Source organism: Medicago truncatula, chromosome 2, assembly GCF_003473485.1.
Source record: "Medicago truncatula cultivar Jemalong A17 chromosome 2, MtrunA17r5.0-ANR, whole genome shotgun sequence".
Classification (NCBI taxonomy): Eukaryota; Viridiplantae; Streptophyta; class Magnoliopsida; order Fabales; family Fabaceae; genus Medicago; species Medicago truncatula.
This window is the reverse complement of record NC_053043.1, coordinates 10,168,521-10,312,699: the sequence shown is the minus strand read 5'-3', so window position 1 is coordinate 10,312,699 and position 144,179 is coordinate 10,168,521. Positions and strand designations below refer to the sequence as shown.

Genomic DNA, 144,179 nt, shown 5'->3' with positions numbered 1-144,179 from the left:
TGAACATGATTGCTCATACTTTAGCATGAGATTAGAATAATAATAAAGCATGTTGAGATTGAGATTGACTCAAGCCTTATCATGTTCAGTAATGTCTCCACTAGTTCTCAAGTACATTACTACTTTACTGAGGCATTGTAAAGAAGTGTATTCTAAGAGAAAAACTTCATAGCATTTAAAACAGAAGCCTAAACCCTAAGAGTGTATTTGAATGGGGGAATGTTTTAAGGGAATTCAACTACTTTGAGGTGAGTTCAAACAATAAAATTCACCTTGAAGTAGTTGAATTCCCTCAAAACATTACTTTCCCTCAGAATATTCTCCCATCCAAACACACTCTAAGGCCTAAACAAAAACGAGAACACTCCCAATACGAACCAAAGCTTGTGAGGATTAAGTTGAGCATGGATAAAGATTGGCAGTATCCTCGAATTCCCGAAAACAAAGCTATCAATTTCGAGCAACTATTAGTGCAAACCACTTGAATTAATACGAATGAGATCCATAATTACACTATATCATATAACATAGTTTGATGAGAAAAGAAAGCAACAAAATGGCAAACCTTTCCGCTGCAGTATTGTTTCCACATCAAGATCAGAATTTAGAACAAGAACACTAGTACATAAATACATTTGCAGAGGTTCAGAAATACAATAAGTTCTTTCATTCAAAGGAAGCAGTACACTCATTACAAGAATTTTTAACTATTTTCACTGCACATTGAGATGGGCTGCTGTTTCTTAAATGAATCATTTTCTCTGTTTTTTTAAAACTCTCGATGTTGGACTATTTTTATATGTTCGTTTGAATGCTTAAACTAGATGTACTCTCTTTTTCTATAGTTATAATTATAATTGTGATGATACATTTGATACTAAGTTTGTGGTATTGCAGTACGTTGTATTTTTAATTTTTTTGTTGACAAGTTCTTCGTTATAATTTCATTTGAACATAATAATATGCTGCTATTACTTCTTTAACCATATGGAGCAAATCATATTTTTGTTTGTCCGTTGACAAAAAATATTTTTAAGTATAATTGATTCTGACTAAAACTGAATTAAAAGTAGAGTGGTTTGCATTTTGATACATTCATGTAAAAGCTAATTGGATTGTAAATTTGTTTGTGAAAATTAATCATAGAATCAAAAACAATAAATCTTAGCTTCAAGTAGAATCAATCTATAGACAAAATAAAAAAAATTCGAAAACAATCAAACATATCATAATTAATTTTACATATTCATAATTAATTTTGGTCCATAATTCTATAGATAAAATCTAACTTTATTTCGAAAAAAATCAAACATGTCATAATTATATTGTTCCTTCTAAGGGTGGAACCAAACATATATACTAATTGATCTAAGAAACAAGTTAATGAAAAGTTGATAAAAAAGTTTACGTATCATGTAATTTTTTTTTTGGTAATCACGTGTCATGTAACTTTAGTCGGGATTAATAAAAATCTACAGCAAAGGATAGAGAAAAAACCACATAAGCATTCCTAAAAAAGCAGACTAATTAAAATTAATATTGCAGAAAAACCAAATCCAAACATTTTGCAATAGATGGAAAATGATAAATTACAAAAATAAAGTCATTATCATAATTGCATTGAATGTAGGGGGTGTTTGCGGTGGAGTTTGGTTCGGTTTTGAAGCAAAAAGTCATTCAAACCACAAGATAAAAGTCATGCTGTTTTAGTTTGATTCGGTTCAATTTTAAAATAAAATCTGAACTAAACCAAAGTAATACGGTTTAGGTTGGATCAGTTGGTGTTGTTTTTCTCGAGACAATACAATTTTTTTCAACGCTAAAATCAAGTTAAAAAGCTAAAGCACAACATATTTCATGAATGTTTTCAACAGTGTTATAAAATTCATCAAACATTACAATTTCAATATAACAATGTTTTCCCAACATCATAAACCAAATTAAAAACGTGAGAAAAAGTAATCATGTTTTGTAAGAGATGCAAAATATTATGATTTTATCATTCTCGTAGAACATAAATACATTTTTGAAATTAAAAAAAAAAAAAGAAATTTATCCAGAGAAAAAATATATCATTTTATAAAAGTTTCAATTGAGTTTCTATGAGTACTGATTTAACTGACATGTTTTTGATTAATATTTTTCTTATGTTGCTGTTTGGTTTGGTTGGTAAAATAAAAACCGCAGACCAAACCAAAACATGCGGTTGAGGAGTAAGAAAATGATTTCAATACATCTTAAATCCTAATCAAATGCCGTTTAGATTTAGATTGTTTCGATTTGCGGTTTTTTTATTCGTTTTGTTCAGTTTTGAACACCCCTAATTAAATATATGGAATGATAATTCCGTTTACCGCTCGTGATTCCCTCGAAGAAAATTGTACCTAAGTGGTTTGTGAGGACATGAGCAAGAATAAAAACCAATCTAAACCTAGATATCATGGAAATCTAAGAAACAGCCCAATCTTTCTCATTCTTCGAGTTTTTAAGGTCCCATGTCTTCGGTCATGACATTTTGCGATAGCAAATCTCAAACTCGATCCTATAAGTCATGAACGCATCAAGCATGTGGACATCGATTGTCCCTTCATTTGCGAGCATGTGAAGTCTCAGTTTCTCAAGCTTGTTCACGTCAAAACTGATCAACAACTTGCGGCCAACGATGCTCCCCTCACTTCTTCCATGCAACCCTCTCTTGAATACTCTCCCACCAAACATGAACTTCACTATTCTTCCACAAACCAACATTGAAGACCTTCCAGAGATTCTTGAACCTGCGACACAATGAATATGTTCAAGGTTACATTAACAGCAATGAATGTATTCACCATTTTGTAAGTACTAAAATCTAATTGAGGGACCAAAATTGGGTAATTTTAAAATTGAGGGATCAATTTTAGGAATGAGTGAATGTAAGGAGACCAAAATTGTAGTTAAGCCTGTAATTTTTCTTAATAACAAAGTTAATTATGGTTAGGTAATTTATTGGTCATCAAAGGTTTGCTTTTCTTCTAATAAAATAAAAACTATATTTAGACATTTCTTATAATCAAGTTAACTTTGGTTAGGTCATTAGTCATCCAGTTTTGATCATTCTTCTAATCAAATGAACTAAGGACTTTTTTTAATAATCAAGTCATCCAGTTTTGATCATTCTTTCTATTGTTTTTAAAACTATCAATGTGGGGCTATTTTAATATGTTCGTTTGAATTCCTAAACTAGTTAGAGTATACTAAATAAGATATCAAGATTCATGTAGAATAAAATAAAGCATTGAGATTGACTCAAGCTTCATCATTGTTAGTACATGATTATCTTGACATTACATTGATGCTTTTAAAGAGTTGACCCGAAAGCTAGAAAATTAGAAATGATCAACACTATTTTGTTTTCTTGTTTAGTTTGATTATGCCTCCAAGTCTAGACAAAGATTTGAGAACACAAAAATAAAAAAGAACACCATTAAATAATAAGATTATACTTTCACATTCATTAAAGGTAAAAGAACAAATCATTGATATATAACGAGGAATGAATCAACCACGGGATTCACACTTTCATATCCATTCAAATGAAAAGATTACATATACAAAAGAAAAACACATCTGCAACTAAGAACACATGTAATACAAATCATAACAAAAAAATCAAATCTTTCAACAATTAAAGAAGAGTTCATTGTTCTTCCCACACTTTTCAATGCAGGGACATATTTGGTGAAGAAACTACTCAAGAATGAGAATGAACTTCAACATTCAAAGAAACAACTACCCAAAGTACATATTACTAGGAGATGGACTGGAGTTTTATAGATGAGTCCTCTACATTGTTTTAAAAACTCCCGATGTGGGACTGTTTTCATTGATTCCTTTATAAGCGTAATAAACTTAAACTAATGAGACCATACTACTGAGTTAAAGGAATTTTTTATTTTTTATTTTTAAATCTAAAATAAACGGGCCCTTTATTTTTTTACTATGATGCTTTGTATACATGATTCAATCAAGAAACCTTGTAAAGTGGGTGATCTGATCGAGTTATAAAATTCCAATAGTTTACACTTTGAGAAGGAATTTTTGTGCTGTATGAACTTTGTTCAAAGTATATTTTATAATAATAGAGTTTTGATTTTGTGACATTATTACATTTTGAGTCTTCTTTCTTCGGGGTTCAATTTTATTTTCGTTTCTATCGGTTGATAAGTTTTTAATTACAATTAAAGGATGTTTTTGAACTCTCTCATGTTTGTTTTGGTCCTGTTTCTCCCAAAGTGGTAATGTTGTATCAGTTTTCAATTATTAATTTTCTTTTGATGCTTATTAATTGTTCACTCAATTAATTTTGTTTTGTTTCTCTACTAAGTACTACTCCCAGGAACACAACAATTTATACAAAATATGCTCAAGTATAATTTTTTTTTATTTCTTAGGAGTTTCCTTCTTATTGTTGACTGTCATTGCGACATCAGAGGACACCTTTTAAAGGTCCTCCATGACCCAATAACAATCAACAATGAGGAGGAGCTTCACACGTACAAGGAAGCAACGAATGACATAACTCCAATACCCAAAGTACATCCCAAGGTGAGATGGACTGCAGTTTTATAGACGAGTCTTTCTTTTTATTGTTTTAAAACTCTCAATGTGGGGCTAGGATATAGAGTGGAAGTCTTCGGAACACTGCTTAAATCAATGGCTTAGGATATAGAGTGGAAGTCTTTGGACATCTCTTATTTTGGAACACTGTTCTTTACATGGTTACTTAATTATGCAGGCAGAGTATCTTCTGGATAGAAAGAATTTGTGTGCGGTTCTACGGTATATTATAGACTTTTGCCAACAAGTTGCTTGTCATCTTCCTTACATTGATTCACGAAGGTATATTTTAAACGTAAATAGAGTTGATTGCCCTATCATTTCATTGAATTTCTTTGATAACATGCCACAGTATCGTCATGCTAACCTTCTCACTCTTCCAATCACCTAAGCAAGCAGCCCAGCCCACATTCCATAAGGGAGTAACAATCTTTATGATTTAACACTTGGATTCAAAACAGGTAGGCTGTGTCATGTACACACCGTCGACATGTTTTTTCACTTTGAAGACCTATTTGCAGCCAACAGGCTTCCCGTGAGGAGGTAGGGGCTCCCGAGAAGTTTGAATGTACTGCCTCCGCAGAACTATAGCCTGTTTGGCAGTTTAGTACTCTGCAAATTGCTCTTAGATCCATCCGATTTGCACAGGGTAAATATTGAGAGCTTTATTTAGAGACTTCTTGTGAATAAACATGGAGACAATGACAAAGAGTATGAGGAAAAGAGTTAAAAGAAGAAACTTTATCCTTCGAGTTAGGACCGGAGTGATGTTGTGTGGAAAAATGGGAATTAGAGTTTAATGGTGCAAGGTGTGGGCAAGACGCCCAAAGAAATATTCGAGATAGTAGGAGTCAGCCATATAGGTAGTTGTGAGTAGAAAATTTTGTTGTCGGGGGAGTGAATTTTATTTAAATATTTTTACCTTGATAAGTCAAAATCATGTTCAATTCTAAAGGAAATTGCTAATCAATTTGGGTTGAAGGAACGACTAATTGAGGAACGAAACAAACGTGTAAAGAAAATTGAAAATCTGTTCAGTTTGGATTGGGATCTGCTTCCACTTGTTGACGAAGACAACAGCTTCCTATGATGCTTGAACTTGTATCTGGAGTTTTATTTCACATGCTGCTGCTTCTAGTTGTTTCTGTTTTCACTCCTTAATACTTACTTTTAGAAGTTTTACATTTTCTAAGAATTGGATTATTTAAATTAGGAGTTGCCTCTGCTTCAGGGAGCCTTAACTTCTCATATTATTATTTACTATTTTGCATGTGTTATTGGTGAACTTGATATGTCAACAACCTTCTATTTTATAGTATATTGTTTTGGCATCTGATTTCAGAATTGTTCAATTTGGAGATCTGATTAAAATTTTGGACATATGTGGTTTAAACGTGGCATATTATATTAGGGTTTCCATGTGGAATTCTTCATTTTGGAAATCTGACTTCCATGTAACCACAAATAAAATTTGCTCTTATTAGGAAGCTGTAATCTAAAAAGCAATTGTTTTCTCAAATTAGGAGTTGTTTCCTTTTTGCTTGTTTTGTTTTTGGTGTGTCTTGGGGCCTTCCTAGGGGCGTTCTTTCCCGTCTCTCTTGTTGGGCAGGAGGTCGTTCTTGAGGGTCTTTTGTGAGCGTCTTTTGACAACTCCTTTGGTGTATCTTGTACAGTTATCTCGTTTATATATATATATATATTGCCATTCAAAAAAAAAAAAGTTTTCATGTGGAATTCTTCATTTTGGAGATCTAATTTCCACGCAACACAAGCATTATTGTGTGTGAAGAATTTTTTTTTTTTTTAAATAATGGCTGAAGATTGTTGTGAGCAAGCCACGGCGCATGAAGTTGATTATCTGTTCTTGAATTTTTTATTTGATTGAATTACCCAGTACTAGTAGCAACAAAACCTAAAGTCAACAATCATACAAAAAAAAAACCTTTTTTTTTTTTCTTAGAGTTTCCTCGCTAACCAGACTGTCATGAGTCGAAGAGAACTTTAAAGGGAGTTTTCTCCTTTCCTTCACAACAAGATAGTCCGAACAACGAGGAAGAGCTTCACACTCATAATAGCAAAGTGCGATAGGCTGCTGATTTATATACAAGTCTTTATCTCTATTTTTGTTAAACTCACCATGTGGGACTATTTTCAATAGGTTCTTTTGAGTGCTTCTTAGTTACGTACTCCCTCCATTTTTAAATATAAAGTAAAATTGACTTTTTAGGTTTATTCATTTAATAATGTAATATGAACCACATACATTATTAAATGAATGAACCTAAAAAGTCAATTTTACTTATATTTAAAGACGGAGTGAGTACTACATACATTTTTGCTTCATAGGACTGGTTAGTCAAATTAATAGTTATATTAGATGTGTGAATAGCCCGCCCTAATTTTTTAGTGAGAGAAACTTTGCTTCTCTTTAAGTTTTCTTCCTCTTTCACTCATCGAGTAGAGGTGATTTTAGGTCAATTTTTGACCTAGAATCACCCCTCTACATCTTTTTTCCCCTTTCTTTCAATCTAAATAAGTGATTTTCACATACATCAAGTTTTTCTTTCGTGATTTCGTCGTCTTAGTGCGACGTTGTGTTGTTCGTCGTCTTGTGCAGCGTTCTTTGATTTCGCATCTTTTGTTGTGCAGTGTTCGTTTGGTTCGTATTGAAAGATCAGCTTCAGACAATCACAAATTCAATCAATGATTTGGACGTCAACGTTGCAGATCCAGAAGCATGGGTATTCTGATGATTTAGATTTCATCATATTATTTGTAGGCATTTTGTCGTTGTATGCTATTAACTTGGGTGTTGTGAGTTTGTTCGCAGATTCACCCTATACGTTTTTAGCGATATTGATCATGTTATTGTCTCTGATGTATTCTATCAATTTGAATGAATGAATATCCTTTGTTTTTGTCAAAAAAAATATATTAGATGTGTAGTCATGTTCACTTTTTGCTTTCTTAATCCACAAACTATGTAACAAATTTCAAATTTATTAGCGATAATCATTTTCACTTCCTGCTTGCTTAATTGACACATTATGTAACTTTTTTTTTTATCAAACTGTTTGGTGGCTAAAAATTCACTTCTTAAATGTGAAGAAGTATGGTGTTCGAATCTCGACATTTGCATACTACAACACATTGTATCTACCAATTTAGTTAAGTTTCGGATAACTATTCTATTACTACTACTTTCAACCACATTGATAAATATGAGCATATTACATGATGTGAGGACCTTGCAATGAGAGGACAAGACACCTTCAAAAGTCCTCCCCTCCAAACTCACAAACAAGTCTCAGGGACTTAGTTTTATCCAAAAATTTAGTACTTTTAGAAAATCAAGATACATATTTTTAGTTCCCTTTACTCTTACAAAATCGTTTATGTTGATTAAATGAATTTTACATGGAAACTCCTAAAAAAAAATGTCTGTAGGGTCATTGTAAGTGGTAATAGCGAGGCTTCACACTTTTTGCTTGCATTCTTCAGAGTATTTAGAAGAAAATGAATAATAAGATTTAAAATGATGTGGTTGATGCTCAAGTTTTTGTGATTGAGCGAGTGTGAGTGATGTTTTTGGATTGGAAGGTTGTGCAGTGGGTTCAAGGAACCGGTGGTTCGAATCCAGTAACACAAAGGCAAAGTCAAATGGACAAAACCTTCAAAAGGACGAATGAAATGTAATATTGATGCTTCATTTTCCTATCTTCATAATAGAGTAGGTATTTGCATATATATTATAAATGATTGGGGTGTCTTTGTTTTGGCTAAAATGAAATAATTCTCTCCGGTTTGTGATGTACATGTTGGAGAAACTCTTGGTTTACTTTCAACTCTCAATTGGATACAAGAGTTAAACTTGGGACCGATTAATTTTGAATTAGATTCAAAGAGGGTGGTGTTGGCGTATGTTGGTTGATAAGGAGGGTTTATGGTATCGAGTTCTAAAGGCTAGGTACGAGGAGGTTGGAAGGCGTTTGAAGGAGGGTGGGAGAGATAGCTCTTTGTGGTGGCGGATGATTTCTAGTATTCGCCGTGGTGTTGGGGTGTGAGAGGGGAGTTGGTTTGAAGATCATGTGTGTAGGGTTGTAGGTGGAGGAGGTAGCACATTCTTTTGGTCAGATAATTGGTTGGGGGGTGTGCCTTTACGGGTGCAATTTCCTCACCTCTTTGATTTGGCGGTTAATAAATGGGTGACAGTGCAGGAGATGGAGAGTAAGGGGTGGGGCGACGGTGGTGGGAGGAGGAGACAGTGTCGGAGTGTGCATCTCTGTTGCATAATGTTGTTTTGCAGGAACATATTCTTGACAGGTGGCAGTGGATTCTTGACCCCATTAATGGTTATTTCGTTAAGGGGACATATACTTATCTCACGACGTCCTATTCCTTCCGCGAGTGGTATGTTTGACGATTTGTGGAATAAGCAAGTTCCGCTTAAGGTCTCTGTATTTGTTTGGCAACTCCTTCGCAATCGACTCCCAACTAAGGACAACCTTATTCGTAGGCATATCATTCCTATCGACGACACTTCTTGCATAGGAGGGTGCGGTTCTTCTGAGACCACTGATCATCTCCTCTTTCGTTGTGATCACTTCGGTATGGTGTGGCATCGTATTTATCAGTGGCTAGGCATTTCATTTATTGTCCCAGCATCTGTTCACGATCATCTTCATCAGTTTGGTCATTTGGCGGGGCTACTGCGATCTACACACTCTTTTCTGACGGTAATCTGGATGGCTATTGTCTGGTTATTTGGAAGGAAAGAAACAACAAGATTTTTAATTAGAAGATTGACACTTTGGATCATTTAGTAGACAACATAAAATTTATGTCTTATTCTTGGCTAAAGGCAAATATGTCTACTTTCGCCTTCAGTTACAATGACTGGTGGCGACACCCTTTACCTTGCATGTGTGTTTTGATGTAGTTCTATTTGTTGTCTTTCTTCGGGTGTGCTATTGTATGGCATCAGAATTCTAACTGTATGTTTTTATGGATGGTTCTCTTTTGCACGCCTTATGCGAGATGAACCACTCTTTGTGTTATATTATATTCCATTTTGGCTTGTTAAAAAAAAAAAAAAAAAAAGAGGTGGTGGATAGTTTTCTTCATATGTGATTATAGCTCATTTGTAAACCCATTTTTTCTCATTCTTATAGAAACTCAAATGTTGAGTTTGTGCCTATATGTTAGTAAAGGCAGTCACATAGTCAGTTAATTTTCAAATATTGGTTGCAATATCAACTTATGTTACACATATTTTAAGTAATGAAATGTTTAACCTTGTACTTAAAAAAAAAATTGTGGTAACTTATGAATAAAAAATTTGAACTTCTATTGCTTTTAAATGGGTTTGACTTGTTTAACAACTTTTTTTTATAGTTTCTTTAAGACACTTATTAACCTAACTTATTTTATATTTATCATCGAAAATATAGGGGTCATTGAATTGAAACAAGTATTGAAAGAGATTATGCACGAGTAACTAATAAAGGTCCATAAAAAAGGATTGTAAGAGTTTTGAATAAAGACTATTTGAGATTATGTGCAATAAACTATTTGGAATTTGAGAAAAAAATGTGGATAAAAAAATCACTAGATAAGGTTAGAACACACATTAAGAAATATATGTGATTATTTCACACATAATAAGAAAAAACATCAGCATTTTAAGACAATATTTTATCAATGGGTCAATCTTTTTAGGGCAGAGGAAATACTTATTATGAGATGGAACAATGGTTCAACATCTCAAAACACTTTTTTTTTTTTTTATCAACAACCAAAAAAGTTTAAAATCAACATGAATATAATTAAAAGTTTAAAATGAACAACCAAAAAAAGAACGTGGTATCCTCTTATAATTTTTAATGAACAAAAAAAACACAACAGAAAAAACAGAAAATTATAAAAACAGCAAATTGTATGGAAAATAAACACCAGCTGGCTGCTTGAGGTGTTGTGTTCTGTTGTGTTGTTTCTCTCTTTCCTCTCCGATTATTCCTCTTTACTCTGTAAAATCTCATAGGGAACCAAAAAAAATCTTCTTCAAACAAGCATTTCTGGGTTTCTTCTTCATTCTGGTAAAAAAATATTGTTTAATAAATATCTTTGTCTTGTTTTCGATGTGCATTGTGTTATTCATGTTATATAAAATGTGATTTTTTAACTTTTAAATTTTGGATCATACATTACAATGTATATTCTCTTGTTTATCTCACATTCTTGTTTTGTAAGCTTTACAATTTTCTACATTTATTTTATTATTATTTTTCCCTTATTTTCTCATTTGGAACTGTTTCATTGGATTTGCACGTACCCTTTAACCCAAGTTTGAATTTCTTTCACCTTGAATTAAGTTTCTGTAACAATGGTAGGAAAAAAGTTAGGTGGGGGGGTTAAATGTTTGAGGTTTGTAATGTTTGCTTTAGCCTATGAAACACGAACACCAAACATTTTTTTTGTGTTGAGGGAAACGGACACCGACACATGTAATATAATAAAGTTTTGAGATAATGACATAATTAAATGTAATATAATGTTTCATTGTCGGATACTAACACGTGTCAAACATCATCGATCAAAAGTGTTGGTGCTATAGAGGCTTTGAAATTTTTTTGGGGACATTTGGGTTTAAGCATGCTTTTACTTTATTGTTGTTTTTCATTTTTCTTCTCTTTTTCACTTTTTCATATGATTACTTGGGACCAGCTAGATTCCTTATGTATACATTTTCACAGTTTGCGCCAATTGATTCAAAATTTCAACCTTCTTACAAGCCATTTGCTCTTGCTTTGTTTGTTTCTTACAGGAATAGGACATTAGTTGCTTGTATTGGAAATGGAAATAAAAATGGTTGTCCTTATTCAAGAGTAAGATTCTTCCTCCTCTGGGAGGACTTGGATTTGAGATTTGTGCGTAATTTACCGAGTTTCGTTGAGAAATGGGAGAGCATTGACTGATTTTCTCAGAGACTCCGCTTTACTTGTATTCCCGAGCGGAGCTGCTCTGAGAAAGATACATGTACTAGCAAGATGATTGACCAATTCATCAATTTCATTATTCGGCCACCCAGGTTAGGGACTAAATTGATGGTTTATTCTTTCATTTGATTAAATTTAAATTACACTATATTGTTCTCAAATTTCAAATGAGAAAGGCCTCAATCATGTTTCAAGAATTATTAGACTTAGATTTAGTCTTTTTATGATTTTTTGTGTAATCAACTCATGTAAATAGCTATATGGCACTGCATCAATTGCTCAACTTTTGGTTTATTAAGGCAACAGAGTTACAATTTCAGTGTATGTACTGTGTCACATATACAGGGCTGAGTATGATCCAGATCAGTACCTATGCGAAAAGGAATTCACCCTTTTAGGAAGACAATACCAAAGAAAGGATTTGGAGGCAAGTATGGACATGTTTTGTTAGATACAATTACCATTGTGCATTTATCGAAGTTACTTCATCATTACAATTTACAACAGTTTGTTTATTTTCTTTCCTTTTTTTAATAAAACCTTGCAGCTCAAGAATGCCAGAGGATATACTTTGAAATGTAGTCATTACATCCCTTCACATTTCCCGGAAGATATATCCCTTCCTTGTGTTATCTATTGCCATGGAAATAGGTATTTTGTTTTTTGTGGACACTACTATAGCAGCTCTTTAGAGTCTGTATATGATTCTGAATTATAATTATAAATACATTTGGATGCTATATTTTAAACTCTATTGATATGTCTGTGTGTGTGTGTTCAAATATGCAGTGGATGTAGGGTAGATGCTAATGAAGCTGCTGTGGTTCTTCTTCCATCAAATATTACTGTTTTTACGCTTGACTTCTCGGGGTCAGGCTTATCTGATGGTGACCATGTTAGCCTTGGTTGGCATGAAGTAAGTTGCCTCTTTCGCATATATTTATGGATTTAATTCATCTACACATTCGGTGTAAAGATATTTTATACTGTCAATCAATCACAATCATCAGATCATTAAAATCATTTGACTTTTATCATAACTATTTCTAAAATCACACATATGATTGATTGTAATATGTGGACAGTGTAAAACTTTTTACACTGACAATATATCAAAATTAAACTCTATTACATAAACTCGCATGCTTATGTGTGTAGTTAACTTTTTGGTTACTTTTAATTTTACATGCATAAGAATTCTTTTTGCTTCTCTCTTTCAATATGCGACAGAAAGATGACCTCAAGATGGTGGTCTCGTATTTAAGAAGTAACAAACAAGTATCTCGTATAGGTCTCTGGGGACGATCAATGGGAGCTGTCACTAGGTATCACATCTTCTACCAACTTGTTTGATTTTGGTAAAAATTTATGTTCTATATATTTATATTCTAATTGTACACAAACAAGGAATGAAATCAAAGGGCCCTCAATAAAAGAAAACAAGTTTTTCTTTTCCTTTTACTTTTTACCTCAATGCTGAGCCACCTGTATGCAAGATTCTCCTGTGTAATTTGACTTCTTATTTTGCTTTGGTATGATATAGCCTTCTTTATGGAGCTGAAGACCCTTCTATTGCTGGACTGGTGTTGGACAGCGCCTTTTCAAACTTGTACGACTTGATGATGGAGCTTGTTGATGTCTATAAAATCCGACTTCCAAAATTCACTGTAATCTCTCTCTCTCTCTCTCTCTCTCTCTCTCTCTCTCTCTCTGTCCCCCACTTCTATCTGAATCTATATGCAGAAGTGATTCTTTAGTTTGGGTGAAAAATCTTTTTTACCTGCATTGAATATTGTTTTGCACTATTTCATAGAATTTAGCATGGTTTTGGTTTACATTACAGGTTTATTTCATTGGCCAATCTGATCAATGAGCATCATAGATTTTATATAGGCATCTTAGCTTTTAATTTCCATTTTTTTGTTGAAACGGGAAAAGGAAATCCAGAGATTGAAGAATGATTATTATGGCTTATTGATGAAGTTATTGAGAAAAATGGTTGGTGTTTGAAGTAGCAAGTGGATTCCATAAATTGAAAGGAAATTTTCTGAATATTATTTCTGAATATACTGAGAGTTGCTTTGTTCTTGGTTTTCTATTTGAAAGAGTTTTAGGCTACAAATTTGTCCTAGTGTTTTGGAGATTTCTTATTTCTGTTGAAAATTCTGAGTTTTTGTTGTATTTGTTTCATTGTTAGCTTAAAATGGTTGTACAATACATGCGGCGGGTTATTGAGAAGAAAGCAAAGTTTGATATTATGGACCTTAACTGTTTGCAGGTATGGATTATTTGCTTTAACCCTACAGTTTCTTTTTAAAATTGTAATGAAAAAAATATTCTAATTGAGTTGTTTTGGACATAGATTAAGTTAATTCAAACACACACTTAGTGTGGCAACATTTATTTTCTGATTGTACAAGCTGTTAAGCAGAGTTATTTCCTTCCCAAAACTTTCTTAAAGTATGATTTAAAATCTTACAGGCAGCACCGAAGACATTCATTCCGGTTTTATTTGGACATGGTAACGACGACGACTTTGTTCAGCCTCATCACTCTGATCTCATCGCTGAATCATATGCGGTATTATTTCAAACATTTGACGAAATGTTTATGATGCAATTTTCTGTTTAGCACCCTCTTCACATAAACAAAACGTCTAACTTGGCCTCTAAATGTAGGGAGATAAAAATATCATAAAATTTGATGGTGATCACAACTCCATTCGACCACAGATCTTCTACGATTCAGTTTGTATTTTTTTCTACAATGTCCTCCGCCCTCCTCACATTCCTAGAGCTCGTAGGTTTGAGAAATATTACAGTTTGAGAGATACAAAAATCAGTTCTGCTGTGAATGAGGTAATTCAGATTTATAATATGGGTTTTAACTTTAGTTGAATAATAGACACTAACTTGCTCTTGGTATCTTGCTAGGGCCTATTATATGATTTACTGTCTAGTTTGCGGGCTTCGACTACTGATGCTGCTAGTTCATCTTCTGCTATTCGAACCATTTCAAATTCGACCATAGCATCAGTTAGTGAACTTCTTTTAAGGAATTTCTCCAATGATTGTTACAATAGGACAGGTCTTCAATCTGTGTATGTTATTTTCTTCCAAAAGGTTTTTTGATTAATTCTTTAATTGCTTGTAATGCAGGAATCTGTGATTAGAGAAGACACAACACATGGCAATGGTGAACCTGCAGATGCAAAGGTGATTTTATTAAGTACAATCTCAGAAATTAAGAAATATCTGAAACTGCTTCTTCAAATGTGGATTATGTTTAGAGAGCATGAGAAGTTGTTTGTTATCTGCGTGCCGATTTTGTGCGATAATTGTTTGATATCAATTGCATTGGTGGTCTAAATATGTTGATCTATAGGTCCTGAAAATACTTTTGATGATTCTGCAGGATGAGCAAAAGTTTCCAACTGAAGATTATTTCTCATATAGTAGTTCAGCAAGAGAAAGTTGGGATGGTGATAATGATTCTGAGGTATCTCTCTCTCTCTCTCTCTCTCTCTCTCTCTCTATATATATATATATATATATATATATATATGCACACACATTTTACTTAGTTGAGAATATAAAAATTATTGGGAAGTGACAAAATAGCATACTTTTTTTTTTATGATACCAAAATACTCTACAGGTATTTGCAACACCTATGGGAAGTATGAGAGAAGCATTGGCAGAACCAAAAGAAGGTGAAAAGAATCAGAAGAAGAAGAAGAAAAAGAAAGCCGAAAAGGTTACAAAGAAACTTAAGCCTGACAGGTTTGAGAAGTTGGAATCCTTCAGTCGACGCCTGCGGTTCTGCATTCTGAAGGGATCTGTCCATCAAAGACACCAATCCACTTGATTGATGCCGTGTCTTCATCAAACATTATTTGTTTTTCATAACATCAATGTAATATGATTCTCAACATGAAACTCAACATGTATGTAGTATGATTCTCTTATAGGAAATATTAAACATGTTTTGTGTAAAGTATTATTGATTAATCTTTCTGACTATGTTTTTCGTACTTTTTTTTGTGGTATGAATTTGATGAATCAGTTTGGTGCACATCCTTAAATTTGCTTTGCAACCCATTGTTTTGGCTAATGTGACACTTTCTAAAATTCATGAAATTATGATTTGATATACTAATGTTTCCCCTTTTTTCTAATACTTCCTCTTACCCTTTACAAGAAAGGGGATAACATGTTAGGTTTTCCCTATTTTTCCTCTACCACACTTGAGCTATTGTTGGATTGCTACTTTTTAGGGAAAAAATTACTGAGTTGTTCCACTCAACCCATTTTATTTTTCTCTAGTAATTGAAAAGTGCTAAAAATCAGCCCTCAAAGTGTTACATTGTTATTGTGATGGGCAAGACTCTATAAATTGAGAATATCTTCACTTTTGTTTTTGGTGAGTAAAAATGTGTTGTTTATAATGCATAACATGTTTTAAATTTATTAAGAAAATTTTGGTATCAAAGCTTCGTTTATGCCTCTCCATTGCAAAATCATTCTCATGTTTTTCAAAGATTAACTTTTGGTAATTTATTTTAGACCTTTTTAATCAAAAACTTACTGAAAGTATTTATATGATGTTTATGGGTAGTTAATTGTTGTTTTTGATGCTTGAAATGGCCTAAAAACTTTGGGTTTTATATACAAAATAAAAACAATTTACAGGATTAAACTACAAAAAAGTTCTTGTTTTCAAAGTTTTGCAATTAAAATAGGTATGTTAAAGCTTCTATTTAAAATGACTGTAACACATGAAATGTTATATATTTGTGTGTTAATTAGGATTAAATATCATATTATATTTCTTATAATTTTGTCATAAAGTGTTATTTCACTAGATTTATAATGTTAAACATGATTTGCATGGTAACACATGTTATTTATTTTTGTCTCAATCATGAATGTTGAGCATTTATGTTTTAATTTTATGCAGTTATTCAATTTGCACATTTATATGGCTTTAAGTGTGACATTCTCGAATAAGAGTCTTTGATTTGAGGTAGATGGACATTGACTATGTCATTCAATATGAAGGATGAACCAGCAGGTATTATTGAACCATGTATACTATTACCAACATATATTTTTGTCTTTATAAACATCACGGAGAGATTGTTAGATCTCTTTCACTTTTCATAAAGATCAACTACATCTAGAGTGTTGGTTTTTAGTAATACATGTTATTACATCCCTTCCTAATGGCATAGTCAATGTCCATCCAGCTCGGATGAAAAAGAACTCTCATGCTTCACCAGACCTGACATGACATATGTTGTTGGAGTTCGAGGAAAGATATCAGAGTAATCCAAGTGTTGACCACTAGAAAGCTTAGAAGAAAATGATGAGATATCTTCAAGGAATAAAGAATTTCATGCTCATGTACAAAAGAACAGATTACACACACAATTTGGATGGAAATTGTTGTCTGGTTTGGCTAATTTGATTATAAGAAGTTTAACATTAACATATTGTTGTAATAAACAAAAAATTTCTAGATTTTCATACCACCGGATTGGCCAATCCGTAGGTGTAAATGCAATTTTCAAGTTTTTTACATCTCCAAATTGACCAATTTTGACGTCTAAAATGTTTACTCAATTTTTTCAGCCCAAAGGTGTAAAATGCAGTTTTTTTAATTTCAATGCCTTCAAATTGACAAATTCAAGTGTGTAAAATATTTGGGGTTCGAAATTAATTTTGCATAATCGAGTGCAATTTAAGGGCCGTTTTAAATTATTTTGCATGAGTTTGAGCTTCTGCAATATGCTTTTGTGCTTCTATAATATCATAATAATGGATTTAAGAGTCTGAATATTTTGATGATCTCATAATGGGTACCTATGTTCTGCAGCTGCAGCATGTGAGAAAGTCATATCAGCTTCTCATACTATTTGTTGTGAGTTGGTCACTGTTGATATTTGCAATTCAGTTTTTGTAACTTTGATCTGGTGTGAAAGCACATTATCGTTTAAAATCTCTTGACAATTAAGAAAAATGGAGAATATTTCACTTGAGAGAATCCATTCCTTTAATTTGGAGGTATAAAAACCTGGAACATTCCCCTAATTTGGAGGTATAAAAACCTGGAAATTTGACTGAACATTTATCTTCAAATCGGCCAATCTGAAGGTGTAAAAACTTGAAGAAAAAAGTCACTTTTCACCTTGTATAAAAGATCCTAATTATTTTTTTAAGTCTAGTATAAGATGTTAGACTTGACAAAAAAAGATTTTGGGGGTTTTGAAAAGTGAGGTGGTGGTAGAAATTTTCAACGGTGTGCCATCCAAAATGCATTCCTATGAGCCGTTTCACGGTCTCGTTCAGCAGATGACGCACTAAAAGTTGATGAATGTACTTTTGGCTCCCCTATTTTCTCTTTACGCCTATCAGCAACATTCAAGAGATATCTCCCAAAGGGATTATAAACACAAAAATGTCATTAGGAAGTTATGAACCGAACCGCTTGAGGGGTCAAGAAAGCAAAATTCATAAAAGTTACATGTGAACCATTAAATTGGTAGCCCAAGATGGGCCCAAAAACTTAACCTTGAAAATGGGAACATATGACAATATGCTTTTCTATTAACCCAATTCAAATCAGTTCTCTAAAAGTAATTAAATTAAGGCTGTGTATTTAGTCATCAAGTATTCAACTGAAAACTAAACTTTGAAAATCTATGAAGAACAAGTTCCTCCATCAACTAAGAGTAATGCATATAACATAAACTACGATAGTGCATACCCTGCAGATTACACAAAATCACATATTCCTGCCACCAAGCTTATCCAATTCCTCACCACTTCTTGTAGACAAACCTAAAGAAGGATCAAAGTGATCTTGGGTAAGGAAAATAGCGTTTGGTTGCTGGTATGACGGCATGCTTGACTCCAGTATCTGATGAGGAAGCACCATGTCTGATTTCAAATATGCTCCTTCCACGCTTACTCGTTGCTTTTTAGTTGATCTCTCACCATTAGGACTGTCAGCAGGAGAACCGACTTGGCAACCAGAATCTGGTGTCATCGGTTCATGGTGAGATGAAAAAGATTCAGCTGAAAGACTCTTTGCTGGTGCATGCTCTTTAGCAGCTTTTTCTGGGTCGGGGGTTGCTGGTTCAGTCTTATTGTCAAGCTCCTGTTGGAACATATCTCCTGGAGTTGGTGCTGATACACCAGAGCCGGGTGCTTCTGAAAGAACCCCACTGAGTCGCTGTTGCTCTTCGATTATCTTTTTCAAATATTTTCCCTGAGCTTCTATCCTTAATTGTAGCTGTCTCTGCACCTGTTTCACATTGAAAAAATTAACACATATAAGCTTGACATCTTAACTACAATACCCTCATTCTGTCTATTCTTCCTTTTTCTTGATTCAAAATAAAGAATATTTTAATGATGATCATGTAATAAAACTAATTTGTGCAACTGAATAAATTAAGAGAAACCAATATCATCATTTCATCTCACATGATCAGATGCAGTAGAAAGCATTAAAAATTATACAATCTGTTAATACAATATAGTTGTCAGATCAGATAAGTTCAACAAGGAAATATACCTCCAATTGTTCATGTAGTCGCTTCTGTACCTCCATTTGAAGCTTTAGTGCTTCAGTAATCTGCATACCTCTACAGACATGTAATTATTACATTAATTATTTATACCATGAAAAACTTAATGAAACAATCATGATTCTTTAATGCAAAAGCTATAAAAAAAAATCCACCAAAGGGTTTGAGGCATTAATGCCTAAAAGAAACATAACTTTTTATATAGTTAACACTAGTGCAAATTTGACTCCAGGATGTAAAACCAAATGGGATGGTTCTATTTAGTTCAGGATGCATAACATGAAAAAAAATTCTAATACTAACAAGCTTCCTTGTATAAATATGATAACCCAACAGCAAAAAGGGAAGCTATACTCACGATGAACCATCTAGATTGGAAAGCATATCCCCCGTTTCTTTCTTGTCAGTCTTTTTCCCCTCTGTAGACAATTAAAAAGTTATCAGCAAATTTAAAGGAGAAACAAAGTCTAAGAACAAAAAATCAGTAAGATCTACATATTATATATATATGAATATGGCAAACGATGAAAATCAGATTGACGTACCATCGGATGAGCAGTCAGGTAAGTATTTTGCTAGTCGGTATTTCTGTATGGAACAAAAAAGTAGAATGAACACATTAAACAGACGAGAATAATGGATATCACGTTAACAGGACCTAAAGTGCACATTACCTGCAAATGGCTCTTGACATGGTAAATGGTTAAGCCTTGTACACCCATAACTCTGAGGACACCTTTGGGTGTGGCACCTAAGGAAAAGGAAAGGATGGTTAGAGATTTAAAACTTTTTGATAAGGAATGTTAAAGCTTGATAAATTCATCATCTAGCATTAGAATATCTAGCCAACAAAATTATTATGTATCCCGATCCACATATGTAAGATGTAACCAATCCTACGCATTACATTTTCAGCTAACAGAAAAATGGGGAAATTACTCACGATCGGGGCCACCAAGTTGAGCCACAGCATCAACAAAGCGTTCATGTAGCTCATGCGTCCAACGCAAGCGTTGCTTTGAGTTGAGATTAGAGTTGTTGGCAAGACTGTTTCCTCCACTACCAGGATCCATTGCGCTCCTACCAGAATCTATATGCTGACCATGAACTAATGGATTGCTTCCAACTAAACTCGAATCAGGAACATTAGTTGGATGATACATTTGTCATTTATCTGATAGCACATAAAAAACATAATATAAATTAAAACAAACATCTCAAACTTAATTGCAGATCGTAAAAGGTTGGTAAAGAAATGAGGGGTGACTCAAACATGCAGGTAGACATAAACACAAAAAAATTGGCCCCTCAACATGTTCTAATTCCAATTCTTAATCAGATTCAGTTCAACTTTTTTTTTTCAATCATTTACATTATATAAGTCGCAAAAAACTTTTCAAATTGTCATTGAAAAGGTTGTACAACGGATCATTTAGTACTCTCGAATTGATACAGTATTTAACAAACACCCCCAGAAAACCAATGGTCCATTTGGTTGAAATTTAATAAAATAACACACCAATGACTTTCTTCACACGGCATCATACTAGTTCATAGCTTTCATGCAAACTTATTAGTGAACCCGGGCAAAAGCACGGGTCTTAAGAAAAAAGTACATGACGGTGAAACAAAATATAACAGAAATCTAATCTAAATAATTATAAGATAAAACATGCCACAATAGATCATAAATTTAATAATAGTAAATAGAAGTCTTCTCTATCTAAAGCATCTTTCTTTCATCCTTCGTTTGTATCTCTAGGAAAAAGTCCAGCCTCATGGAATAGGCACACTGTTTCCATGTCTAAGAAACTTAAACTAGGTAACTTTTAGCCAACCTAAGTCAAATTAGAACTAGGTAAACTTCTTGTATGCGTTAAAACCCGGACAAAGGAGAAAAAATCAATTTAACAACTAATTACTAACATTTGTCATTAAAAAAAGAACATTCATATACAAAACTTGTAGAATTTAGCATTCTTTCTGCAATTAGAATTCATAAATGACATGATTTTAATGCAGAACCACAGAAAGTTGAATTCAATTTCATATCTAGAGATACATGATGATGACTAGCTAGCACCATCAAGGATTTTGGACTTAAATAGCAAAGAATCTATATTATAGGTCTACTTCAAATATCATCAAATTACTGCTACAATTAAATTATCATCTGTATATGTAACATCCTTTCCCTAGCATAGGTAACCTTTCCCACCCACCCCCCTAAACCCTAAAAAATGGAGTTGTAAATCAGAACTTAAATTAGATTAATTTTTCCTGATTAATCACTAAGATAACATATATAACTAAAATTAAATTACCACCTTTATAGCTAACATAAGTGAATTGGGAAACAGAATCAAAAGTTCAATTTTTATCACATTAACATCTCTAAATATCAAGTAAAACCCTAAAAATCAATGCTTTCAAAAAACTTAAAACATGGAAGAAAAAACCCATATGTCATCATGTCTGAAAAAAAAAATTACAATAAATTATAAACCAACCAATTAACATTTATTTAGAAAAATACAACATTAACAACAATTAGAATTCACGACCCACAACAGAAAAAACCCAGCAAAACCTCCCCCATATCAACAAAAGCTAAAAAGTTAACATCTTTGATACAAACTCTAAAAAATGCTCAATTTTCCAACACAAAACTTCACAAGAAGGGTCAACACAAAAATTGAAATCAAAAGTTAAAAACTCAAACTTTAAGCTGAAACTGAAACAGTAGCATCATTGAGCTGAAGCTAAAACTAAATAAGTCAAAAGGGTCACCGAAAATGTAAAAACTATACAAAATCACAAGCTTGAAATTCAGAGAGAAAGTAAGGAATAAAAAGGGTTATATAAATGAAGAAGAGAAGGAAAATGAAAAAGAGACATGCATAGATAGATAAATAGATACATACCCAGAAGAGACGAGATCTATGAAATCCAACTACGTATACAAAAATTTCGTCCCCTTCAATTTCGGAGCTGTGGAGTGCTCTCTCTCTCTCTCTGCGTTTTCTCTCTCTTTGTATACAGTGATGTGACGAATATGATACCTTCCAATCAAATTTTTCTTTTTTTCTTTTTATTTTTTGGATGATATCATCAAATGGAAAAACGAACCAAATTAATTTATTTTTGAATTAAATAAGTTTTTTATATCCCAATAAATATTACAAAAAAAAAATAAAAATTAAAAATATTTTATACACCCTCAGGTCACAAATATAAGCAAAAATTCATATTTTAAAATCATTCAATAAATGATGTATATTGTCTACAATAAAAACAACATACATCATTTATTGAATGAATATAAAACATGAATTTTTGTTTATAATTGTGACCGGAGGGTGTAAGTTTTAATCTACAAATGATTAACGTAGTTGTTTTGGTTATATATTTTGGCCCAATACTATTTTCGGTCCTTTAAATTACATGACTATAACAAGTTAGACCTTTAAATTTTTGTTACAAATTTGTCTTTTTAAGTCATAAAATATTTGCACGATTATCCTAATTTCATCAAACATACATAATTAAAAGGTGTTTATGTGGATGTTTAATGTTAAGTTGGTTTGTCCAAATTCATTGCTCTCAAAACTATAGCTCATATGTGTGTTATTCGGTGATTCAAAACAAAATTGACTAATTATTTGATTTATAATATTGTTGATCAAATATTTATATGTTCAATTAGGCTTGAAATTCAAAAATAAGAAGAAGAAAATGTGTATAAGTAATCATGTTTGATATCATAAGCATTTTTTAACCTACCATCTTAATGTTAAATGGTCTATAAGCATGTTTTAACGAAGTTGGCTGAAAAGATAGATGAGAGTGTAAATATTATATGACTTAAAGGACCAACTTGTAACAAAAATTAACTTAAAGGATCAATTGATAACAAAAATCGTAAAGAACTAATATGTTATAAACATATAACTTAAAGGACCGTGCGAGTATTTGGCCTATATTTTTAAGTAAACTCATGTATATATTTTGAAATTTTAAATGATCTTATGGAGTTATGATTAATACATTATATAAAAAAATGCAAAAGTTTAAATTTTCTGACAAGGGATGAAATAAATCTGAAATTTTAATTTGTTAACGCTTAAAAATTCAAATTTAATTCATATTTTGTTAAGTAAAAAAATTCATATTTTGGTAAAAAAATAAATTTTGTTGGAGAGATTATTATAACATTGATAATGACTTTGTAAAAAATATGAAGATGCACATGAATTTATCTTAAAAAAAAAAAAGACCAAGACTCGTGATGAAAAATATTTGAAGATCAAAACTTGTTGTAAATTTTGAGAAGAATCAAAAGCAAAATTTAAAATATTTATAAAAATCAAAAATTTATTTAACTCGTTATTTTTTGTAGCGCAAAGATATTTGAATATTCTAATTTTCCAACATTAATTCAATTTTTTATTTCCTTTTCATTTCTCTCTTCATATCGCGTAACCCATCATCAATATATAGCATCTATCACATTGTTCTTGCTATTTCTTTATGTCTTAAAATGTAGAATGAGTGTTTTGGTGTCCACTTGATATTTCCTTATTTTTATCATTTTATAAATATGAAGTTTCGAACGCTGTTTACGTACTAACATATGTCGGAGAATCTGTTTGGCACATAAAGTCTCTTTTTCTAACCAATTTTTTTTCGATAATTAAGAACAATGAATCGAGTTTGGATCACGTATTTAAGGTCCTACTTTTTTATCACTTGAATCAATTCAGAATTATTTATTAATTTATCTCTATTTACAAAATATATTAATATATAAATTTTCTAGAGTAAGTTTGACCAATAAAAATATATTTATATATAAAATTTTTAGAGTAAGTTTGACCAATAAAAGCATATTTAATGCATATGGCAATTATTTAATAAGAATATATTAATTTCTAAGAGAGTTTTAAATTATTTATTTAGATAAAATAGATGTTCAGTCAAAAAAAAAAATTGTTGTTTGATTATTGCCTTTAGAAACTAATTTTCAATTTTTAAAATAACAAAATGAAAAGAAAAAAAAAATTCAAGTGATCTAGTTGCTAGAAATTCATCTTTTTAAAGTGAATAAGTTAGATGTTCAAAATTTCAGGGTTCAAACCTTAACCCATGTATATATTATTCAATATTTCTACTAATTCAACTAAGCTCATTAGGATAAAAAAAAAACACAAATATTTGAATCATTTCTCGATTTATGTGTGCCGTCCTTTTTATTCACTCTCTAACTTATTAAATATTAGTATCATAAATTTTATGATGTGTAACAAATTTTTCTTTGTTTTGAAATTTATTTTCAAATTTTAATATACAAAAAAATCATTACATTTGTAATTTGTTATGAATAGTGATATTTGTACTATCATTCGTAACGACGTTTATGGCAGTCTTCTTTTTCTCTTTTTTTATTGACAAAAAAATAATAGAAAGAGAAAAATAATTTTTTTTTTGTGGTGAAATAAAAATAAATATCATTTTTCTTTTGTTATCTATTGATCTCTCATTCTCTTGGGTGTTCAAATTCAAAGGATCCACATTCTTCCGCTCAATTATTCAAAATTTTCAAAGTCTTCATTTACCAATTTTCTGGTTTTAATCCACAATTGACTTCACCTTCTGCCACCACCTTTTAAGATAGTATAAACTCCTATCGTGGTAATTTTCAAATTTTATGTGGTATTTTTACTAGGGAGATGAAAACATCATAATTTGAAGGTAAATTTTTTTTTTTTGCTTTTGCACCGATTTCCGACCAATCAAAGCTCGTGCGTAGAGGCATGTGTATTGGCTAAGCGTTGTTCTTCTTAGGAATCGAATCCCGTAATTCCCAGATACGTCCTTGAAAGGAGCTCCTTACGACTAAAAATGTGATTATGTAGAGATTAAAAACAAAATCTTAAATTCCTCAAAAAAAAATCCTAAACATTTATAAGATCATTTACTTCACTGACATTAGTTTCAATGACTAATTGGCTAATACTTGTGAAATATTAAATGAAAGTTTAGTTATAAATTTTGTTTTTATGTAAACAAGTTTAGCTGCGCTTTAAGACTGAAAGAGGTACTTATTGATCACCACTTTGCTAACCAATCTTTTATCAATTGAACCTACTACATTCATTGACGTTAGTTTTTTCTTTTTCAAAGATATTTGATACCGAGTGCACTAAAATTTTAATATTACGAGAAAGTGAATGCCACCCGCTAGAATCAACTTTCAATATATTGTCTAAATCCCAATTATTGTTAAGATCAGATACTATACTTAATCTTAGTCAAAAGATCGAAAAAGGTATAAACTCCCAATTACCGAAAATTTACTTTTAAAATTCATTAAATAAATAATGTACATGGTCTATAATATAATCCACATATATCATTTATTCAATAAACTTGATGTAATCTATAAGAAAGTCCTTCTACTTTTCTTTAAAGGAGAAAGTCCTTTCTTCGAAGAATAAAACAAGCTTTCAAATGTTTCCTTTTGAATTTGAGTTGTGATCACTTATCAGATTAACATCATTAGAGAATGGACGGACTCTCTCCATTAACATGAAAGATAGTTTCGTCAAGAAAAAAAATTAATATGAAAGATAGTGAAATGAAATCTAACCGCTTGAAAGAAAAAAAATGGTCCGGAGAATTTAAAATATGAAAAATGTGATAGAAAATATTTTAAAGGTGAGATTTGAAAAACATATGATAGAACAGAAGTAATATTATCAAACAAGACAACGAGGAATTGGACCTAATACCATCCTTTCTTCTAGATTAAGTAATCCTATAACCAACAATATTAATGCTAGAAGCTAATTAAGATATGTTGATAATCAACTAAAGTAACTACTAATTATGGAAAGCAAAAGAAGATATTTGAATATAGTTAGCTATTTAGAGAGGAAAGGAAAGTACTTACCTGGTAATTAAGCATAAACACGATTTGAGAAGTTTGGTATCAACAATATAAATTCCTTAATTATAATGAGTTATATATGTTGCCTTCTATTCTTTGTTTTCTATTGGTTTTGATATTTTTGTTTTGGTTATTAATTGGTGCATGTGTATGTTTAAATGATGATGATGATGTCAATATTAATGTGATATCTCTCAAGTTGTGATGATGAACTAGTCTAATCTGTTAGTTGTGGAGTGAAAATGACATCAACGTCGTTTAGTAACCAGCTAAGATGGAATCTTCTAGGTAATATTCCGATCCTTCACCAATGAAAATTTAAAATTAACTAATATAATTTGGGATTAAACAATGATCACAATACACTCAACAATACACTTTTCCTAACATTATTTTACATTGATCGAATCACTCACTCTTTAAATATCTAAAGTTTTAAACCTCCGTAGTTTTATAGTTCTAAACTATTTTAATTAAATCCTATGTAAAACATATGTTAGCATGTGATTGTTTTTAATGTTAACCCTCCGATTCAAAAGAGATCTTACTAATCTATAGTTCGATCGTGAAGTAAGATGATCTAATCAAAAATTCTTTCATTAAAAATTAAATTAGATTTTTTTAAACAATTCGTCCTTAGTGAAATTCATTATTCACTGGAATCAAATTACTTGATTTGTGAGCATGTGATTTAATTTATATACAATGTTAGAGTAAAACTTTTAAACATGGATCTAATAATGTGTTGATATATTATTCAACGTGAATTGTTGTTTTTTTTTTAACATACATAAATTATCATAACAGTGCTACAAAAAAAAAAATTATCATATCACTAATTGATGTGGTATCCTTGCATGTAAATTAATTAAGCTCTAAATTCGTTAGAAGCCACATATTACTTTCGTTATTTGCTCAACAAAAAAAAAATTAGAGTATGTTTGAAATAGTTTTTATTTTCAGTTTTTGAAATATACAAGTTCCCTTTTTAGAATAGTTATTCTTTTACATGTTTTAGTTTTAGTTCCCAAAACTAAAAAGTTCAAAACAGTTTTCCAAACTGTAATTTTAAAAATTAGTTTAGCAAAAAAATTTTTAATTTTTAAATTTTTAAAAATTAAAAAAAAAAATTTGAAAAGTGTTTTAAACAGGCTCTTAATCTAGTTTCTCAGAGGAAAACATAATTTTCAGTCGCAGCAAAAATAAATGGAGATTATAAGGTAGTCTTTAAACAAAAATTCATCCACAAACCATATGTGCTGATGTGTACCGCATGCTAAAGTTATGACGTGGCATTGGCATCATTTGCCATGAGGTAATTGCAAATTTTAAGGTACGAATTAATAAAGGGTTGTGTTATTTAAACAACAATTTAATTGACAACTTATAGGATAATCATAATTTTACAAAGAAAAAAAGGTATTGACACAAAAACCGAAGCAATAGAGAGAGAAAGTAAAAACATATGAATATGAGAGAGAAAATTGTCAAAAAGTGATTGTACAAATATCATTTCTCATTAGTAAATTACCCGTAAGAAGTTTCACATATTATTGACCATCTCTTATCTTATTTGGTTAGAAAGAAATATGAAGAAGACACGATTTAAAAGAATACCGATACTATTAAAGGAAAATGTAGATATCTTTCTCTTGTTTAAGGGTTGAAGTTCAACCATGAAAACCCCGACGAAAATACAAGAGAATCTAATTTTACTATTACTAAGGATAACAATAATGTAAGACAAAAATGTTTTCAATATAAACCAAACAGGCGAGCTCAAGTATTAATAACCTCTATCAATAATAAAATGTTGAGAGGAATCTGAGTTCGATTTCTAAGTAAAACAACCATTGACAAGACTTTACTTACCTCTAAACTAAACTTCTGATTATAATAATCCCTTTCCACTAAGAGACGAAGGATTAACACACAAAATAAATCATCATTATAAGTCGCCGTAATGAACAACAGCAGTGAGCTGCCCTTATATGTAATCACTAACCATACACTTGTATAGATTTTTTTTTGACAAGATACACTCGTATAGATGAATATTGTAACTCATATTAGTTTAAGTAAATCTATCGATATAATACCAACCGTTGGATTCTTAAATAAATAAAAAAAAGACCAATTGTTGGAGACTATTTCTAATTGTTAACTTTTTTATTATTATTTAAATTGAATATATGCTGCGCACAACTACGAAGATTAATCCCTCGAGCATTGTCGGATCCAAACAGATGATAAACTCCTCCTAAAAGTTTTAACGTTGCTCCATATTTAAGGCTGAATTCAAACTTAATACTTTAGTTAGGTTAGAAGATACTCGTGTCATCTCATGTAAGTGTTTTTAAATCGTTAATTGTTAAATATTGTATTCCAATTTTGGTAGCAGATGTTGATTATTATTGCCCGCTGCGTTATTCCATGTATAAATTTATTAAGGTGCATCTTCAATAAAAAAAAACAAAAGCAAGTTTCCTTTTCTAAATATTGAGAAATCTTTGATTTTGAATCTAACATTATTTGCTAGATTTTAGTCCTTTAATTGACGAAACCTATGTGAAATTTATCTGATGATATATTATAAAATATGATGGCGTACTTATTAGAAAATGTATTATGAAAGGGATGTATCCTGGTGAAATACGTTCAATATTTTATTTTTTTATAACTTTTATAGGTACAAAGTATTTAACTATCATTTAATAATGATTAATTTATATCAAAAAATTTGCTGGACACACAAAATCCCAACAAAAATTTCTTCAAATGTAAGAGTCAAGTATGGAATAACAGACCATTTATTTAAAGGATTTGAATCTTCTTACACATATTCACATTGTATTCTACTTCATTTTCTCCTGTTTTTTTCACGTTGACTTACCCAAAACATTATCTCATACTACAGTTTTTCCACCCTTAAACCAAAATTAAATAAGGCGTGTGATTGTTTTTCTATTTTTATTTAATCAAGAAGAAATATTTATTAATTAATTATATCAAGGGGGTGCTATATGGCACGACGCTCTTACCCTATAAATTTGCACGATTAGCATAAACTACACACAATTTGCTCTATCAAGCTTTTAATTACTAGTTTATCCTTTTAAAAATACAACGATAAAATTACTATAGTTATTATATGAAGCCTTTGATTCCTCCATTTCCAAGGAAAATTGACATGTATTAGCTCATACTGTATCCCATTGAATGTATTTATTATGAGATACATATTAGGGTTAATTAAGTTTTTGGTCTCTATAAATATCTGCAGTTTTGTTTTTAGTCCCTATAAAAATAAATCACACTTTTTAGTCTCTATAAAATTTTTCGTTTGTGTTTTTAGTGCCTGTTAAATTAAAATTTGTTTAATTATGCTTAAAATTTTAAATTTTTTAATGATTTTTTACATACTTGTTTAAAACATTATAAAAAGGTTCCGCCACAATAAATTAGCTCAAAATTTTATTTTTAGGTTCAAATTTTTGTTAGTTTTATCTTGAATTTTTGGCGTTTTAAAAAAAATATATTTAATTCATTACATGTTAAAAAATTCTAATTTTTTATAAAAGAAATTATTATAATGTTCTTAACATGTCTGTTAAAAATCATTTAAAAATATAAAAGTTTAAGTATAATTAAACAAATTTCAGTTTAACAGGGACCAACACATACTTTTAGTCCTTGTAAAATTAAAATTTGATTAATTGTGCTTAAACTTTTAAATTTATAACATATTTTTCACATACTTACTTAGAATATTATACAAAATTCCTCCGCAAAAAAGTAACTTAAAATTTTATTATTAGGTCCAAATTTTCATTAATATAATCTTGAAAATTTGCCTTTTAGAAAAATTCATATTTAATTCATTACATGTTAAAAAAGTAAAAAATTTACAAAAGAGTGTCTTAAGATGTTATAAACATGTATGTAAAAAATCTTTCAAAAATTTAGAAGTTTAAGCATAATTAAAAAAAATTTAATTTAAGAGGGACTAAAAACATTAACAGAAATTTTTATAGGGACTAAAAAATGTGATTTATTTTTATAAGGACTAAAAACAAAACTGCAGATATTTATAGGGACCAAAAACTTAACTCCCTACATATTATTATCAAACCAATTGCTCTCACTAGTCCAGTGTCCACAATGCACAATGCAAAATTATAATGTTGAAAAATTATTATTCTCGAGTTTAATGTCCATAGTAATTTTCATTCTATTTTTTCAGGGATTTGTGGTTTATAATTGAATTCAATTGGTTCTAGTGTTGGTGATTATTATGTTTTTACGGTAAATAACTTCAATCAGTGTAAATGCAAGCAGATTGAACAAGTTGTGTTGAAGCATTTCCTCATCAACTTAAATATTAAGCTGGTCACATTTTTTAAATTCATTCAATAAATAATAGATCTAATATATATTGCATTTCATTCATAATAATAGTAGAGATACAAGATGAAATCTTAATATGAATATGGAAACTAGCATGACGCGAAGCCACCCTAGCAAAACTATGAGCGACTTCGTTGGTTTGTCTCCGAATAAACCTAACATCAGAGGTTACTAAATCAGAAGCTAACAAGCGTCTACAATCATTAGTTACTGCGCTAAAATTAGATACGCCACTTTTACTACCATAAAGACTATCCACCACAGTTTTGGAATCAAGCTCAAAGTCCACAATACCCAGCTGCAGATCACGGACCCAATACAGTGCTGATAATAAACCTAGGGCCTCACCCAGATCCACATCAATGAGATAAGTCATCCATTCAGTTTTGGCTAAAACAAAACAACCTTCATCATCTCGGATACACACACCAATGCCGACCTGATTCAAAGCTTGAGAAAAGACGCATCCACGTTACATTTAAACCTGTCGGGACTTGGTTTGACCCACTTCAAATCGTTCAGTGTAATGGAGTGTTGAGGGATAGGATGAAGAATAATCTGAGCATTCCTCCAGCTACTAAGAAGAGAACTTGCACGATCACAAATGGCTTGAGATGTTTCAGTAACATTGTTCCATACCTTATTGTTTCGATGCTTCCATATACTCCATAGAGTCACATCAAATACTTGTTTTTGATGTTGATCCAGATGTTGTAAAATAGCAAACACATTGGTTGGAAAGCTTGCATTAGTATCAAAGGTAGCCATCAAAGGGCTCCATAAGCCAATCCGCTACCAACATAGCATGCTTTTACTACACATAAAGAACAAATGAGTACTATCTTCACCAAATTCATCACACACCGCACACCTATCAGTACACTGAACTCCTTTTACTTGCAAGCAGATTCTCGTAGGCAAACAATTACGACAAGCTCTCCACAAAAAGTTCTTAACCTTCGGGGGCAACTTTAAGCTCCAAACACAATTCCAATTACCCGACACACGGTGTTGTACAACTGACACATCATGATTCAGAATATCCTTATAAGCACTTTTAACTGAATAAGCACCATCCTTCTCGAACTTCCAAGTAGGCACATCATGAGTCATTGAAGGGAGCAACAGGGTGTTAAAAATATTTCTAAGTAGAATTGTAAAAAAAAAAAAAAGCATTAACTAGATCCATATTCCATTGTTTTTAAGATGTAACCAACAAGTCAGAAACAATGATATGCGGCCATTCCAAATGATGATGAGTACACGGTACAATTCGTGCAGCATTACTGAGCCATGGATGATTCCAAACTGGTATATGTTCACCTATACCTATACTCCACTGAAAACCATGACGAATCACATCTTTCACACTCCAAATACTACGCCAAATAGGCATGACAACAATACCCGTACCTGTGGGTACCCGCCCATACCCACCCCGATTTGACGAGTTTTTCCTGTTTTGACTGGGTTTTGGTATGAGTTTGGGTTTTCCCCGATTTCCAAACACGGTTACGGGACAGGTAACGGGGTTATGTGTGACCACCCCAACCCATACCCTTACCCGTCCCGAATATAAAAATTACTTTTTTTTACCCCTTTTTATATAAATACAAACACAACCCTATATCATTTCACTCTAGTCCAAACAGAAGATGTCATTGTCACACGACATTTTGCTGGGTTCTCTCTCAAGCAGTCATCACTGAACATAATTCTTTACAATATTGTCATTGGGGTTGGAAAAAGCAACTTTTTTTAATTAAAAAATGAATCATTACGGGTACGGGGACGGGGATGAGATTCAATTTCTTATTCCCGTTGGGTATGGGTAGGGTAACGGGTAAGTATATGAGAATCGGGGATGGGGATGGGGAAGGTAAAACCCGTCCCCGCCCCATTGCCATGCCTAACGCCAAACATAACTAGGATTATGGCCTATACTAGCTCCAAAATAACCACTTCGAGGAAAATATTTAGCTTTGAGTAAACGAGTGATTAGAGACTCTGGAGAAGAAACCAACTTCCAAGCCTGCTTGCCAACCATAGCCATATTGAATGCCTTGAGGCCCTTAAAACCCATTCCTCCAAACACCTTAGGAACTAAAAGGCGCTCCCAAGAAAGCCAGTGCAATCCTCTAGAGTTCGCCGAATTATGACCCCATCAAAAGGAATTTAACATTTTTTCTATTTCATTAATGAGGGATCCCTGAAGAAGGAAAACACTCATCACATAGGAATGAATGGATTTCAAAACAGATTTAATGAGAACCTCCCTTCCAGCTTGCGAGAGACATCTACTGCTCCAAGAGTTGATTTTATTCCTAATGCGATCCTTTATAAACTTAAAGGTTGCATGTTTGCTACGTCCAATCATAGATGGCAATCCAAGATATTTACCAGTACCTAAGACTTGATGAACACCAATAGTAGCAGCAATAAGGCTCTTTAGATCTTCTGGGGTATTACGAGTGCAAAATAATTTTGACTTTTGTAGATTAATGGCTTGCCCCAAAGCCTCCTCATAAGTAGCCAAAATATTTTTCATGCAAAAAGCCTCACGTTCACAAGCTCTAAAAAAAAAACAATTGTCTGCAAAGAGAAGGTGGGAAATAATTGGTGCATATCATAGTACCTCTAATATCATTACAACGTTCAGCTTCGCGAAGAAGGGAGGAGAGGCCTTCAACACAAATAATGAACAGATAAGGTGAAAGAGGATCACCTTGACGAAGGTCGCGCCCTGGCACAATAGGACCCACCGATGCTCCATTAACCAAGACCGAGTAATCAACTGTCTCAACACAAAGCATAATCCAACTAACCCATCTAGAGGAGAAACCCATTTGAGTCATGATATCTCGAAGGTAATCCCAGTCTAATCTATCATAAGCTTTACTAATATCCAACTTAAGTGCAACATCTTCACTCTTTCCTTTAGCTTTTGCCTTCATATAGTGAACAATTTCAATGGCCACCATTGCATTATCTAAGATGGATCTTTCTGGGACAAAAGCTGACTGATGAATGAAAATACACTTATCAAGCACCTGTTTGAGCCTATTTACCAAGCACCTTGGCTACAATTTTATAGACAACATTACAAAGTGCAATAGGCCGCCAATCCTTCATAGAAGTGTGAGAATCACCTTTTGGTATAAGTGTAATATTAGTAGAGTTAACATGTGGTGGGAAAGCACCGCTTGCTAACCATTGACAACCTGCCTGATAAGCTTCATGTCCATAAGTAGACCAAAAGTGTTGATAAAAACCTGGATTAAACCCATCTGGTCCTGGACATTTATCTGCTTGCATAGAAAAAGTTGCATGTTTGAACCCTTCTACGGTGAAGGGAGTAGTTAACATAGCATTATCTTCCTTAGTGATGGTGGTTGGAACCAAATTAATAACATTGACACGAGAGCCATTTGATTTTTGAAATAACTGTATGAAATAATCACGCGCAATATGCTTTAGACCATCTTCAGACCGACATTCAAAGCCATTCCCATCCTCTAAGTGCTCAATTCTATTCAACTTTCTTCTTATGGTGGCTGCCGCGTGGAAAAATTTCGTATTAAGATCCCCATCTCTATACCAAAACGTCTTTGCACGCTGTTTCCAGAAGACATCATCTCTAATCAACAATTTACCCAGTCTGTGACGAAGCATGTTAAAATAACTCACATTTGAAGCATTCACATGTGTTCGGACAACTTCAAGCTTGCGTTGAGTTATTAGGAACTAGATATATCATATTTTGAATGAATTAAAAAAAAAAATCTCTTGTAACAAATATCGTAGGGAGTAGCAAATATAAACATAATTAACATGAATTGTTCAAAAATCATCAAAACCTAATGAAACAAATACCAAGATCATAACAACCTACCTATCAATATCTTGCCTCACAATTTTGGGTTGTAACTCAACTACTGTAAGATAAAGGAAAAGAAGTTAGAGATCCTAAATCCGGAAAAAGAAGTATAAATATTAATCTAACAAATGAACTACTAATATTTACCGATAAAAAAAATCATTCGTCATATAAAAGTTAAAGTCCGTCATTTTTCCAATTTCAATTGTTATCATTTCTTTGACTTTTGTTTTTGACGATCAGTTATCTCAAAATAGTTTCATTTAAAACTTTGTTCCTTGGAAAGAATGTTGAATTTTGTGTCAGCCTCGCATCTATTTTGCTTACTGGTGTGCCAATAAACACAAAAAAGTTGTTTAAAACGACTCAAAAATCAAATATATATATATCAAAAAATATATCACACAAACACCAATATCAACACTACAATTAGAGAAATCGTGTTACTATTGGACAATAGTAATAAGAGCTATTCATAACATTGCCACAATGGCTTTGGAGGTGGGCAAGAGGGTTAAATCATGAAATGGGGACACAACCAAGGAGGTGTGTGGCCAATGCTCGAGGGCATGGAAAAATCATCCAAATATTTGATGGTATGGTTGAATGATAACATATAGTTTGAATCTTAAAATGAAAGAATGAATAAAAATTTGAAGTGAGTCTATGAATGTGATTCAATTAAAAACTATTACGGTGAGCTTTTAGATTGGCTGGTTAATTAGGGTTATTTGCATAACTATTTAACATTTAATATAATAAAGATAAAGATAAAGATTAGCTTTAGTCAACTCTAATGAAAATAATATTTCTACATTTCTTATTCATTATGCATCAAGCGAGAGATAGAAATAAAGAGGGTAATGTGATAGAAAAAGAGATAAAAAAAAATGAGATATTGAATGAGTATATCCAAAACACATGAATAAAGGGCCTTCACATGTCTTACAAAAATGCATTATAACAATTTTTATATTGTCTTGCTACTAAATATATCACATTAGTTCTAAAATGGTCCCATATATTTTGAAAAATTCCTCAACATTACACATGCAACCATTCTCCTTATCATGATATTCCATGTTTTTGTAATAATCAATTTTCTCATTTTAAAAATGACTAATTTTTAAAAAATAAAATAGAATAGAGTAGAATATCCCTCTTCACATTTCACCTGTCACTAGTATCACATCACATATAGGCATGGCAATGGGGCGGGGTGGGGACGGGTTTTACCTTCCCCGTTCTCATACCCGATTCTCATATACTTACCCGTTACCCTACCCATATCCAACGGGGATGAGAAATTGAATCTCATCCCCGTCCCCGACGGGTTCGGGTATCCCCGCCCCATCCTCTTCCCCGCATTGAATAATTTTTTTAATAAAAAATAGAAGGTTTTTTGCATCCCCAAGAGCAACGTTGTAATACATTATCCAACAATAAACTCACTTTCACATTTGTAAGACAAAATGATTTAGTTGATCCTTTAAATATCAATGGTAGTTTTTATTAACATGACAATTATCAAACAAAATAACATAACATATTAACATAAAGTAATTTTTTACATTTGGGACTGGTTTGAGTATGGGTTCGGGGTAGGTACCTATATATCCATTACCCGTCCCATACCCGTGTTTTAAGATTGGGGAAAACCCATACCCATACCCAAACCCAGTCAAAACGGGGAAAACCGTCAAATTAACTTTGGTTCGGGCGGATAATCACGGGTATGAGTTTTGTTGCCATGCCTAATCACATACAACCAATGCCAAAAATTCTATATTGCAATTCAAGTTGCAAATTTCGTTTTCTTTGACTCATGCCAAGATTATGCCCACAACATGTACCATATAAATTAAACATTTAATTAAAAATCCACAAAATATCAAATATAGTAAAAAAAATCAAAAAGAAAGTCAAAGAACCACCTACACCTAGAGCATATGAATTGGCTATAAACAAATATTTGTTTAGGGAATGCATTGATTTTTAAGTCAAACCAGTTATAAAATACTTTTTGCAATTTTCATTAGATGTCCTATCTCTTACTTAGTGTGAGCAGTGACCCATATAATTATTTAAAAATTATAATATATAGTTGAAAAATGCTTAGTCATCGCCTATATACCATAAAGTGCATTACACATTTTCATGTCTTTTTCCAAATATGGCCAATAGTTGAAAAAAAAATGCAAAACTACATCTTAGATTTCTTGAACGGTAGTTTTGAAATAAAAACAAAAAGCTAAAAATCAATAGTAAACAAAACCATAGAGTAGTTTGAATTTACAAACCGGTTAAAACGGATTTCATTAACTTTTTTTTTTTGTCAGGTAGTTTAATAGCTAGAATTCATCTTATAAGGTGAATAAGTGAAGTGTCCGGAGTTCAAACTCCGACCACTGCATATAATAATGCATTATCCTACCAACTGAGCTATGCTCACGGAACAAGGATTCCACTAAATTACTAGACAAGAAGAGGTAAAATATGAGAGAGGAATGAAGCACAATGGATATTATGAGATATTGAACCATGAAGTAGTTTGAATATATATATTTCTTAGGGAAGACTATTGTTGGAACTGAATCACCTGCTACCACGAGACGGTTGCCCGTGTGTTTTTTTTTGTGTGTTTTTTTTGTGACTGGGAAGAGAGAAACTAAAAATTAATAATGAAGAGAGGAGGATGATAGAAAGGAACGACGAGAGAGATAAAAGACATAAATGACAGCAGAGGATCCAAATCCAATATGATACAAAAGAGTAATCTCCTTATAAAATTTATCTACAAATAGAAAACTCCCTCTTAAAGGTCTAAAAAAATAAAAGAAAATGTTTTGTGTGCGGTGTATACACCTTAAAACAAAGAAATGAAAGAAAAACAAAATAAAATTATTTGGTGCGGCGGCAAGTCATTCCAAATACAGACACGGCACGTATTACAGGTTGTGGAGGTTTGGAAACGACAAGTTTTGACATTGTGACATACTCAACTCTCTTTGGTATCATGTTTGGCGCTAGTTACATATTTCTTCGTTGTCCCCTGGTAACATCATACAACATTTTATTCAATTCACTTCAATGGCGGGGCTGTCTAGATTCACTCACACATTTATGGAAGTAATTTGGTTTGCTTCTGTTTGGGTGCTTTGGAAGGAAAGGAACAACCGTGTGTTCCAAAATTCGATCTCTAATCCTTCTGTTCTTGTTGAACAAGTCAAATTAAATTCTTTCTTATGGTTGAAGTTAAAATAGGTGAATTTTGGCTATAGTTATCATGATTGGTGACAACACCTCATTCTTTGTATGGGTGTCCACTTGTAATTTGTTTATGGTTTGGTGGTGGTTCCTTGTTGTGGCCACCTTGATCTTGTAAATACACTTGGGTGGTTTGCCCCTTGCACATCTTGTGCGGGGTGAATCATTGTAATAAAATGATGTTTATGTAAATAGATGTGATATTTCGGTCAAGTGATAGATGAGAGATAGCAAGAAAATAAAATGTTAAATTAATGTAGAAAAATAAATAGTGTCTATATTTTTTATCACTGTTGAAAAATAAAATATGGCTCCTTTACAACACCAAAAAATCGTTACTTTCCACTTTTTGCAACTATAAAACCTAAAATTGTGCACTATTTTAGCGTCTCACATTCAATTCAATTAAAATGCAGCAGCCCAACAAATTGGAAAAATAATAACCCTAAATGATATCGCTCTCATGAGTCTCCCACCACCCAAGTTGCAGCTTCCACCTAAGGCAGCATCATCGCCGCCGCCGATAATCCTCCCTGACGAACTTATCATATAGAAGTGCTTTCTTTCCTTCCCGTGAAATCTCTAATGCGACTGAAGTGCGTGTCTAAGTCATGGAAAACCCTAAACTCTAACTCTTTCTTCATCAACTTACACCTTCAACGATCTATACGAAAACCCCAGCTCGCACTAGTGTATTATACAGATAAACCATATACAGAAAGTGTTTTACCGACCTCCTTGAGTTGTTTGTTGGAAAGTTCGTCAATCACCCTTACCGAAGATCCTTACTATCAATTGAAGGATAAGAATTGTCACGTGGTTGTCGGTTCCTGCAATGGATTGCTATGTTTGCTCGGTCATTCTTGTAAGCTTAAACAAAGGTGGCTCCGTTTCTGGAACCCTGCTACAAGGACAATATCTAATAATTAGGGTATCATTCTTGTGTCTCATTCTACCCTTGTGAGTTTACATTTGGTTATGATAATTTAACAAATACTTATAAGGTGGTGGCCTTACATGAAAAAAATTCAAAGGTTTACTGAGAATTATAATCTTCTGAATCATTCTCATCTGAATAATGAAGTGCATTTGAGTGGCAGTATTAATTGGTTGACACTTCACAATTACCAAAGATACTGTTATAATTGCAAGTATATTAGTGTTGAACAATTTATAATTATTTCGCTTGATCTGCATACGGAAACATACAAGGAGTTACGTCCCCCTCAAGGTTTTGATGAAGTTCCATTGATTAAGCCAACTCTAGGTGTCTTGATGGATTTCCTTTGTTTTTTTAATGTTGTTAAGAAAACTCATTTTGTTATATGGAAGATGACTGAGTATGGTGTTGAAGAGTCTTGGACTCAACTAGTTAAGATTAATCTTCAAATCATAGGTCATAAATTGGAGAAAAGATTTACTTCTTGGTGGGTGCCATTGCACGTTGATAAAAATTGTGACACAATGATATTGGCAAACTGTTTTGAAGACATACTGGTAGTTTATAATTTGAGAGATGATAGTGTAGAGAGCGTTAGAATAACCAACGGTAAATACCGGTTGCACGGGCAACATATAAAAAATTATGTTGAAAGCTTGGTTTTGGGTCATTGAAAGTAAGTTCTTTTCCGCCCATTGTCTTCCGGTGTCTTATATATATATATATATATATATATATATATATATATATATATATATATATTAGTTATACTTTAACACATGTTACCTATGTTTAGAACATGGTTCTCTATGTACCTCCTCCGATCCTATTTATAAGAAATATTTGACTCTTTTGATTCATTGTATAAATGATGTATTTAGTCTATATTTTAGACAAGATACATCAATTGCTCAATGAATCTAAAAAGTAAAATTTTCTTATAAATATGACCTGAGGGAGTAATTAAAATCAAAAGATACGAAGATTTTTTCTTTATAGTCAAGATCGGAGTATATATGTATTATGTATGTGCCAAAACTGTCAATTTTTATTGACCGATAAGTAATACCGAATTGCGTTATTTTGACGCAACGATTTCCAACACTTATCTTTAAAGATCGTAGTATATCTTAAGCATGACAATGTTTTTGTAAGTTCATAAATATTGTATATCCTTCTATTTTTTTTTTAAATAGTTCGTGGACATCCACACTACGAGAATCATTTTATTATATCCTTGTTTTTGATAATAATGCTGCATTGCTGCTATGCTATAGAATATAGTTTTTTATATGCATTCATTGTGTTGTTTGTGGTACAAGCTCTATTCATGGCACATCATTGTTGAAGCTTACTTATTCCCTTGTTCATAGTTGGATATGGTCATATGAGCATTATGCAACTTCTTGCTTTTGATTTATTTGTGTTTTACTATTTCACTCTCCAATCTAACACAAGTCATTTTTGAATTGTAGATTTGAAAGATATAAACGTTATTGATGGTACATGGCGGAACGAGGAAATGATAGTTAGAAAGGAAGGAAAAAGAGACTTACTGGAGCTACAATTGATTCATTTTATTTTATGAAAAATGTTAATGAGTGCCTCCGTAACACTTTTTAAGGACCATAAGTAGTAAATATTAGTATGAAAAATGCATGTAATCAATGCATTGAAAATCGAAACATTTGAATTTTTTGAAGAATAATTATTTATTTTGTAATGGTTAAAGAGTGCCCTTGAGACAACTCGTTAACAAAGACCTTTATTTTATAAGTGAGTAGCATATATGATGTGTTACTCCAGCGTCTAGAATTCAGCTATAATTGAAATGCAGAGAAAACACACTTGGATTCCACATTGCTCTTTTCAAGTAATTGCTACTACTTCTTTGTTAAAGACACATTTTCGTCATCATTTCTTTTAAGCATTCACCATCGATTTTCCTTGATGTTCTTCTGCGTTAGTACATGCAAAATTAGCATAAGAACCAACTCATTCATTTTCACGAGCATTGTTGCTTTTGATCCATTTCCCTCTGCCTTAGGGTTTTAGATACATCTTCTATACTCATCAGGACACCACTCTCATCATTTACACTAGGTGATAATCCATATTGCATTTTTCGCCCTTGTTGCTTAACCATTGAGAAAACTTTGTTTATCAAGGGCATAAGTTCCATAAATAGAAATTGTGAAGCCACAATTTGATAATCACCATCCAGTCCAATCAAGAATTGGATTATTCTATCCTCTAATTGATACACATGAAACACGGTACTGGACAATTACATTGAGGCATAGGCTTATACTGCTTCAATTTTTCCCAAAGACCACACAATTTAGTAAAATATCCTGTAATTTTCTGATTACCTTGTTTTAGGTTTGTGATTTCTTGTTGCAATTGCGCCGCTTGAATCCTACATCCTCACATATAGCAATCCTTAAAATCGTTCCACACATCAATTGTGTTCTCAATGAAAACAATGCTTTCCACAACCAAATGCGTTTTTGAATTAACAATCCACGAAAGCACCAGATTACAGTGACTTTATCACATGACAAAACTAAGATTTCCTTCTTTCGGAATTTCTATTGAACCATCTACTATCCTTAAGCTTGTTCTTCGTTGTAAGAGTACGACACATCTTCAATGCCCAAGCGTGATAATTGTCACTGGACAACGACAACAAAACACACACCGCCCTAGGGTTTTCGGGATGCACATAGTAAGGATCATGCGATTGAGAACCGTCTTAGAAGTGAACTTGATTGTTGTTATTAGGAAACAAGAGAAAATGAATAAAAGTGAATTGTTATTGATGATAGAATGATTACAATGAGTATATATACAAGAATCAGAGTGCATAGTAACCTAGAGTGTGCATGCAATAGAATATAAAACCCTAGTGAATGTTACTTGTATATCAAGTAAGAGGTTAAGCTATTTATTTGAATTAATATTCTCATTACTATCTAATAGGTGTTGCTATTTTGACCGCTCACCGTCGTATTCAATCGATTGAAGAAAATATCTTGAAAAATGAAGGAAATCGGAAGAGGTAACACTATGAATCTTCCTAGAAAATGAAGGAAAGGAAGAGAAAGTTCTATTAAAGTTCTCGCAGCAGAGAGTAGATCGAGACGAACTTGCTCTGATACCATTTGAGTTATTTGAAATTTCAAAATGGAAATGAAAATCTCATTGATTGATCAACGAAAACAGTACATCAAGTTTCTTTATATACAAGTGTTAGTTAACTCACTGTCTAACTGCCTAACTAGCTATGCAAGCTAAGTAACTAACTCATAAAATTAGTCAGTCAATATTTTCTTCGGTGTTTGATAGGACATATGCCAAAATTCAATCCACACAAAAACACAATTTTTAGGAGAGTATGGTCTTTTTTTTCCTTTCTAATAAGAGAGTATGATCTTTAAATTTAACTGAGCTCCATTGTAAGAATTAACTCTGTAGCCAACTCCAAAGATAGAAAGTTGTGGGGATACTTGAAGATCCCATACTGTAATTACGGTGTTACCAGAAGAAAATAGATTATTGACGTGAATTCTTTTAGATATTTTTTTTGGTAGATAGACGAAATGACAAAGCCATTATAAACTCACACATATAAGTGGAGGTACTGAAGTTCGAACCCCGATCATAGCATCCGGCCTAACAATTTCGACATTTTGTCTTCTGCATCAATTCTTTTAGATATTTAGTAACAACAAAGTTTAGGAGGAAGATATATGTATTAGTATTACCAATTATTTTTTTAAAGATGTACCACTTATTTAGAAAAGAAATACACTTCCAAGTTCCAACATATAGTGTATCACTTTTTTGTAAAGAAAATATATATGTAGTATTACTTGTTTATAAATATGAGGTAAAAAAAATTCCTCCAAAACAAAGATATGAATTGATGGAGTAGTTGAGAATGTCGCATGCCATTGATTGATGATATCAATAAAGCTATTAGTGCCAAAATATCATTCGGCTAACTCAAAACCAAATGAATGATGGTCCTCCACGTGTCTCACAAATATTATAGCAAATTTACTAAATATATCAATTTAGTTCTAAAAAAATGGTCCCATTTTGACAAATTCTTCCACATTGCACATGCAATCAATCTCCTTCATGATATTCCTATTGTTTATGTGATAATCAATTTTCTCATTTTTAAAAATAGAATAGAATATGACTACTATTGGCTGTCAACTAAGCTCTTGTCATATTCTACCTGTCACTAGCATCATACAATCCATGGCAAAACTTCTATATTGCAATTCAAGTTGCAAATTTCATTTTGTTTGACTCATGTAAAGACTATACCCACAACATGTAACATATAAATTGAATATCTCATTATAAAACATCAAATATAGTTAAAAATAAAAAAGAAAGTCAAAGAACCACTCACTACTTAACAATCATGGACGGGGTTATTCACACCATTCACTCCTAAAGCATATTATGAATTTGCTATAAACAAATATTTTTGTTTATGAAAGGTATACTTTTGAAGTCAAACTGGTTATAAATTGCTTTTATTTTCATTGGGTCTCCTATCTCTAAGTTAGTGTGAGCAGTGACCCAAATATTGATGGTTCAAAATAATACTTATCCATTCTAAATCTAAAGATTTAAAAATAATAAACAATATTTGAAAAATGCCTTATTTAATCCCCTATTATTTATCATAAAGTGCATTACATTTTAATGTCTTTTTCCATATAAGGGGTATAGCTGAAAAAACATGCAAAACTAGATTTTAGATTTCTATAACATCATTAGTTGAAAAAAATGATCACAGCTTTATACCTAAAACCATGCCACTTATATAATTGAAGGCCACTAATTATTCATCATGATGCAAAAAAAAAAAAAACTAAGATATCCATAAAAATAACCAAATGACACCATTTGTACAGCCAAGGCTAGTTTTATGAAATATTTAAAGCCATAGAGTAGTTGTAATTTACAAAATGGATAAAATTGATTCCACCTTTGTTCTCTACTAACTTACTAGACATGAAAAAGTAAAATATGAAAAGGAATGAAGCAGAATGGTGGGTGCATCTCTATATTATGAGATATTGAATCATGAAGTAGAACCTTTCATGCTTACATGCCATACCTAGATATTCCAAGAGGATGATTACCTTGGCCTAAATTGATGGCTTGAGTTTTCATCTTTGCTTCACTCCAAATCAAAGGTGCTGCCATTGAGTCCATACCTAGCATTCTCCTTTTCCCTCCAACTTGAGATCCTTCTAAAGTCAATCCTCCAGAGCTCTCATGCGATGTTAAACAACTTTCGGTTGAACAATCGGCTCTTTGGGGTGGGATGGTTTGAGGAACTTCTTCTTCCGGAACATTCACCCCGGCCGCCTCAGTAGATGGCAAAGAATAAAAACCAAGATGATCAACCAAGGGACCTCTTGGTGCTTTATTTTCAATTCCTTGGAACTTTTGGCTGTCTGTGTCTATGACGGTAGCACCAATAAATTGATCAGCTAGCATCTTGCAGGCTCTTTCAAGCATAGCCATGTATCTTCGCTCTGCGTCCTGGCGAATCTGCAAGTGCTTCTCTGCCTACAATATGATTTTTTTTTTTTAAATTAGTATGCATTATTCACTAACTATTTTCAAAACAATGTTACCTCTGACCAATATAACCTTCATCTGGAAGAAAACAATTGTCGCTATTTATAAGCTCCATTTCAAATTACAAGATACTGTTTTTTAAAATATATCTCTTATTAATACTGCTAACTTGTCTTGCGAGATAAGAAATCAAAGTTTAACATATCAATACAGAAAATGGTATTTTAGGAAAATTCATACATAAAAATAGACATGTTAAATACAATGCCTACTCGTTATTTTCCTTAATATATGTGAAAATGGAAAAAGGAGCTTATAATAAGGGACTGAGGTAGTATATTGATAATGTCACGATAAAAGTAACCAGAAGCAACTTGTTTCAATCACAATTGATGTGCAAATGTATTCCAACAAATTGCAAAAAATGTGGTAGAAAATTAATTAAGCCATATTGGATACACACAACTTGAACTATGAAAATGAAATTTACCTCCACTTGCAAATGTAGTTTACTCTGCACTTCCATCTGTGCTCTCAACGCCTCCTTGATTTCATAACCCCTATGCATAAAATTAATTACTCCTTTAATTTGGTTATACGCAACCATTAAGACATCCACAGGAAGAAGAATTCTTTTTCGCATGAATTAATGAATTTCCTTACTCGTTTGTATCGGAAGTAGGCAACTTTGGAGATGGGTTTTCAGTGCCAGGGCTTTCTAAAAGATAGGATCCTGTCATCCCTACCATAAATTTTCAACAAATCAAGACAAGACTAAAAAAGAAAACTTTGGTATAATTACAATTTACCAAGTCCAGGCACGCTTTCATCCATTTCAGGAAAGTTATCCAATGTGAATTGTACAAATTCAAAGAGTAATTAGTGCATTGGTCATAAATTAACTTGATTCCAAAATTAGACAGATTGGAAACATATCCACAAAGATTCCCCAATCGCAGTTCTGCAGGGATCTCTATCAACAGTATAACCTAAGTTGCTAATGTATTATTACGGCATTGATTCATACTTCATGCAGAAAAATTTAAAATGAAAGGATCATATTACTAGAAAATCTATAGAGGGGGAGTGGCAAGCATACCATCTTTGCATCCCTCCCCTATATCTTTTCCGGATTGCTTACCAAGTCTGTATTTCTGCAATGCAGCAAGGAAAAGTTTAACATTCATTGCATACCTTAAAATAAGGCATAGTATTATTATACGAATTTAACAAACCTGAAGATGACTCTTTAAATGAAATAGAGTCAAACCCTTGACGTTCATGGTCCGCATGATTGCTTTTGGTGTAGCTTCTGCAGATAACATCCAGAACCAAGTCAAAAAATTGTATTGAAGATCGATGACATTATGATTTCAACTGGAACTAGATTAGAAATGGAAAGTACACTTCAGTAGACAGACATAGAAGGCTCAATATATTGATCCAAAATAATTTCAACTTTGATAGCTTATGAATTTATGGAAGAGTAGCCTTGTTATATTTGCCAAAAAAAAGAGCCAAGAACAGCATGCTGTTTGTGTTGATGATGCAATACAACAAATCATAATAACACGCACAATCCCATTCAAACCATACATAGACCTCGGTTGGATTAACAACTTAATTAGGTGCTTATAGCATGAGTGCTTATCATATAAGTACTTTTGTATAAGCTATTCATATAAGTAAAGATAAAATAAAGTCACTATTTTCATATAAGATATAGGCTGTTTTTATAATCTATCCTAGAGAGATTATGGAAATAAGCTGACAACAGCTTATGAACATGTCATCATTCGTGCCAAACAGACTCAAAAGTGCTTATATCAGTAGCTCAGCTCAAACAAGTCAATCCAAATTGTTCCATAGTATAACTATGTACAAGGATGGAAAATCTGGGTACAAGATGATCCCACTTAAGGTGGCAAGTAATGAGTAATCGCTGGAAAACCTGAATTTGACGCAACACAAACACATCTTACTTCCAGCACAATACAATTAACCTCTTTTTGAACATACAATTATGACTACAAAAACACAACTAAAACCAAAATTGTATTTGAAACAAATTATCTTAAGTCACAAGTCCACAACTTAATCAAACAAGGGAATGAGTTTACAGTTGAAGTTAGAAATTAGTCGGAATCTTTGAGTACTAAATTATAGTTAACTACTCCCTTCATCCCAAATTATAAGTCGCTTTGGAAAAAAAAATTGTCCCAAATTATAAGTCGTTTTACAATACCAATGAAACATCAATGTTACTTTTTCTATTATACCCTTGACTATTTATTACTTTATCTTCTTTCAATTCTTTAATTTATCTTTCCCATAACATTTATTAAGGACAATTTTGTAAAACAACTCATAATATCTCTTTCCCATACAAAATTAATTACATTCTTAATACGTATGAAATGTCCAAAACGTCATATAATTTGAGACGGAGGGAGTTGCACTTAATTCGTATTAATGTATCAAACATTATAAAGTCTCTCAATATATCTTCTCATGCACAGGAAATTATTTAGAATTTTACAATAAGGTTCCGCACCATAACAATAACCCCTAAACTAATCGGAAAAAAGGGTTTTCTCATTCAAAATGCTACAAATCTAAATGGCGGCCTTTTAATAGCTTGACCAAATCAATTTAATAATCAAGAAGTACAAGATTTAAGACAAAAAATGAATACAGATACAGAGATGTGCTTGATACCCTACATGTTCATCAATATGTCAACTACATTGCATGATTGCATCAATTTTCCTTTTTAACAATTGGTTCCTAACAATACTTTTTATACAAGAAACTCAATGAATTTCAACTTATAGTCCGTCTGCTTTAAATTATTGAATGGTGTAAATGGCGATTTGACCAAAGGAGAAATTGTGTCCATTTAGGAAAATTACCGGAATGATAGACTCTCTAAGACACAACTTTTTAAAACATTTTTTATTTGTGGTCAAACTCAACCAATCAACTTACTGATTGATAAGTCCATATAATCAAAATCACCTAAACAATGATAAAGTAAGAATTTTCCACCTACATTAATGAAGTAAATTCTACTAGGAAGATCAATTGCTCTTGTGATAATAAACAAAACTAACTCCATAGATGGGATTATTCACAACCTAGATAACACCAAAACTAACTCCATATATGGGATTACTCACAGCCCAGATAACACCTAAAAAATGGAATCGAAACAAAAACCATCATCTTCCTTGCTTCCCAATCCCAAAGGCAAAGCATGATCATTCCAAACAAAAAAACTCAAAGGTTGATCCGATTCGTAAATCAAATGAGTCAAACAATATATAACTCGAATTCAACTCATTTATTGAACAAGCTCAATTTTCAGCTCAAAATCAGCTTATTTGATTCATGAACCAAATTTAGCAAGTTAATTGTCAATTCAAATCCACAACTAACTTCAAATAGCATTCAAACACATCACAAACAACCAATTCAGATACTCAACCAAATTCATTCCAAGCAAACACAAAAAAAAAAATATATATATATAAAAAATAGGAAATTGCAAGAAATGCTTAAATGAAGAATCACTCACTGCTGGGACCTCCAAGCTGAGTAACAGCATCAACAAAACGTTCATGCAAATCTTGAGTCCAACGAAGACGAGGTTTTGGATCAGCAGTCAAAACAAGACAAGGGTCACCCTTATGATTAGAGACACCACCTTGCAAATCATCTTGTCCAACAACAATTCCATCATGAGGGTGTATCAATCTAGGAAACATCCTTCTTCTTCAAACTCAATGACCCAACAAGCCAAAAAGATGAAAGATTGAAATTTGAAATGAAATTCAATGGAGAAGTAGATCCAATCCAAGATGAAGTGAGAAAGTAGTATATTACCCACCCATTTGACTGAAATGGTGAAAAAGGGAAAACTTTAGGAGAAAACAAAGAAAAAAAGTGATGAATGAAACTGAAAGAACAGAAAGATTAAGATTACCGTACAAGAAAGAGTGAAATTGACTATGATATGAAGATGGCACGGCACGCCTTTCGGGGATCTTGTCCCTTTCTCCTCTTTTTGCTCAAACCAAAACCAAAGACATCAAAAAGACCAAATTTTTAAGGCTTTATTGTCTCTCTCTTCTGTCTCTAACTCTGTCTTTCATATTACTATACTCTCTGTATTAACATAAATTTGCTTTTAATTAAGATTTTTTTTTTGTCAAAAAATAAATAAATTAACTAATAATAAAACACTTCCTTTTTGTCAAAAAAAAAAAAAAACTACTACTCGTTGGTTATAAGATGAGTGATTTAGTTTGATTACGTGGATTATTTTTTTGTCATGCTTTTTTTATTGATGTATAAAGATATTTCATCTTTAAAATGAGTGTCGTTTAAGGTTTTTACATATTTATTAAGGAATGTATTAATTAAAAGAAAGAGAGATGTTATTTTACCAAATTATCCTAATCAACTATTGTTTTGTTTTTTATTAAAGAAAAAATAATATTTTGGAAGTAGTGTATATATCATTAATTGAAGGGTACAATTATCCTCGTGAGCTTAGCTCAGTTGATATGGATAATGCATAATATATGCAAGATCTGGAGTTCAAACCCTGATCACCACAAAAAAAAAATGAAGGGTACAATTGAAAATAAAATGTTATTATTGCATTGAAAATTAAAAGTAACATTCATTTTAAAACAATTTTTTTGTTAAAACCACACTCATTTTAAAACGGATGTAGTAATGATAACATACGATGTTAAACTTGTTTCGGTGAATACTTTTAAACTATAATTTTTTTTATTGATTTTTACTAATAGATAACAATAAAATATATAACCAAAACAAATTACATCGCATTCATTTTTCTTCCTCCTTTCATCACATGAAAATAGTTATCACATGAAAATAGTTTCATTGTCATCAATAATAATAATAATAATAAGGGTCATGTTAACATGTGTCGTTGATTTAAGGGCACATGTTAAAGATTCCATAAATAATAAGTATTTATTGAAGAAAAAAAATTTAACTTTTAAAAAAATTAATTGGTACAATTTCCGACATATTTTAGCATTTCATTGATAATAATACCAATGACTTCAAACAAAGAAATTACATTATTATAAAAATTTAACTATTTCAATTTCAAATATGCAAAATTTTCTTTAAAAAAAAAGTCTTGTTTAAGATTATTAAATAATAAATTTAGGACATTCATCAACATTTTCAAAATAGTCCTTAAAAAAACATTTACGTTTTTGTGTGATTGTAATATTCTTTATACGCAACTCTAAACACTAATCATTTGAATTGAATTTGACCGAAATAAGTGGCATATTTCTCTATCAAAATATTTAAAACTGTTACATTTTCATAGCTGAATTTAAACTCAAAGTCTATGATTAAGTTAGAATTTTTTTATTATTTTATTTAAATACTCTTGAGTATTTTCAAAAATAGTTGAAAGTAATATTTTTGATTGTTGTCTGTCTCTCACTTTTTCTCTCTCACCTATGGTGTCTACGTCATCTTGTCCTTTTATTTGGTCTGCAAATGGAGTCAGTGGACTGAGTGAAGAAAGGTAAAAGAAAAGTTTCTCACATAGCAAGTAGCAACCAACAACACATGACTCAACTTTTCTCTTCTTTTTGTTTTTTTTAACAATTCTTTTTGCTTTTTATTTCAATTAGGGTTATGGTTCATGTGGAAAAGTTAAAAATGATGGTAAATGATGTGTTTTTTGGTTGGTCAACTTCCCCCAGTCTCATTATTGATGTTCTATTATTGTTGTTTGTTTTCTTTTCTTTTCCTAATTAAGAAGATTGTCTTGGTGTATGTCTATTTTTTTTTAAGATAGATCAAAATTGATTTTGATATATTTAATTGTTTGGAGTAAATCAATTTTGTATTTAAAATGGATTATATTTGAAGTTAGGATCTTGCTGGCGAGTGCCTCCGGAGCACTTTTTAAGAATTCCTAATGAAAAAATTATTCTTTAAAAAATTAAAAGTTTAAGGAATAGATGGTATAACTGTATGGTTAGACTTAGAGATATGAGGTTTGTTGTGTCTCACATTTATAGAGAAGGTAATGCATGTGCTGATAGTCTTGCAAACCTAGATCTTTCTTTGTCATCTTTTGAGTTATTTTGGTCTGATACTATCCCTGATTTCATTAGGGGAGAGTACAATAGGAATAGGTTAGAAATGTTCAATTTCAGATTTAACACCTTTTGAAAAGGTTTTGGTATAGTCCTCCGTTTCTTTTTTTTACTCATTTTTTGGTTTATATATTATTTTGATGCTCTTTGCATAAAAAAAAATAAATAAAAATACTACATGGTGTAAGTATGGTCCTTCATTTTTATTTTTATTTTATCAATTATAGTAGAAAATAGGAACCTCCAAAAAAATGGCACAATGAAAACAGCAACACCATCCCAACCCTTCGTATCTGTCACTGCAACCTACCCATGTGTCGTGTTTGTAACTCTTTAGCATTAGCAAGTTGTCGTTGTAAATTTTCAATGTTAATATCTAACGGTGTTAGTGTTGAGAGTCTTCACGAGTTGAATTGAGGTGGGGGTTAGATTTGGTCAAGTTACATTAGTTTGAGTTGAGTTAAAAATTCTTATTTTTATGTCAAATTTGAACCAACACAACTCAACTCGATGATCCGATCGAGTTGTCAAAGCATGAGACATAACTTTCTAAAACAATTCCAAAAAAATAGTAAAACAACGTTATGATTTGGGAGTAAAATGATATAAACTTTATGATTTGAAGAATCAAAGATATTTTATTTCATGAACACATTTTCCCTACCACTTTTTGCCCAATGATATTATTGTACCTGAATTTAGTAAGTACTACAAAACCTGCATCTGACCATAGCTTAATTGTTGTCCTCCAGATGATCCCCAACCACTGGAACATCAGAACCTCAAACTTTTGATCTCACTCGTGAACTAACTTTCGTGTAATGTCAGTTTTGGATCATAGACCTATTAGACATTAACAATGCATTTCTCAATGGGGATCTAGTTGAAGAAGTATACATACATGAAGTTGCCTCAAGGATATTCAGCACCACCATTGCTAAGTTTGGCTTTCAAGTGCTGACCACCCTCTTTTCTCTATTAGATTAGGTTATTCTTTAATCATCCTTTTGGTACATGTAGATGATATTATCTTAGCTGCTCTACTACATGTTACAACAAAACTTCAAACTCAAAATAAGAGGTGACTGCACTACTTTTTGTATTCATCTATGTCAAAGGAAATGTGTCCTTAAGTTTCTACAGGACACTGGCTTTATATCCTGCAAACCTTCTCTCATTCCAATGGATCCTAAAATTTCTCTAAATCATGTTGATGGAGATTTAGTGCCAGATATTTCTGCATACAGAATGTTAATTGAGCTCTAGAATCACTCACATCAGAATTATTGTGGATAAAACAAGTTTTGAGATCCTTTAAAGTTCCTTTGTCATCTACCATTCTCTTTCTCAAATATGAAAGTTGGCAAAGTCAATATCTTCAATGTTACGTATCTAAAGACGAGTATTTTGAACACCTTTATTTTGTCATATTTGTAGCCATTCTACCTTTTTTGCTATAAACTTGAACGCTGTGATTTTGTTCACAATTTCATCTTTTTATTTTATTTTAACGACCATGAGATTTGTACTCTTCTCAATATAATTTTTACCAATTTGAATGAATGAATAGTAATAAAAAAAATTGTATATCATGTTTTATATAATGCTCATGGATACAAAACAAATAACTAGGGAATACTCCAAATATAATATATCTCATGCTAAGATTAAACCAAATTAAACCTTCACTGACACATATTTTTTTTTTTGGCAAAATTATACTTTTAATCCCTTAACTTAATTTCAAATAACAATTTGATCCTTTATCTTTTTTTCATTTTAATTTTGTCCTTTTTGTCCATTTTTATATACATTTTCAAGCTTCAAATCTAATATTCTTATGCAAACATAGACGAGGATCATAAATTTGAAGATTGAAAGACCATAAGAAAATAAAATCATGAATTTTAAGCTTAAAAATTCATATGAAAATGGACAAAAAGGGCCAAATTGAAATGAAAAAAAGATAAAAGGACCAAATTGTTACCTGAAATTAAGTTAAGGGACTAAAAGTGTAATTTTGCCTTTTTTTTTTTTTTTGGTGGTGTGAAGAAATAATCTTGTGTGTGGTGTATCATTTCAAATTCTATAACACAAGTTTAACTAAAAATAGACGACTATAGTGGAGAGAACATAATAGCTTCACATGAATGAATACATTGGATCTATATAAAAATAATATAGTTTGAATTTCAAAGTCTATAACCATGCAAATACTTAGCCCATCTTCTAGCCATATAAGGATCATGAAAATCCCAGCTTTCAACACTACTACTCCTACCACCTGTGTTTGTGGTGTTCATATCCCTCTCACTCTCATTTTCTTCACCATCTTCTGAAACATCATCACCTTTATGTTCATCTTCAACACCTACAACACTTTCACCTGTCCTTCTAACACACTCATCAATTTCACCTTCAATGTAGCTATATTCTAGATACACATGACTACAATCACCTAAGTCTAATACAATTCTTCTTTCTTCTCCACCTCTTATCTCTCCAATTCTTACTACTCTTCCATTTCTGCCGTCCTCACCGGCTCCGCATATTCTTAGTTGGATTTCCCTAATAATGCCTCCTAACATCTTTGCCAAAAATTCCTCAAACTCTTGCATTACAAAACCACTTGAAGTTCCAAAGCCGAAACCTACATGAAATCGATGAATTGGCGTAGATGGAAGTTCCATGCTTATAGCGTGGTATGGTCTTGTAGGGTTATCGGATAGGTGGAGGATACATGACTCGGGGTTCCTGTGTAATCGGTCTTCGAGTATCTTAATTCCTTTCTTCAACCCTTCGACTGGATCAGCTTGTCCCATGTAAAACAAACGGTCAATAACTTGAAGGGCAGTGCGTTTACCGTAGGTTGTCATGCGTCTTAAGGGGAAGACACGAGCTGCGGCAGAAGAGTATGTGACAATGGCAAGGCGGTCAATGTGTCTGAGGGAGAAAACCACAAGAGCCATTGCTTGTTTGAGAAGCCTTAGGTGTGGTCCATTTGGACTGGCAACTAGGACTAAGTCAGTTGCTCGTTCGTGGGCAAGTTTTACTGAAAGATAAGCTCTATTAGAGGAAGGACATGTGATATAAGGCGTATGCATAGGTGAAGAATGTAACATCGATGAGGAGCTGCAAGGACATGAGGCATGATTGGTCACTTGCAAAGCCTGGTGAAAACTAGTTGGTGCATTTGGTGGAATAGGTTCAAGAGAGAAACACAGCTTGGGAGTGTCGGGTGAGTCATTTGGCTCAACAGGATCGTCATCATCATAACGAGCAGTGCGCAAAATGGAACGGCGATGAACTCGGAAGGTGGCAATAGAATCATCAAGGATTCGAAGAATGGGATCACTTTGGTTACTAGAAGCAAAAGGACCAGAAAGAGTGTTGTTAAGGTTGCGAGGGAGTTGAGTCCAATGAGCTCGGCAAATGGGGCAAGTGACACTACCGTGGCGGACATTGGAAGAGATGCATGCAAAATGGAAAGCATGAGAACACTGAGCAGTGAATATAGCTTGACCTGGACTGCTACCCTTGCTGTGGTAACTCAGAGGATCTAAGCATATAGCACACAAACCCTGCAAGAAAAATCATTGTTACAAATTGACCACAGCTGCAATTTAATTCTGGAATAAATGAATCAATAAAATGAAGGTTATACTATCAGTAAACTAACCATACTTGCGACCTATTTGAATTGACTAGTTTGAACTTATACTTAGTATAAACACTTATAAGACTGTTTGAGAGAGCTTATGGAATCATTTTACGACATGTCCCGTCTCATTTCCATAAGCACTCTAGTATAGCTTACGAAAACAACTTATAGATTATATTTAAACTACCGAATTTATTTTATCCTTTGTTATAAAAATAGTTTATACATAAGCACTTATATGATAACCACTCCTACTATAAGTGCTTAATTGAGCTTTTATCCAAACAGGGCCTTAATTTTCTTGTTTGATTGGACCTTTTACATGTATACATTAACTGGTTTACTTACAACAACTGTGCACATTACACAGAGAAAAAAGGATAACTCCCATATTCAAATTACAAAATGGTAATATATTGGAACAAAAGACTTTTATTAGAAGAAACACTTTTGAATGAAAAGAAAAATGGCCTGCAGACAAAGTTTGGCGGAAGCCAGACGAAGATGAGAACAAATGCTAGGGACCGTTTGACCTAACTTATTTTTTACTGCTTTTCTCCTTAAAAGAAGTTAGGCCAAACAGTATTTTTAAAAACATCTTAATTAATAAATGAGCTTATCTTTTAATTATGAAAACTAGATATAAGGAAATACTTTTCACTATTTCAGGAGTTTTTCAAATCTTATCTCACTTTTAATCAATTGATTAAAGTAGGGGAAGATGCGGTTAAACTTTATGGACAGTGAAAAAATAAGATTCCAACTTCACAAAAGTTCACTCCCTTCATTAGGAAGCTATTGGACATGTATATAAACTCTTTAATTTGTCCAGAATGGTTTTCACAATAATAGAAGGAAAAGCATGATCATGCATGTTGTGGCAGATGAAACTTCCTAATGTAGGGTATGCTTTGATAAAGAATTGATTCTTGGCTTAACTTATGCGCCATGTGCTGGTGTATCAACATGCTAGTATCCTCCATTCACTACTTTTCTATTCTAAACAAATTTCAGAACCAAAATAAGTGCTTTAACATTGTGCTTCTAACTCATAGAATGAGAGAAATAATAAAGCAAAACATTAGTTCAAAAGATAAATTAAGCATCTCATTTAAAAAAGTTTTAAGTAAAAAAGCAAAACCGTTTCATAAGGCCAATCATTGAGGCTCATTGGATTCTGAAGTATTAGAAGAGAATATAATAAATAAATCAAAGATAGGAATCTAAAAAAGAATAGAGTGCCAAAATGTGAAAATAGTCAAGAGATACTTTTAGCAGGAAATTGTCTTCAATGCTAAACTAGTGAAATTGTTGATAATTTTAATACGTACCAAGTTACCTTTGTAGAATGTTAATATTACCAAACATAAAAAACTTATGGTGGTTTAACTTTTAAGGAACTATAAGTCAATTACCTTATTATGAAGCTCATTGTTGTTGATGTTAGTAGTTATACTTGAATCAGTTTCTTCAATTATCTCCCCGGAGCAATTTTTTATTGTAGATGGAGACACAAAAGAGGAATTTGAGATCTGCAAACATATTAAAAACCTAAGTAAATAACAAACTCTCTTGTTACCTATTAACTATGTAATACAAACACAGACATTGATACGACTAAGACACAGACACTTTAACGCCAATAATAATTTGACAAAATGACTAATTCAATGAAATCACATGTTTCGGTGTCATGTCAGACATCAGACACGCCTTTGACCAGAAGTGTTTAGTGCAAAAATCACACTCAATCAATCAGAAAGTGACTTCATAAGAAAAATTGAAAAATATAATGACAGTACTAATAACCACAGTAAATTCATTTGTGGACCAAATTACCCTTTACCTAACCACACTATCATCATCAAAACAAAAATGGGAAATTTTGAACATAATGGACTAAAAAATTTCACATTTCTAAGACATGATAAACCCAATTAAGAAAAATTACAGTACATTGAAAAATGAAGGTAAAGTTTGCAACTTTATCCAAAATGCTGAAAATCCAAGAAGTAAAAAATGCATTTTGATAGAAGAAAAGTACATACAGTAGCAGATAGAGAACAAGAAGTGTCAATGGAAACTGGATCCACCAATGTTTTTCTTCTTGAGAATGAAGCACATGCATATGCTGCTGCAACAACAACAATTTTCCTTGCTACTTCTCTTAGCTTTGATGTTCCTCTTCTTCCTCCACCTTCCCTCATTCTCTCTCTCTTTTGCAGTGTGGCCCTCTGAGTTTGAGGAGTGAGAGGGTTTTGTATTTGTAGAGAGAGAAAGAGAGGGGACAAAGGGGTCTTCAGAGTTCAGGAAAGAGCAGCAAGTGTTACCATCGTTGGTGTTACTTTTTAAAGTGACTATTATTGTTGTTGTTGTGTTCTTTTCATTCTTCATCAACACCACACACGTTTATATATAAGGCAAGTACATTTTACATTCAACTGCTATCAAACCACTGCCACATATAAAATATGTTTTTTGTCCCTATAAATATGTCAATTTTTCGTTTTAATCCCTATAAAATTTTCCTTCACTACTTTTGGTCCCTATTTTTAATTTAATTTTTGTATTTTTTAATAAAATTGTGCATAAATGTGTCAAATATTCTAAAACAATTCCTAAAAAAAATTAGATTTTTTTAACAAAACACAAATTAAATATGAATTTTTAACCATAAACAATATAAAAATTCATATTAAATCCATGTTTTGTTAAAAAATTCTGAATTTTTTTTGGAGTGATTCTTATAATATTTTGAATTTTTCTGGAAAATTTTATTAAATAATATGAATTCTACATATGAGTTTACTTTAAAAGAGGGACTAAAGGTAAAGATTGAAAACTTAATAGGGACTAAAAGTTGAAGGAAAATTTTAGAGGGACTAAAACAAAAAGTTGACATATTTATAGGGACCAAAAACATATTTAACCCTTATATATACATATATGTGTTGCCTTGAACACATTTACCAACAAAATGTTACCATGGAGTTAGATAGTTACTTTTATTTTACCCTCTAATTATGTTAGCCGCATGTTTTTTTATCTGAAAGTTAAGTGAAAAACAATACATAAAACTCACGTACAATGGTGAAATTTTGGATTGAAAATGAATGATGTTTAAGAATATCGACATTACATGTTGAGTTAGGTTGTACTAACATAATTCCAATGCATGTATAAAGTTAATGTGTCGAGAATAATATTGTACTCTAGTGCATGTTAAAAACATTAACTTTATACATGCACCGAAGTAATTATGTTAAAACCTTAAAGCGTAATTGTAAAATCACACTAACTTATAATTTTATCAAATTCACTCCAAATTCAAACATGTATTTTGATTAATAAACTGACCCAATTTTGTTACTATGATATTTGTTGTTGTAGGGTTTAGTGAGAGTCAAATCAATCGATAGTACTCAAAATCTATCCAATGACTAAAATCAAATTTATTTATATTCTGATCGTTAAATAAAGATAGGATAAAATAAAAAGTAATGAGATGGTAATTACTAGGGAGGAGTTGAGATTTTGCTTTATGGTTGTGTGTGAGACATGATGGTCCTTTTCATTTATATTAATATTTGTGAAACATGAAGTAATTTAACAATTTGAAATAATAATTTTCGTATTTGCTTGGCTTATTGAAAATAAAGGTAATATGGGCTTAAAATTTGATTGTTTTTTCTTGAAAGTTCAGCTTGGAAGTTTTCTATTTTAAGTCATATACATACCATTTTCTCTTGTTGTTCTTGTGAGCAACCCTTTCCATGTAAATCAGACCATGGTAAATTTTAATTAGCCTACAGCATCAAACATCAATGTTATTTGTTTGTACTATGTGATAAGGAAGAAATAAAAGAAAATATAGGTTTGTTGAAATTGACGAAATAGTAACATAAAATGAGGAGGAACGAGGAGTGTGAGGACCAATTTGGCCCTTTCCAAAGACAATGATATTAAGGGGCCATCCCACCCAAATTTCATTGTCAAATTGTCAAATTTTAGTTGCTTACAGCAATAGTGTGATCCCTCCACTTGGAATTGGACCACACTTATATTCATCCTCTCTCAACCAATTCATATATGTTTATTTTATAAATAAAAAATATGTGGGTCAAGTGCAATATACATATAATATTGACCATTTTTAAATAGCCCCTAAATCTAGATGGTTTATTTGTCAAAAGAAAAATCTAGATGGTTTAAAGTGAGCGCTTGTGAAGCATAATGACAATTTATTTGATGAGTTTAATGATGATAAGTTTCCATTAGATTTCAAGTATTCTACCCCACCCTCCATAGAGAATCAGGTCCACTGGTATGTAAAGTTGCATACTTATTTTCTACTTTTTCTCATTCATCACAACAGTGAAAATTATAGTATGTGTGTTGTGGTAGGATTGAAGTGAAGACCAAAGCATGGGAGAGAGGGGGAAATGGGAATAAAGAAAAAGAAAATAAAAGAAAAGGGTCAAAAGATTCAAAAGGGTGTTCCAAGAGGTGGGGAAACGACCGTTTTATTTTGATTTATAAAAGTTTAGCAATCATCTAAGATAGTTTATTTTTTTTCTTTTTTCTTGTTTTACAAAAGAGGATAGATCACAATAGAAAGAAAAAAAACTACAAAACTAAATTGACATTTTTAGATATGGAAGCTCTAAAAATATCATCAATTAGAAGCTTTTGCGGTTCACTAACGTGAGTGCCCAAATAAGCACATTCACATGATTCATAAGAATGTTAAAGTTTGCAAATTAATCAACACTCATATTTTCTAAATTTATGTCAAGTATGGTTGATTTGCATAAGTCATCTCATCTTCAACGATATCAGATACAGTAATTTGAAAAAGAGATATTCTCATTGAACTTAAAATTGTCAGAAGTCATTTTGGTCAGAATCTTCAAGTCACTTTCTGCAATAAGATGAGAAAAATGTTTTTTCGTTTCAGTAAAAAAAATGTTAAGTAACGCATTGATTAAAAATTCACTTTTAAAATAAATAAGTGGGGTGTCCGAAATTTGAACTACGACCCTTGTATAAATTATGTAGTGTCTCTATCAAGTAAATTAAGCTCACATGATTTTCTTTTAGTAAGTTATTAATTAATAAAAAAAGAAACATGTTATTTTAATTTTAAAAAACAAAACTAAAAGGAGGCATGTTATATGCAACCCAAAGCAAGAGAGACCGGTGGGTTGGCGCTAAAATGCTTTGTTTGCACTGTCTATTCCATTCTCTGATTCTCATCATCATAGACACATGACTTTTTTTTTAGGAAATAAACACATGACTTGTAATAGGCTACCTTATAAATCTCTTTATTCTTTTACTTTTGCCCTAACTCCTTTTATAGTTAATTAACACATACTCTCATTTTAGCTTTTTATGGTTAGATATCAAATGGACTTTTGTTGATGAATTTTTTTGGATTAGTTAGTAAGTTGGCGCTACATTGGTATTTAATTAGATGATGATTAGTAATTTCCTTCTCAACCTAAAAATAAATTGCATCTTCATACCATAAATTTAAAAACAAATGTTATGTTTATCCAAGTGAATTTGAGCTTGGATTCTTTAAACAAACTCGATCAAATCTCGTGGGTGGTAAAAATATGGTTGAGATATTACACGAATTAATACTTCTTGTTCGTGGCATGTAATCAAAAGAATACTTAGATTAGAGAGAGTTTAGTAGCTCAACTGGATTCAATTAGAGGTTAAAGAGTTGAAGGTTTAGGTTCAATTAAAAAAAGAATACTTAGATTTAAAATGTATGTTCAATAACCTTCTAATTTGCTCCTAATTTGTAAGGACCTTTAACTTTGTGTATTTAATTAGAGAATGAGAAACTAGTTAGAACTATTGTTCACAAGTCTAATTAAGGAATTTTGTATTAATTTTGGTAAAATTAATATTCTCAACCATTTATATAAATAAACAAGTTAATAATTAACATTTTACCGAATCCTCTAAATTATGAACTCATTTGATTTGAAAGAGCCAATAGTTGAGTTCAATTATTAGTGAGGCAAGGCATGTTGTGAGTGAAAAAGTAAAGATAAGTGTGGCAACTAAAAAGTGAATTATTCTGTGTAGTCATAGTAGTAGCTTCATGTGCTTTTTTGAGCTTGTTGCTTTCTTTACCTTCTTCCCTTTCAACTGAAAAAGGATTAGTAGTCTCATTGATGATTGAACCGTGATACAAGTCTTTGAACACTACTTACTCTTACTTGTTCTTTGTTTCTTTCTCTTATTTCTTTCCTTTTTGTTTTTCATTTCAAAATCAAAATATCTTTTTGCTGTCCCAAAATATCATAAAGAAGAGGGGCCCAAATTACCTAGGTTATGTAGTAAAAAATATCTTCAAATGATCTTATAATACCATAACCATTTACCCATATTTTATCTATAAAAAAAATGCAATTTATATGTATTGGAATGAGAATAGGTTGAATCGAGTCAAATTTTGTATCATACAAGTTTACCATGTTAAAAAATGTTCAATATCTAAGTCTCGTGTGTTACATGTATCATAGACTTAATTTTAACTTGAGTCTAATATATTTAATTAATCCTGTAACTGCTTGTTTACTTTTTTATATAAAAATCAAGTGTGATTTGATGATTTCAATCTTATAACGAAATGAAACTTGCTGCAAAGTTCATATATGAATGAGGTTATCGAGTAGTGGTTGTATGACGTCTCTCTATTCGTTAGATTTGAAGACAAACAATTGCGGCAATGAAAACAAGGAATACAACAAGATCAGTGGAAGTAACGGCAGAGATGAGTTGCAAGATGTCGATTAGAATCTACAAAGTTCATACAAAATATGTGATCATGACAGCAAATGTGTTATTTTCTCTTTTGCACTGATATTTCACTTTTTTATTGTTTATTTTAAATAACTGAATTTAATAAAAAAAATAAATGACCAATAGAAATGGAGAGTGCACGTGAGGGAGGTGGTCGTGCGTCGCTGCTATATGTCGCACCATATAGCAGTTCTCTAATTTTAATGGGACATGCGTTGCGATTTTATACACGAATCCTTCTCTCTATTATCTTAAAACTCCCTATGTGTGTTACATGTATCATAGACTTTATTTATAGGAAAATATTAATTAGTATCTCGGAGGTTAAGGATCTTAAATAGTAAATATTTATGAAAATTTGTATAATTAATGCATTAAAAATTGAAAATTTTGACATTTTTAAAGGATAACACTTAATTTAAAATTGTTAACAAAACTATAATTACTTGAACGTTTCATATAAAGATGATGTATGACTAGTTGTCGGCAAAAAAAAAAAAAAATATACATCGACAAATGCATCAAAATTTATAAATTCATTAGAAAACATAAGCATCCAAAATTAAGCAAAATAAACAATGTAACGTTGTCTAAATTTAAGAAATAGATTCCTGCATGACAGCACCTGAAGACAAAATCTATCCAGATGGAATGATTTAGAAGGGTCTAAAATCACAATCTTCACCTAATTGTTGGATTATTCGAGTTAACAAATGCACAGTAGGTCATAATTTGAGGAAGTAATTAAGAAACACACTAGCTAGGACTAGGAGAAATAATTGTGATTAGCATGAACGTATTCCATGAATATAGCAAGTTTTTGTCCATGAAATATAATCAAATTAAACTTTCTGTCCATGAGTTATTTGGAATATTTAGGTAGACATTAAGACAATGCTTTTGTTCACATGTTTCAACCTAGACATATAACAACCTGACAAATGATAAAAAGCAAATAATATCCAATTTGATGTCTACATGAGTTGTTCAAAGGTCATCAATCACCAAACTTGAATATGCTATTTTTAATGCAGATTCAGTGTCAATGATTAAACCGGATATAGACATGCACAATCTGACTAATTTAAATCAATTAAAGTTCTATTTAAAGAGATATTTTAATCATGATACGGACAAACAAGACCTACATGAAGTGCTTATAAGTTTATCCTCCTTTTTTGTAAAACTTATTCAAATATAAACTCTCCGGGTAACTTATAAAAATATCTCATACCTTGCATGGAAAATATTTTAACTCCATTTCCTCTTTTGTTAAAGAAATGCCAGTGTTTAAATAAAAAAACATTTGTTCATAGCCCGTTTTATTTTTGTTACATATGGCTGATCAAAATAAACAAACGAAACGAAAAAGGAGAAATAAAAAGCACAAAAACTACTTTTTAGAAAAGAAAGTGTCGGCCGCGTCAATCTTAAAGAGGCTCAAAAGATCTTATGGCAGAGAGTCATGGAGGAGGAGGTTTATGTCTGATGAAGCTCCAAGTTTAACCATAAAATCCGCACGCTAGTTTCCCTCGCGAAGAGTGTGTTAAATTTTGCTCAATTAAATCCTGAATGTCCTAAATTAAAACAACATAGACATGGAATATCATGTTGGGAACTTTAATAAGATTGATACAATTTAAAAAATTAGAGTAACAAACTAACTCCGAGATGTCCATCTCTTTGGCCAACATCAGGCCCTTGTAAACAACAAATAACTCAGCATGAAGAATGTCAGAGGTTGGATGTCGACAGAGAAATCTGATAAATAAAACCCTCCATTATTTCTTAAGACACTACCATAGCCGGTTCTAATAAGAGAGTCGAGACAACTACCATCAATATTAAGAATGATGCTAGAGTAATTGTTATTGTTCCACTTGAGAAGTCTATAAGCTAAAGTGTAATTTGAAGCCGAAGGAAGTCAAAATGTTAATGTTCCAACCATATTGTGAATGTTAGAGGAGATACACTTGATAGGCCAATTTCATTGTTCAAACACATAAGATTTCGGTGGCACTAAGCCCACCAAAAAGTATCAGCAAAAATGGTAGAATAGGATCCTGTGGTGCCAATCTTGAGCCAATGATGCTCGTTCAGGGTGATTGAAACCTACATGATTCCAAAGGCTCGTTTATAACCCGTTTATTCTGGTTTATTTTGTAAAAAAAAATAATAATCATTTTAGAAAGTTTTTATATATTGTTCATTCTCCTAAAAAAAAAGTTTTATATGTTTGTTGCAGACTTTTCAAAAATTAAAATATGTAAGTTTTTTTTAGATAAATCAAGAGTACAAACTTACATCAATGTGGTAATAGACATCCCAACTCAGTTGACACTCATAGAACCACAAATCTTTTACAAGTATACTGAAAAATTTATTAACAAAAGAGAAAGAAATACAAAGAGTTAGGGGATGTGCCGTACACAAGGCAAAAGAAATAAAAGACAAAAAGAACAAATAAAGCGCTAATGAAATTGGGAATTGGACAATTTTAATTTAGGCGATCCCTAAAAGATGTTTGAGTTGAGAGAAACTATCATAAACAATTTCTCTTAAAATTATTTTTTATATCTGATTTTTCAAATCTCTTAATTCTTTTTATGTTCATCTTGGTAAACAAACACAAATTATTTTCTGTTTTTCTTTTAAATCTCTAAAAATATACTGACCATCAAGATCACTTTGTTTTAAAATCTCTAAATTATTTTTAATAAATACATAACTATGTCGTTTGTCGAAATACACCAATCTCTTACGAGCTTATCTAAAACCTAAAAAGTCATAAAGACTGTTTATCAGTCAAATTTTAGATAATTTTTTAAACATAATGAAGCATTCAAATTTTGAAACTTTAAAATTTCAATTAGCTTATCAAAAGTGGATATTTTTCTTGAAAGCAAGTTGTACTAGTAGAGCTAGAAAACGATAGATGCACCAAAGGAAAATAATGAATACTTGCTGCTTTTGTGAATGACATATGAGAAAGCAGTTGGTGATCCTCTTGCTTATCAAAAGAAGGTAAAGGGTAAAGGTTCATTGTGTCCCCAAAAACTTGTTGTTTGCTAGCTTACAAAGAAGAAATGTGTCTCATTGTTTGCTTACTAGTTGAATTTGACCTAGTCAAATCCATGTTTTATAAGGAACATGAACTTATATTATCATATGCATGCATTATGAACATGTTTCTCTAATCTTAGTTTAAATATGTTGCAATTTCGGCCATAGGTTGGTCCAGTTGGTAAAGGTAAGGGGTTGATACCTGACAAGGCCTCGAGCTCAACTTTCATTATGAGCTTAAAGATCTCGTTGGTGGATAATCTATAAGTATATTTGTCGATGTTTTGAGTCTTGAGACATGCCCTAACCCTAACGAGTCTCTGGACCAAACTCGCTTAAATTTTTTCATATCATAATTTGTTGCCGTCTTTGTCCATATCTTATTTTTTAGTCATGAATAGTCCTTCCATAATACAAGCGCCTGATTTCAAGGTGGTTGTTTAAGAGGCATAGTTTTGGCATTTTCTAATTGTTTTGACACACCCTCACTTTTGATAGTCTATTAATCATAATGTGATTGGATTTTACGGTCATGATAGTCACTTCTGAATTTTTTTTGTTCCTACTTGGACCACAACATAAAGTGATAAAGATAAAGAAAGAAACAGTGATACGTGCAACTTTTAGAAATCCCATGATTAGAATGGAATGGTAAATCATTTGGACTTTGTAACTTAACGGTAAGTAACATTTTCACTTTTCATAGTTCTCTATTCCAGCTCTTGTGTGTACTTTGGTTCATTCATTTCAAAATAAAAAGTCTTCCTCCTATCCCAAAACACTCTCATATAGTAATTGACAATCATAGTAATGGAATTTGCTACTATACTATTACTATCCCCATGAATCTTGCAAGCAGCAAGAAGTGCAACAAGAACAGCTTCATCCCTCTCATAGAATGTCTACAAGGCAAGAATAGTGATCAACCTTGCGATTTAAATTATAAGTACCCTTAATTGATCCGAACACTCTACGACCTTGGTTGATAAGACCAGCATGACTAAAAGCCAATAATAGTCCCATAAATGTGACTTCGTCTGGCATAGTTCTTGATATGAGCAATTGAGCATGCGTGGGAATACCAGTAACGCATGATGACCATGACCATGATTTGCATAGGCTACTATCATTGCAGCCCATGACACTACATCTTATGATTTTAGTACCTCAAAAACAAGCATAGAAAAGGGAAGTTCCCCACTTTTGGAATACAAAGTAATAAGAGAATTTGCAAGCCAGATGTCTTGCTCAAACCCTAGAGGTATGGCCATATAGAATGAGTTTGCATGATTTCCACCATGCCATCACAGAGTAATTACGTTGGTCATCGTTGTTTTTTACTTTTATTGGGTCTAAAACAAGATCTAATCATCAAAAGAAGGGCAATGAGGTGAATAACCATCGATTATATGCAGTGATCATTCCTTGAATAACAATTGATCATCGCATTCCAAGTCACGGCATTCTTCTCAAGCATTGAGTTGAAAAGTCTAAGAACTTCGCAGCCATGAATAGCTAAAGCTGAGAAAAGTGATTATTGTTGAATGAATGAATTCATTTAAAGATTATGGCTTATATACAAGCTAGAAATGACACCTCGGCATAACTAACTAGTAACATACCTAATGCAATCTAAATGAAACTGAAATTTACATGAAATTCAAATTCACAAGATGTAACTTGTGCCCTAAGTCATCTCTGGCTTATCTTCTAAAACTCCTTCCTTCTTCTCATTTTTGCCTTGCTCTAATAAAAAGGTCGCGAACTTTATCCACCTGCTCCTCATCCACATATGCAGTGATCATTGCAGACCATGCAGCAATGTCTTTATAAGGCAAGATATGAAAATACTTTTTTGCTAACTCAATCATTTTGTTTTGCGCCAAACCCGAAACCATGCATTCCATGAAACATGATGCTTCTCCGCCTCTGGCATCGACTCAAACTACTGTATAGCTTCATTAAAAGAAAAGTACATATATTCACTTGGATTTGGTCACATTATTAAAAGAAAAGGGCTTTATAGTAGTAATTGGTTTTGAGGGTCCAAATGTGGAGTGTGGCAAAAAATGCAAAAGATGTAAAAATTGAAGAAAAACCATGTTTGATTTTGAAATGAATGGACCCTTTTCGCAAGAGTGGTAAAATGTGGGGAACAAAAGTACAATCAAACTTAAAATATATGTATCCGATTTCTTTTGGTTTGATTCAATTTTGAAAAAGGAATCTAAAATTTGATCTCAATGATCAATTTCAATTCCTGTCAATTGTCATGCTTATATGTTGTTGGATTTGCTACTAGTTGCTAACATGGACTTCAGAAAATCATAATAAAGTTGGATGAACAAAAGAACAACTACTATATAGAAATTTGTAATTATGTTGACAATTTCTCTCCATTTGAATATTTGAACAGAATTTGTGAACTACAAAGGATGCTTAATCAAATAAGCAGAAATATATCAGCAATGAAAGAGAACATTTGATCCATGTAAAAGCTATTACGAACCGTGAAGGACTAACTCTCTTAAAACTTGAAACAGTTAGGTCAAGGTCATGCTAGTAAAAGATTATAACGGGCTTCTAGAGAACTATTGAAATTGAGCTGAACTGAACATTGCTTCATAATTCATGATCTGCACACAAAATTAGATACATTTCCTCCATATTTACACCAAACAAACAATACAAACATTTTAAACATGTAAAGCGTGAGACTATAAGACGTTGTTTGGATAAATAGCTTAATTAACACTTATTAGTGTTTATACATAAACTTGTTTTCTTATAACGAAAGATAAAATAAAGTCAAACTGATTTCATATAAACTAACTTGATTTCATAAACTCTTGCATTTAGTCAAGCAAGTGCTTATGGAAGACGATAAATTTGAATAAGTCAATCCAAATAGACACTAAACACGAAATAGCACGGAGCAAAAAACCCACTATTTGTTCTACCTATAACTAGAAACCATAACATAACACATTTCAATTCTTTAAGAGAACTGCTATATGGTGCGACATATAGCAGCGACGAAACGCACGACGTCACCTCCCTCACGTGCAGTCTCCATTTCTATTGGTCATTTATTTTTTTTATTAAATTCAGTTATTTAAAATAAACAATAAAAAATTGAAATATCAGTGCAAAAGAGAAAATAACACATTTGTTGTCATGATCACATATTCTGTATGAACTTTGTAGATTCTAATCGACATCTTGCAACTCATCTCTGCCGTTACTTCCACTGATCTTGCTGTATTCCTTGTTTTCATTGCCGCAATTGTTTGTCTTCAAATCTAACGAACAGAGAGACGCCATACAACCACTACTCCATAACCTCATTCATATATGAACTTTGCAGCAAGTTTCATTTCGTTATAAGATTGAAATCATCAAATCACACTTGATTTTTATATAAAAAAAGTAAACAAGCAGTTACAGGATTGATTTACTCCCCTTGTCTTTGCACCGATTCACATAGTTGCAGCCAAAAAGATCTAAGGTCAAATTGGGCATTTTGTATGAAATAGAATTTAAGAGAGTGGCCCCATCAAGATGCCAGGTCAGTCGCGGGATTCACACGACAGTTGTGTCGTGCATTTAATCATTTTCCTTAAAATTAACTTAGAAAAGTGGATTCAAATGCTTGGGAAAATATAAAGCGTTTGTTTTCACTCTATGATTTGATGGTTTTCACTCAATCATTTGAGAAAATCAACATAGATTCCACAACTTGACTTTACATTGAATCTATTTTCAAAGTGTAGGTTTCTATAAAGTGTGGGTCTTTGTTGATTTCATCTCATGAGAGAGTATTAAAAAAAAAATGTTGCTAACATGGTGATAACTAGGGTGTCCATGGAAGAATAATGGTTAATTTACTTCAACCAATAAACATTAGTTACATAAACACATTTCAATGAAATCTAAATTGCTCATTTTCATTAATTGGTGAATAAGTTACCCACCATTCTTTAAAGGTAATCTAGAAAAAACATGCCAACATTACTTTTGTTAAAATGTGTCTCTAAAAAAAACACTTCTATTATATTTTAAATTTCTTCATTGTTCTTTAATGTTATGAGCATGAAAATTGTGATAGAAGGTTTTCTTATTCAAAACTATTAGAGAATAATAGAATGGAGTTATATTGAGACATTTTTAACCGTTTGAATATTTCAAAAACAGAATAGAACAAAGATTTCATTTTAAATTGTAATAGGTATTCATTACTTCTAAATATGTTTTTGCATGCACATCTAAAAAGTTGATATTTTTGTTAATTGTCCCATAATTTGTCAAGCTTCATCAACTAGAGTCTAGAGATGTGGCTGCATATATTAATTTACCTAGTTTCTTATGCTTATTTCTTTGCAAACGGCGGTCTCTTACGTGTTTGAGGTTTACTTCGAAAGTGATGGCCTAATGATTGTTAATGCAATTACGAACATCACTTCTTATGAGAATGAGTTAGTTACTATCAAAGTGAATAGGCAAAAAAAACCTTCAAACATCTATCAAATATCCCCTCCGTTAATTTTCTCCATTCAATATGCTGACGTGGCTGTTAAGCGTTTTTTTTTAAAGAATATGATTATTTTTTTCTCCTCTAATTTAAAATTTATGTAGCAACCCTTCAATGTGAAAATATCTCCTCAAAGATGTGATATAAAGAGTGAATTGTAAAACTCATTTATGAAAGAAAAATACTCAATAGTCACATAGAATATAGTTGAATTGTAAACTTCACCCGTGCCTAATTACATTGTTGGGCAAATTATACCTATTAAATACCAATGTGCAATTTCGAATAAGAAAAAAAAAAATCAGATTTTTTTTTTAAATCGAAAAGGTCAATTACTCTTTATGACGTGGCATGACTTTTCTAACCATGTGGCAGTGTCACATGGGCATTTAACAGCCACGTCAGCATGTTAGATGGAGGAAATTAACAAAGGGGGTATTTGACAGACGTTTGAGAATTTTAGAGGTTTTTTAAGTTTCTTAAAAGTCAGAAATTTTTTGACGAAAGTTACAATTTCAAAAAAGGTTTTACCTATTCACTCGTTACTATCATCTCTCAATATAGAGACTCGTTTCACGCTAATACTATCTTTTATTTGGGGAATACTAATAGAGTGTTCATACTTTCGCTGGAGCATCTATATTCGAGTCTAGACCATCTTTGTATTACATACCTCCTATTATATCTTCTCTAATTTTAAAGGAAATGGAATAAGTTGATTTAAACTCAACAATCGTAATTAGAAACAAAGTGGCATTAGCTTCTGGACAAGTACATTTTTGGATGTGCTTGTTTTAATCCAACTATACTTTGTTTGGATGCACTTCTTTTAGTACAATTTTTTTGGTTAAGTATTTTAGTCCAAATTAATTACACGAGGAAAAAGTTTTAAACCAACCGATCATAAGTATACATACTTTCGAACAAATCTTGTCTCGCAAATTGATTGAAACAAAATATACTCTACAATTTGAAAATGAAGTAGTTAGAAAATAGATGTGATTATAGATTAGAAAAGTGATAAGATATTTAACAACAAAGTTTTGCACGGACTAATTTGTTGTTTTTCATGAAAATAATCAGATCAATAAGAAATTTATGCAATAAAAAAGAGTGAGTTGAAAAAAGTAATCTCTTTTACGAGATAGAAGAGTATATATTTATTTTGAGATATATCGAGAAGCGATGAATGTGATTTTGATAAAAACAAAAATAAAATATAGAGTGGTTGGATTGATTTATCTATTTTAAAGCGAACATTTCGCTTTTAGGAGTAAAGTGAAGGTGACGTCTAGGGTGAACCATCAACTAAATGGTTCACCGGTGGACCACTTTTATTTACCGTCAGATTAATTTAAAAGGTTTGGATGAGTTAGAGAAAAAAATAAGAACACATGTATTTCCTCATGCAATCCCTACCCATCCGCTCTTTCCCCCCACTCATCTCTCTCGCACATCCTTCAACTTCTGATGTCATTGTCCTTTTGCAGAGATGTCCATCCACCCACCGCCCCACTGTCTCATCTACACCCATATCAGCATTCCTTAAAACTCTTCATTTTGGCACTCAAAACCATTAATTCCATGTGTAAGCATTTCATGAAACAGAGATTTTGCACAATATAAACCTACCTTTCAATAAAATGATTCACTTGTTGGTACATCTCAAAAGAGAAATATATATTTTTTAAAGAACAAAGATTTTTTAAAACTAACATATTAAACCTCGTTTTTCCTTCAATTCCTCTAGTTATCATTCACATCTTGATAAAAGAAACAGACTTTCGATTTGAAGAAATCATGAAATTCCTATAGTTTTGTTTGAAATAACTCCATATCCATAAAATACTTCTCAAAAGTTCTCAATGAAGATTGATTGGATATGGTGATACAAGTACACCAGAAGGGGTTCGTGGCAGTGTGTATAGAATCTAGGGAGCAAAAAGAGGATGAGGAAAAAGAAGAGAGGTGTAATCTAGTATATACGGTGCATGATGAAATATTTGAGCTTGATTAATCTAATGGCTCTTGTTTGTTGTTCAAGGTGGTTCACCGGTGAGGGACTTAACAGAACCCTCACCCTAGAATCCACCTAAAGTGAATAGTCTTAATTATTGATGAAATTATCAACTATTGATGTTGTCCGTAAGACTATAATTGTGTCCCGTTTGAGCTGAGTCTTTTCCTTTTGATTTGTTTGTGGTTTGCACCACCGCATATCATGTCGTTTTGTCTTATTTATTGTGTATTGGTTTCCGGTGTGCTGGTTACTTTTGTTTCGGGATCGGAAGTCGGTGTCTAGCTGCAATCTTGTTTGGCTTGATAACGGTGTTTCTCTGGTGTACCAGAGGTGAAGGGTGCTCTTTTGTTTTGGTCCTAAAGTCTAGTGGGCCGATCACTTTTGATTCGAGATCGGAAGTAAGTTATTTGGCTCAAGTTTGGTTTTGGGCTTTTGTTGGTGTTCTTTCGGTGAATCGGAGGTCGAGAGGTGGTGGAAGTTGAATGATCTTTTGAATATGAGCTTTTCGGATGTGGCTCAGCTTTGGTGTTGAGGACTGAGAGTTTAATTTTGAGGAGTATTCTTTGGGGTGAGTAGTGACGATGAGTGGTGTTGTATATCGTTTTTACAGTAGTCGTTTTCATGAAGACGTCTGTTTTAGGCCGTGACATGTATTTTGATGGGTATTGTCCTCAGAGGTATCTTTTAGGGTGTTTATTTTCAGGTGTTCCGCCTATATACAACGCTTTTAGTTTGTATTATATGTTTCACCGATCTCTGTTCGTCTTGAGCAGGAATCTGGTTGTTAAGTAAAATTTGATGTTTCAAAAAAAAAGTCCAAAAGCAGATACTACTACAAAGGAACAAACCAAAAATACAAAATCAATAAAAAAAAATAATAAAAAAAAAAAGTAAAGAACTAATATAATAAGAACAAAGTAAACTCTCTAAATTATAACGACGGAGATGACCCTCCTAAGAATGAGAGATAAGAGAAAGGAATTACTTCATTCCGTTCATAATTTTCAATTGGTGAGTACATGGCCTGATAAGGTAAAGGATCTTCCCAAAATTACAAACAAACTCTAACAGAATCATACTAAACCATAACAAATTAATGGGTTTCGCTCGTAACAGACTCATTCCAATCACATTTATAAACAAATAACAATTTTTTAGATTTATTGAATATCTAATGTATTTGGTCAATATTACTCTTCTTACTTCTCAAATTGCATAAAATTGAGACCACTATTACATCCCAATGCTACTAACGAATCAACATAGCTACTAGCTTCGCGTGCCATTAAAAAAAGGTATTAGCTTCACTATAAGTATGACATGTCTTAATTTCTCAATCTTACTCTAATAACCGACATATTTATTGAACTAATAGAAAAAAAAATATATATCAATATTAACAGCTCCATTAGTACAAAAGTTACTCACAAGCACCTGAGAATCAACATGCAACTCCACCATGTTAAGAACAACTTCCTTTAGTCTTGAAAAGTGAATTGTTCACTTTAGTCTTAGATAGGTTAAATCCTTAAACTTATTAGAGTCCACCGTCACTGTAGCCAAAAACAACTAACTCATTCGTGTTACTGTCTTCCCAAATTGACAGAAATTTGTCTTAAACTTGCAACGGCACAATCTAGCCAGCCAACTTGACAGCTCTAGAGAAAGATATACACATGATCAAAATGGGTTCCACCACCATGTCATGACAATTCACAAAAGTGTTGTTTCTTTGTACCTACCATTTATTTTTTTATGTTTTTTAATGCTTGTCTGTCCAATTAGGCAACACAGGAATGGGAGTTGGACCCTACCAAATTATGTTATGCACATGATGCCTCGTGTACTACAAGCTACCTCACTTCTACTTTTTCTCTATCTTTCCATTTTGTAGTATCAACATTTTTTAACCATTTCCTACCATACCTTCTTCCATTTACATGCATCGTCGGTGTAGCTAATTATTGATTGATAATAACTACAACAAACCAACTTAACACTTTGGCTGCTAAAGTAACATCTACATACATGATAAACCTTCATTCTCTCCCACCAAGGCAACAACAACTCTTAAGCTGTATATTGGTAAAATCCACCACCATGTCTAATTTTATTAATAAAACACAGTTAGACTACACCATCTGTCAATTTCAAGGTAAACTTTTGCTGTTAGGATCCTAACTAATTCCATACAGTAATAGTATCATGCACTACTCAATCTCAGTCATTAATTTGAGATCAGCTGGCTCAGAAATTTATTTCAAACAATCTTGACCATTGATTTAGATCAGACGCTCGAAAATAAACATGTTCAACAAGAGATTTATGATGGGTTAAAATTTGTTATTGCACCAGATATTGTTACATATTAGCAAAAGAATACTGCAGCCACCCTACACTTGCTATTGAAGAGACCAAGAGAGTGTAAGCTTAAAATGAAACATGTACATATCAACTAATAGAAACGAGACGAGATATAAGCGATGTTCTGAGAAAGGCACACTCTAAAACTTAAAGAATAGCCTCTTCGTTTCATGTTCCATTTACAAGTACAGTTAGCATCTCTGCACTTTGTACGCTCTAAACCTTCTATGCACCAATTCAAAAAATACTGATATAAAACATGAAAAAAACTTAATACAAAAAATGAATTGTGAAGCTTTAAAAAAACAGAAGCCCTACACATTTAGGATTTGACATCACAAAACTTGAATGATATCATACTGACCCATCTCTATCTACGGATTGATGTTGCATTCTCGCAAATAGACATGATTATAGTTGACATACTTTGTCCAGTAACCTCTAAACTTGGGAATACTTATCTCCAACCATGGCTTCATGTTCCCATTGTAGTGCATAACAGCAGCCCGATCAATATCTTTTTGGTTGACGTTGGGATTGTAGCCAAGACCCAACACATGCCACGCTTTGTTCAGTGGGAAAGTGCGTTTCCAGAAGGTTATGAGACCTGGTGGCAGTGTTCCTAACTTCCACAGTTGTCTATCATGATTCTGAATTTCAGTAAGTAGAAACAAAATCAGTTCACAATTCATCCAAGAAAGAAACAAAACATCCCAAAAACATAGGAATGTAACAGCAATTCCCCTAAATCATATGGTTAAAGTAAGTTATATTTGACACTGACACTTCATATTGAATGTGTGTCTAGTGTTCAAAACTGATACGACATTGACATGAGTGATTACATTCAATTATTCTGTTTTCTCAAATTATCACCGGTGTCAGTGTCGACATGTCAGTGTTGTGTTTGGTGTCTGCGTCGGTGCTTCATTTCAATCATACGGGATACTATATAAAAAATAAACCAGTGTACATCACTTACCAAATTCTGCCAGTTGTGGTACACCTCTGTGATCTTTTGCCTCTTCCATTGGACTAAATCAAATACATTCATTCCGTAGGCCCACCCACAAGCATGAGGATCAAAATTCTTTGCAATAAGAGGATTTGAGAAGTTCAGATAACGATCAAATCGATGGAAACTTTCTCCACAAGTTTCTACAGCTCCATTTACATTGCCTTTCAAGTCAATTGACCAAAGACCGGTGAGATCTTTCTGCACAACTATATCATCGTCCAAAAACAATACTTTGTTGAGCTTTGGAAACACCTCGGGCAGGTAAAAACGAAGATGGTTCAAGATAGATAAATACTTCGGATTCCGAAACTTCAGGTTTGAATCAGAAGTTGCTTTATGAGCCTTGAAGTAATAATCTATCATAGCTGGGGAAGCCAACTGCTTAAGTACAGGGCTGTAACTTGCATTCAACCATGTGAAGTCCTCAATGTTTTGAACCTGAATGGTTGCCTTGCCGGGTGAATTAACTAAAAACCACATCCTCATTGCAGCATAGTTGAGCCTATCGGTAACTATGTGAAAAACATGTTTTGATGCATCCTGAAATTTTATTGGAACAATATTACAATGAGCAACTAAGCACCATTGGTTTGTCGATTATTGAAAGTTCTCAAACTAGAAAATATTTACCTTAGCATTGAGAACAGTTGAGTTTACAACAACAGCTGTTGCCAATATGTTGTCTGAAAATATTGCATAATGGTATAGTTGCGGGTCTTCTAACTTCTCTTGATTTGGAAACTGCTGCTGAGAAGAATTCAACTTATAATACTCGGTTGTAAGTCGCAACGGAAGACAATGAAGACCTTTTGGCAGTGTTTTTGCCGTCAATTGTGTTAAGAACAGAGTCTGCTTCTTTAGCACATGTAGCTGCTCTTCTGTTGAATGGATCATAGCCCGGAGCTTCTTCACAACAGAAGCACAATCGTCTTGAATTTGCTTTCCTTTCAACAATGTTTGCTCCATTGCCTTCATCTTCTCTTTAGCGCTGTCATTAGTACAAATATACATTAAGACCGAAAAAGTTGCAAATCAGTGAAAAAATTGGGATATTCATCACGTTTATATGAATCATAATAACAGGACAATTTGAAAAAATATAACAGCTTAACCTACTTTCTAGGTAAATCAGAATCTTTGGTTGCTTCTCCGAGTGTTCGTGAAACTTCTTTAACCCTTAAACGAAGCTCCCGAGTGAGATGAGGGTTGCTTTTAACCACTGGAAGGGAAAGATAGACCTTGGCTTGGATGAGTTGATCTTTTAGTTGTTGTACCCGAGCATCCGATGGCATTTGGTCATTTTGCTTATTGGTCTCAGGTCTTCTCTTGTTTGTTCCGCTAGAAATTTCTGTTGTTTGTTGTTGCTCCAGCATGGTACCCTGTAAAGAGATTAATCACTTATGAAACGGAAAAAACCTAAATGCCCTAATAAATGTTGAAACGGGCAACAATACATCAGCAAATTTATTGTCCACTATCCTTGATCGAAACTAGTAGTTAAAATAACTGCCATTTGTTTTGATCTTTCTCATACTCAAACCCACATTTAAATACAACAAAAATATTATTCAAAAAAACAAATAAGGAAAATTAGAAGATATTGCAGCCAATCAACTTCTCTATGTCATATATGCACAAGATTGCACCCAACATGAATCTGTTTCATGTCCTCTACAATTAAAACATGGTCAAGTCTTAAAAGATGTCTTTATCGTGAAGACGTTCTGAAAACATGCGCCTATTTATACTCTAAGTAAAATTTATATATCAAACTAAAAAAACGCACAGTCAACCCCTTAAAACATACACGTGTAAAACCTTTATTCCAAAAATTAACACCTATTTAAGACTTCCATGACAATGCAGCAGTAAATGATACAAACTGAACAGAGAAACAACATATAAACCAAGAGGAAAATATATCACCTACCTTAACTAGAGGCTCTTGAGTAGAATCATGAGACGATTTAGCGAGTTTCCCATCATTATCATCAACATCAATAGCATCTTCCCCGTTTACATTTTCACCAGTTGCATCGGCTTTCTCCAAGGTACCCTCACCGCTTTGATTTCCTTGCTTAATTTCATCCGTCACAAGTTTGATGGTGGCATCCTTTTCAGCTTGATCTTCCTTGGTTGTGGCTGACAATACTCTTGCTGACACGTGCTCCCTTGTTTTCGCCAATTGCAAACCTGAGTCAACATAACATAACAATAATGTTACAAATGAACAAAACTTCAATAACCATGACCCCGCAAATCTAACTAAACAACAGAAGAAATCGCAAATAAAATACCTCGAGGCAAATTCCTTCTGTTAATTGAATCCTCATTTGTATACACAACTCCAATTGGTTCCTTAAGAACTGTTGAAGTTTCCTATTTACAAAACAATATATATTTCAGCCATAAATAAAAAATATCACAGATTCAGCATTCATAAAAATTTCTTCCTACAAATACACACATGCACAATTATACATAAAATATAAAAAATTAACTAGAAAAATAAAGGAACGTTACCTGAGGAAGCAGATTCAAGTGACCAGAGTCTGCTGTACTCAAAGGCTGACACAAAACATAAAAACAAGATTCAAAAACTCAAAGATCTCTAACTATCACTAATTACTCCTAATTATACAAAACAAAAGAAAGAACCAGAGAATCACTGAAGGGCATTAACAAATAATCACTTACCAAAACAGTAACTTCTTCAATAAACTCTTGTTTAGCTGCAAAACACATTAAAAAAAAAAAAAATTAACGAAAATCATCATTATGAAATAAATAACGAAAATTAAAGAAATTATTGAGAAAGAAAAGAAAAGAAAAGGGAAACTCACTGGAGGGTGAAGATTCAAAGGAACCAAGACGATCAGTGTAAAGAACAATAGGAGCAACAACAGTAATACAAAGCAATAACAAGACAATGTTTCTAACCCCCATCATTGTTCAGATCCTATTCACTTTGGGGAAAATAAAGATGACCCAGTTTGAGTTATTGTTGTGGATGTGTTTGTAATTGAATTGAGAGTGTAAAGTTTGAAGCTTTTGTTAAAAGGGTTATGGAAGATTGAATAGTTTCAAGCAGTTACATTGAGTTTGAGAGAGAGAGAGAAGGGTTATGAAAAAGATACGATTTATGTTGATGGGTTTGTGAAATTGATGTTGAAAATGCAGAAGCAGGGTTGAGAAAGAGAGAGAAGAGAAAAACGAAGATTGAGAGAGAGAACAAATCTGTGTGTAAAAGCTTGAGAATTGAAATTCTGACTATTATGTTTTGTTTTTTTGGTACTTTGCTGTATTTGCAAACGGAAACTTTTTTTTTTTTATTCTTAATTGATAAGGTTTTTTTTTTTTTTGTTACTAATTGATAAGTATTTGATCCTATAATCAATTTTCCCCTAAAAAAACAACTAATTAATTAAAAGGTGTGATAATAAATGAAAACATATCTGTAAAAAAATTAAAAAGAGACATAAAGGAAATCACGTGTGAAATCGAGAAAAAATTGAAAAAGTTTAATTCAAAAAATTTACTTTCTAAAAAAAAAAAATATATCAAAAAGGTCAATTTTGATCTAAACTCATCAATTTAAATTATTTTTATCTTTTTCTTTGGTTTTTTTAGAGACGCTTTATATTTCTCTTTTAGATAAATAAATGATTTTTTATATATTTTAAGTTTTTTTTAGGATGTATTTTAAGTTTTCTTTCGTATGTTTTTGTGTCTTAACACGATATTGTTTGTTTTGGTTTTTCTTTTTTATGTATTTTTTTTTATTTCTTGATTTAAATTGAAAGATTAATTTTGAGAAGTGGAGATTCATCAATAATTTTTTTGTCGTCAACGTTACACATAATATAGTCATATTTGTAACTTTATAAGCTTTTTTTTGTTATGTTTTTATTAAGAAGGTAAAATGGAATATATTACTGAAAATCTGAAAATTTCAACACAAGAATGCCAAAACAAAACCGACAAAAAGAATACAAGTTTACATCACAAAAATAAGAAACTAAGAAAAAAGTGAAAAAAAAACTACCTTATTACAAATGAATACTCAAACAAAATAATGGGTTAAGCCACCACAAATGATAAGAAAAAACAAAATTTTGACGATTTGCTTTTAGCCACCAATAAGATTGCAACTTAATTTTATCAAGTAATGGGTTATTAACATAGATGCTCTAAATTTGTTTGCAGTTTCATTTTTTTCAGTGACTTTGAATTTATGTTGTATCGATATACTCTATCAACTTTAATGGATAGATGAGTATCATTTAATTTGTAAGAAAAAAGTCAAACTTTTAATGATCAACCGCTATGATAGATTGAATGTGTAAAAGTCGTCTACACTGTTTTTTTGTCGAATAGTCTAATAGTTTGAGTTCACACATTTTAAATATGGAGAAATGAGGCAGTCTAAAGTTCGAACTCTAACCCTTGCATAATATTGTCCTTGGATCTACCAACTGAGTTGTGTGTATGGGACTACATTATATAAGTTAAATCCATATAAAAATATTATGCTTTTTCTTTAAGTGAATTGGGTATAACCTCTAGTTAAACTGAAAAAAAAATACCATCTCATTCAAGTGTTCTTAGGTGATAAAATATAGAATTTAGAGTAAATAAAAAAAATAACAAAATTGAATCTCAAAATTGTAAGTGTTTGTTCATTAATTTTGAATCTTGTGAATCAAGGAATACTCGTGTTATATATCAAGTGGAGCTTACATGTTCAAAGACTAAATTGACGTTAAATACAATCAATGATTTTTTTTTTGAAGTAAAATAATTTAATAAGTTTGAAAAAGTAGCTTTGATAGAGTGCAAATCCGATCAATGATTTTAGTGTCGTAAATATTACAGATTCGGATGCATATATCCTACATGTTCATAGACTAAATTGACGTGAAACTCATGATAAGATTAGATATTCATTTAGCCTTTGTTTGGAAGTTTGGAGGGGAAGGGAGAGGAGGGCTTTGGGGGGTTGGAAATATATAGAAAAATGGACAAAAAATTCACATTTTTTAAAAGAACAGTTTTTTAGAGAATGATAAACTAATACGTATGATTAATATACTTTTAATTTTAAGAATATTACAACAACATAGATTGAATTTGAAAAATTCATATAAACCCTCCATAACCCCAAAACCCTCCCCCAATACAATTTTTTAGTTCCCCCAAATGAGGGGTATTCTTTATTATGAGTAAAAAATTAACCTTCAAAACCCTCTCCTCCCAATGTCTTCTATTTTTTCCACTTGCTTCTTCCTTTTTACCAAAACTCTCCCTTCCTCTCCCCTCCAAACTCCCAAACAAAGCCTTAACATTATCAAGTCATGGGTGATGTTAGGGTAAGAGTGAAGCAAGTCGTTCACGGTGAGCGAGTTATATGGGTCATTTGATGTGTGATGTTATGATGCATTGTGAGTCAGTTGTACTCTCTACCTCGCTCCCATTATTTCTCTTATTTCTTTGTGTTTCATGTTCGTTCCTTCTACTCTATATCTCTATTTGAGATCCAAATTCCTTTGCTTGTATTGTTTGTGTTAACACTTCAATTTCTACAAGAAGGTGCATTGATAATTTAGAATTCAACTCTGAGATAAATATAGTCTAACAAAATATTGTTCCACTTAAGAATTAAATACGGATTTTTTGAACGATCATTCATTTCATGAAGTTCATTCATCTTTTGAATTCAATTGTTTAATTATTAACTTCAAATACTAAATAAATTGTTGGGTGTTGCTAACCGGTGCCCCTGGGGCACTGGTTAAAGGAGCAATAAATTGATCATTTTCATTTATTTTATCTCAATTAATATGAGAAATAATAAACCAATTAATTAAAATTGTATTTAATACTCTCTTAAAGGCACAACAACTATTATATAATTTTGAGAGTTGATCAATTTATATCATGTGAAATAGAAATATAATATTATTTGAATTCTTCGTGTAAGTTTTCCTCATAACAATATTGTTTTTTCCGTGAATTTTTTTTTGCACCATATTTTTTCGTCCCGTGAATTTTACGATGAATTTTACTCAACATATTGTCTTCTTTCATTTTTTTAATTAAAAGTTGTTGAAATAATTAAATAAAGACAAGATATTTTAAAGTCCAAAATAAATTAGCAATTTCAAAGATAAAACATATTCGGATAAAATATCAAATACAAAATCATTAAATGTGTAATTAAATTCTCTTCAAAACAAAATTGCATCCTTTAGAGAGTATTGATCACAGCTTTTATTAATTTTAATTAGTTACTTATTATTTCTCACTTTAATTAAGGTAGATAAATAAAATCTATGAATTTATTGCTTCTTAACCGGTGGATCTGAAACACTGGATAGCATTACCCTAAATTGTTTGTTTGGTCGGAATAGTTTAATTTTCCATTTTTATGTACGCGTAAATTTCGTACCCCTCTTACGCGCGTGATTGCCGCTCCCTTCCTTCTCTGTTATAACATCAAACATTGCTGCTTTCAATTGAGCTATGTGATATAGCTTTTTTTGGTAACTTTTAAACCTTTTTTTTACAATATGATTGAATATCTACTGGCCACTGGGGCTGATATTTGATGTCACTACAGTGACTATACACATAAATAAAAAAGATTATGTTATCTTGTACCTTTAGGACACAAGTTAAAAAATTTAAAATAAAAATTTAAAATAAATTTTATATTGAAAGTATAACTTTTACAACCTTTGAGATAAGAATGCACAAATTTTTAAAAAAAAATATATTTAATTTTTTAACTTATACCCTAAAATCACAAGTTAACGTTTCAAAAAAAAACATGTAATGTGTGTAGTGCAGCCACTTGTGCTTTCTTCTGCTTTGGCATTTATTTACTATTTAATAGCAAAGTGGGGTCGGGCCATTAAGCATGCAGCAGGACTTATTTGCCCTAAAGATGGTCATTTCGTCTACATAAAGTGCAGAGGGGCATTGACCATTATGTTATATAACATTAGTCAATTAAGGTATGCCATGTAGCACATACTTTAAAAAACATATATCAAATAAATTATTTATAAAGTAATATCAGTATGTGGCACATTTTTATTGGTCAATGTTATATAACATTGGTACAGGTACCTTAATGGTACATAAGTGGTGTCCAGTAGTTCTATGTTAATCGAGTGGCTATAGTTTTAATCTTACTCTATTTTTCTATTTCTATTTTATTTTTGTTTTCCATACATCTCTTCAAATAATCATATTGGGAGATAAAGATGCCCCTCTCTTCTTTTTTGGTTAAGCAGGTATGTAATAAGAATTCCACCTTGTGGTGAATAAGCTAGAACAAACACGCACAAGCAAAAGAAGAAGAAAACTACATGACACCAGTTAGGCAAAGAAGATGATTAGGCCTCCAATAATTATAGTCGAAATCGAATAAGATATATGTCGATTTAAACCATCAAAATATATGAAGCTTAACATTTTCATTTAAAGAATTAATATCTTCCTCTTTATACTGAAATATGTGCATGTTCCTCTCTTTCTGGATTATCCACACAACTAAAAGTCAAATAATGTTAAATGTCAATTGAACCTATTTAGAAAACCCACCAAACTTTGTGAACTGAATTAGATGATTCAGTAAATTCCCTTGAGCCGTCGTTGAAAAATCTAACCAAAAAGAAACCACCATCCAAATTTTACAGTAAAAATCACAAGTAACAAAAAGATGATACATATTTTCGCTCAAACCACACTCAGTCGTACAAATTTGGACATTGTTCAAAAGAACATTCCACCGAACTAAGTTTTCTCTCGTTGGAATTCGATTAAGAATCAAACAACAAGAAAACAAATTTATTTTTAACGAAATTTCTTTTATCCATAACAGATTATCGTTTATAATTGAACTGTTGTTATAAGATTCTCGCTCAGCTTCTTCGGTCAAACTTTGATAAGCATTGATCACCGTATAACGATGGGAAGAATGAAGGTTTCAAACCCATATGCTCACCACACTCCCCCACAAACTCTCCTCCCAAGAAAACAAACTCCACCGCCATTTTCAAACTTCTCCATCGATTTAGTTAATGTGTCTCTATGCCTCTTTAATTTATTAATTCTTATAATTATCTATTTGATGATATATCATTAAATGAATGTGTAATTTTTTTTACATTATCATTTAATATCAGTTAATCTCAATTGTTATAATTTATAAGCTTTAATATTTTATGAGTTCATTCCTCTTGCCAACAACTTTAGGGGATGAAATTCAAAAAATGTTGAATTCCTTTTGGTGGGAGGGTCCAATAAACATGATGGAAAAGGAAACAATTAGCGAAGATGGAAGAAGCTGGCTATGAGAAAGGAACACGGTGATATATGGGTTCTCGACATACATATGATTTATTTTGGCTATGTTAGAGAAGCAATGTTGGAGCCCTGAAACCAACCAAGATACTATAGTAGCGCGAGTCTTCAAAAGGTAGATATTTTCGAAGGATTTTTGTTAATGTATGTTGGGTCATAACTCGAGTTTTGTTCGGTGTAGTATTCATGCTTCGTAGATAGTGGTCAAAAATCCATTTTTTCCACACGATTTTTCCCTTCAACAATATTCACCTTCATCATGTTGTTCACCAAAGCTATTGTTCATCAATTTTAATTTGTGGTATTATTAGAATAATATCTCGTAATGAAAACATACCATAATGTATTTGCCTCCTTTGCATGAGCATATATGGAGGCAACCCCTCGCTTCCACCAAGCTCCGCAAGGAAGATCTGAAGGGTTTTGTTTGTCATCTTTGGAAGAGTTATTTGACAGTGATAAATCATCAGGAGATACCTTTGTCTCCTGCTCTGCTGATTCGGTTGTTTCAGACTCAACTACGTTTTCATCGTATGCTGTCACAACACCAATGTCTGTTTCACTGGGGAAAGAAGTGTATTTTGCAGGGCTATGATATATACTTTCCTCTTTTTCAGTCAAACCAAAATCTGGTAGAGTTGTACCTTCCTCAAACTATTTTCCATGAATAGATAATCTGTTGATTTTCTCATCATAATATTTCATATCCTCAAACTCCCTTTGACACATCCAATCCTTCTAATGTCAAGTTTTCTTCATCCTTTCCACTAGGCTTGGCTGCTTCTTCATAAGTCTCTTCAAAGGCAACACCTTTGTCTCCGGATTCATTATGAATCTCACTATAGTCTGTTTCCAATGGCAAGTTTTCATGCTTACTTGGTGGAAAGGCGAAGTGACCAGACATGAACAAAGCGTTCGATGTCTCAGCTTCATTTATTGCGTATGCATCTTCCTTGTCATCATCCTTCAACTCAACTTCACGTGGACCAGGAGTAGCTGCATAAGTTGATGTTGTGAGAGATACAACCTCCCAGTCATTACCGCGAGAAGACTTGTCCCCTTCATTTTCAGTTCCTGCCATCTTTTGTCTTCATCAAAAAGTTGCTATCAGAGTTCTAATTTTACTACAAAACCAAAACCAAAAAGTGAAAAACAAACATACATAGCAAAAGCAATTATGCAGGCAGGGGAGAGGTAGGGCAGTTAGGTTGATCAAAAAAGGTGTTCGATTTCATCACAACAATGCATACATCTACGAGAAAACTACTACTTTTGGGAAGAAAGAAAAAAACTAAAAGTTTCACAGTTCGCAGCAATAATTAACTTCTTCGGTAGACATAGCAGATAAGAACGTCTTAAAATTGTTGTTTTTGGATTTCCAAACTCTTGTATTTGGATTTCTAAATTCTATTATCTACCGAAGTTGTTACTAGGTTGAGTCACGACCAGGTCGCTCTCTTTAAGACGTTTCGTGGCACTGCCCAAAATTGTGCAAGGCAGACTATCAACCACGCCGCCTCCAGGATAAAACAAGCTCAGCTGCAACTGTGCGGTTAACTATGCACTGTAGAAAACCGTTCGAGAATTACACCTTCAATATGGTACTAAGACCATTCTTTTAATACTGAAATCAATATGGTACTATGACCACTCTATTTTGGTGTTGAGACCACTCAAATATGGTATTACCACCATTCTAATTTTTAACTTCTCCAAATATCAATATGGTATTTCAACTACTCAAATATGGTGTTACGACCAGTCTAACATCTAACTTCTCCATGAATTGAAGAAGAATATATATGTTTAAGATCATTCTTATTATACCGAAAATGGACTATGATCTTAAAATATTCTTTATTCTAAAAGGACATAAATAATTGAAGGGACTATGCTCTTAAGACCATTCTTGATTCCGAAGGGACAATATATCGACAATGGACTATATGGTCTTAAGAACACTCTTAATTTCGAAGCGACAGAAAAGAGTAGAAAAAAGAAGAAGGACTTGTCAACACAAGTCGAAGGAGGGAGAAGAGAGGAAAAACACAGGAAGCATCAACTGTGAATTTCGGTGTGTGGAATGCACTGTGTGAGCTCTCTATTTGTAGAGAAAGTTCACAACTAATAAGTGAGAAACTTTGGGAGTAAGTAATTCTCATATTAGATCTAGTACAAAAAATATCTCAAATTGAGTCTCAAAATATATCATATTGAGTATAAAAATATATTATTCAGTACAGAAATATATTACTGAGTATCAAAATATATTTTAGATCATGTACTAAAATATATTAGATTGCCTTCCCCCCAAATATTTCAGATTGTGTTCCAAAATATTCTAGATTGCGTTCCAAATTATTTTAGCAAAACTTGGGGACTAAGAAAGTACTTTCTAATAATGATTAAATTAATTATTTAATTTATCATTTCCAAATAATAAAATATATATCAATATATTTTATTCTCTAGTGCTTACTTCGTCCACATAACTATGTACCTCTTAGAGGTACACCCCCACTATATAAACACTACTAATATGTGTTCCATCCGATGTGGGACTTCCACTTTTTTCAATTCACACAACACTAGTTCTACCTAACATGGGAATTTGTGTTTAGTCTTTTTAACTCAATTTCCACAGATGTTCCAACAAGGTTGGTACATTCTATATCGAAAACACCTGTTTCGGACATTCCTTGGAAATTAATTTTATCAAAAGCACCAGTATGGGCTCTTATAATCTCTCATTTCTGCCACAACTGGGGAACATTTATTCTATTAACATGGATGCCTACTTACTACAATCAGGTTATTAACCTATGCTTTGTATAATACATTTTTTACATCACTTTCTATATAGTTGGATTTACCTTTGCAATGAAATTGTAGGATTTAGTACATCACAACTCCCACTTATTACTCCATTGAATCAACAAGTTGATTGATCATTTTATCAGGTTCTGAAGTTCAACCTCACCGAATCTGGGCTCTTATGTGTTCTTCCGTGGTTAACCATGGCCGTGTTTGCAAATATTGGAGGGTGGATAGCAGACACATTAGTTAGCAAAGGTGTTTCCATAACAACTGTTCGAAAGGTATGATAACCACTTGTTACTAAAATATTGTCATGCCTGATCAACAACTATTACAAATAATGTTCTTAACAGAATGCGGTGAAGGAAATTGTTAGGATTCATTTCACTCTTTGAAATTATTCTGCTATTAATATTTATGGATAATATGGCAGATCATGCAATCGATCGGATTTCTAGGTCCTGCCTTTTTTCTTACGCAACTGAGCCATGTCAAAACACCCGCCATGGCAGTATTGTGCATGGCATGCAGTCAGGTTTGAGCTAGATCAACATTTCTTAGTGTGAATTCCTCAAGTTTTGGCACTTTTATGCCAATACAACATGTTTGCATATGATTTCCATATATGCAGCCACCTAATTCAAACCATAATCTTTTTTTTTTACAGGGATCTGATGCCTTCTCACAATCTGGTCTTTATTCCAATCACCAAGACATTGGACCACGTTATGCTGTGAGTCATTTCTTTTACATATACCATGACCAGTAGTTGGTAATTCAGAATGCATTAAATCCTGGAACAGATTCCATTATACATGTCACCACTCAGGCTATTTTGTTTATTCAATATCTCTATATCATAATGCTCACGAGGTTCAATTTCAGGGCGTATTGCTGGGACTATCGAATACAGCAGGTGTGCTTGCTGGCGTCTTTGGCACAGCTGCAACTGGGACTAACTCACTATTTATTATTAACAATATTTCATTTTTTTTTTTCACATTATCTTCCCGGATCAACATTACGCCATTCCCGTTGTGATGAAGGTCACGACGTTGGCCGAATCATCACCTTGATTTTGTGTCAGTTTTCCCAGGCTAGTGATTTTAAGGAGACGCTCAACAATAGTTTCTTTTATTAATTTTGATTTTGAATGAGGATAAGCAATCAACTTTTATTATTATTCCAAAAAACATGATATGGTTTGCAATTTGACTGGAAGGGATGAGATTGTGAAGAAAGGAGGAAAAAAAAAAAGTTGTCGTGCATGGAATCCGACACAAAGAAGGAGTAGAACATTAACATGGAAGAATTTGTAATGGCTTAAGTAAATTCAGGAAGAAAAATAAAAAAAAAAAAACAAAAGAGATGCTTGGGTTCTTTGTTAAAACAAAATGGTGTTCAATGCTAAAACACACCTACATAATAAAAGTAGGTGGATGTTTTATAGCATTGCCCTATATACATATATATATATATATACACCAGTAATATTAGTGAGGCGGGACCTACTGTGGGTTGACTCGACCAATTATTTTTGGAAATAGAATTTCCAGCGGAAGGTGCTATATTTGGGTTGGTGGTAGAATATGGAAAGGTAATGTAAGTAAAAGTATTTGATTTTATATATGTAACAAATTTTGTATTTTATCTTAAATTGTTGTTTTGTTTTTGTTTGATTTATACATATTTTTTCAATATAATTTATCTATTAGTTGTCCTTATTAACAAGGTAACAACCAAAAGTAAGTAACTTAACTGACCTTTTTTGTTTGTTTGTTACAAAACGAAAGTTTCTATTAACCTTTCTATTTTTTCCGTTTGAGATTTGTCTAATTACCCGTTTTCTAGCAAAATTTCAAAAATCTTAGTAAGATTGCAATGTCCATTGCAACATCATCATAATAGAAGAAAGTTTCATATGATAATATTATTGTTTGGTTTGACGTTCAACCACTTTTATTCGCGTTTGACAACTCTTTCATTGTGATAAAAAGAAGCTATGAATGGTGGATTTAAGACAAACGTACCACGGTTGCCAATTTGCTGCAAAAACAAACAAGCTATATATCTTCAAATCGTTTATTGGCTTTCATTAAATAACCTCTTAGATTTTCTTTATCTTTACTCTTGTGACTCTTCCCCATAACAAGATATTTTTATTAAAAAAACAAAAAAGAATAGCCTCATATGAGTCATGAATGAAATATGATAGAAAACAAGATAGGGAAAAACAAAGAGAGAATGAGTGTATAAGAAAATTTAGGAGAAATGATAAAAAATAAAAATTTAAAATTAGTGGTATTATACTGTGAAAGTCACATCCAACTGATCTTTTAACTTTGAATCAAACCTATGTGGATCAAATTAAGGATTTGGACGAAATGTGTTTGTGAAACAAAATTTACACCACTAATGAACTAATCTTGAACCACTAAGCTGGTGAAATCTTCAAGCATTATTGCTATTTGGGTTAACAAAAAATAAATAGTTATTTGGGTGAGAGAAACTCACTATTAAAAATATTCCAATGTTACCACTTTCCTTCAAGCATAAGTGACCCAAACTCATTTTACTTTTAATGACCACTTTTCTATTTATTTTATAGTAGACTCACTACCGAATCTGTGCATCATGTTTTAAGTATGATCTTCTTTGCAAATGCTAGACCTGAATTTAATATATTATCTTTTAGACTCGTTTTTAAGATTTAATAGTTTGATTTTTTGTTAAAAAGAAATTTAGTTTGATCTTTTCGAAAGTCTGTTCGAAAATTCTACTCCACTACTTTTTTTATACAAAAATCTACTACACTCAAGTGATGAGCAACGTAGACTTTGGTAAATAGGCTAACAAAGTTTTTTTTAGAGAAGACTAACAAAGTTAATAGACCAATGTCATTGAATTATATTTTGAAATCTAACACAATCTTAGAGAATATAACTTAATATGACATCATGCTTTAAATTTTGTATTTAAATATGTCAAAAGTTCATGTTGGCCATTGTGATTTTTTTTTTGTTAGTAAACAAAATGAAAATCAGGATCAAAATCTTTTTAAATGACAAATATTAATAGTTAATTGTTAGATTAATATTTTTACTCATTCGTTTGAGTTTGAACGAGAACCCCAAAATCTTTATCTCTTAGTTCAAATCATCTAAACTACCAAATCCCCAACAATATCAACATTTGATGGTTGAGCTAGGTCATTGTGTTTTTTAATGACACAAAATTTTATGAAATTTATAATTTAACATAAGATACAAAATTTAATATAATACTATGCCCCTAGTCATAATTCATAAACACCAATTTGCAAATAAAATTATATCTAAATATTTTTTTTGGTGGTGGTCGGGATTCGAACACCGAACCTTGCATATATTATGTATTGTCCTTACCAACTGAGCTAAGCTCACGGTCACAAATTATATCTAAATATAACTCTTCTTTCAAATTACAAGATGAATTTATCATATTTTTCTAAACATATATTACTAATATATGTTGGAAGATAAAAAGCCAATATTGAATACTTTTTTTTTTGACAAGACAATATTGAATACTTGACACAGAGAAATTTAGTAATAGTTATACACAAAATTTATGCATTAATGAATGGAGTAATGATAATAGTAATAAAAATTGCTATTTATATTTACTTAAGTAGATTAGTCTGATATGTTTAAAGGTTTTTTAGGTAGTCTGTAATCCGAGTGATATTAGCTAAATATGTTTTTTTTTGCTAATAAGCTAAATATGTTTTTAAAAATGCATTGGTCTAGTTTATTTAATAAAATAGTCTGACCTGACATGAATATGACATAGACTATGTTATAGGTCTATAACTCTATAACTCTATGTCAGGCGGTTTGACCTATTTTTACCCTTTTTTTAAGGAATCTATTCTTACCCAGTTGATTGATTTTCATTTTCTATTCTTTTTCTCCACTTCAACTTTAATTTTTGTTGGACTTGGAACACTATCAAATTATTTTCACTTAAATAGAAAATAGTGAATATTTTTATTGTTTTCATTGTATCAAAGTGATACTTTTACTAGTAAAATAAAATTGTTTTTTTTTTCTTGCAAAAAATGCTATTTCTGAAACAAGACATGCCATAAGCAATCATTTTATTGAAGGAAAAAAGTTTTGAGAAGCATGGAGTTGTTTATAGGTACAAATATCATCACAACTACAGCAAGCCGCACTTGGTCCTTTTCAAAGTAACGAATGAATGCCTTTATCTTAACTGCATCAACCATTAAACTAAAATACGTATGTCTACCACTAAAAAAATGATGAGAATAATGTCATAAAACAAAGCAAATTCTGAGTCTATAAGCATGTTTCCACTCAAATCAAAAGTCAAATAGGGATACATCATTTTCAATGATAATAGCCTTTTGCATGGTAGAATAGTCAGAATATCACACTCATTCACTCAAACACGTTAGAATGAGATGATTTAAGTCTCTTTCAAGTTAATCAGATATCTCAAATTTGAATTTAGACTAACAGTGCTTTTTACGCAAAACATTGTTGGAAATATGATCTCATACAACTCAGAAGATTAATTTACGCAATTGCACATAAAAGATACCAAATTTATAAAATAAAAAAAGTTACATTCATTTCAACCTTTAATAAGCTCAACAAAGCTACAAATTACTCTCTAATCTATACTATGTTATTCACAAAATTCCCATTTGTCTTAACTGCATAACAAGTTTTGTTCATTTCTGGACCTAATTTGGACAATGCTGAACATAATCTTAAGGTTTCAAGGATTATGTAATCTATACATCACTTGGAGCTTCTAGGTTGAATTTTTCATACTTTATATGAGGGGTTTAGGTGGTGAAATAGAAGGAAGTCTAATCTTTTGTACCGAGAAAGTATCAGCAATTCCACACATTTTAGGATACATTCATGTCATAAAGTAAGTAGTAGTAAATGCAGAAAAATATTGAATACTATATGTATTAAATCCCCACATTTTACTTGTTCAACATACAAAAAAATGAATGAAAAAGTTTAACAAGAATATTCATGGCATGGCTTATTTAAATAAAGCCTGCAGAAGGAGGTGGGGAATATAGTGAAAGAAAAACTAGAACTAACCAATAGGGGTTGAATATCATGGTTAATAACATTCAAAATCGTGGTTAGTTGTGTTCAATGGATGACTATTGAGTTGCGGCATATTTTTATCTTCATCAACCATCCACTGAACGTAATTAACCAGATATATGAACCGTGTTAACCATATGAATTGCTTTCGGAAATTGTTGTCCAATTTTGTTTCAAATAACCCATTTCTAATACAAGGGTGATGTATTCATCTATGATGAAAAGATTGTAACTAGAACTAATAACATTAAAATAAAAAATAAAAAAATACCCTATGTTGTTTGGTTGTATGAAAGAGGCTTAATTGTTTAGCAAAGAGCTACAAATACAATCCAAATCTTCTGCTTCAAGCTCCAATCTATTAACCTCAAATGGCAGCCACAAATCCTCCATTGAAGCCTTTGGAGCCTCACACAATCTATCATTTTCCTCAAAGAAATCAATACCAGAAGAAACCTTGAAACAAGTGTTGTCTTGGTCTTGTAATGATGACAAGAAATTGTCTTCAAAATCAATTAAACAATCTTCTAATTTGTATATGACACCATCTTTCAACCAAGGGAAATCAAACACTCCAAATGCTAAACAACCTTTCTCTTCCACTTCATTCTTTTCCTTGGTGAAACTTGTGCCACATACATCTCTTTTTTTAGCTTTCTTGTTATTATTCTCAAAAGAAAACCAAATCTTAGCTTCAATATCATCATATTCTCTTGCTCTCTTATTCTTCTCTTGCTCCATTTATATTCCTTTTTCTATCAATGCAAGATCACAAACAATGTTATTATTAATCAAACACAAGAACATCAAAAAGTTGTATTGCAAGATCAAAATTGTAATAATGAACAAAGAAAAACACAACTTAGGTACATACAAAACATATAGATAAAAACAAAACAAAACTTACTATGAAAATGAACAAAAAAACCTCTTTTTTCAATGTATATGAAAAAACAAAATGTGTAAGAAACAATTGATACAAATTATTGAGAATGATTAATTGTTAATCATTCTCAATAATTGTGATGATTATGAGTAAAGGGTAGTTGAATACCTATGAGATGAGTATTAATCTTAAGGGGAAATTAAGGGAAAGTTAAGACTTATATATGATTTTGATTTGTATTTGGAACAGTTGGTGGTAACGTAATCTAAAGATAACTGATTAGAAATGGTGAGCTTTGTACACACGCTATGCTTTTTTTAAGGAAAAAACATGTCACAACTCAATACAAGCATAACAGCACACACAATTCATCACAGGGACACATGCACACGTACACATTATTTTATTTTAATTTTGTTTCACCTTTCATCATCACCAGCAATGAAATGTGAGATAGGTGTTTTCTCCTCTTTTTTTGGTTCTAATTTTGGCCATAAGGAAATACCACAAATGAAAAGTAATCAAAGGGTTTGTTACATCCTTATATAAAGATTTGTTTCCCTCCAATGTTAATCGGAAACAAATCCTTTGTAGTGCAACAATCGTGGAGACTGTTATATTTTAAAGGAGAATTTTTCTCTTAATTAGATCTAACCGTTCCCACAGTTGTTGCATGGATGGGGTGATAGTGATGTGTTTTTGTTGTGACACAATATAATTGTTCAATTTTATGTTTTTATTTTTATGGTAATTTCAGAAATGTAAATGAGTGCTAATTCATGTATTTTTGGGTTGTCCCATTTTCTATTTTCCATTTAGGCTTTGTTTTTTTGGATTAATTATTAGGCTTGTTTTGTTGTTTTCTCTAAAGATTTGGAGTTGTTAAGCACCAATGGCTTCCCTTTCGGCAAGTTATCATGTGATTTCTGAACTTTTTCTTCTTCCTGTAATGGTCAATGTATCTTAAATTCACTCCAAAACAAGACAACACAATAAAAAAAAAAATGCTATTATTGGTGACGACAATTTCTTTAAATAAGTAATTTTTTTCCTAACGCCAAAGCCTTGTAAAAACATTGCCAAATAACTATATATTAAATAGATCTCAATTAGTCTCTTGCTACCAACTAGAGATACCTGAGTTCACCTCCTATGGACAGCCAATTTACATAAACCTCTCAACAAGCAAAATAGATAAAAAAAATAAAAATATATTAAAATAATTGTAAGTATTTTAAACAATATTAGCTTCTCAATAAATTGAAATCAACTTCTACATCCCATTTTTAAAAAAAAAAAAAAAAAAATTATCTAACTTTTTCATAAACATCAACAAACTTTTTTATAAGTGAAAATTCATCAAGTTATTTCAATTGAGACTCTTGAAGATAAACAAAACTAATCCAAACTGCATCTTAATCTCTAGCAAAAGTCTAAAATGCTGACTTTCAATCCTGCAGCATTAACAGGAAAATCCAGGAAGAAGACCTTCAATCTAAATTGCTACATTGAGTGTAATAAAGTTTACATAAATGGGAGGCTCTCATTTCATTATTAATGACTGCAAATTTTAATACATTTAAGACACCAGAGAGCCAACCCACACACAACACTGCTTCTGAAGCCAACCAACCTCCCAATGTCCATTTCACAATAACGTTGAATATAACAGATCTATAACGATTCTGACCTTTCTCTGAACACTGTCGTGTCGTGGTGAGAGCTTTATAGTATCAGAAGCAGCACAAAAACCCGCACAAAAGCTTATCCTGCCATAACTGCTAGTTAAGCACTTGACTACTTGGTGGAGCCACTCCAATCCTCAACTGCTTGCAACCCTTGATTCAGTTTTTATTCCGATTGCAGTTTTGAAACCAATGTGATTTAACTTCTTCGTATGAGGATGTCATACTTTTCCTTGTATGTGAAGATGAAAGAGAAACTAATCCACACAAATCAGTTGTACAAAGGAAACTACACACAGTAGTTCACTTCATCCCCCTCCAAACTATCTATACACCAATGATGATACTCATTTACAGCTCATTAACACAGAGTTTATAACATGCATGAGAAGGCGGATTGTGCTAGCTTCTGAAGGGGAATTAGATGGTAAACTACGATGATGGCTTAGTGTTCGGTACACTTGATCCAATATTGGCCGCACATGCGCTGCAATCCTAGTATCTTCTGGGTTTATAGCAGCAGCCACATCTGTCATCCATTGCAATTTTCTCGGTGTATCTGTATTGATGTCACAGGATAATTGTTGTAGAAGAGATAAAAGTACTCCCTGGCTTAATGGCAGTGGCACCATTGTCAGGATACTGCTTAAATCAACCTGTTCATGAAGAGGTTTGAAATTCAATGTTAGCTATATTGACTTTGTATTGACATAATCTTGCAAACCACAAAATATATGCATTAACCACCAATTATATGGAGATCAATTTGATCATCCGTGATTGGAGTGGATTTATGAAATGTGATTTCAATCTTGTCAGACGTAAAAGATGGACCAAGTTATCATAGGAACAGCAAATAAACTTCAAAATTAATATCACATGTTTAGAGCATGTTAGGATTAGCCTATTAGAGCTTATCTACTAACATAAAGACTTTGTGAGACTGTATGGGAGAGTTTATGAAAACAACTTGTAAATTCTATGAAAACCATTTAACGTTATTTTATCTTTTATTATAGAAATAACTTATACATAAACACTTATATAATAAGTGCTTAATTAAGTTGTTTATCTAAACACAGCCTTGTTATTTTCAGTAAGAACAACCTAGAAATTGACATTTAGCCCGGGACAAAAAAAAAATCAACTAATGAAGCTTCCCCGATATCACTGAAAAGTTGTTAATATATAGGATCAAGTTTTCATTATCTACAGTTTCAATAAAAAATTAAGCTCTCATTTTACTATCATTACAAACTTCATTTCACATTGATTAGTTCTTCATAAGCACTATTGCCAACATAATGAAATTCTCGGTGGTTACTCAAGTCAACTAAACAAATAATTGTCGTACACACATACCTGAGAACATAACCAAGAAACTATTGAAACGTCACTTCTATGAAGGGCTCCGGTAAATGCTTCCTCAAATTTTCCCTCACTTGTTAACCTTGATAGTTCTTTGGTAGGATCCTCGGTCTGTCAAAAAGCAAGTCCTCACGGTAAGAAAATATCAAGAACACTGTTCAGAAATAGGAAGATAAGGGGAATGAAAAACAGACATACCATTTCATGCAAGCCATTGTTGATTTGTGTTACAAAAGGATCAGAAGCCACTTTGGAATTAGCTGCCATTTCCAACAGTTTACGTTGGCCATCAGCTAATTGCCCACTCAAAGTTTGAGTGAGCGATGATGCTGAATTAATCGTTTCCTGTGAAATCACGACACCGCATATTGAGTATTCAAACATGATAGATCAGACATTCAAGATTAGGTTGAAGAGAGGAAGCCTTTAATATATTTGATCTGGCAGTGAACCAAGATTTAATCAAGCCTATAAAAATAACTGGACCTTTTTTCTGGTGAGAAATGAAGTTAAACTTATAGTTCCAAAAATAATTTACTTCCAAAAGATCTTTTACTCATTTATATAATAGTTATTTTGGAAAAGAAAATAAATCATTTGCTCTAAATTAATCCTTTAAAAGATTCAATGCAAAATGAAATGAAATCCCTCCATTCATCTAATAATCATGTACTTTTCAAAGGAACAAATTATTTAGATATATACGACGCAAGCTAGATATATTACAACAAAGTTGTAAGAATATCCTTGCCAATCAAGGAAACATAAATAATACAGTATTGCATAATGATAGAAATCTTATCTATTTTCAAAACAAGTATCATATACATACCCTCAAAGTCGCAGCTAGCGGAGAATGAGTAGAATCATACTGCTGTTGAATGGCAGTTGTGTGGTTCAAAAGTCCATTCTGAAATGTGCTATCAATTTGCTCAAACATAACTCTGCAAGACTTCTCAAAGGCAGGAACTAATGTAGCTTCCACACTAGTCTTAAGTGCTTCCTACAAAGTACAAACCACACAAAATATTAAAGAAAGTCTCTTACAAGGGAACCAGATTCCTGACCATCTTGAAAGCAAACGTAAAAGTAAATTCAAAGTATGAAGTTAATCTGAATTGCACTGTCATATGATTTGCAAAGATGATTGATGACTATTATTTAAGAATTTCAGTAGCACTTAAAAAATACAAGTTCCAAGAAATGGGTTTTGTTGAAAATAAAATAGGATCGTGTACATCAAGAGAATATCATGTATTTAGGATTATGACATCGTGTAATTCTTTCTGTTATTATTTATATTTATTACCTTTTAAGTATATATATATATAGATTTTTGTTTTGTAGTTTAAACACATAGTATTCACCATATGCCTCTCGTTTTCTCTCTTTCAATATGGTATCCAGAGCTTATCGCGAGGCAACCCTAAATTATGCTTACAAGTAACAATGCAGTCACGAGAATGAGCCAAACGAATGGCTGATAGGGAAGGAAGGATTTGGATAATACCAACCCATTCGGATCGTGTTTGGGAACTATTGGTTGACGTTATCTCTTGTTCGTCGCAAGAATATTAGGACACCAATTTATCGGCCTGTCATGCCTTATCTTAATAATGCAACACCCCAAGTTTTTTTTTTTTTAAGCCAATGGTCCTCCATATGCACATCCTAAAAGAGAGTTCAACTTCACTCCATTTAGGAAGCCTCCATTTACCCCATTTCATTCCTTGGATGTGTGACATGTGGTAAAAATAAAATCAAGGGTTGAGATTAAAAAGTTTGGAAAAAACACTTGTTTAATGAAAACCAAGGCCACGCGCTCTTCTCCTCCTCCTCCCTATTCACAATCTACGCACTGTTCATCTTCTCAACATCATCAGTGTGTGTTGCTGCCACCACTCCCACTCCCTCTCGCCGGCGACGACAACGCCGCCCCCTTCCATCCATACAGCGGCGGCACCCTCCCCCTTGTGCTCCACATCACCTCGCCCAACTTACCCTCAGTCTCACTGTTGCGATCTTCACTGCCGCCGCTGCCGTTTCAAATAGTTTCCTTGTGGGAAAATTCCGTGGATTAAAAAGATCTTCACTTTATATACATGTGTCATATAAAAAAATAGTTCTTTTGTTTTTGGGTTTTATTTTTATATCTCTTATATCTTATTTGATGACTATAAATGAATGAATGACTTCATTTTACCAATCACAATCTGAAAAGGTGTGTAACTCAAACTATGATTGTAATAAAAGTTTATGAAAAAGTTTGATTTGTGTGTTTTTGTTAAGTGGGTTATGACGGATTCATCAAGAGAAGAAAGCTTGTGTTCAGGGACGGCGGTGGCGTCGCCGGCGAGAGGGAGAGGCGGCAGCAGCACGATGATGTTGAGAACCGAGAAGAAGGTGAAGAGCGTTGTGAATAGAGGAGAAGAGCGTGTAGCATTTTTTTTCATTAGGTAAGTGTATTTTCCAAACTTTTTAATCTCAACGCTTGATTTTATTTTTGCCACATGTCACACATCCAACGAATGAAATGGGATAAATGGAGGCTTCCTAACTGGAGTGAAGTTGAACTCCCTAAAAGAAGGCATTACTTGATACAACGTTGTAAAGGAGTCGTTGCATGAACCAGTCATATTTATACGATGAAGAAGAGATTTGTAGTTGTCCTATTATTTTCATTTTACAAATTCAACGAGCATGGATAATCAATATGCTTGACAGGGACCAATTACGTATATATTTGCATATAATGCACAGGATAAAGAAAAAGCACAATAAAACAGAGATCCATACACTCAACATGTTAAAGAAAGATAAGAAAATAATAAGTGTTTTTTAAATGCATTGTCTATGTTGACTACTTGCTGCTTACCTGAAGAGCCTGCTTGCCGGTAGTTTGAAATTGTGCTTGTATCTGCCTAGCCACTGTAGCTTCAAGTTTTGAACTAACTGACTTTTCTAGTTGATTCAATGCTTTGTCTCCGACCCCCTTCTGCAGAATTTTTAACATAACCTCGGTCAGTTATATTGAAACAAAAATCGTCACTTCATTAGCCAGGAAAAATGTGAGGGAAAGTTTGAAGCATAAATTCAGCATATAAGATAGAAAACCAAATAATATTAGTTTGTAAACCATAATTGTCACACAAAGATTTCTGATATAAAACATTTAAGCTTGGAATAAGGCACTGTGCAAACAGAACGCGAATTTTCCAAAGCAAATTAACAAAAAACTAATTTTACCGGTAATATGTGTACTCTATTTGAAAAGTAGCATTTTCAAATGTCGAAATAAAATATAAACCTGGAATGACTCGGTAACAGCTGTTGATATTGCTTTTTCCATATTTTGACTAAGTGAACGGGTAATGGTTGTTCCAATTGAAGATATTTCCTTCTTAATGATTTTCTCCAATAGAGATGACATATCCTTGTTTATGTAATTGGAGATCAAATTTGTTATTTGCTGCACATGGTCTTGCTCTAATTTCTCTTGCTTAGCATTTTCTTCTTGTATGTGAGCCCACAAAGCATCAGTGTTAGCCTTCACTACCTTCTCCATGCTTCGACCCAATGACCCTTCTAATCTTTTGCCTTCCTTAGTAACTGGAACGGAAACCATTGCATTCATCTGCTTTTGCATTTCTTTTTGCATGTTTAATAGCTGTAAAATAAGAAAAAATGGAGATCAAGACAAAAAACTAAATATAGCTCATTGTCTGACACGACTCTATGTAAGTGCGCCAAAACCAAATAAACGATGTGAAAGGATGTCTTCCTAGTCCTACGAAATAACAATCAACTATGCTCTACTTGTAGCATGTTGAACCTATATTAGTACACAAAACACTTAAAGAATTTAGTCATAAAGATCTGCACTGCCAAAATCATTGGTAATTTTAGAAATATTTGGATGGTATGGACCATAATTTGTGAAGCCAAGAAAAAAAATAATAGCGAAGTTCTAATGTAAATTAATGACCTGGCCCATCATATCTTGTATAGTAGATAATTGTGGTAAAGCAGACTCCATGGACGAGCCTGCTGGATTTCCACCTTGATCCTTTGATGAATCCGCTGAGTTAAAAGGGCTGGGAGAAGCAGGTGTACCAGACACTTGAGAACCTTTACCTTTCTGTTTTTTACCTTTCGTGGAAGGTGCTGGGGACGGCAAAGTTGCAGCCACAACTTCTGGTTCTCTTATGTTTTCAGGTACCTCCTTACTCGTGTCTTGAACTTCTCCCTCAATCGATGCACGATTATTTTCAGAAGCATCAATAGTATTAGTATTATCAGCTTGAAGATCTCCCTCGATATTATAGATGTCTCGATCAGCTTGACGAACTCCCTCAGTATTATAGGTGTCTTTATCAGCCTGATGAACTCTCTCGATATTATAGGCATCTCTGGCCATCCGAATGCCAAGATCTGAAGCCTGGGAATGGAATAACTTCTCTTTCTTCTTAGCGGCATCGGTATGTGAGCCTCTGTCTCTGTCATGCTCGGTGTTTTCTTGATTAGAACCTGTCTCAATCTCATCTACCACTTTAACTTCTACTTCAAACTTTTCTGCATCACTATGTGCAGCAACACCTTCAGAGATATTGGAATTAGCAGGAGATAGGGCAGCTTTAGAGAATATCTCGGATGGAGTTACCAAATGGGTTGGGTGTTTAAATGTTATAGGGGAATCAGAAACAACAGAAACATCAGTTTGTACAACTTTGTCACTTTCTTGCAAATTGTCGCCCGATACAGGCACATCCGCCACATTATCTTTTTCAGATTTTATTCTTTCTTCTACAGAGGGATCAAGATTTGCTGGCTCATTTTTGTGATCACCAGTGCTAGCTGAGCTGGTTGCTAAAATATTAGAAGAACTTTTGGAAGCAGATAACTTGCGAGACAATCTTGGACTCGGAGGGAGTGGGGGTGGAGCAGCGTGGACATATTCAAAACTATTATGAGAAGGTAAATCATTTGGCTTGATCTTATTATCTGATACAAAAGCTTCAGGCGGACCATGAATATTTGAAGAAGACAAATTCACAGCACTTTCAGAAGAGCTCAAAGGAACTTGTGGCATGTTAACAGTTTCCAGATCAGCAGATCCATCCCAAGCACGGGATACACTCGGTTCTGTTTTTTCAAGTTCAATATTGTCTAGAGGCGGAGGCAAACATTGTGACAAATTGAGTCCGTACTGTTGAATAGCTTGTGTTTGAACACAATATATCTGCACAAGATGGTCTCCATCCGGTAAACTATCACTAGTTCCAATAAGGCTTAATATAGGCATTGTGACTATGAACTCGGAAATATAATCCATACGAGTAGCAGTTGGATTGGGTCCATATTCTATGTGCACAGCATATATTGTGTTTTTCTTGGCATTTGCTAGCAGAACCAAACCAGCACGAGGCAACGCTACAACTTGATTAAAGAATGCTTCATCAGGGTTGGCTTCAGAAGAACTTCTTATATCCAAAGTTTGAACACAAATCCATGACTCGGAATCACTAGGCAATAACCAACCTTCCTCGTAACCGGATACCCATATCTTCACTTCCTGATTTAGTGGTCCCTATAGTAAAGGAAACATATACAAAACGAATTTAGTTTACAAAAGATAAACTTAAGAATATCAATATACCATGTTTCCAATAATGGGAAAAGCTAGGAACATATACCGCTGTGACAAGAACGATGTGATCCGGACGGTGTGGAGCAGTCAAGAACGTCACAGAATTAACAGGTTTACCATCATGTGGTCTTAAAACAGCAAGTGGTGTCGCCTTACGTTCTTCCCATATCTTCACCTGTTGAAATAAAAGACTAAACAATGATAAGACTTTTCTTTAAATGGACAACTCCAAGATGTAATACAATAACATGAATGACTTAAAGACAATGATTCAAAATTATATCAATATGTTCATAAATTTCACTAGCAAAAACAAATTGGATAACGAAAAATAAAAGAAAAATACAAGGCAGGAAAAAGCCAAATGCAGACCGTGCCATCTGCTGATGCTGAAGCTAATCGACTCTTCATCCATTGGCACATTGACAACTCAGTGATGTTGTCATCATGTTTACCAATAAGGTGCACCCCGTCAATCAACTTATCAATGTTACATTTGAGAGGCTCCTCTGCAGAATAGGTTTCACCTTTTCCAGCTTTCATTGTGTCGATTTTAAGGATACGGTTTCCAATAGCAACAATTAAAATCTCCTGTTGTTCAATTCCAACTATAAGCTAACATTTTAATGGAGTTAAAACCAATTGAAAGATAATAAATTTAAGGAACAACTTTAAAAGGTCACTATTACTTGTTTATGAGGATGCCAGCATACTCGTGGATGAACTGACTCACTCTCTCCTAGTATTTGAATGGCCAGGATAACTCTTCCAGTAATTTGAGGCTTGTCTTCCTCATCAGGTCCCTCATTGATTTTCCATATGAAAATTCTCCCATCAGTACTAGCACTGTGAATGCATGAGCATATTCAAAGGGAAAATTAATAAATGTTATACTGCAAAAGAAAATATGACAAACAGAAACATAAAAGGTATTTACCTGGCTAACAAGTGAACATCCTCTGCGAAGAAAGCCATGTCTGATACTCTCTACATAAAGATTTGATATCCACAAAATTGGAGGGGGTATGGATTGAAAGTATAATAAAAGGGAAAAAAATAACATCTCAATTTGTGTAGCAACATAAAACTCATCATAAGAGACAAAGCAAGCATTGCAAAAAACATAAATAACTCAAATAATATTTCTTTCTCAAATGTCAAAAAAGACTCGTGTCGTTATGTGCTCATACCATATATCTCGACATTCTGCAAACAAGCATCTAAACTCAGCGAGAGAAAGAAACATGAAATACAGATGAAAACTTTAAACGTATAACTACATAGTCCTACACATTTCCTAACTGCAAAAAATTTCATAAGTTTACGAGGAAATGAGAAAATTACGTGCCTTTTTCGCATCTCATGGCAACAAACAACAAAGGCAGTTAATATATAAGCAGTTGTTATAACCAAAAGAATATAACTTGACTAAGGGCTGTTCGGATTTGCTAATTTCAACTTATCAACTGTTTGGGAGAATTTATGGGAACAATTTATGACATATCCATAAACTCTCCATGATAGCTTATGAAAAAAACTTATAGCTTATATAAAAACAGTTTGACTTAATTTTATCTTTTGTTATAGAAATAACTTATACATAAGCACTTATTCGATAAGTTTTTGTGCTGTAAGCACTTAATTAAGATGTATATCCAAACAGGGGGAAACCATGCAAAACAATACCTTAAAGCTACTAAACTCCAATGATTACAAAACCATCAAAACATAACATCAAAGTAGAGTAATTACAAGCCAAAAGCAACACATCCCACCTGAATATGACCATGAAGCCATAATCGACTACTTAATTAACAGTTTACATGCAAAAACAAATCATTCAATACCTTAACTACTAAACTCCAATCACTACAAACAAAAGCATCAAAACTTAATACCTGAGTATGACCTCGAAGCAAATATCTCAATGCAGTATTGATATTAAGAACGCGAATAGCCCCGAGTTTGAGTCCATAGCAAATATAAGATCTATTCACAGCAATTTGTCTCCCAAGCACAAGACCAGGATCAGATGCATACTTAGTAATTGGAGTAACTTCAAGCTGTGGCTGCATTTCCCCTGGCAACTTAACGTCAATATCATAAACAACATTCTCTCCTTTCAAATGCCTACCCTTTGGAACCTTAGCACTCAGCATCCTTGCAGGTGTTGACTGAGGACTTGCAACATTCACTGTAGAAGAACCTGAACTCACCACAGGATTTGCTGACACCGAATACTCTGAAGAAACCGATGAAGTTTCTTGATTTGAAGGAGGGTTTTGAGTGTTCAACATAGCCATTAACCTTGCACCAGAGGTAGTGTTTGGATTTGGAGATGAAGGAGATTGAAAAATGGGTCTTTGAGTTTGAGGTGCATGCATTTGAGGGTGATGTTGAAGGATAAGAGGGTTTTCAGGAAAGGGGATATTATAAGGGAGATGATAAGGGTATGTACCAGTTGGTGGAGGGTAAGAAGAAGAGGGGGTAGGGTAAGAAGAAGGAGGGGGTGTAGAAAGTGAAGGTGAAGGAAATGATGGAGAAGTGTTCAAATTTGAAGGAATTTGATTTGTTTGTGTTGTTCCTTTGAAAAGCTTTTGCAAATCAAATTGGGTTTGTTGTTGATTTTGATTTGGATTTCCAGAAGAAGCCATAAAACTTTGACCCAAAATCTTAAATTGAAGGAAAAGGGGAAAAAAAATCAAAACTTTATGATGCAAAATTGAGATCTGAAATTAACTTTGGTGTTTGTTTCAACTATTGTTACTTGATACTTTGGTCTCTGTGTTCCTCGTACTTAGTATAGTAATTTCAGAAAAATTTGATAAAAAAGAAGAAAAATGCAAAACCTTTGGTTCGGTCTTCTTATTTTTTTTCTCTTATATGGTGTGACTGAAATTGAATGAATGCTAGATTGGATTGGTGTGAGGAAAAGGATTATTAATCAATAGTTTAAGGATGGCAATGGTAGCATCATACCATAGCACTAAAACATAACATATGGTAGAATATATGAAATCATCATGGAGCCGGGGAAACTACTATTATTTCTCAAATTCCTAATTTTTCTCTTTTTTTTTGGACAAATTTATAATTTTCTTAAAATTTGCTGTCAGAAAAGGTGTGTAAAATTGCATTTTTTAGTTGAGAATCATATCAAAACTATATTTAAGTTTAGTTCTTTTTTTAATTAATTTAAATTTATGTTATAAGGACGTTGTTCCGATAATTTAAACTAATAATTTTTTTAAGGGAAATAATTTAAATATAATAATCTATTATATTTATATCAATATTAATTTTACCTATTGATGAATGAGATATTTTTCTTTTTTATTGATACTCACAATCTTTTTTTAATCTTTGTGTTTGTTCATCGTTGTTCAACTAGCTTTTAATTTGGTCTTTGTTGATCTTCCTAGATTTTATTGTTTTTGTGTTTGGGTTTTGGTTCTCCTGTGTTGTTGGGTTGCTTCGACAGTTTGGTTGATGACATTGTCAGTCTGTGTTTCACTCAGTCGTTGTGGCATGTTCATGGAAGTTTCTTGTTTCAAATTCTCCTCAAATCGTGGATCTGACGCCGGTCCCGTTACCAACACAACAACAAACTTGTGTTCAAGTGTTGTCCTTTCAATATGAGGTCCAAATGAGTTAGTTGTTCTTGCCCTGTGTCAAAGGGGACTCTGTCTTGACCAAAATAATAGAAGATAGGTATGTCAGGGGACTCAAAAGTTATAGAAACAACAATTTGCACATAAGAATAATCTTATCCAAAGGGGAAAAATCGCTTTTTACGCGTTGTCTTCAAGTATAACTCTCCAACCTTTGGAAAATTTTTGGTTCATGTAAATTGGTGACTTTGGGCATAGGGTTTTTTTATTTAGTTTTTCCAACCATGATGATCTTCAAAAAGTATGGTCCCCTAATTTCACAATCAACACACAAAAGTGGACTCTTGCACAAGTTTGAATTAGGCTCGTTGACCTGCCCCAAGAATATTGATTTCATCTTTGCTCCATTTAAGAAGCCTCAATTTACCCCTGTTCACGTAATAGATGAATGACATGTGGCAAAAATAGAACCAAGAGCTGATATTAAAAGGCTAATATAAAATATTTGTTTAATGAATAAAAAATCCCAAACGCATCCTCCTTTTTCTGAAACAACACGCATCGTTTTTCTCATCGTTCATAGTTGCATGTTGCCCATCCCTCACCTTCTCGCCGACACCGCCGTCATCCTCTGTTAATTGAGCGACGACTCTCTCCCTCTTTTGCTTCACACACTGCTTTGAAACTCACTATCAGTTGTCGCTGTCCCGAATTGCCACAAAGAAAAAAGGGAAGTGCAAGAAGTTATTGGATCTCCTAAACATACTGATGAAGGAAAAAAATTATAGCAAAGCATCATCCTTCGATCTTGCAACAATATCCATATGCTCCATCTTTTCTGTTGATCTGATAGCTGAAAAATTGAACAACTGAATCATGATTTGAGATCTGAGAAAAACAGAAAAAGAGAGAGAGAAAAAAAAATTGTTGTTACAGAGAAAGGAGGATGCGCGTGGCTTTTGTTATTCATTAAATAAATATTTTATGTTAACATTTTAATCTCAGCCCTTGGTTCTATTTGTGAACAGGGGTAAAGGGAGGCTTCCTAAATGGAGCGCAAAGATGAACTCATGAATATTGAAGGCATTAAACCCTTTTCGAAATTGCTAACGATTAATGAACACCTATTTCATTAGATGATGCTACAAAAATTAGATTGTTTGACCACTATGCCAGAGTGCTGATTGATTTGAACCTCTCTTAAAGACTTCATCAATCCATTCTTGTAGAAAGGGAAAAATTTGCATTATATGTCCCTATACTTTAAGAAAAAAATGTCAAATTTTTATACAAAATGTCAATCTAGCGGACATTGTTTATCAAGTTGTAATAAGCTAAATAGAAGGAACATGTTTTTAGAGTGAATCCTCCTAAATATCAACCCATCAAGAAGGATATAAGTCAAAAGCCTAGAAAAGAAACTACTAAGAGCAACATGGCTCGATGTAACAAGGATAAGGGAATCAAGGAACCCGCCCAGCCTAGCCAACAATAAAATATAGATCGTTGTAATGTAAAATCCCCCTCTGATCAAGAAAAAATTGATAAGAATCATGTTAATGATCTCATAATCAATTGATATTTTCTTTTGTGAGACGCATCATGAGAAAGTATTGGCAGATTCATTTCCTTAAGAAAACATTGATTAACAACTTACTCTTGTAGATTCATTTATTCCTATTATGGCTCAACAAAATATGGAATTTTAGACAATGAGAAATTTCAAAGTGAATCATGGGCACTCATAATGAAGAGTTAACATTAACACAAACCAATAGATTTTTGTGGAAATTTACCTTCAAATCAAAAAGTAACTTGAAAAGAAAGATAATAACTTTTATGATACGAATATTGCACTAGCTTGGTTAAAGATGTGAATGTCAATTTTTTTGTTATTATTCTTTTTTTCGGCACAAACTTTTGTTGTACTTTAGTAATGTACATCATTTTTATAATATCAATCAATTATATTCGTCTTAATATTATAAATATTTATGTTTTATTAGAGTAACTTCTAAAGTTGTATGAATGATTGATTGTTTTTTGAAGGATGAATGAATGATTGTGATTGTCTATTATAAATATTTTTTTACAAAGTTTATGTATAAAAAAAATTATGTATCGAAATTAAACTACATAGTATATATCACTTTAATCTAGAAGGGTTGCTGATTATTTTTTTTTCAAGGGCAGAAGGGTTCCTGATAGTTCTTACTAGAATATACATTACATTGTATTTAAATTGTCAGCATATAAAATAAACATTATAGCCTTAACTTTTAGCGATCTCCATATCTAAAGAAGACAAACACTACGTAACAGTTTTACGACCATAGCTTTCTTCAAAAAAAATAAAAATAAATTTATATCCATCTCTCCCTTCAATTTTTTTTATGACCATACCTGCCTTTTACTTTTAATAAATTATTATTTTTCTTTGACGGAATTTTTAAATGATAATTATTAGACCCGTTTTATTTTTTAGGAGGATTTTTAGACCCTGTTTGTTGATATTTATCTTTTTCTTCAAAGCATTTTTTTTCCGAGCAATTTTTTTTTTTTTTACGCAAACAAACTTAAGACATTTTATTATAGCAATACAAGGTGGAGTTACATCAAACATATTGCGAGAAGTGTGGAATAAAGTTGTCCTTACAAGAGCACACGAGTGCTCTGTTTGCTTGACGTCTAGTAAACACAAATTTTAGAGTAAAATTTTACAATTTTTATCCATTAACCATACTCTAAATGATTCACCTTGTTGAAATGCACATCATCAACTAACATCTTGTAGTCTGATTAAAAAATGACCCTCTGATAACCCAGAGTTGTGATCCACTCCAGTTCTTGATGCAACCCCAGACTTCACTCTCGGTTGGAGTCATAGAAATCTTTAAAACATCTCTCATTGTCCTTCACTATCTCGTAAGACCGCTCTCATTCTAATTGTTTGATCAACAATGATAATTGTGGCGTCGACATTCCATTTCAACAAACTATCCCCGAGAGGCTGCTAAACTGTGACATGTGTCTCCTGCTGATTCGTGGTGTCTTAGTGTTGAGCACTGCCTGTGCACACTGCAAAATCTAATCATGTTATTTAATTTTGTTTTCCCACAATTACAAATTTTGTGTTTTCCATATACTTCAAGTAGTCATAGAAAAACTCACCAGTTGCTTCATCGACAATCTCTTCCACATGCGGGTGAAAATATCCCCAAAGCTTTTATCTCCATCCAACATGTTATATTATTAGCACAAATGTCAATTGTACTCCGTCTAGGATCGGCAAATTACACAATTTAAGGTACGCTATACTCCTTTGCAACTCATTTTTTGTCAATTCATTAGACAATCCTTTCCAATACGCCATATAAAATGTTTAACTTTTTTAGGAATCAGTAGAGACCACAACTTATTCCAATCAATCCTCTACTTTTCAACCATCTCTATTAATCAACATATACACGCAAACAAAATATGCACTTTTAACCGAATAAACACATTTCTTTGAAACCTCCAAATAATTGCATCATTTTGCTCACGGCCAAGTAAATGAATTTTAAGAATATTATCAACATCCTTTAAATTAAAATTATTCTTAATCAACGCTTCATTCCAAGAACCATTTTGAGGATCAGTTAAATGACTTACAGCGGCAGTTGTTGCATGTTGAATTTTTGGAGGTACTATAATAGGATTCACTTCATTTTGGAGCTAAGGAGAATGCCAGATTGGAATACTTGAACCATAACCAGTTATCACACGTTATTGTATTGCTTCGATGATTTAGAAGGAGTATTTTAGAAAAGATAGATAACTAAAAAGTGGTTAAATACACATTAAAGTGCATATTATAGAAGGAGTGTTTTAGCAAAGATATATAACTAAAACAGAAATGATAACTGAACACATTTTTTTAAACACAATACAGACATCATGGGTAATTATGTCATTTCAACTTTAATTGGAAGTGCAATTTTGTAATTTTCTCTCTTCTTCCTCCTCCTTTCACTGTAGTTTCCTCTTTCTCTCTCTAACTGTTCTTCTTCACTGTAACATCACCATCCATTCACCTTTCCTTCCTCAACAAAAGTTACAAAAACAGACCAGCAAGATTAAATTCACATAACAGACCACCATGAAAATAGAATCGGAGTAGAAACTTCTCTTCCAAAGCAAAGTAACGAACGGATCTGAGACAACGGGACGATCGGATCTAAGACAACCGGAGATCCAGCCACCGGACGCATCGTAATTGACGATGGACGGTGGCGGTTCTGATGGTGTTGTTACATTCAGGACATGGCGGTTACAGCAAGGCGTGAGAGGACAAGGAGGTTGCACAGAGAACTGACCCATCTCCGGTGGCGGTGGGAGGCGTAGGGAGGCCGGTGGCGGTGGGCGGCGTAGGGAGGCCGAAGGCGATGGTGTAAGAGAGTGGTGGTTCCGGAGCCGGAGAGAGGAAGCGATAGTTGGTTGTTGGGTGGGTAGGAGATAGATGATAGAGAAAGGAAGCAAGGGAGGGAAAGAAGAGAAAGAAAAGAAAGAAAGAAAAAAAAATTATACGTATTTTGTACGTGGTGTCTATATTGTGTTTGTGATTGTGTGTTCAGTTATCATAACTGATAACTAAAAAGTGGTTAAATACACATTGAAGTGCATATCACTATAACACTCCTTCTAAACCATAAATGGTGTAAGTTAGCAACTCCTAGAGCATTAGCTAGAATACACCTAGCTATTTTTTAGAAAGAATATTTTAGAATGTGGTAACTAAAAAGTTGATAAATACATCCTCATGTGCATGTTGCTAAAATAATATATAGCTAGTTTTGGACAAGTGTTACGGGGTAAAAGTGGGGAGTGGATTTGCAGCCTCTCAAAAGGATTGATTAAGGAGTTGTGGTATGTATATAGCTGAACTTTTGGGTGCATTTGAAGGTTTGAAGTTGGCTGGAGCTTGTGGTTTTAATAGAGTGGAGTGGCCACTACTATCTTCCTCGAAAGTGGGAACAAGAACATGTTGGAATTTATTGCAACATATGGTCCAAATTTATCATTCGTACATAAAAACTAATGTTTGTGTTGACGCTCTTGCAACTATAGCTTGTGACGGAGGTGTTATATGAGCATTGTCCTCTCATATTAGTACGTTAATTTTCACTAATTTAGCTGATATTACTCCGCGTCTTGTTAGATTAGATGGTAGTTTTTTCCTTTGTCGGACTTATGTCCTCTTGTTATCCAAAACCAAAAAATGGCACTGGTGGGGTATCCTAATCACTAATGAGTTTTGTCAATATCTTATGAATAGGATTTGATAAATTTATGGCCTTTACGGCTAATCTAATGCCAAGAATTATATTTCAGAAGTGAGAAGAATGAAACAACAGATCAATTAATTATGCACAAAAATATAAACAAATAGCGAGTTTCAGTGAAAGATACAAAGTCAAGATTAAAAAGAAAGCATTATACAATTATCTGATTTTATCAACGCACGTAGAATGTATATACTTTCATATTTCCAAACCCAGAAGAGAAGACAGAAAGAACTACATTGAAGCAAGTAGGTTGCAATATGTTTCACTTCAACTAACTGCAGCAGCCTCCACCTGCAGCAGAAGGGCCATCCCTACCTCCAGATGGTCCAGGAATTCCACCATATCCTACTTTTATTCCATAAGACTGCAAGCATATGAAAATTATCAGTGACTTGTTTCTTGAATCAGAAGGGCTACACTTTTCTATAATAATCATTAGCCTTCCCTTGAAACATACACAGATTGTATTACAAAAATAAAGGACACAGTGAAATTGAATATCCCACAAATTCTTAATGATATTAATAATGAAGTGAGAAAACACCCGTGGTAAAGAATGACAAATCTAAAAAAATGAAAAAAGAAACTAACCTCATTTGATACATCAAAAACTCCATCTTGAATCTTTTTGTATATGGTTCCAGCTGTTTTTATGAATGCCTGTAAAAGGATAGGTTATATTAAAACTTTTATACAGATAATTTTCCAAAATATTCAACCTAAGAACCTGATATGTATAAAATCTGGCTTTCCTTGTTTGTGGGAGGGTGGATGGGAAATAAATGAAGAAAACAATAGATATGATGTGAATTCTGACCTCTTCAACATTCTGAGCAGTTTTTGCTGAGGCCTCCATAAAGATCAACCCGTTCTCCTTTGCAAACTGTTCACCTTCTTCCGTGCTTACAGCCCGTCTGTGAGCAAGATCACACTTGTTGCCAATCAGCATAATTGTCATATTTGCATTTGCATGCTGCCTTGCATCTTCCAACCAGCTAGCTAAGTGATTAAATGTCTCCCTCCTATTCATAAACACAGGGTCAGGATTATTTTTATTGTGCCTTATTTACATTAAACAACACATAAAACTAACATGAAACTACATAGACATCCATGCATCAAAATTGTCCCACATAGTATGTTGTTCCATTAAATTGGGGATGCACTCAAAACATGTATCTCCCAAGGCATATAAAAACTCAAAATGTGTGTTATCAATGTTTTTCAATAAATTGATTTTTGTTGGACAAACTCGTCATATCTTCCCTAGAAGAAATCTAAAAGCTATTTAGCCCAAGTTATGAAATTGTATTTAAACAGTTGCATTTTAGAAATAAACAGTCCAAAATGATTTGCAAATCATATTTCAAGCGATTGGAAGATATAACATTAATATTTCATGTAATCCTTGAGATGGACTGCGAGGTGGCGGCAGGTGTAGTTCCTAACCCTAAGGAAGATCATACTTAGCTAAGTGCCATCATGCGATAGTGTCTCTTTTCTTCCATACTTTGGTGAGATTATTTAAGAGACAATCGAACCGAGTAACTTATAGTCTAATACGAGCGACTCCATTCATGACTTGTCCAAGTGATTTTCATCATCCCCCACAATGTATTGCTTCTTTAATTTTAAGCGAAAATAATTATTGTATTTTGGGATTTCAAACTCAGATAATAGAAGTCAAAGCTTGAGGATACCTGGTTATATCATAAACAAGCAGTGCACCTGCAGCTCCTCTGTAATATGACCTTGTGATAGATCTGAAGGATTCTTGACCCGCCTGAAATATAGTGAATAAGTTCAGTACCTTCAGCTTCACAATTTATTAAACTCAACCAACAAATGAATAATGTTTCCACCACTGAAATCTGGATAATCATGTTGAAATTTCACAGAACCTCATCTGGGTCAAATTTTGTTTTTATCTCTGTTTATATATTAAGTGGAACACTGAAGATTTTTTAACATTATAAAGAGAGTTATAGACACAAAATTTCAAAATAACAAGGCGACATAAATTTCAATGAGAGGACCTATTTCTGTTGTCAATCTTGTAAAACTAACCATTTGAAAACTGGAAGGTACCTTAAGGGTCACCATTACCAAATCCCATATCACACCCTACACTCCCATCTAATAGATAAAAATCTTTCCATTCATACATACCCCATGACCACTTGAGAAGATGAGTTTAGAAACCTATCTTACATCTACAAAGCCATAAATTTATTTCATATATATAGTAACTTTTACAGATAAATTCAAATACTTTCATCCCCAAATAATTAGGTTCTCATTCCCAACAATGTAAATGGATTAGCCCCAAGGACACTATAGATCACACTTAACAGAGTATTCTATGAAACAAAATGGCATGGATATCAAAATTATAGCGACAGACTACTGATATGACAAACGGCAGCATCAAACCTAAGCCTAATACCCAATATAGCTCCTATCTGCATAGCTCTTCATATGATAATCAGCAAACGAATCAACATAAAATGATAATAATATGAAATATCATTTTCAACCAAATAAAAATCTTCAGGGTGAAACTAAAAGGGCCTGGATTGAAATGATCTTCACAACCAATTACCAATTCCTAGAAACGGGAATCAGCAATAATATTTCACAGATTTGTAAATCAGTAATGAAGCATGAACATTGAACAAGTTGGAAGGATTTATAAACAAGTACTATGAATGAGTCGAGAAACATACAGTATCCCATATTTGCAACTTGATTGGCTTATTATCAATCGTGATCATCCGGGCACCAAATTCAACACCGATCGTCAAGTCATGAACAGGTTGAAAGCGCTTGTCGGTGAACTGAAGTAGAAGACATGACTTTCCAACTCCTACACAATTTTTTCAAAAAAAGGTTAAAAAACGAAGTCATCTTGGCATGAACTGCCACCATCAAAACTTAAACTACATAATTAACAAAATACAAATCAAACAATAACGCAATCAGCTGTTTTCATTTTTAGTTAATGAAACAAAACTAACAATAAAGGATCCATCAGAAAAACAAAATTGAATAAACCATCAATTTAGTCCCTAAACTATCATTTTGACTCCAATTTAGTCCCTGATCGAACTCTGGTGCTTCTGATCGATTCTTTATAATTAACTACTAAATACTTATGATGATGATTTATTAATAAACAAAATTGTTAGCTTGTTAAAATAACACAAGAGAATCAATATCATATAATACATGTATATCAAATAATTCTGAAACAAAACAAAAACCCTGAAAAAAAGAATAAATCCGATCGGAAATCGAAGGTGGAACTGTTGGAAGACGCATGATTAAGAGAATTGAATAATAATAATAATAAAAAATTGAGATTAATTAAGATTAAGAAAAAGAGATTAGAAAGGGTTAATTGATATAATTACCAGTATCGCCGATGATGATGTATTTGAAAAGGTATGCGTAAGACATTGTTGTGTGCGAAAGAAAGAAAGAAAGAAAGAAAGAGCGAAGAGGGAGAAAGAAAAAATTAGAGATGGAATCAAAATAAAGAAAGAGAGTCAAAACCGAATGATAGAGTTTCCAGCGAGGCAATAATACACGTTATGTTATGTTATGCTTCGCAATTCTCCCTCTATCTACTAAGTTCCTTACTTCTCCATCACCGTGACAACAACTTCCTTCTTCCCTACGAAAACGATCATGCGCTATACCATTTAATTAATTAAGCCCACTCCACTTTTATACATTTTAATTAAGCAATTCCACGCCATATTCATTCAATTAAACGGTGTTTCAATTATATATATAATCATTTAAAATTTACTTGGATTTTTTATTTTATTTTTAAATATAGTTAATAATCTACCCGCGTCAACGTAATAAAAAGAGTAGAAAGACAAACATGTGAGTGTCCGTCTTTCTACTAGTCTAATATAATTATGTTATTAATTTTCATAGATCACAAGACCTTGAAGATGAGTAGATTCGTAAGTCCCAAATCAATACTATCAAATCAACCCAAGTGAGTTTATGTTTTATTATTGTTAAAATACTTGATAAATGTTTTAATTGTCTTTGCGAGTTTTACTTGGTTAGTAGATATATTGTATAATATATGTATGGATCCCAATTATTTATTTCAAAAGTGAATTTATAACTGATAAATTGACAAAAAATAATAAATTATGTTTTATTAAATTTTAGATTATATTTTTCAATATAAAATTAAAAATATTGTTTATAACTCATTGCTCCATGTCTCCCTCAAAAAAAGAAAAACTCATGGCTCCATGTCGGCTTGTAGGATAAAATTTGCATTAAAGACCATAGAGACCTTATAACGTATAGACCTGGCGACATGGTTACTACTTATCCATGTCGGCACACCTAAAACTTTGATTAACAAAATAGTTTAGCATTCACCTCTTAAAAAAAAAAAATTAGCATTCATGTCTCTCTTTGGACCCATGGCCAGGCCATCACCCGACCGATTCCTATTTCGTGCGTAATTTTTCCCCTAACAAACATAATTAAGCAAAACAATATCATTAATCAACCAAATTAAATTTTTCATATGTGTTCTCTATGCAATCAATGATATTCGTAAGTCTTGAGCCGAAATAAACTTTCCCTAATATCATTAAAAGATTTTTACAAAGCAAGCATTTAACTTGAGTCCCTTCGAACTATATCCACCAAATATAGAGAACATGGTTTCCACGTCGAGTTTTATTTAGTTGAATCGAATGTGTCAATTTGAATTGATTGACGAACAGTGACATTCAACATTGTCCAACTTTCTTGTGTCTTTGTGGTTGAGACGACAGTTAATTTAGTCAAGTTGATCCTTCAAACTAGATAATGTAACATCAATATGGACCCTAAACATATTGGATTTTCTGCTATTGTAGTAAATTGTAGTTAGCTAAGTGTTCATATCTACTAGATAAGTGTTCATGATTATGTGGTGTGGTGCGGTATGCAAGTTAACCAAACACACTAGTTTATAGAAGTCCTATGCGACGTGGAGCACAAAAATTGTCGATTCAATATGGACCAAAGAAAAATCTTGTATTTAACTTGTTCAAATTATATACTCTAAAACGTGTCACATCCACAAAGCACAGGTTTTTAGACAATTTATGCATGTATCCGATGATATAATCTGAATCAGGCCTCGTTGTCATTTCAGATAATAAAATCCAAAAACACCCTAATTATTGATGGTGGCTTGCTCAGAAAGGTTGATTGGTTTCATGCATTTTTTACCCGATTGGACACGCTGACCACATTTTCAAAGTGTCATTAATCGCCCTTACAATCGATCTTTGTCTTTTGTTTATAAATAACCACTTGTTCTTCATAATTTTTTTTTCATTCCAACTCACATTTTATCTTTTTCATTCTTATTTTTGTTTAGGGGCGGTTATGATGGTTTCACTGTTGCCCATTCATACTATCCCCAAAACTGATTTGTAGTATTTGTTTGGATAGTACGAGGGTCAATGGAGACCTTTATATCAGTAGTTATGAGGTTAGTATGATTGGCCAAAGTGGATTGTTCAACACCAACTTATATTTCTTACCATTTTTTATCTAGGATTATTCAGATCAATTTCCACCTTATCCTACTCCATCATCTTGTATTCCTAACTTCTTCAGAGTGTGCACGAGAGGGATGACAAACCTTCTTCCTTTATGTAGTAATCATGATTCTTGGAGTATGCTCCATCATCTTATTTTCACGGAGTTCCCATTCTGTCTGATTTTTTAGTCATCAAATAAATTTGTAGTAGTTATATGTAGTTGTTATAACGGGACACGAGAATAATAACAATAATAGTAAAAGACATAATAAAAAGGACACAAGATTTAACCTGGTATGTGCTGGCTAATCCACGGACAGAGCCACCGAAAAGATTTCCACAATAATAAATGATTACAAATAATCTTTTACTTATAAATGTTAACATGTCTCGCTATACTTAACCTAATTTTAACCTAATTTTCCTCCGTCTCGCTATACTTAATCTAATTTTAACCTAATTTTTCCCTCCACACTTTTGCATTTAATGTTTATCTAAAGTAAAATAAATTTATGTTCCTAATTAGATGCAATTTTTTTGAAAAGGAAACCGTTAACCCGTCTTGCTATACTTAACCTAATCTCTTACTTATCCTCCTTATTTATTAATTTTGTTAGGTCTGCAGCAATTTAACCTAATTTGTTCTCGCTCATTTGCTTTATTAGGTTTGCAATTATTTAACCTAATAAATTCTATCTAAAAAAATTCATCGCACCAATTTCATTCCTATCCTCTTGCCTTTTTTTTAAGGAAATATTTTCTACACTTATTTGATGCTGCACGTTTGTTCTAAAAACTATGAGCATATCAATGATCACGTTGCCTTCTATTTTATATTTATACTCTTTTTTTTTTGACAATTCTTATTTAAAGAAATATTTTGTACACTTATTTAATACTAAAAAAATGGATCGCACCAATTTCATTCCTATCCTCTTGTTTTTTTTTTTTTACAATATTTTGTACACAATACTAGAAAAATTCATTGCACTAATTTCATGCCTTTTTTTTGACAATATTTTGTACACTTTTTTTTTGAATCAATTTCATGCCTTTATTTCATTCCTATCATGTTGCCATTTTTTTTGACAATATTTTATACACTTATTTAATATGTTTACGAACAGAATACCTTAATTTCCATGCAAACTCGACTACCCTAATTTCCATGTAAACTTGGTTATATATACTAAGCCCTAAACGTGTTTCTCTAAAAAAATAAAAAAAAACATAAACTGTGTAAAAATTTCACACACAACACAAAAATAATATATTTTGATATTTAGAGCTTTGCAAATGGAAAGACGTGACCTTACAACTTATTTTTTTTCACCGCTACCAATTATATATTTCATTTTATTATTCGTATGTCAATCCCTTTACAATAAACCCGAGCGGAGCACAGGTCAAAAATCTAGTAAATGTTAACCCGTCTCGCTATACTTAACCTATTATGTTACGTTACGGTACCAAGGACAATGTCATGGAAATATTATGTTATGGTACAATACAACGTCTATGCTTCTTAATATTATGAAATATTGTATGACAATCATGACATTCATCTAAACTATTTTGTTACCTATTACCGTCAAATATTACCTTCGATATGACCTACTAACTATTGGTGCAAGAAATACTAACACACAAGACTTTTATTTATATGACCAAGTCTTTCCATATTTCTTCATATTCTCCGATGTGGAATATTTTTCCAACACTAATTCAGGACATATTTCAACAGTAGTAATTATAGGATTTTATTCGATGTATGTCATTCTCTTTATTCAATGATTATGTTAATGTAATGTATTATGAAAATGCGCTCAATTTATAAACCGTGTTTAATTAGTAAATTTTATTGTTAATTTTAAATCATGTTATTTTAATAAATTTTGTTAAAATAAATTGAACTGAATCTGCACAAAAGTAGATAAAATACATTTCAGATTATATAATCCGAACATCGTAAAACGAGAAATTTAAAAGTCGCGTGAGAAAAGCGGAGGATGAGAAAAGAAGTTAGAGTGTTTGGAAGTTGGGCCGGGCCTACATGTTTGGGGCACTTTCTAACTTCATTTGGGCTAATACTGCAGGACCAAGCCTAATAGAGGCTTGCTATCTACACCCAAATTTCTTCCCTCCCCTTGCGCATTTCTCTCAATTACTCTGGTAAAATAAAAATAAAAAATACTCTTACTCCCCCTTCTTAGGTTTTGTTATGTTCTTTTAGTTGTTTATAAAAATTATTTTAGGTGTGGAACTTGATAACTAAATCAATCTATATCACAAAAGTGGTCGAATGCGGGGCAACTTGATAACTAAATGACTTGACATGAGTGGTTGATATTCGAGATTTTTAAGCTTTAGATGAAGGTTTAATCCTAAACCATAGTATGAAAAAAACCTGTTAGAAAATATCATTGCTTTAATAGATCTCAATGATCTTGTAACATTAGATTTGCATTCGGGGTATGGAAATAGTACCTCATTTACTAAAACAAAATGAAAGTTGTTGTTGCCATTTTCTTTTTTGTTCTTTAACACGTGAAAAATATCAAAATGCTCTCAGCGCGGTAGTTAATTGTCATTCGTTCTCAATGACTGTTAACTACTGCTCGCTAAATGAGCCAACAACAATTAAATGTCGTTGGGTTCCGGCTTTCACCAAAATAGCAACAACACCTCCACATTTCTCCAAAACACAAATCAACCTCTTTTCATTTGCTTAACATGCCATTGACTTCAGACAATAGAAACCAATAGATTATATTTTATAACTTTATTTGTGTTATGACAATTATAATACATAAACACAATTAAGAAAGCCAAACATGTCATTGTCCCTGAGGATGTTGTATTATTATGTGGTTGAATTTTAGTCAATTCATGGAAGTTTATATAAATATTGGCATTAAAGTGTTTTACTTAGTGTAAGAATTTACTAGTCTCTTTGAGAAAACTCAAAAGAATGGAGAAAACATGTTTTGTATTCTACCTAACGAGCATGAGCTATGCAGATTCTCACATTGAGTTTCTTCATATAAGATGAGTAATGACGAAAGAGAATGTGTTTCAATATATTATTTTGAGTTTCATCCTACTTCATCATTGAATTTAAAGAAATTGGATGATATGTTTCTTTGAGGGAGATTGAAGTTTGTTTTTTGTGTTTCAAAAGTAATGAGAGTAATGGGAGTTGTTGTCTCTATAAAATAAGAACGCAACGATCGTTAACTGTCGTTGATTCATTTAACGAGCGAGCAGTTAACTGTTGTTGAGAGCGAAAGACAGTTAACTGCTGCTGAAGACATTTTAGTATTTTCAAGATGTTAAAGAGCCATTTTTTTAACTTAGATGAGCAAAAGCCAAACTAAATAAAATAAGACATTTTCTTGAGAGTTGTGGACCTCAGACAAAATTTTGAGGTAAGAAAACCTAACCCAATAGCAAACCTGAATTACAAACTTTGTAGAACTCATGAGAATTAGATTGCCATTTGAAGAATCGATATGAGGAAAAAAAACGCCTATATATTTTTGAATACACATGTTCATTGTCCATCCATGTTAGATAAATTGCACACATTCTTTGGATGACAATTCAAATAAAACCTATATTATTTTGCATTTATGAAATATGCATGTAAAAGTTTGGGGTTGGGTGTCTCAACTAGTTTGAGTTAAGAGTTTAGTATTTGGAAGTTAATGTTTAAGTTCTGACAAAAAGAAAAACTTACGTAACAATTAATATACGACATTAAAAAATAATAATAATATAAAAGTATATGATGTCTATGATATTAGCCTCAATTATCTTTTAGATGAACTTTTATGAAGTTGGACTATAGTCAGCCATGTAGCTTATTATTACCTTTGAGAAATAAAATGGTTTAAATGGATTAGTGGTCCCATGTAACTTCCTCATCTAGCCCTTGACGTGTGTTTGATTGATAGGTGGGGAGAAGTGAGTTTGATAGAATTGATTAAAAGTAATTTTGATTAAAAGTGATTTGTGTTTGAATACAATTAAATTAAAGTGAGTTGAATTATAAATTTATTTATGAAAATCAATTCTTACAAACCCTAATTTTAAGTATAATCAATTCTGAAAGCAAAATCAATTTCATTCGACAACAACCAAATATATCAGAATCAATTCAATATCTCCCAAATCAATTATGATCTCTAAAGTGGAACCAAATACACATTTGTTTTTCACCATAATTTTAAGAAACTCTAATGTGTAGTGTGGTATTTGGTTTATCGTGATTTGTGTGTTTTTCAAACACATACTAACCAGGTTTATCATGACCACCACCATACAAAGAAATATAAAGTTTTTCATGCTTTTCATATTCCTGGATTGTGGGGACCAAGGTTAGGATTCCATTCACAGCTATGCAAATTGTTTTCTCTCGAATACACTTATAGAATATGTATAGTTTGTTTTAGAAATGTGAGTTGGATAAAGTTGCTTTCATTTTTTAATTCAGAAAACTAGTTTTCTTAGAATCAAGACTAAAAACAAAGCATTTGTCCCATCTTACTGAAGTTCCTATCTCTTAAATATTAAAAAGGTACGTTAAGGGATGTATTCGATTAGAATTCTAAGAGATTTTAAAAGATTTTTTAATTATGAAAAAGTCTCGTGACATTCAATCAAGACTCTTTGCAATTTAAAAAAAGTTTTGTGGTATTCAATCAAGACTCTTTGTCATTTTAAAAAAGTCTTTTGAGATATTCAATCAAAACTTTTCATCACTTAAAAAAAGTCTCATGATATTCAAAATCATTCAAATTTCAAAGGATTGTTTAATAAATTGAATTTTGTGGGATTTTTTAGTGAAATTTTAACAAGAAAAAGTCTTTCATAAAAACACGAGATTTCTTAAGATTGTTTTTCTTTTAAAAGTTTACTATCTCTTTCTTATCCCTTCTCTCTCTCTCTCTCTCTCTCTCATAAAAATAAGAATCTATATTTAGAATATTACGATAGAGAGTGTGTTATAATAATTTCTTTTTAATGAATTCTTAAAATTCATAAAATCTTTTGAAATCTTACAAATCCATAAAATCTTATGATGTAAATCCATTGAAATCCAAATTGAAAATCATGAAAGTCATTAAAATCCTACAAAATCTTTTAAAATATTTGAAACTTTTTTAAGCAAAAATTGTCCTTTAAAATCCTAATCTAATACAAGCTCATGTGTACGCACGGTCTCACCATTAGGTGCAGTGGCGGAGCTTGAGTTTCTTTTTTCGGATGTCAAACTTTATGAAATATATATTTAGCTGTTTTAAATTATTGTTGAAATTATTAACTGGTCTAGTGGTCAGGTATTGCTTCAATCTAGTGTGGGGGTGTAGGTTTGATTCCCCCTCAGGAACGCTTTTTTTTTTAATAAAATTAATAATATAATGTAATAGAAATATAAAGAGGAGGTGAATAGGACTTGAACATGCGACACCAATAGAAAATCGTACTGCCTACCCTATGTGATAGAGGGAAACTTGTGTAATTTATATGCCAGATGCCATGACACCTGTGGGTTTTAGAGAAGATCTGCCATTGATTAGGTGTATTGTACACAACCTTACTCTCTTTATCATATAAGAGGCTGTTTTCAGATCTTGAGCTCGTGACCTTTCAATTACATGATAACAACTTTATCACTTACTCGACCAAACAAGAAATAAACAAACAGACACCTAAAAAAGAAGGAAAATAATCTACATAGTTAGTTTAAACCATTGATATATACTGCACAAATTTTCTATCAATTAGTTAATCGTTTTGATGGTGATGGAATATGAGCTTCATGATAACATTTGTCCATATTCACTCCAGCTACATTATATGAAAGGAACCGACCCTAGCAACAAAAGCAACTGCTACTCTGGCCTTGTCTTATTGACCGGCTTTGGCCTAGTCTGAAGATCGTACTAAACCATTGACCCTTAATGTGACATATTACAGTCTTGTACTCTTGTAGATATATTAACAACATTGTACTTACTAATGGACTTACTAATATTAATATAGTTAATTAAAGCTTAAAGCTTGCACATAATTTGGTTCATGGTTTGATCATTGACCAATGCATATAGAAAATGATACGTATCTCAACTACTTAAATAGATCTCAATTACTTTAAATTGTTAGTCTACGCACTTACGTGAAGGGATGCAGTTGTTTAAATAAAACTCAAAACTTACGAAAGTGTATAAATATAGAGCATTATAAATAAATTTTTGAAGTTTCTACAAAGTTTCAACATGGGGTCGGTCCACATGGTAAATGATTTGTCACCTTCAGAAGTTCAATATCTGATTTTTGCGAATGAAGAAAACACAGTTGGGAGGAGAGAACCTCCACGTGCCGAACAAATTCTTGATGAAGATGAGATTATTCACTGCTAAACGGGTGTAGATAATTCGTTCGTGTAATAATATGCTAATTGAAATAAAGTAAAAGGATTTTGACAGATAGCCATTCCCCATTTCACATGTAGAAAGATAAAAAAATGTGTAAGAGAAAATTGAAAAGAAAATGTGTTTTGGTGGTGGGGGTGAGAAAAGGGGGGTCATCTTTTGTAATGGAAGAAAATCCAAAAAGTCTATCTGTAAAACTTAGGCAGCTTTGGCTTTATTTGATGGAACTTCAAAAAAAGTCTTGGCTGCCGTCTTTAACAATTGGAACCTTTTTCCTTTTCTCATCTTCTTTCATGGATTTTCTCTTGTCTTTCCCTTCACTTCTGTCTTCTTCAACACTACCTTAAATATATATCCTCTAAAAGGTTCTATTTCCTCCAAAACCAAGGAAAACTCATTAGAAGCTCTTTGAAGTCATATACATGAAAAGTCAATTTTTGATATTAACAAAATGAAGCAGTATTCACATGTATCTTGATGATGCAGATTCTGGTTAAGCTTAAGCTTCTTGGAGGGGATTGCAATGATTGATGTATTCTAAATTAGTGATTCGCTTGCCTGGCTCCCTGAATGCCATCTGAGAAGCTTGTCAAAACGATTGGCAACCTTTCCATTTGGCATGAAGGGAGCCATGCAGGCTGCTTAATCTAACATGCTCATAAATTTTTCACTTTCAATCCCCTACATACATGTTTTTTTTTTTTTTTTTTTTATCATAATTATGATACTATATCTTTTCATCATATATATATGTTTTTATGATTATTCTTTATTTCTATTTCTGTATATCTCACATGTCAGCAGTCTCATATAAGAATCTTATGAAGGTTTCACAATCACATACAAAGTTCAAAAATTCCTTTTATCTTTCTGTGTATACCTTAGTTTTCATGGTATTTCATTTCAGGAATCATCAATTTCTATGTTAGGTAAAGATTTCCTTTCACCATTTGAAATGTTTCCATGTCGTGTATGTACATAACACTTTTATTTAGGGAAAGTCTAAAGAACTTAATTAAGTGATTAGCATAAGGTGCTTTTAAAGTCCAAGAGACAAGTTAAATTATTTTTGTATAAACCGTAAATTGTTTTCATAAACTATCCTAATAAATTTATTAAAATAAGTCATAACAACTTAAGAATTTTTTTAAAACTATTTCCATAAGCGCCGTCTAATATTCACACAAGTGTCTACATTGGTAGATAAAATTTTCAGTAAATTGTTTATCAGTCAACTCAATTTCACTCTAATTCGATCTTGCTCTGTCGAGGAGCATGTAACCTGCAGGTCCGTGTTTAATTGAAATGGAGTGGGAAGACAAATGTGCATTAATGCAGTCCATAGGGGGCTGGCTAGTGATTAGTGAAGGGAAACTGAATGGTGATTTTGAAAGAGTTCAAATACTGCAAATACTATCCATAATAAAGTGAGTGAATTATATGGTTGTGAAACGTTGCCTGCATACCCTAGTACTGTCCTTTGAACTTGGCACTGTACATCCTCAAATTGTGCTATGTGTTAAGCATGTAACTATTCTTGATCTTAATTTACTTATTTTCTGTCTTGTTATGTCTTAAGCATGGCCTTAATCTCACCTCATGGTTTAAGGAATTCAATGATTAATATAGTACATGGTGATTTCAGTATGAGAAAATGTCACATATGGATTGAAACTCTAGAAACAATTAATTCTCCTTCTCGTAAGTAGAAACCCGTACTTGTTTTAATATAAGCGAGACAGTGACTTAAAAAGCAAGAAATAGACATTAGTGTCTCAAAATCAATTTATATTTATTATTTTCTTTTGTTTTTGTCGAACAATTAGGTCACTGTCTAAATCGTAAAAAAGCGGAGGACCTTAAACTTCTACTCAAAGATAACAATGTCCGTAGTCGTTAAGGTTTTAAGCAATTTTCAAACATTTGCTTATCTATGTAATGTAGACCAGATAATTCTCCATCCTAATGAATATCTATATCATGAAATGTGTTACACTAAATATAAATATATCTCTCGGCTAAGATTCAAACTTTGATTCATCTATTGTGAAAATTCAGCTCTTCCCGATAAACCAACACATGTTGATTGATGGATGTCTCTTTATCACTTTTGTACTGTTTTCGGGAAATAATTTGTATACAAGGCTCCAAATTATATAGTATTTTAAGGCTTTATTTTATTAGAATAGCTGATAAGTTAGTTTGTAACAGAAGAGCTCGTAGAAGAAAGGTTATAAGCAGGCATATAATATCTCTTGGAATTGGATTTGGAAGGTGCAAATTCTCGCTAACGTCTAATCTTTTCTATGGAAAGTTTCTCAGTTATTATAATTACGGACACTCTCTTGGAGATGGGACAGTGAAGGTAAAACTCGTCTCCACGCCGTCTCATTGCCATGCCTATATATGAGTAATAAGCCTTGCTCGAATAATAGCTTTAGCAAAAAGAATGACATCATCCGCGAAAAAGAGGTACGGGTGCAGACAACAAATATATATAAGTACAAATAATTTACTTCTACCGAAATTTAATTCATTCAGTTGAACTTAATTTTTTTTTTTTTTGAAAGAGGGTTGAACTTAATTATTATCTCAATTCATACAAGATAAATTTTTTGATGGAAAATGTTTACAAAAATATTACGTTGTTCCAATCCAAACCAATCCAAATAAAAATTGATTAAAAAAATCACATAACACTACAATTGAATAGATATTTTTGAATCCTTTTGTGCGTAAACCGCTCAAATCGAATTTCAAATTACTTTTTTAAAACAGAATCAAACCAAACGAAGTACATAATATTAATTTTTTCTTAAGACAAAAGAAATATGATAACAAAAAAATTGATGAGACCATGATAAGCACAAGGTGTGCATATGAAGGAATCAAAATAAAGAGTCAAAGTACAAAGAAAAATAAACATCATGAAAAGAAAATAAAAGCCAACAAACAACATTATCCGATAGAACCGCTTGGTCAGACTTTTTTTCGGTCTAAAAGCTACTTTAAAACAAAATTAAAATAAAACTCTTTAAGGAAAAAATTAAAGCTGTTTGGTTTCTTTATTAATTTTTTAGTTCTAAAGTTATTTTTAAGTTAAAAGTTGTTTGACAAAATATTGTACAAAACTTTAAATTTATTATTTTTTTTTTGTGGTGTCCGGGGTTCGAACCCGCGACCTTGTATATTATACATTGTCTATATCAACTGAGCTAAGCTAGAGAATATTTTGTTTTTTCTTTTCCAATTATACTGTATAACAAATTTTGTTATAAGAATATCATATTTTTGGTGTCATTTAAAAACATAAGAATTTATATTATATGGTATTATATTTGTTACATTGTTGGTGTCATTGAAAAAAATATGTTTAGTTTTTTTAATAAGAAAAAGATATGCATAGTTTGTTACAATATAAATGTGTAAAATATATATAAGTATAATTTTTTTAGGCATCTATACTTGTACTTTTAATTAAAATTTAAATTTTATAAAAATAATAATTGTACGCATTACGCAACACTAAAAAAATTATACGCATTAGCGTAACAAAAAAAAACAGACATACAGACATAAAATATTACTCTAAACGCTAATGTGTGTGTGTATATTTGTGAGGTTAAAGAAAGAGAATAAAAATAAAAATATTTGGTGTCATTCAATGACAACATGAATGAAAATATTTGTGAGGTTTTGATAAATAAACGATATTAAAATTAAAGATATAAGTGATAAAAAGATAATAAAATTCCTTCAAAAATAGATAATAAAATTAAATTGATTCTCCTTTAAAAAAAATTATATGGACCGGTTAAAAAAAAAGGAAGAAAAAACCAAATTAAAAAAAATATTAAAAAATAAAAGAAATGGTTGCCTGCGTGAATTGAAGAGAGGTGCTTGTGAAATAAATTACGGAGAAGTAGTTTTTTGAAGTAACATTCAACAACTTTTGGTTAAAGCTCATTCCATTCAATTTTATGAATTCTAAAAAAAGTATTTTTTTCCGAAGGTACTTTATGATATTGTGTTTGACCTAACTTCTCCTTAAAAATGTAGAGAAGCTGAAAAAAAACCGGGTCAAACGGTACTAAGCAATACAAAGAGATGAATTACTCCACCAGGCATGGAAATCAAAAGGCAAACTAGGCATGAGCACCTTAACCTACCATCATGAATTAAGTTTCACCCTATCAACAATCAGGGAGATAGACGACTCCTTATTTTGAAAAATCCGGATATTCCTCTCCTTTCAAATAATGCAAATGGTCACCATCCAAATTATTTGAAAGCAAGTGTGAATATCTTTTCTGAGCAGATGGTCACCAACAAATTGTGAAGCAAGCATACCAAAATTTGAAGAAAGATCAATAGAGATTCTTAGTCAATGCATAATGAAGTACCAAACATTGCGATAAAAATTACAGTCTAAAAACAAATGGTTAACTTCTCATTAATGCAACCACTCGAGCATAAGAGAGAACCTGGTTGAAGAATTCCACGACGAGACAAACTATTCTTAGTCGGGATTCTTTTGCTCAGCAACTATCACGCTAAGAGAGACACTTTTATAGATAGTGATTTGTTCCAGATGATGTCTTTTGTAGAAGATTGAGGTTATTGATCATTAAAAGTCAACAATTTGTAAACTCCTTTTACTGAATAACCTTGAACTAGATCCAACTTCCAAATCAAGTATCCTCAACAAAGTTTTGCAAAATAATATTATACAACAAAGTCACTATGAACTTATCTCAGTTGGTAAGAACATTGAATTTTATATACAGGGGACGAAGTTCGATCCTCGGACACCCGACTTATTCGCCTAAATTTTTTGAATTTCTAGCCACTAGACTACTTGACAAAAAAAAAGAGTAGCACTTGAGGACCAATTCCTCCTTCCACACAAAAAACCTCCTTCTGTATCTTCACCCACTTCCTCCCAAACCCCCACCTAACCGCCTCATTTTCTCCATTAAAACATTAAGGTCTACAAAATTAACATATATCTTAATAATTTTTTATTTAATTATTACTCCCTCCATTCCTTTTCTTTTGATATTTTAGAGCTTAAACTTTATTCCAAAACTTTTGATGTTTTAGAATTTTTAATACTTTTTATCCAATTTTACCCTTGTGGAAAAACACACTTTAATAATTAAATAAGTTGAGACTATTGACTTATCACAATTGAATTAAAAAATGGGTTAAAAAATTCACAAAGAATACAACCGCCGAGGAGTACTACTTCAACTACCCATGCACTATTTAAAACTCACCATCACTCCATATACATGCATGGAACTATAAAAGACAACATGGATAAAATTACTCCATATTCATTCCCATTTTAAATCAGCCATGGAAGCAACTCAAAAAGAAACCTATGCAACAGAGAGAGAAAAATTGTTGGAGATGGTAGTTGAGGATTCACTTGAAGGGAAAGTTGATTATGAGTTTGATACTGCAGACACAGCGGGGTCCAAACTGCACCCACAAGCAGTGGAGATGGTAGTTGAAGATTTAGTGGAAGAGGCAGTTGAAGAACCACCTCAAGGGCAAATAGTGTTGGATATTGATCTAAATCTTCTTGCTGATATTGGATTTGATTTAAACAAGTTTGCTGATGATGAAAATCTAACTCCCAAAGAAGAAGCAGCAAGAGATTGTTTGAAAATATATCTTCCCCGTTGTTATACCCTGATTTTGGACCTAAAAATACTCATTCAAAATTATTTTCTACCACCAATATTTGTCAATTTACTGTTGTTTTACTCTGAATCTTTACTTTGTTTCATCTGCATATTTTACTGTCTCCGTCTCGGACTATTTTCAATCATGATTTTGTCTTTGATTTTCTTGCACATAAAACCATCCAAAGTGTGTTTCTTGCATTTTATTTCAAAGCATTTGCAAAAAAATCATACAAAAGGGTATTTTGGTCATTTCCTGCATTGGAGTCCATTTTAGTCCCTGTAACTGTCTCTGAGTCTTTTAACTTGTCTGTACAAATCATTGTTGAATCTCTGTTTAAAATCATTTCAAAATTGCATCTGAGTCAGGTTGAGTCATTTTAGTCCCTAGGGGCATTTTGGTCTTTTCCTGTCAAAATTTCGACAGAGAGGTATTTTGTAATTGGTTCATTTTAGTCCTTTTGTTGATTTTATTTTTGGTTTCACTTTACGTTTTTTCCAAATTACCAATTTTAGTCCAATTTTATTTTTAATTGCATTTTAGTCCCTGAACAGTTTCTAAAATTGCATTTCAGTCCCAAACATTTTAAAAATTGCATTTTAGTCCATTTTCTTAATTACAGTCCAGTCCTTCAATTTTTCTTTTTTGCAGAGAGGTCCCTAAGTCCAATTTCAGTCCAAGTACAGGTGTCACCATTTCAGTGGTCCAAGAACACACTTGGCAGCTTATAAATAGTACATAGTGCCACAGATCCACACAATTCACGCCACCTCAACAAACAGAATCACAATTTCTCTCTCCATTCAGTTAGATCAAAAACTCAGAAACTATCAGGAACATGAAGAACATTCATAAACCCTAGAATTCCAGAATCACAATTCATCAACAATTTCAACTAAATTCGTTCAGTTCTCAGCGATTCTTCAAAGAATCATCATCATTGAACCGGATTCTCTGCAATTCAAGGCGCGAATTCGCCATTGGCAAACTCAAGCACCGATCACAGAGAATCAGTGAAGAGGAAGAGGAAAAGAAGAAGAATTTGAACCGGTGAAGAAGAAGAAGGAATCGAACCAGCCAGAACACCGATTTATTTTCGGATTCAAGAACGAAATCAACGAAACAGAATCAAATCGAGGTTTTCCGAAGATTTTCGTTCGAAATCTCCGATTAAATCACAGGTAACACTTGAATCTTCATTTTCCTTTCTCAAGAACAATAACAAGAATGAATCAATGTAGATCTTCAAAGTTTCAAAGAGTTTCTTTCAAAAAAACTGAAAACCTAAAAATACTTTCAAAACCGTAGCAAAATCTTTAGATCTACATTGATTCAAGCTTTATTTGTGAAAACCAGTGTTAGAATCATGTTTAGGATGAAGAAACGAAGAGTTTGTTGTAAAATTTTTGAAGTTCTGGTGAGATTAGAGGTTGCCGGAAACTGGAGATCTCGCCGGAGAAGATGAAGATTCCGGCGGACCTATGAAGGTTCCGGCCAGATCTTCTTCTTCTCCGGCCGTTCATTCATGAATTCGGCGGAGGAAGTTAGAGAGAGATGAGAGAAGTGAGAAGTTAGAGAGAGAAAGAACATAGCAAAATGAATAAACCGGTGTAAGCTTGTTTATATAGACCACTAGACCGGACCGGTTCAAGACCGGTCCAATCCCTTGCAATCCTGAGCGTTGGATCTAGGGTTTCCCTCCTTGGATCAATCCAACGCTCCCTGTGCATCCAGACCTTAGGTTTTGGGCTTGGGTCTCCTTCTGCGCAGATTCCTTTGTTTCTTGTTAGTTTCTTGCTATTTGCACCTTGCTGTCTTGCTATTTGAACCTCTGCTTGTTCAATTTTTCTCTTAAAAATTCTAAAAAAATTCCTATGTGTTCTTTAATTCATTTTTGGTATTTCTTGTGGTGCTTTTACATATTGAAAAACTAATAAAAAATGTATGTGATAGTTCTTGATGTTTTTCACTTTTTAATTGAATTTCTTGTGAATTTCTTGTCACATTGTGTTCATGGTATCTTGGTGCATGATATGAGTGATTAATATGCAATTTCATGTTGAATATGCTACTGTTGTGTGATTGTTTTACTGTTTTTTGATGTGATTTGCTTGTTCCTTGTATTGCAAGTAGTGTGTTTCTCTTTACATGTTGGTTATTGTCGACGTTTTTACCGTTTTATCTCATAATTCAATTGCTTACTTTTTCTTACCATTTGTGCCTTATTTCACTAACATTTCTATTTCATGTTTCATCCATTTCATAAGCATTCTACCACCTCCATCTCAATTTCCTGTAGTTTAGGCATTTTTACCCTTCAATTTCTATGTTAAAGTTGGCATGTAAATTTAGGTAGTTTCAAGTTCTCTTTTTTAATTTCTTGCAAGACCATAGAATGTAAACTAGGGCCAATGTAACGGACAATGGACTCTAATGATGTACACCGACACAAGCACCGACACGCACACACGTTGTATGTTGATTTACCGTCTTAGATGCATGCTTAGGGAACGCGATACTTAGAAAAAAATACATTTTCAAAAAACTAGCAAATTCCATCACTTGAAAATTTTTCCTAATAAACCTTGGAGTCAAAACTCCATTGAATTTTCCCTTTATTTTCTTAAGCAAAACTCAAATGAACTCTAATTTCAACTTAGACTTTTTTTAATAATTGAACCAACCATTCACCATTTTCTTCTCTCATGCCTTTACGGCTTCTTTCCCTTCTTCAAAACCCATTTTCAAAAACTTAAAATCAATTGAAACTCACAAAATATTTTTGAGAGAGAACTACATGGAATTTTGATCCCTTAAAAGGGTATGTAGGCAAGAGGTCAAAACCTCTCCAAGTCCAATAAAATAAAATCTCAAACATTTCCTCCCTCCATTCTTAAACTAAATAAACTTTCTTTTCAATAAATAAGCATAAAAATAAAGCGTAGACATAAAGCTAGGAAAGCGGTTCCTATAGAATACTATAGTCGTTACGAGTGCCTAACACCTTCCCGTAACGAAAACGACCCCCGAACTTAGAGTTTCTAAGGGTTTTATCAATTTTACCCTTCCCAAGAAAAAATAGAGAATATCAAAGATTGAAAGGTTCAAGCCTAATTAATGACTTAATACCCCAAAATCGTGATAACACCCGTTTCTACTAAATCCCATTGCAATCTATGTTCCCTTTACTACCCAAAAGTGCATGAAATACATGTAGGAATGAAGTCAATTTTTATTTTCCTTGTCTTTTATGCTTTCAGTTTTAATTTTGGATTGTTGGAGATAAACATTATTGAAAAATTCTAATGAAAATGGTTGAATTTAATTATGTGTTGCATTTTTATGTTCCATTTTTTTTTTTGGGTTAGAAGCATATAAGTGCTCATGTTCCATATGTGTGAGTACTTGATTCACACGTTCATGATATTCATATTATCCCACAAAATAAATTTTTAAATTGAAGAGACAACAATTGCTGGAATTAAAATGAAAAGAAGTACACAAAGTGAAATTATTTGCTCAAGGACCTAAGATGCAACAATTGTCTTTCTTGGAACAAAATCTAGTTTAAGAAATTGAGAACCTCTTGCACCAAATTAGAATCACAACTGACATTTGTTGGTAGTTGTCCTTGTCTTTCCAACACCTTCTTTTTGATGTGTGAAATTCTAAACCTGTTTGATCCTTTTGCTTTCATGATCTCATCCATGCACATTTGTAAAGTCAAGAATATATGATTTGACTTAATCGGTGAAAATTCATCAAACGACATCTCCACGGCATTAACAAGTTCATCAATAGTTTGAGATACCTTTTTTTGTTGTAAGGACTGAATAGCACGAAAAAATCCTAGATCAAGAACATTTAATTCAGGCGAATTCGGAGGCTGACACATTAAACGGATATCAAATCCATTTTTCTTAGCAGCTTCACAAAATTCTTCATCATCGATATCAATATGTGTCCTAGCGTTGTCTTGTTGAATAAAAATCAGATTTCCAATATCTTCAATCGGACATTTGTCCATGACAGAGGGTAATACTTTGTTTATATAAAATGATCTTATAATAGCTCTAGTGACTGAAAGGATTGGTTTAGTCTCCATTGTACCAGCCACTCTATTAACACTAGTCCTTTTAGCAGGCTCTCTTATGACAAAAGGAAAGACGCCAATTTTTCCATCGAATGTTACATTTCTATGTGAATCAAATCTTGGGCGAGCTACGGCAGCCAAAAACATGACCTTTGGGAGAAAATTTTTGCTAACACAACTACGTATCGGATCATCTTCATCTTGCAACAAGTAATAGTTCTCATTTTTTTTTTGTCATAGAGAACCACTTCTCATCAATATGAATAATGTTGTACATTCCCACAAAAGTTGGATTGTTTGGTATGCTATTGGCATCAATCATTTTAATGCAAAATTGTAATCTTGCTCTTTTGTTTTCTTCCTTCAAGAAAGGCTTTATAGCATTTGAATGCTTCCGTATTTTCCCGAACTTTATTAGCCAAAATAACGTAGTCTTTTTGACATCTAAGGCATATGCTAAAGATTCAATCGTTGTCCTTTTATGCAAAGGCACATCACGAATTTTTTCCAAATCAATTTCTACTCTCTTTCGACCACCTCTTGACATTTTGTGGGATACATCAACATGAGCACCACAATCTTTTGCTCGTTTCCAAATGCGTTGAACGGATAATATAGGAACCGAAATATGTGATGACACCTCTCGTGTTGCATTTCTGCCCAACTTCCCATCAACACTCTTTTTCAATAACATCTCATATATGTCTCTTCTTGTATCGTTGGACATGTTTTTTCCTCTCTTATTGATAGTAACCACTTGTGGTAGTGGCAGGTCCTCATTGGCTTCCTCATGATTATCAATAGCATCACCTAAAAGAAAAATAATGAATTTGGATATATAACAACACATGCAATAGGTTTTCAATTTTGATATAAGGAAATAATATTATAAAAATTTATGATACAAGTAAATAACGTGAAGATGGTAGTAGTAATAAGATAGAGATTGGTGCAAGAAAAATAAAATAAAAACTGAAATTGTAGATACCATCAATTGAGTTTTCTTGTTCCACATCCCACTGGTTATTAAGAAAGTCTTCAAACTCTTCATCCGACTGTGTATATTCTTCTTCAGTTGGATCACTAGATAGAAATAGAGGAACATCATCTTCATTAAGAGGTGGTTCATTCAAGTCTAGTGAATTTGGAGAATTTGCCTCATAGTTGAAAAAAGGAAAATTTAAATCTATTGCAACTAACGGAACATTTATGTCAATATTTGCATCCATAACTGAAATGTCAACATATGAAGTTCAATTTTATAAGCATATTTGAGGGATTTGAAATTTTGGATTCTAAAAATGAGCGGAAAAATTTAAAAACCTCAAAAGTATAAAGTATAAGGTGGGAAAAAAAATGGAAGGAAATACTGGAAAGAAAAAAAAAACAATTGCACAACTCCCACGTTGGATTTAAGGTGTTTGTGATAAGTTTGAGAAAATTGGAAGTTTAAATAATAAATGCAGTTTGTGTGGTGAGTTTCAATAATTAAGGAGATTAGAATTTTGAGAAAAAAAAATCATGGAGTAAAGTAAGGGTATTTTAGTATAAACCATACAATTATTCCTATAATTTAATGATTCCTTAATATTTGTGCAATCACCTAAAACATCAAAAGAAAAGGAATGGAGGGAGTATATATAATTTGTTTTTGAGGGGAGTTTATTATATGCTATTTGTTGGTTGTCAGATTTTGGTTTTTCAACATTACCTTTGAATTTAATGTAATTTTTTCGGGTAAGGATACTTAATAAAAAGTTTAAAGTAAAAATTTGATATTAAAAGTTATTTATTTAACACATAGAAATATTAAAAAGTAACCTTTTTAAAATAAAATTTATCATTTATTTTCTTTTTCAAATATTTAACAACACTTGTTAGCTAGACTTTTTTTTACTATTCATATGTTTCACCAATTCATGCATACTTTTAGTGTTTAGTCACGAAATACAGATGCAATTGAGATAAGCATGCTTCTTAAACATGGATGTGGTTGATATGGTAATGGTTTATTTTTAGGGGATGGTCATGGCTTTTTTTTTTATTAGAAAAGGTCAAGGTGTTTTTTTAGGGGTGGTCATGGTTGTTATTAAGTCACTTACATTGACATAAATAATGAATTACTAATTAAAATAAAATATTTATATTATTTACTAGTATTTATATTTGTTTGTGTAAAAAGCTGAACCAAGTCAAACCACATATAATTCGATCCGATTTTCTTTGAGTCTTCCAAAACAAATCGAACTACACATTGATATTTATTTCTTTTTGTGAATAATCCAAAACTGAACTACACATTATTTTTATTTTTAGATTGGATGACTTTCTACTCAAAATGATCTAAATCACACTGCAAACATTCATAAAAATACCAAAATATTCTCACAAGAAAGATTTTTTTACCATATTCATTGAATTACCGATATATCTAATATATCAAAAAACATAAGTTATTTAATAAACAAAACAAATATCCAACTTTAAAGTGAGCAACTATACCATTTTCTTTAAATAAATGTGAAATTTAAACCTTTCTCGTTGGAATAATGGAGGAGTAGATAATTGATTCAACAACAACCACCCAACTAGGGGCCATACAATTATTTGATTGATCTGTTACACATAAAAGTGAGTTAGTTGAAACTTTAGGACTCACTTGGAAATTTGAATGAAACAGCTATGTTTGGAAATTTGAATGAAACTGCAGTGTTCTCATTACATTACATCTAATATTTAAGGAGAGGTAATTAAAGTTAGGTACCTTTTGATAAGAGTCTCCTCAAAACAATATTAAAATTGCTAAAAAAAAAAAAGTAACTATTGCGATCTAAATTATTCTCATTATCAAGCGAACTTAAAAAAATATGAACTCGCTAGAAGGAGGGGTTGAACCTCCGACCTTGTGGTTAACAGCCACACGCTCTAACCAACTGAGCTATTCCAGCTTCTTGTTGGATAAAGCGAACATATTTTATTTATTACTTGTATAATGATTTTATTATTACACCTTATCAAATATTGAGGTAGAAAGAATGTTGACGTGGGTTAAGTTGGGGATAGTGAATAATTCTTGAGTGGACACAATGATTTGGACCCTCTATTTGGTTACATACACAAAAAAGTGAACATGATATAATCATTATTTCTTCTACCTTTTTCCTTTTTATGCGTGTGTGACCAAATAGAGGATTCAAATCCTTGTATTCACCCAAAAGTTTCTCGGGGATAGTAACAAGTCGTGTTTTATTTGTTTATTTTTCTCATTAATTTTGAAATTGTTTCAATTTTTTTCATGTTTCAAAAGTTCATATGAACATAGGAAAGCTAAGTATACAAAAGGCCCATGTCAATTCTCTCAAAAAAAAAAAAAAAGGAACATGTCAAAGGATTAAATATAAAAATATTATATAAAAAATGGTGTATTCCATTTTCTTGAAAGTTTAAATTTTATTATTTTCAAAAACAAGCTTTTTTATATTTTAATTCTTTAGAAAGTTTTATGGGACATATTCTAGTAAAAACCCAAAAGAGAAATAGAAACTAATGTGTTCATCCGAGGATAGTTAAATTGACGGGGATATTGCAACATGCAAGGATCATAGTTTAAATCGTGATTTTTCACTTATTCACTTTAAAAGTGAAATTATAGTTATTGACAAAAAAATTAATGTTTAATAGAAAACAATGTCATAATTTTATAATTAAATGAAAAAAATTCTAAGTAAAAACACATGCATCACTTCCATTTTTTTTTTTATGCTTAATTTCAATTTTGATCCCCTTATTTTTTGTAAATTTAGTCTCCCAATTTTGATTAGTTAGCATTTAAGCTTAATTGTATTTTTTTTTAGTCTCCCATATTAACATATCACATCAACAAATATTTCACCATTTCACCATTTTTTTTAGGTTTACTTGTAATTTTGGTCCCTTTATTTTCATAGTTTTAGTCCTTCTATCATATTTTTGAACTAAAAATTTGACGATATGATATGTTTTAAAAGACAAGGTACATCATTTAGGCTATGTTTGAATATTATAAAATGAACGGAGTGGAAAGGAATGAAAGGGAATGGAGCGGAACGAAATGGAATAGAGAGTCCATTCTATTGTTTGGATATTTTACAATGGAACGGAACAAAATACCACTCCATCGTTTGGAAATTGAACGAAATGGAATGAATTACAACTTTTTATTTCCTTTTTTACCCTTATTTACAAAACACTTTCATATATATACTAAACACAAACCTATACTGCCCTCGTGAGCTTAGCTCAGTTGGTTTGGACAATGCATAAAATATGTAAGATCCGGAGTTTAAACTTCAAACCCCGGCCACCACAAAAAAAAACACAAACCTATACTGTATCAGAATTAAATAAAAGAGAAAACAAATGAAACTATAATTTTTTTTTTTTACGAAAATTAATGTGTGCTGCATACTACAAATAACACAGATGATGCAAAGGTTTTTATAATAATTGTCGAAAGCAAAAAAATCACAGCGCATATGCGTGATGGATAGAATATGGCACAAAGAAACATAGGGACATAATGGTATTTATAATAGTTAAAAAATAAAATAAAATGGATTCCATCGCATTCCTCCCAAATTGGGGGTAACAAAAGTGAGAGTACGTGGTGGAATAGGATGAAATCTATTCCACTCCATACCATTCCATTCCATCCTTTTATTACTTATCCAAACAATGGAACATAAGTTCACTCCATTCCATCCCATTCCATCAATCCAAACATAGTCTTAATGATGGAAAATTATTAATGTCATGAAATTGTAAGAAAAATCTTAGCAAAATTACGCACTTAGTCCCTTAACTTTATTTTAGTTAACACTTTCGTCCTTTATATTTTTTTTTGTCACGATTTAGTCCTTTATGTTATAAAATAACAATATAGTTATCCTTTTTTATGAAAAAAATAATCAAAAACTCCAAATAAAAAATCATCAAACTCATAGGCAAACGCAAATCTTCATCATACAAGCCTAGAAAATTAAATTTCTTTGAAAAAAATCTCATAAAAAATGATAAGATATTGTCATTTTATAACATAAATGACTAAATCGTGACAAAAAAAAAGATAAAAGACGAAAGTGTTACCTAAAATAAAGTTAAGGGACTAATTGTGTAATTTTGCCAAAAATCTTTTAAAAGTTTTATTTAAACATTCTTTTAAAAAAAAAGTTTTATATGTCATATCTTCGTAGTTTAGATGTAATATTTCATGGATAGATTAAAATTGTTAAATTTTTAAATAAGAAGATGAATTTCACAAAATGATAATAGTAGGAGTGTAGCTAGGAAGTTGCAATGAAGTAGTTTTTTTTTTAAGTCAAATAGTCTTATCTTATGTCATTTTTCAATAATAATAATATCTTGCAAAATAGTAAAATTACTATGTGAAAGATAATCAAACACTCCAAAACTGACTTATAAGTCATTATGTAGGCTGGCTCCAAAAAATAATCTACCGTAGAGTTTTGACAAAAAAGAGATTTTAGAGAGAGACAATCTTTCATAATGGACCCAAAATTAGATGAATCAATCATATGCTTATTAAAAGTCTATCGCCTCCCATGTGACATTTCACAATCCATGACCTTTTTTTTTTTTGACGGAACACAATCCATGACCTTGTTAACTAAAACAAATGGTTATTTTGTTTTTTAGGGAAGAAAGACTTTGATAGTTTGGAGTTTGATTAAAAAATAAATAAGCTTTCAACAAGATCTGTGTTAAGCTTTTTCAAAAAAAAGAAAAAGGATAAAAAACAAGAATTGTGTTAACTAGGATTGAAATTCAGATTATTGATCCCAAACAATTTATTTTTTATTGTAGTTCATTAATGAATTGTATCAAATCTGGTAATTACTTGTGGCAAGCTTATCTTCTTGGCATCATTAGAATTTAAAAGTCATAGAAATAAACAAAACCCCATTTTTTTGGGAGAATTGATGGCTCATTTGAGCTGTTTAGATATCCACACCATTTCATAATAGAATTTGACATCTCATTTATTCCTTCATACTACAACTACGGAACATTAAAGAGAACCTAATTGAAGAACTCCACGTCTAATTAAGTTATATTTTGTCCGAGCCTATTTATCAGTGGTGTCCATGCAAAAAGTGACACTTTAATTAAGAGACACTAATTTGTTGCAAATGATCTCCGTGAAAGGTGCTTGGACTTGATGATCATCATGGATCAACAAATTGTAAATTCCTTTAACAGAATAACCTTGACCTGGATCAATTTTTCAAGACCAGGTATCCAAAATTGATTCCTGCAAAACAATATTGTCTAACAAAGAACAACGTTCCACAACCAGCTCCTCTTCCCAAGAGAAAAGTCTCCTCCTCCATCTCCAACCTCTGTCGTCAACCCCCCACCCCAATCTCCTTGTCTCAGCAACAATTATACTAGAGTCAACAAACAAATCAAACATACAACTAATATTTAACACATAATGAACCCCCTTCCAGCCAAGGATCGTTTCAAAAAGAGAAACTTTCACCATTACCTACGTGACACACCAAATTAGCCGCAAACCAACCTGCCTCAGGCACGCCTACTCCCTTTTTAACATCACAAATGTTCTTACCCCATATTTTGCTGCTAAGACTTTATGTCATAACCCACCCTAATCAACAAGTAATCTCCAACACCATTTTTCCAGCAATACAATATAAAATTAGATAAGAGACTAAAATCTCATATTTAGAAATGGAAGGGTAAAAATCATGTTTCTGTGAAAATAAGAGATGATAATGCAATTAACAATAAATTGATTGAAGATTAAGTAAACAAATTATCTTCCTAGAATTGGATGATTAAAAAAAATCAAGATATCACTATTTTACTTTTTGTTTTTGCTTTAACTCAACCGAGATAGAATTGAAAACCTTTTGCAGATTACTCAAAATTTTGTCTAAAATTAATTAAACCTCCTGGCTCAAATTTTATTCTTATATTTTTTGTAAATTCATAAAATCACCTAATAGTTTTTGCTTGACTTTCATATGTCAACCTTTTTATAATTAACAAAGTCCAAAAAAATTTCTTGCGCGTTACACAACTAAAATCTAAATGTGAATGGCTGAATGCGATCACATCACCGACCCCAACGTTAGTTGTCTCTTAAATGACATAAATACATCAACACATGTCTTCAGAAAATAACTTTCGAAAATAACTTCAGAAAATATACAATTCAGAAAATTCAATATTCTAGAAAGTAACTTTTTCTTTTAAACTTTCGCACCAGCTTTCGACCTATTAAAGGTGGACGACTAATCCGACTTATGCATAGAAGCATGCGCGCTAATCAAGCGTTGTTCCTTCTGAGAATCGAATCCGGTATTTCTCGGATACGTCTTTGAAAGGTGCTCCTTACCACCGGAGCCCAATTAACTTGGTTTTCTAGAAAGTAACTTTATGCTAGAAATTTATCGGTTATTTCTTTAAAATACGACCTTGATATTAATGACTTAGCGTGTTTGTTACATGCAAGACTTGACTTATGTTGCGTTTGTTCCCAAGTTTGATCACATATAAATTGGATAACACAAGTTAAGTTTCTCAAGAATTTCATCTCTGACAACATGAAGGTATAGATGCAATTGCATCACACTTGCTAAGTGCATTCCTTTGTTTTTTCTATTTATAATATGAATATGCGTCAATTTCATTGTTTGTGTATACTAAATTAGCTACTGATTTTTTTTTCTTTAAATGTGATTGTGTTTGCAGCAAAAGATTGTGATGAGGGTTCACATGAGATGTCAAAAGTGTCGCACCAAGGCACTCGAGGTTGTAGCTGGAGCAAACGGTTCGTGTCGAAAAATCTTTGTTGTCTTGATTTTCATTTTAAGAACTTTTATGAGGAAAAAAATGAAATTAACGAATGAAATTAGCGATGGAAAAATGAAATCAATCACTAAATTTATTGTAAAATTTTAAGACAATTTTTTTATATTTTTCTCTCTAAATTTTCTTCGCTAATTAACATTTTCTAACTAGTGTTGATCTGAGTTATTATGTTACTAAAGTTTTGTGGTTTGGTAAATGCAGGTGTGAATTTTGTGGGATTAGAGGGAGATGAGAAAGACAAGATAGTAGTTATTGGAGATGGTGTAGATGCTGTCACGTTGACAAAATGTTTGAGGAAAAAAGTTGGACAAACTGAAATTGTCAGCTTAGGAGAAGTTAAAGCCAGTTGAAAAACTCAAAGAAAACAAGAGAGCAAGATGTATTTTTCCTTTGTATTTTCCAATTTTTCTTCTTCTTTCAACTTTTGGATTGGTATGTAATGCAATGAAATGAAAATTTATAAAATAGAATGAGCATAGTTGAGTGAAATGAAACATAGATCAGACTCTTCTTTTAATAAATTATGGTGAAATTTTAATGAAAAATAGTATGAGATGGAATAATGTCATCATTTCCATTCTATTACATAATTTTTTAAAATATTCAAACAGTTGAATATCACATCATTTCATTATATGGTTTGATAGGAATTACATGATATTATAAGTGAATCATGCATATGGTGCTTCACACCTAAAGAACACATGTATCTTATGAAATTTTAACATTTATGAAATGAGAATAACCAAAGTTGAAAGAAGCAATTCTTATTTTTCCCTTCTTTAACTCTTTATTTTTTCTATCTTCTTCTTACTCCACATTTTCTGGAGAAAACATCATAAAATAATTCTCTTACTTTCTTGCCAAGCTTGCCTGCACCACTCCCCATTTGTTGATTATGGTCATTACATGATACCTTTTCAAAATTAATAATAATATTTTATTTTTGTTATAAAATTCTGATTTCATAAGTATAATTATTAAGGTTGATATAAATTTTGTTATATGTAAACATTGTATGGCGTCGTCCATAAGTCATAGTTTAATTGTCAAAAATATCGAAATTGCTAGGTCGGTTGCCATGATCGGGGTTCGAACTCCAACTCCTCCACTTATGTGTGTGAGTTTCCAATGGTTATTGTCGTTATTGTCATTTTGTCGGTCTAAAAATCATTAATTGTATGGATCTCAAAAAATTATTTTCATAAAAAGTATTTAAAAAAGTAGATAATTTTTTTTTAGAAGAAGTATTACCTCAATTATTATAAATTCAACCATGTGCCTGCAAATAAACCATATAGGTGTTATATTTTTTCTTTCTTTCTACCTACTAGTTATTAAAAATGATTTTTTTTTTTTTTAAAAACTATTCAAAACGCAAATATTTTATTAAAAATGATTTTTTTTAAAATGATTCTTTTCATAAACTCACACACACAAAGTGGACGTGGGGTTTGAACCCCAATCATAACGTACAACCTAACAATTTCGGCATTTTTCTCAGTTCAGCTAATACTTATGGACCTATGCATTGCATTTTAATGTCAAGTGTGAAACATTTCAAATGGCACATATCCAAATTAATATTATTATTTGGACACACATAAAATCAACAAAGTTAAACAAAAATAATTTAATCACTTGAAATCATTTAATTTTATTCTATTTCAATTTTTTAAAATTTTGTTTGTGTGCTCAAATACTTTTAGTTGGGATTGTGTCTCAGTAAGTATTCCTCCATTTCAATTAAAAATAGTAGATGGGGCTGTATCTATGGTGAGTCGTGAGACTAGATGGTCCACAAAAGACAACATTTAATTTTAATTATGATCATTAGATCTTGCATCACTGTAACATCTAACAATATGTCATCAACACCATATTAATTTTCCTTTTCTACTCACCTTGATTGTCTCTCCGAAACTGGCACAAAACAACTACCCCTACCTACCAGGAGGGGATGCAAGATGGTATCTGTAACACCCCGTTTTCCCAACGTGAAAATTTCATTTATTTAATCAGAGTAATTCACCTAAACGGAATGTCACATTCTTTTCTTAAAATCATAAACTGTATAAATAACTATTTATCCTTTAAAATTCAATAACTAAAAAGTCTTTAATACTTCGCAGCGGAAATTATTCAATAATCAAAACAGCCTTTGGCACTAAAGCCTCTTTACAATTATGTCAAAAAAATCCAATCTACAACCAAAGTCATAATTCTTCAAAAACAATACGTAAGGAATAGAAAGCAATAACAAAGTTCCCATCCCGTTACGTATCAGAGCACCTAAGACACTTGAGCCACCACTCCTACTAATCAGTAATACCTGCAAGTTACTCATACGAAGAGCAACATTTTCAAGCAGAAGGGGTGAGATTTCACAAAACAATAATATCAAGCATATAATTCAATAATTATATTTAACAACACAAATAACTTCATCTATTAGCAATAATACTTCTTAATGTATAATTCTTAATAATCCAACTAACCTCTAATTATCATTTACTTTATATTCATCACATTATAAATATCATCATATAACACATATTAACCAAATCGTAACAAACATAGATCATCACATCATAGTCATAGTTCATATATAGCATAACAACATCTTAATCCTAATTCATATACAACATAACAACATCATTAATTCATAATAATAATTATTCATCAAACATCTCATTATCAATTCATTAATAAAAGACAACTTATCAATTTAACATAAACATCATCAAGTACACTTAACAACTCATAGATATCAACATGTAATCATCATCACTAATAACTTTAAAACAACACAATATAATCATCTCTTATTAATAGTAATAATTATCTTCATCATAACATAAACATCTTCTTATAATAATATAACAACAACGTAACATGATATTCACTTAATAATAATGATAATTATATATACATCATCTCGTCATAATATAATAATATAACAACAACATAGCATGATATTCACTTAATAATAATAATAATTATATATACATCATCTCTTCATAATATAATAATATAACAACAACATATTCATCTTCTTGTATTAATATAACAACAACGTATTCATCATCTTATGAAAATATAATCAACACATACTAACACCAAAATCAACATCATAAATCTTCAACATAAACATCTTAAACAATATCATCTTAAACATCATAGCATCTTTGATAAACAATTACCAAGTAATCACAACATTCGATCATCATCAATAACATAACATAATATTCACTTAATAATATTAATCATATATAGAACAACATATTCATCACTTAATAGTAACAATTATACACAACAACATAACAACTTAACAATATCATAATCATTATCTTAAACAACATAGCAACGTAACAATATCATAATCAACATCTTAAACAACGTAGCAACATAACAATATCATAATCAATATCTTAAACAACGTAGCAACATAACAGTATCATAATCAACATGTTAGACAACATAGCAATATATCAATATCATAATCAATATCTTAAACAACGTAGCAACATAACAATATCATAATCAACATGTTAAACAACATAGCAATATCAACAATATCATAATCAACATGTTAGACAACATAGCAACATAACAATATCGTAATCAACATGTTAGACAACATAGCAACATAACAATATCATAATCAATATCTTAAACAACATAGCAATATCAACATCATATAATTCACATCGTATAATCTTCGTAGGTACTTCTTTAACGACACATGGGTAGAACACAACTCGACAAACTCATGGATGATAATTCATCGACAACTTAACAACTCATGGATGATAATTCATCAACAACGACCTTGACTCGACATATGCGACAATGCAACTTAGACACTTATATGCATGTGGTACCAATCGTCATCATAAGTATTAATATACTTTTATCGTGCGGAGGACAAAGCTCCTAAAACGTGCGGAGGACAAAGCTCCTAATCGTGGTGAGGACAAAGCTCAATGAAATGCTATGCATGGACTCTTAACAACAAAACACCGTAATCATCGTAATCAACATATCATCATGCATCCAATAATTTGGAGCTAAACGTCATCATTTCATAATATATATATATATATATATAGACATCATGCACTTAGTTAAATAACAGCAGTAGCACAGTCAAGTCACACAACAACAGAGATATCAATATATCAATTTCAATTCACAACATAACAATATTAATGTGAAACATCAACAACTTAAACATCAAACATCTTCCACATAAGGCATATAAATATTTCACATAATCAACAACAACAACATAGGCGACACATGAACATCTCAGGATATAACAATATCAAATGATAATCAACAACAACTCATGCAACTTAGTTAAATAACAATAGCAGCATAATCAGATCATATCAACAGCTTAATATCAATTCATTTTCAACAACTTCCTGATCATTCAATAATAATTCAAGTAATGCAATCAATCAATAAATCACATTATAAACACTTAGCATTTCAATATAGCTTCACAAATAACAGTTAACATCTTAGATAGGTCTCATTAGTACCTAAAGTTCCATTCCTAATTCATTCAAACGACTCAGGTCTCAAATTCCTCAAAAGCACTCAATTCTGGATGTGCTCGCGAGGCGAGAGTTCTTACTCGCCATGGCGAGTACCACTCATCTCCCAAACTAGTGTTGTTCTGGGTTCAATCTGATCCTACATTCAATCCTAATCAATACTAGGTATGTTCAGGCGCTCTAAGGCATCCAAGGTCCAACTAAAAAGGTCGAAACACAAAATCCAACATGCTCTCTGCCTTAGCTCGCGAGGCGAGGAAGGGTTGTTCGCCGTGGCGAGCGATGCCAGAAACGCTCGCGAGGCGAGGAAAAGGGGTCGCGAGGCGAGCGATGAAGATCATCACTCGCGAGGCGAGGTTCATAACTCGCCGTGGCGAGCGATGAATGTCGCTACGGCCAGGCTTCCTAATTTCACAAAAATCCGACGATTCACATGGTTCTAAGCTTGTTCTTGATTCCAAAGTTCGTCCTAAACATTATCTAAGGTCTAGGAACACTTTCTACATCAATTAAACCAATTCTCACCGTTTGATCATCAATTCTAAGGTTTTGACCTAGTTTTCGTTTTCTCCAATTCAATCCTTTCTCAAGGTTTTAAGCCTAATTTCGATTCCTTAATTCATCTTAATCATTATCTAAGGTCTAAGGACAGTTTCTACATCTTTTTAACAAGTTTCCACCGTTTATTCATTAATTCTACAATTTTAACCTACTTTTCAATTCCTCAAAAACTCATCCTACATCGTGTTAAACCTAACCATTGATTCACATACTTAATAGAATTGCAAAGTTAGTCTCACCCTTACCTTAAAGTGAAGAAAATCGCAGCCTCTAGGTCTCCTCCCTCTTCTCTTGGCTTTTTCTTCCTTTTTCCAAAACTGGTCGTACGTACGTTATGTTTTTCTAAACTAGGTCTCTCTTATTTATATAAATCTTTAACCTACTTATTTTTCTCTTAAATTCAAATATTAATATTCTATTCTAATATATATATATATATATATATATATATATATATATATATATATATATATATATATTTCCATAACAAATCATACATATTTCTATAACAGATTATATATATTTCTACAATAAATAACATTTATTTCTATAACAAATCACATTTATTTCTGCAACAAATCGTGTATATATTTCTATAACAAATGACATATATACATTCCT

At 32.2% G+C, this 144,179-nt stretch overlaps 10 protein-coding genes, 1 long non-coding RNA gene, 1 other non-coding gene and 1 pseudogene across 15 annotated transcripts; 3 read left to right on the top strand and 10 right to left on the bottom strand.

Moving 5' to 3' along the window:
* The first annotated feature begins 10,542 nt into the window (after positions 1–10,542).
* Positions 10,543–15,611, top strand: LOC11409542 (uncharacterized). The gene is made up of 14 exons (XM_024776221.2): positions 10,543–10,691; positions 11,420–11,683; positions 11,937–12,018; positions 12,139–12,242; positions 12,381–12,507; positions 12,822–12,916; positions 13,135–13,258; positions 13,789–13,869; positions 14,073–14,171; positions 14,270–14,449; positions 14,525–14,626; positions 14,750–14,806; positions 15,006–15,089; positions 15,249–15,611. The coding sequence occupies exons 2-14, from the start codon at positions 11,643–11,645 to the stop codon at positions 15,456–15,458; spliced, it is 1,386 nt and encodes a 461-aa protein (XP_024631989.1). The 5' UTR covers positions 10,543–10,691; positions 11,420–11,642; the 3' UTR covers positions 15,459–15,611.
* A 2,515-nt stretch (positions 15,612–18,126) lies between these two features.
* Positions 18,127–26,272, bottom strand: LOC11411079 (myb family transcription factor PHL7). Of its 2 annotated transcripts, none has more exons than XM_003594323.4 (7): positions 26,138–26,272; positions 20,129–20,359; positions 19,860–19,936; positions 19,731–19,773; positions 19,544–19,604; positions 19,173–19,242; positions 18,127–18,899 (listed from the first exon to the last, which is right to left on the bottom strand). In XM_003594323.4, exons 2-7 carry the CDS (start codon positions 20,346–20,348, stop codon positions 18,378–18,380), a joined length of 993 nt encoding a protein of 330 aa, XP_003594371.1. In that variant the 5' UTR covers positions 20,349–20,359; positions 26,138–26,272; the 3' UTR covers positions 18,127–18,377. The 2 variants fall into 2 exon arrangements, with proteins under 2 accessions (XP_003594371.1, XP_024631417.1); XM_024775649.2 differs by lacking the exon at positions 26,138–26,272 and adding an exon at positions 22,110–22,267 and having other exon boundaries at positions 18,132–18,899.
* Positions 26,273–43,502: 17,230 nt separating this feature from the next.
* On the bottom strand, positions 43,503–48,392 carry LOC11407502 (protein PHR1-LIKE 2). 3 transcript variants are annotated; one of them, XM_003594320.3, is made up of 7 exons: positions 48,232–48,386; positions 47,819–48,138; positions 45,477–45,553; positions 45,383–45,395; positions 44,905–44,983; positions 44,732–44,801; positions 43,503–44,229 (listed from the first exon to the last, which is right to left on the bottom strand). In XM_003594320.3, exons 2-7 carry the CDS (start codon positions 48,006–48,008, stop codon positions 43,759–43,761), a joined length of 900 nt encoding a protein of 299 aa, XP_003594368.1. In that variant the 5' UTR covers positions 48,009–48,138; positions 48,232–48,386; the 3' UTR covers positions 43,503–43,758. The 3 variants fall into 3 exon arrangements, with proteins under 3 accessions (XP_003594368.1, XP_003594367.1, XP_024631419.1); XM_003594319.3 differs by having other exon boundaries at positions 43,561–44,229; positions 45,341–45,395; positions 48,232–48,392; XM_024775651.2 differs by having other exon boundaries at positions 43,759–44,229; positions 45,341–45,395; positions 48,227–48,384.
* A 4,136-nt stretch (positions 48,393–52,528) lies between these two features.
* LOC11412104 (probable E3 ubiquitin-protein ligase WAVH2) lies at positions 52,529–56,463 on the bottom strand. Its single transcript, XM_003594317.4, has 3 exons — positions 56,115–56,463; positions 55,482–55,598; positions 52,529–53,986 (listed from the first exon to the last, which is right to left on the bottom strand). Exons 1-3 carry the CDS (start codon positions 56,271–56,273, stop codon positions 52,598–52,600), a joined length of 1,665 nt encoding a protein of 554 aa, XP_003594365.1. The 5' UTR covers positions 56,274–56,463; the 3' UTR covers positions 52,529–52,597.
* A 16,465-nt stretch (positions 56,464–72,928) lies between these two features.
* On the bottom strand, positions 72,929–77,159 carry LOC11410773 (probable galacturonosyltransferase 4). The gene is made up of 9 exons (XM_003594313.4): positions 76,731–77,159; positions 76,585–76,619; positions 76,411–76,455; positions 76,185–76,266; positions 75,818–76,080; positions 75,004–75,266; positions 74,518–74,875; positions 73,852–74,427; positions 72,929–73,519 (listed from the first exon to the last, which is right to left on the bottom strand). The coding sequence occupies exons 1-9, from the start codon at positions 76,834–76,836 to the stop codon at positions 73,244–73,246; spliced, it is 2,004 nt and encodes a 667-aa protein (XP_003594361.1). The 5' UTR covers positions 76,837–77,159; the 3' UTR covers positions 72,929–73,243.
* Positions 77,160–82,548: 5,389 nt separating this feature from the next.
* Positions 82,549–83,338, bottom strand: LOC11426424 (ATG8-interacting protein 1-like; annotated as a pseudogene).
* Positions 83,339–84,934: 1,596 nt separating this feature from the next.
* On the top strand, positions 84,935–86,115 carry LOC11415663 (ascorbate transporter, chloroplastic). Its single transcript, XM_024776908.1, has 5 exons — positions 84,935–85,068; positions 85,218–85,355; positions 85,508–85,609; positions 85,742–85,807; positions 85,960–86,115. The coding sequence occupies exons 1-5, from the start codon at positions 85,048–85,050 to the stop codon at positions 86,113–86,115; spliced, it is 483 nt and encodes a 160-aa protein (XP_024632676.1). The 5' UTR covers positions 84,935–85,047.
* A 3,921-nt stretch (positions 86,116–90,036) lies between these two features.
* On the bottom strand, positions 90,037–91,422 carry LOC11416660 (uncharacterized). Its single transcript, XR_003009416.2, has 2 exons — positions 91,267–91,422; positions 90,037–90,967 (listed from the first exon to the last, which is right to left on the bottom strand). It is a non-coding gene; the product is annotated as an uncharacterized lncRNA (long non-coding RNA).
* A 992-nt stretch (positions 91,423–92,414) lies between these two features.
* On the bottom strand, positions 92,415–102,763 carry LOC11411068 (enhancer of mRNA-decapping protein 4). Its single transcript, XM_003594308.4, has 12 exons — positions 101,697–102,763; positions 100,736–100,785; positions 100,488–100,644; positions 100,171–100,389; positions 99,845–99,973; positions 98,137–99,738; positions 97,459–97,818; positions 97,027–97,146; positions 94,984–95,154; positions 94,350–94,496; positions 94,146–94,262; positions 92,415–93,439 (listed from the first exon to the last, which is right to left on the bottom strand). Exons 1-12 carry the CDS (start codon positions 102,450–102,452, stop codon positions 93,131–93,133), a joined length of 4,137 nt encoding a protein of 1,378 aa, XP_003594356.2. The 5' UTR covers positions 102,453–102,763; the 3' UTR covers positions 92,415–93,130.
* Positions 102,764–108,785: 6,022 nt separating this feature from the next.
* Positions 108,786–112,433, bottom strand: LOC11407181 (ras-related protein RABB1c). The gene is made up of 6 exons (XM_003594305.4): positions 112,150–112,433; positions 111,463–111,602; positions 110,437–110,519; positions 109,554–109,758; positions 109,328–109,396; positions 108,786–109,100 (listed from the first exon to the last, which is right to left on the bottom strand). The coding sequence occupies exons 1-6, from the start codon at positions 112,193–112,195 to the stop codon at positions 109,008–109,010; spliced, it is 636 nt and encodes a 211-aa protein (XP_003594353.1). The 5' UTR covers positions 112,196–112,433; the 3' UTR covers positions 108,786–109,007.
* Positions 112,434–130,005: 17,572 nt separating this feature from the next.
* LOC112419328 (uncharacterized) lies at positions 130,006–131,765 on the bottom strand. Its single transcript, XM_024776907.1, has 3 exons — positions 131,525–131,765; positions 130,812–131,346; positions 130,006–130,714 (listed from the first exon to the last, which is right to left on the bottom strand). The coding sequence occupies exons 1-3, from the start codon at positions 131,763–131,765 to the stop codon at positions 130,006–130,008; spliced, it is 1,485 nt and encodes a 494-aa protein (XP_024632675.1).
* Positions 131,766–133,410: 1,645 nt separating this feature from the next.
* TRNAN-GUU (transfer RNA asparagine (anticodon GUU)) lies at positions 133,411–133,484 on the bottom strand. Its single transcript has one exon. It is a non-coding gene; the product is annotated as a tRNA-Asn (tRNA).
* Positions 133,485–138,015: 4,531 nt separating this feature from the next.
* LOC11409534 (heavy metal-associated isoprenylated plant protein 47) lies at positions 138,016–139,017 on the top strand. The gene is made up of 3 exons (XM_003594300.4): positions 138,016–138,170; positions 138,313–138,391; positions 138,634–139,017. Exons 1-3 carry the CDS (start codon positions 138,165–138,167, stop codon positions 138,780–138,782), a joined length of 234 nt encoding a protein of 77 aa, XP_003594348.1. The 5' UTR covers positions 138,016–138,164; the 3' UTR covers positions 138,783–139,017.
* Positions 139,018–144,179: the final 5,162 nt, after the last annotated feature.

What these genes read in the sequence shown, in the direction of transcription:
- LOC11415663 (XM_024776908.1), top strand. Translation starts at nt 85,048, where the DNA reads ATGCCTACTTACTACAATCAG. An exon ending in CCATAACAACTGTTCGAAAG is followed by an intron (nt 85,356 to 85,507) that starts GTATGATAACCA and finishes ATAATATGGCAG; the next exon opens with ATCATGCAATCGATCGGATT. An exon ending in ACATTGGACCACGTTATGCT is followed by an intron (nt 85,808 to 85,959) that starts GTGAGTCATTTC and finishes GTTCAATTTCAG; the next exon opens with GGCGTATTGCTGGGACTATC.
- LOC11409542 (XM_024776221.2), top strand. Translation starts at nt 11,643, where the DNA reads ATGATTGACCAATTCATCAATTTCATTATTCGGCCACCCAG. An exon ending in ACCAAAGAAAGGATTTGGAG is followed by an intron (nt 12,019 to 12,138) that starts GCAAGTATGGAC and finishes AAAACCTTGCAG; the next exon opens with CTCAAGAATGCCAGAGGATA. An exon ending in TCAATGGGAGCTGTCACTAG is followed by an intron (nt 12,917 to 13,134) that starts GTATCACATCTT and finishes GGTATGATATAG; the next exon opens with CCTTCTTTATGGAGCTGAAG.
- LOC112419328 (XM_024776907.1), bottom strand. Translation starts at nt 131,765, where the DNA reads ATGGATGCAAATATTGACATAAATGTTCCGTTAGTTGCAATAGATTTA. An exon ending in ACAAGAAAACTCAATTGATG is followed by an intron (nt 131,347 to 131,524) that starts GTATCTACAATT and finishes TTTTTCTTTTAG; the next exon opens with GTGATGCTATTGATAATCAT. An exon ending in AATCCAACTTTTGTGGGAAT is followed by an intron (nt 130,715 to 130,811) that starts GTACAACATTAT and finishes TCCGATACGTAG; the next exon opens with TTGTGTTAGCAAAAATTTTC.
- LOC11410773 (XM_003594313.4), bottom strand. Translation starts at nt 76,836, where the DNA reads ATGATGGGGGTTAGAAACATTGTCTTGTTATTGCTTTGTATTACTGTT. An exon ending in ACTTGAATCTGCTTCCTCAG is followed by an intron (nt 76,267 to 76,410) that starts GTAACGTTCCTT and finishes TTTTGTAAATAG; the next exon opens with GAAACTTCAACAGTTCTTAA. An exon ending in GATTCTGATTTACCTAGAAA is followed by an intron (nt 74,876 to 75,003) that starts GTAGGTTAAGCT and finishes TACTAATGACAG; the next exon opens with CGCTAAAGAGAAGATGAAGG.
- LOC11412104 (XM_003594317.4), bottom strand. Translation starts at nt 56,273, where the DNA reads ATGAGGGAAGGTGGAGGAAGAAGAGGAACATCAAAGCTAAGAGAAGTA. An exon ending in CTTGTTCTCTATCTGCTACT is followed by an intron (nt 55,599 to 56,114) that starts GTATGTACTTTT and finishes ATATGTTTGCAG; the next exon opens with ATCTCAAATTCCTCTTTTGT. An exon ending in ACAATGAGCTTCATAATAAG is followed by an intron (nt 53,987 to 55,481) that starts GTAATTGACTTA and finishes TTTTTCTTGCAG; the next exon opens with GGTTTGTGTGCTATATGCTT.
- LOC11407502 (XM_003594319.3), bottom strand. Translation starts at nt 48,008, where the DNA reads ATGTTTCCTAGATTGATACACCCTCATGATGGAATTGTTGTTGGACAA. An exon ending in TCAGCTTGGAGGTCCCAGCA is followed by an intron (nt 45,554 to 47,818) that starts GTGAGTGATTCT and finishes TGTTATCTGCAG; the next exon opens with AAGCTACACCAAAAGCAATC. An exon ending in AACTACATTTGCAAGTGGAG is followed by an intron (nt 44,230 to 44,731) that starts GTAAATTTCATT and finishes ATCATATTGTAG; the next exon opens with GCAGAGAAGCACTTGCAGAT.
- LOC11411068 (XM_003594308.4), bottom strand. Translation starts at nt 102,452, where the DNA reads ATGGCTTCTTCTGGAAATCCAAATCAAAATCAACAACAAACCCAATTT. An exon ending in CAGCATCAGCAGATGGCACG is followed by an intron (nt 99,974 to 100,170) that starts GTCTGCATTTGG and finishes TTATTTCAACAG; the next exon opens with GTGAAGATATGGGAAGAACG. An exon ending in CTGTTACCGAGTCATTCCAG is followed by an intron (nt 97,147 to 97,458) that starts GTTTATATTTTA and finishes AAAATTCTGCAG; the next exon opens with AAGGGGGTCGGAGACAAAGC.
- LOC11407181 (XM_003594305.4), bottom strand. Translation starts at nt 112,195, where the DNA reads ATGTCTTACGCATACCTTTTCAAATACATCATCATCGGCGATACTG. An exon ending in CATCATCATCGGCGATACTG is followed by an intron (nt 111,603 to 112,149) that starts GTAATTATATCA and finishes AAAATTGTGTAG; the next exon opens with GAGTTGGAAAGTCATGTCTT. An exon ending in TTTTTGATGTATCAAATGAG is followed by an intron (nt 109,101 to 109,327) that starts GTTAGTTTCTTT and finishes ATATGCTTGCAG; the next exon opens with TCTTATGGAATAAAAGTAGG.
- LOC11409534 (XM_003594300.4), top strand. An exon ending in GGTTGTAGCTGGAGCAAACG is followed by an intron (nt 138,392 to 138,633) that starts GTTCGTGTCGAA and finishes TGGTAAATGCAG; the next exon opens with GTGTGAATTTTGTGGGATTA.
- LOC11411079 (XM_003594323.4), bottom strand. Translation starts at nt 20,348, where the DNA reads ATGTATCATCCAACTAATGTTCCTGATTCGAGTTTAGTTGGAAGCAAT. An exon ending in ACCTGACTGCTCATCCGATG is followed by an intron (nt 19,605 to 19,730) that starts GTACGTCAATCT and finishes AATTGTCTACAG; the next exon opens with AGGGGAAAAAGACTGACAAG. An exon ending in TCCAATCTAGATGGTTCATC is followed by an intron (nt 19,243 to 19,543) that starts GTGAGTATAGCT and finishes ACATGTCTGTAG; the next exon opens with AGGTATGCAGATTACTGAAG.